This window comes from Magnolia sinica, chromosome 1, assembly GCF_029962835.1.
Source record: "Magnolia sinica isolate HGM2019 chromosome 1, MsV1, whole genome shotgun sequence".
NCBI lineage: Eukaryota > Viridiplantae > Streptophyta > Magnoliopsida > Magnoliales > Magnoliaceae > Magnolia > Magnolia sinica.
In genome coordinates this window covers 1,953,914-2,076,934 of record NC_080573.1, presented here as the reverse complement: position 1 = coordinate 2,076,934, position 123,021 = coordinate 1,953,914, and the positions used below count along the sequence as shown (strand labels likewise).

Below are 123,021 nucleotides of genomic sequence, written 5' to 3'. Positions count from 1 at the left end.
GTGTTTTTTTATCTTGGGCTCAGTCTCAGCCATTTTATTTCTAGGTTGGGTTATCTTTGAAGGTTCCTGATGGGGTGGCAATAGGTTGATCGACCTGTGCGTCAACTAGCCTGTCGACTAAGCTAAATGGGTAGTGGGTCCAGCTCGGGTTAGAAAATATGGCCCATTTTAGTTAATGGGGTGGACTTGGGTTGAGCCCTGTCCAAGCAAACCGGCTCATAGAAACCATCGATGGGTTGGGCTATAGAGCCTGATATGGGCTTGAAAACTTAGTATAGACTCAATACCCATGCTTTTCGGCTCAGCCCAAATCCAGGCTGCTGGAGGCCAGGACTATTTAAAATTTTGATTTTGGCTGGCCTATGCCTGGCCCATTGACAACCCTACTAAAGGGTTCTTTGGATGCTTGTAAGTTTTATAATTGAAAAGTGACTTACATGGAAATCACTACTTTTTTTTTTTTACACACGGGCACACACTACCACACACTCACGTTGTAGTGGGATTTCACCACCCATGGGTACTCGAACGCTCAACCAGGTGTTAAAACTCCTAAGAGTCTACCCCCTGAGTAAGAGCGAGGACCCCATGGAAGTCACCACTTGCAGGTGATGTTTAGGAGAGGAAATTCACTTGGAAGTCACAACCCATAAGTTTTGTAATTGAAAAGTGAGTTACATGAAAGTCACTTACAAGTGGTGTTTAGGAGAGGAAATTCATTTGGAAGTCACAAGCTATAAGTTTTGTAATTGAAAAGCAAGTTACATGAAAGTCGCTTACAGGTAATGTTTAAGAGATGAAATTTACTTGGAAGTCACAACTTGTAAGTTTTGTAATTGAAAAGTAAGTTACATGAAAGTCACTTACTACTTATGCTTAGGAGAGGAAATTGACTTAGAAGTCACAACCCGTAAGTTTTGTAATTGAAAAGTGAGTTACATGAAAGTCACTTACAGGTGCTGTTTAGTAGAGGAAATTCACTTGGAAGTCACAAGCTATATGTTTTGTAATTGAAAAGCAAGTTACATGAAAGTCGCTTACAGGTAATGTTTAAGAGATGAAATTTACTTGGAAGTCACAACTTGTAAGTTTTGTAATTGAAAAGTAAGTTACATGAAAGTCACTAGTAATGTTTAGGAGAGGAAATTCACTTGGAAGTCACAACCGGTAAGCTTTGTAATTGAAAAGTGAGTTGCATGAAAGTCACTTATAGGTGGTGTTTAGGAGAGAAAATTCACTTGGAAGCCATAACTTGTAAGTTTTGCAATTGAAAAGTGAATTACATGAAAGTCATTTACAAGTGGTGTTTCGGAGGGGAAATTCATTTGGAAGTCACAAGCTGTAAGTTTTGTAATTGAAAAGCGGGTTACATGAAAGTCAATTACAGGTAGTGTCCAGGAGAGGAAATTCACTTGAAAGTCACAACTTGTAAGTTTTGAAATTGAAAAGTAAGTTGCATGAAAGTCACTTACAAGTGGTGTTTAAGAGAGGAAATTCACTTGGAAGTCACAACTTGTAAATCATTTGCATATAGGGTTATCAAAGGGTCTGTCCAAGCCTGGCCTACAAAGTAGAAGATTGGTCCAAGCCTAACCTAGGCCAATACTAATTGGTGTGTATGATTAATGCTATTAAATTGCTACTAAATGAACATTACATTGCAATTTAAATGCATGGAAAATTGTTCGGTGAGCGCTTAGAATTAAGAGGGAAAGTCAGATGGTTAAAATTGCCCCATCAGTTAAAATTTCTAATTATGCTCAATCTGCAACTGGTCACCAATTTAGACAAGTAAGATTTCCATAGTGGCATGTGTATGTTTGAAGAGTGACCACCATTTTTTAAATGGTGAAAAACTATGTAGCTAGGTTTGTAAATAATGTCTCAAATGGGTGAAGATTTGGAGTCTTTTGGAAGCATGAATTTGGTGATAATAGGTTATAATAATAAAATGCTTGCATTTGACAAGGTTTATAAATTCCATTTACCGCTGATTCATTCATTTTGATATAATTGGGAGGAGGCACGATTTCAGCCCCAATTGCCATGGATCATGTGGTGGCATTAGGCATGAAAATCACATGAATTTGACTTTAAGAATGGTGGGCCCATGACGATGTTTAAGTGAAATCTACTTCAATTCCTAAGTGTGTCATCCCATTTTATATGTAGGACCCAAAAATTAACCCAATGTTTGATTAAGGTGAGCTATACGCAGGGAAACAATTAGTAGAGGGATGCCCAGCTTATTTTGTCAAGACCAAAAATCAAGCTCAACCGTGATTTAAGTAAGCCATACGAAGGAAAATAGTTTGGAGGATGAGCATCGCCTCATAAATAGATTCCAATCGTGTGGTCCACCTAAATCACTAACATGACTGATATTGTGCCCCATAGCTAAAATGGAGTGACACACCGAGACATTAAGGTGGATCTAACGTAAACATTGCAGACGGCCACATGTGAGAATTTGTAGAATACCTTTGATTAGGAGTATTGATGGTTTAGGTTAGAGCTAGTTGAGCTCTAACAGGCCCCCACTACCTTCACCACCAATGAATATAAATGAATATGCTTTTGTTAATGCTTTAAAATGGATGACATTAGGTGGTATGTTAAATTTTAACCACCGCTTTTATTAATGCTTTAAAATGGATGATATTATATAAAGAAAAGCCAATTCTAGATGCGGGATTAAGTAACATTGAATTATATTAGATGGAATTAACATCATTATTACACAATGATTATGCCCATAAATACTTGTGATATTTTGACTATCCACTCCCATACTTGAATCAAATTCTTCCTTCGATAAAAATACTACTTTACATGAAATCAATATTTGGTGGACTTTGAAATTCTAATCAATATTCAGTGGACAAGATTTCATAGACACCAGTCACCTATATTTACATGCAACTGAAGTGTCACATGTAGAGGGCTTATATGGATGAACAGAGTGGATGAAATACACGCATCAACGTGGCCCCAATAGATGTAGTGAATTTCTAAATTCACCATAAACACTATGGAATTCACCATAAATATTCCTCCTGTATCTTGGTTTGGGAGTGGAAGGTCAAATACTAAAATTAATCTAATCATTCTCATCAAATCAAACAAGGTATAAAGTTTATATTATACCAAATGTAATTTCACATTCTTAATCCCATGTTCCGAATAGGCGACAAATAAAGTAGATCCAAATCTCAGGTGGACTGCACCACAGGAAACAGTAGTAATTGAATGGCCACCTTAAAAACATCTTGGGTAGAGGTGTACACGAGTTGAGCCGAGCCGAGCCGAGCTTTGCCCAGCTCGTGCTCGACTCAGACAGCCCGAGTCTCAGCTCATGCTTGAGGCGACTTGACCTTTGAGTTTGGAACAGCGGTTCATGCTCGGCTCGGCAAGCAGCTCAATCCAGTTCGAGCTGAGTTTTCGCCGAGAAAAGTGAAGAGAGTAGAGGAGATGACTCACCCAAAGAGAGGAGATCATCCTGACAGAAGTTGGAAAAAGGGATTTGGCCGGGCGATGGAGAATGGACGGCTGATTTAGGTTAGGGTAGGGCGATTAGGGTGATTTGGACGAAGAAATAGGTTAGGGCTAGGTTGCTGCTTGCTGGGTAAGGTATGATGAAATGAGGGTTTTTTATTTAAAATCCTTATATATTCACTTAAACTCGATTCGATTCGAGTCGAGTCGAGCTCAATACCAAGTCGAGCTAGGTCCAGCTCGGACTCAACTCGAAGCTCCCAAAAAAGGGCTTGGCTCAGTTTGCACAGCATTTCAATCCGACCCGAGCCGAGCTTTTTCCAGCCGAGTCTAGTGAGTTACCGAGCGTAAGTCTGTTCATGTACAGCTCTAATCCTGCTGGCTACAAAAGTTTTGGATCAAGCGGATATTTGTGTTTTCCTTATGCTCAGGTACGTGACCTTGTTCCACAGGTTGGATGGCAAGTCAACATTACTGTCCGCAAGAAGTTTTTAATGGTGTGTTCAATCATCACTATTTCCTTGCGTGTGGACCATCTGAGACTTGGATCCACTTATTTTTTGGGATCAGGCCATAAAATGAGCTGGCGAAATGGATGGACCGAGTGGATTTAAAACAAATAAATCACGGTGGGCCCCACATTGAGCTCGGTAGTTGCACAAGTGGGTAGTACCATACAACCGGTTGTAGGAGTTCGGTATTCGGTTGCGGTTATGCTCCATCAACAATCGGGTCACTAAACAGACGGTCTGGATCTCTGTACAACCGTCGCAAATGTAAGGTGGATGATTCACTACCGTTTTCTACGTTATGGTTTATCAGACCAACGGTCTGGATCACGAACTCATGGGCCCCACTCGTACAAACTAAAACCCCAGTATACCATCCTCCGTCGACGATCGTATTATAATCTCTCCAAGTTGGAGCAAAGGGGGAAGAAATCAGGGTTTTTCTTATTCCCAACGAACGAAGGAGAAACCCTAGGAGTCCGAAAATACAGCCATGGCGAAGAATAGGAACAAGAAGGATAACAAAAAGGGCGCCGATTCGATGGAGATCTCCACACATACTACTGATGCAAATCCTCCTCAAGGTAACGACTCGTCCTTGACTCAGATCATTCAAGTTTACAACGACCAGAGTCCGTGTCGACTCGGCCGATTTTTTCTTTTACTGTATGAATTCTATTCTTCCGAGATTTCGAGTGGATTTGTGTCAACTCGGTGAATTAGATCTCTGTATGTATTCCTTCCAAGCCATATAATTGCAATTTGGAATCTGTGGACTGTTTGGTTGCCAATTAATTATTATTGTTGCTTATCAAGATTGTTTTAATCCTTACCGAAATAGAAATATGATCTCTAATGCGTAATTCGATTGACTAAAATGAGATTGAACTCGTTTTTAGTTGGGCAACCAAACAGGCCCTAACTGTTTGTTCGGATGCTTGTTTGAACTGGACTGAAATTCATTTAGTTCGTGATAGAGGAAATGACCGAAGTGGGGTGGAACCATTTTAATTCACAACCCTTGGTTTTAAGTAGTGGTTGCGGAGTGCGACTCTAATTGAATCCTAATCGTTCCTGGGATCTATAATCCGCCCGTAATCATTCCCAGGACCTGTAATCGGACCTTAATCGTTCCCGGGCCCTGTAATCGGGCTGTAGAAGTTCCCGGGACCTGTAATTGGGTTGTAATCGTTCCTGGGATCTGTAATCCCACTCTAGTCACTCCCGGGACCTATAATTACTCCCAAGACCTGTAATTGGACCGCAATCATTTCTGGGGCCTGTTTTGGACTGAAACTGAGATGATCCACATGATATTGAGTTGTGTTGGACGATTTTTCAAACCATGTTTGCAATGGCACCAAACCTCTAATTGCAGTTTTGTGCATTTCAAGTACCTTCTTTGGCATTCGCATTTACAGTCTTGGCTCCAAATTACAATCTACATTGTTTAGAAGTTGGAGATGAAAGAAAAGTAAATGCATTTGAAGGCTTTCTCCTTTCCGTAAATACGATACTAAGAAATACTATAAACTTTGCATAAATTTCACAATTCAAAGAGGTAGATTTTTTAGGGTTTTCTCACTCTACAAGGGCATATTTTATCCCAAACCTCACTTTTAAAAAAGTAAAATAAAATTCCAATCTCCACTCATCAACTCTATCCATACCTATGGTCTTAGGGGTCTTTACAAAGACCAAAGTCAAAAGATAAAGATTCAAAGAGATCTTACGGGAATGCACTTTACTAATTTTATATTTAGATCATGCCCTAAATCTCGACATGTAAATTTCAAATCCAAATAGGAAAATATCAACTACTGAAAGATTTAAAATTTAAAAGTTCTTCCCAACATATCCTGAATATGGTCTGTGTTACATCCAGTCTACAATGAAGGGGGTCCATTCTGGACACTTGCGTGATCCACCCGGGCCATCCGATTGGACTGGTAGACCACACAAACCAATTGGATCATTGACTCTTGCTCAACTATGTCATCCATTCTATGTTGAATTTGCAGATGTAGATCTGTACCTTTGAATTTCTATGGGATCTCATACAATATCCATTCCTGTTTAACTGTTTGGTATGCTGTTATAGACATTTTCCTAAGCTTTGACTGTATATGCAGCGATGGATACGTCAGAAGTAGCAGATTCAAACCCAGCTCTTGGAGTTATGAGCAGGTTGGCGCTTCTAATCCTGAGATTATTGTTTGTATTGTTTGGTGTTCTATAGATTGAACAAGAGTGTAAATTTGTAGCAAACCAAGTTTCTTTCACTATTTTTTTAATAAATTAATCAAAATATTTAGAAAACCGACCCGACTTAGTTGGGATAAGGGATGGCGATGAATCAAAATGTGGGGAAAAAAAAAACGCAAAGGAAAATGCCAACCATTTTCTAACATTTTTTTAAACCTGTCTTTTGAGAACTCCATGTCGTGTCTACATCATCTTTAATCCAATAGGGTATGTTTGGATCAGCTAGAGAATTGAATTGTAATAATTAGCTCAATGAAGTAGGGGCATCCTCAGCCCTAATTAAAGTATGTTAAATGGTTTGGCTGTTTCATGCATGGCAGACCAACTGGATTTGCTTGCCTTTGGGCCGTGCATGTAAATAGTTGTGGTTGGGGTCAATACTGGGTGGGACCATTTTGGCATATGAGTGGTTTTAGTGTGAACCTCTCGCATGGCCGGTCCCAGGAGCCTGGTTAAAAGAAGGTTGATGTATGTGGGTTAGCTGATTGTAAGTTTTTTGCCAATCTACCATTTAAAGCCAACTCCAAATTGCTCTGAGAAAGGCTATGATTTTGGTGATGGTGGTGAGTTCGGTGAAGTGGAAATGACCGAACTGTAGTGACCTCAGTATTTTTGCACTTAGAGAGTTGGGTCCAAGTTGTGCTATGTTACTTTCTAATTGAACTTGAAAGGGATTTTACTGCAATTTGGTGGCTAACTCCCCATTATGAATACTAGCAAAAGCCATTGATTAAACTGAATGGTCAGAATTCAATTTGGTGGTGCATCCAAACACAGCTTAAAACAAAGTTCAAAATCATTAACAATCAAGAAAGTGTTGTCGACTCCATTTTCGAGTTAATCTTACAATCCACCTACAAATGTTATCGATTGGATTCAAATCAAATCAAGAATCATTTTCCATGTGATTAAAATAGGAGGTTGGATTCAAACAGTAAATTGTAATATTCCAAAGAGGTTTGCTGGCCCCATGCGCACTGCAGCCACAGGTGCCATCTGAGGAGACATTTTAAACCGTGTATCGTTGTGGCCCCTACCATAAACGCAATCTGCCCTGAAATACTGGTCAACAATCCGGTAGGTCAGACATTGCGCTCTAAAGAAAAGCTTGCAAGTTTTTACTTCCACCATGTTTTCATACATGTGGCCTACCTCAACTTTGGCCTGAGATCTCTGGGCAGATCGTCTAAACAGTCAGCCCCACCTGATACATGAATCCGATGTCATCCCATTTGGTCCGAAAGCTTTTACCATTAAAAAAAAATTGTCCTACATCATTCAATGTTGCCATGTGGGACCACAAGCGAATGTGTATTTTGACATCCCAGACAATGATATGATGTTCTCTTTTTCTTTTTTCCTTTGATAGAAGACAATGATATAATGTGCATAGTATGAAACCCTGCACTTTTTTGATGTGTATTTCTCCTTTTACTGTACACTTTTGAAGCAGAAAGATGAAGAAGACAGCAGCACAGACAAGAAGATCGAAGAACATTAGGAAGCAGAAGGCCATCGAGAAAGCCATATCTAAAAGTGAAAAGTCAGAGGAGAAGATTTCAAAGGGCAAAAGCAAGGTGTCGAGAATCCAGTCCGCAAAGTCCTTGTATGACTAAGGAAAAATTATTATTCTCGGCTGCAGCAGCTTGTGAATGGAGAGAAAAGGTAGAGGCAGCACGCGGTTTGTAATTTCAGTGGCAGTTTTGTTCAGCTTGTTTGTTTGCATTTGCTGATTAGTTGCATTTAAAAATTTTAAATATCTGTCGGTGATTTGGTAATCTTTCATCGGCGCTGTTTACTCATGTGCTTGACTCTTCTACGTGGACGGATGCATCATGGCTTTCGCTGTCCTCCGAGGTATCCTGTTGGGTTGGACTTTGGCGAGCCACTGAAAGTTGGAACTTCATCTTTTGGGGGACAGTCATGTGGAATGGCCTCACATCTCTCGATTTGATTTGGGACGAATGCCCTGTATTCTGACCCGTCCATCAAGTGGACCCCATGAAGTGTCGGAAACGACTTTGAGCTCACGCCACCGATACAATCTTGACTGCGTGCTTCGGTGATCTGTATAGTGAATGTTAACTATCGCCCATACACGTTTGGAGGCTAGATTGAATGTTGACCGTTGATACATTTTTTTCATTTGTAGCTGGTTATTGGGTAGCCCAGTTTGCTGGGTCAGGCATATGGGAAATTTTAGGTGGGTGGGGCATTCATTAGTGTGGCTAACTGTAGAGAAAGGGATATATTAGCTTGAAAAACGAGGGTACTATTTATTTTCAGAAAGAGGAAATGCACAATGTAATTGGTTTTTCAGACTTTTAGTGTGGACCCCACCATTTTCTTTGATCCAAACCGTTTTTTGTTGGACCCCATTGTAATGTGGAAGATCTGAAGGGCTTGCTTACAACTCTTGAAAAAGGGTGTCGGTGCGTGGGCGAACTCATTGTGTCTGGGTTTGCCCCCATGTAGGCCATGGTTAGGCCTTGATTATTATGGATCTAGCTCGGGTCAAGGTCGTCGGTCATTTTGTCGTCGGGTCAGTTCAGTCTGGGACCCGACCATGGTAAACCCGAATGTTCTTTCGTATGTATATTGCATCCTACCGACATGGAGAAATTACACGAGAGGCTCCTTGGGCTTGATTCGACCCAAGATCCGAACGGGTCTTGGGTCTAGTATTACTAGGTCTAGGATGTCCTGAGCCTCAGCCATCATAAGCCCGGCCCATTTATCCATGTTTTTGTCTCTTGGGCACCTTTCTAGTTGAATCTAGGAAAAAAAAATCGAAATGCTGTCATATATATGTTGGGCCCACATTGAAATTAAGTGCTATTTGATTTTATTTGGAAATGTTGAGGAGGCAAGTGATGATACACAATCTTATCCTACACACCGAATTGTCATGTGGACTACAAACTGCGCTTATTATCTGATGCCTTCTTAATCTTGAAAAAAAAAGAGATTTTTTTTTTAAAAAAAATGTAGGGCCCACCTTGATGATTTGTAGTATATCCAAGCCGTCCATCTGTTTTTCCAGCCCATTTTAAGAACTTGGTCCCAAAAATTAAGCTAATCCAAATCTCAGGTGGAGCAGAATTCCTCACATGACAGTGGTGATTGAGTGCTCACTATTAAAAACTTCCTAGGGCCCAACATAATTCTTATTTGCCATCCAATACGTTCATAGATGGAGGGTAGATGCAAAGATTGGCTTGATCCAAAACTTTTGTGGCCTGCATGTGGATGTTGTATTCAGAACGGAATTTACTCATGGCTTCAAGGGGTTATCTCTTTGGAGGGCTTTTGCACTAGTATATTTGAAAGGGTGTTATGTTTGACGAGACTCACCACTAGCCAATTGATTAGACCTTATAGAAATGTTAGGAGAGAGGATCCAAAGATGCCGTACCCTACCATGACTATTTGATTTGTGTTAAGAGATTTAAGGTGAGGAACGCGATTACAAATAGGGAAGGTGTTAGGCACCCCACTTTACCCATACAAACGTATAGTCTTTACTTTGTAGGATTAAACTATCTTTGATGATTAGTTTTGATTCATATACTTTAATAATGCAATGGCATGTAGTGTATTGCTAAATGCAAATCAACACAAGTTTCTCATGGGCATAATCTGAATATATCGACAAGTTGCAGAGCATATGTTTATACTAATTGGATGCATGAATGTTTATATATATGATGCAATGTGTATGATATAATAACCATCTGATCAGGATTTTTGATGGGTAGGATTTGATTATATCGGCAAGCATCAGAGCATATGTTCGGATTGATTAGGTGTGGAATGCAATTTAATATAGAGTTGATGACTTTGTCAAGAAAGGGGTTGAGAATGGTGTAGATGTTGTATAATGCTAATGCATGGGGATTTGATGAAATTGCTTCGAATTTGGACAGTTGGATGAACGGTATTATCATAAGAATTACATCGAGTGTCTTGTATTGGAACTTGGCTGGCTTGATCAGTTAGGATTAGGGCCAGACTAAGGTTAGGCTCTCTTCCTCGCTATCACTCTTCTTGGTGGAGGGATGAGACAGCTAAGATAACTAAGGGAAGCTTAAGGGGTTTTTTGAAGGAAAAAATGTTTGAAATGAGAAGGGACCGTGGTTATTTATATCTCTAAGTCTAGTTTTCTAGAGATTTTAAACAAGTTTGGGGTTAAGAAGGGCTTGGATGGATGATATTCTAGATCACTATGTGGCATAATCTAGATGGCTAGATTGCTTGGCAAAAAAATAATTTTAAGTTCAAATGAGGGACAAAAAAGTAATTTTCCACCTTGACGCATTTATACAAGGTGTTTGCAAGGTATTTGCCATATGTTCTAGAACACCACGTGACATATAAGGGGAGGTCTGGCGCTCGTGGGGATCTCCCTGCCGAAGCAAGGTGTTTGCCATACGTCCTACCCAAGGCACAAGTTTCTCCTTGTCTTGGCGGGTGGTCTTACATATGGAGGGATCTCTGACTGCTTTGATGTTCACTTATCGTCTTAGCTGTGAATTTCTTTTGGGTTTATGAATTTGGACTTTTAAGCTTAGTCTTGAGCTTGTTTGAGGCTTTGGGTTGACTAAGTGAGTTGGCTGAATTCTAGGTCATCAAGTTAATTCAAAATAATTCAATGAGTTGACACTGTGACCTAACTTAATTGAACCTGGTTTCAAAAGTCACGATCTTTAGGCCAAGGTTTAGAGTTTGAATTAGGGTTTGAACTGAGGTTCGGATTTATCCATTCATCGGGACAGTAGAATTTTATCAGCTTTATCAGCCTGTCTACGCCACAAAAAGTTTTTAATGATCATACACCACCGTTTCCACTGGTGTGGCCCATCTGTGATCCACTTATGTATTGGGATCACGTCGTAAAATGAGGTAGAGAAACGGATGAACTCAAAAGACCCGAGCATACTGCAAGAATCGTATGCTTCCCAGGGAATGATATGATCCATGAGCGGTCAAAGTGCACCCAGCCTTGCAAGTGGGGCTATGTATCGGCGTTCCAGACCGTTGATCTGTTCCTTCCAATTGTGGATAGGGATTCTTCTGAAATACCCACGACGGAATCTAGTCCCTTCATTGGTGCTATGTGGACAATGGACATACGCTTTAAATAAAACACAATGGAAACGGATTGCATGTCAGCAGGGGCACATAGATATCTCTGTGCCCGGGGCTGTGTGGGATCCACAGAGATGTCGTTGTCAAATCCATTCGGTCCATCCGTTTTGAAAGTCCACAATAGGATATGATAATAAAAATCAGGCAGATCCGAAAACTCAGGTGGCCCACACCAACAAAACAATGGGAAAAGCAACGTCCACCGTTGAAACCTTCTTCGAGCTGACCATAATGTTTATATGCCATCCAAACCGTTTATAGAATTACTAACACTCAGATAAAATATAGGAGCAGATATCATCCTGAAACAAAGGCCCACATGAGTTTTGGATTTACCTGATTTTTATAATTCTGTCTTGTCGTGGCCTTTTAAAACCAGATGGACGGAGTGGATTTGCCATGGACATCTCTATGGGTTCCACACAGCTCTGGGCACAGAGATATCTGTGTGCCCGGGTCACAGGCAATCCACTCTCAAACACAATCATCCACGTTCAACAGGTTGGACGGATACGATCGTCTTCCATCAAATCAATGTCCTGAATCACCGAAGCATGGAACCAAAGCCGAGTGTGATATGCACTTGTCCTCGGGCGAAGGATCATGCGCAAAGAGAATACTCCGGCAGTGGGAAAGATGATACACGGGCGCCTACAAATTGCACCCTCGATATAAAAGCAATTCAAATTAAGGTGTCCAAACTATGGGTCCCAGCCTACATGTATCATCATACTCGAAATTAGCATATGCGATTATCCAAATAATAAATTGGTGGAAAAATATTGGACGGTTGAAAATGAAAGTTGTCCAACGGTCCTATTTCAACAAGCACTTGTCCACAAATCAGAAGTTAGGATTGTTCAATGAATCTGATTTCCGAACTTTGGCTTAGAAATAGACAGTTACACGATTTAGTTGGTTTAATTTTATCTTTTTTTTCTCCACGTGTACCATTTTTGAGTGCCTGCATATCAAACGTCATACACAGCCAGAGCATCGAATAACTCCCCACGCATAACAGCATAAGATAAGAGACATAAAGCCAGCGAATACAATGAAGGGCAAGGTGACGTTGGATTAATAATTATTTTCTGAAAAGAGGTTTGATCGATGTAAGACGTGGATTGTCTGCTACAGCCGAGCTCAGGAATTTCCTGCCGTTGAAGCTAAGTGGGGCCCACCGTGATGTTTTCGAGAAATCTACAACGTCTATCCGTTTTTTAAGATCATATTAGAACATGAGAGAAAAAATGAGACTAATGTAAAAGTCAAATGAGCTACATGACAGGAAACAGTGGGGAGGGAAATGCCTACCGTTGAAACTTTCTACGGGTCCACCTTGATGTTTATGTGCCATCCAAAGCGTTCATAAGATCTTTCCAACTGGGATGAACTAAAAACACAAAAAATTAGCATGACGTAAAACTTCTGTGGCCTCGGGAATGTTTCAACGGTGGGAATTCAATTTCCACTGTTTCCCTTTCGTGTGGTCCATTAGAGTTTTTAATCAACCTCATTTTTAATTCTGTACGTCAATATTATCTGGAAAAACGGATTGAACGGTTGGATTTCTCGTAAACATCACGATGGACCCTACCTAGCTTCTGACCGGGGGAACTTACCAGCTGTGGTCCGAATACATCCCGACGTATTATAGAAATAAACGTCTGGATTTTAGCCGTTGGATTTAGGCCTTTTGAATGATACAAAACGTTTATTTGATAGGGGAAAAAAATAATCTCAAGTGGAATATTGCAGGTCTTTGATTGAATGAAGGTTACAGTGGCTGTTCATGTTCAAAGTAAAAGGACCAACATATCAAATGGTTGAAATAATCATAGCGGGAACTTTTAATTGTTGTCTTTCCACCGTACAAAGTGAGAATTGTAATATCAACGGCTTGGATCATTGAAAGATGACCCGGATTGTTTTTTCTCCACCATACAAAGTCCTGACGTACCGTATGGGAATACGTTGGGATGTGTTCGGGGGAACTTCTAAGAAAGGGTACATGCACGATAGGACGAATGATTTGATACTCTGGCAGCTTATGGGGTTTGACACGGAGGACTCAGTAACATTAAGTTGCAGTCCCAAAATCAGATTGGTTGAGTAATCCTAACCATTCATTTATGGAGACTTATTTTGACTGAATATGTCCATTGGATATTCTTCATTTTGACCGTCCAATAAATGGTCCACCAATCTGATAGCTCCATAATCAAATAAGCATAATTTTTAGTTCATGATACATCCAAGCGGGGACCCACAACTTGGAAAATTTAATTGAATTAGTTGTATTAGACGTGTGCAATTTTTATGTACCTGCGTATCATCCATCACACTCTGCCAGAGCATCTGAGTTTTTCTTTGATCGAAGCTTTTATATATTGGACCCCACCGTAATCTAGAATATCTAAAGGGTCTACTCACAAATATAGAGAAAGGGTGTCTGTGGGCCCACCACACTCGGTCTTCATGTTTGGCCCACCATGGGCTAGGCTTGGGCCTAGATTCCTATGCTATTGTTTGACGCGTTTCGATGCACGAAATATTGTGAAATTTCACGATACTTGGTGCAATCAAACGCAGGCCCGAGTAGCAACCGTTCTATGCTCTGGTCAAGGTCATTTGTGCTTTGGTCGTTGGGTCAGGTCAAGCTCGGGACGGGGCTTGGGCCGTAGATGGGATTGAATTTCCTGGGAAGCGGATTGGCTGGTGTACCTCACACCAGCTGTATAGCTGCTGTAGGTACGTGTCGTGCAAAGACGAGCACGGACGCTCCTCCAGCTCCCAGTTGTACGAACGGTTCAAAGGAGATCAAAGTTGCACGGGCTCCACAGTGATGTATATATTATATCTACACCGTTCATCTATTTTTAGAGATCATTTTAGAAAACTATCCAAAAAACGATTAGTATCCAAAAATCAACTGGACCACACCACAAATAGCAGCGGAGATAATCATTTTCACTGTTAAAAATTCGTTAAAAATTAGTAGGGCCCACCAGAACGTTTATTTTCCATCCAATATGTTCATAAGGTCACAGAGACCTCAATGAAGAGGAAAGACAAATTTCATATTGATCAAAAACTTTTGTGACCCCAAAAAGGGTTTCAATGGTAGGCGTTCAATCCCCTACTGCTTTTTGTAGTGTGGTCCACTTGAAATTTATATCAGTCTTATCTTTACTCTTAAGACTTAAGACTAGCTAATCAAATAGATGGATAATTTGGATATAACACATATCTCATAATTAGGCCCACAAAACTTGTTGGCGTCAATACAGCAGCTATATAACTGATGTGAGGTACACCAGCCCATCAGCTTCTAATTTCCTATAACCCCAGTGGAGGCTCCGTGAGGCCCGCCTCGATGTCCATGTGATGTGCCATTATGAACTGTTTGGATAGAATGCAGACTCCATGGTGGTTCCATGGAGCTTCCATTAAAACATCATGGTTGGCCCTACCTATCCTCGCTATTTCGTGTAGTGGGGCCCATTTGGGAACGGATTGGCTACTCCCCCTGACACTGGTGGTCGGTGCTATGTGGCCCCACCATGATATATGTGGTTCATCCATGCCATCCATCTGTTTTTACATATCATTTTACGATTTCAGTCCAAAAATGAGTTATATCCAAATCTCAAGTGGACCACATTACAGGAAACAGAGTTGAATGAGGGTTGACGGTTAAAAACATTTTGGGGGCCATAAAAGTTTTGGATCAAGATGATATTTGTTTTTTCTTTTCATCTGAGCCTGTATGACCTAATTAACAGATTGGATGTCAAATAAACAGTATTGTGGGCCTTGGGAGGATTTTAATGGTTGATATCCAATCACTATTGTTTTCATGTGGTGTGGTCCACCTGAGATTTACATCCCTCTAGTTTTTGGGATCATGTAATAAAATAATATGTGAAAATGGATGAAACACATATATCATGGTGGGGCCACAGGGCGGAGTAGCCAATCCGTTTCCGGCCCATTTGGGTTTTGCATCTCCTTCATGTCAGATGGTGAGGACGCGGATTTACTGCGAAAGCCTTTATCAGGAAGTTCCTGCACAAGGATTCTGGGTGGGGCCCACTGAATTGCTTTTGAGAAATCAAACCTGTCTAGTGGTTTTTAGAGCTCATTTTAATATATGCTATCAAAAATGAGGGGATCCAAAACTCAAGTGGGCCTTGGGAGGTGAAACAGCGGGGAAAGGAATGCCCACCGTTGAAACTTTCCTAGGCTCCACCTTGATGTTTATAAGCCATCCAAACAGTTTATAAGATCATTTTCACTGAGATGAAGTGAAAACACTAAAAACTTAGACAGATACAAACTTCTGTGTCCATGTAAATTTTAAACGGTGGTCACTAAATTCCCATTTTTTCTTCTCATGTGACTCATTTGAATTGTGGATACTACTCATTTTTTGTATCACGTCTTAAAATGATCTTGAAAAACGGATGGACGGGTTGGATTTCTCAAAAACATCGCAGTAGGCCCCACCCAGAATCCTTGTGCAGTAACTTCATTCGAAAGCCTTCCCAGGAAATCCGCATCCAGCTGGTGATGGATGGGTGGATATCATATAGACATAATAGTGGCCCCCATAAGACTTCTGGAAACTGATGGACCGAGTGGATATCACAAAAACATCATGGTGGGCCCCACCGAGCTTCTACCTAAATGGCTCCTTGTGGGCCAGGTTACATTAAATCACGTCGGATGTGGTCGGGTATCGCCTGCTCTAGCCCGGCCCACCACATCTTTTGTTTTTTATTCTCTTGGTCCCACTTTTCAGTTGAATATGTAGCCGAAAAATTGAAAGGTTCCCCTCTAAATGTATTTGATGGTCCATTAGTATGGGTTCCAGCAACTAACAGTCTGGATCAACGGATCACTGGCCCACTTGTACAGAGCATGATCTTATAGATGAGACTTTCGGGTATGGTCTGTGCATGCATGTAGGCAGCCACAAAATAATGTAGATGACGGAACCAAGCCCCCCACTTGTAAGAACCGAAAGGACGTTGCGGCTTCGGTGGATCCCTGACTGTGGGGCCCACCATGATGTATGTTCCTTACCTTACGTGTGCGCCGAGTTCCTGCCAAAGCCTTTCGGATGGGAAAGAAAGTGAGACAGATCCAAAACTCAAGTGGGCCGAATCATTACGAAAAAGTGAGCAGAGAAATGTCTACCGTTGAAATCTTCCTGATGTCCGGGGTGAGTTTATATGACATCTATACCGTTAGTAAGGTCATTCTTATTAGGATGAACTGAAAAGGAAAAAATATTACCTGATCCAATGCTTTCGTGGCCCCAGGAATGTTTCAACGGTGGATGTTGAATCCTCACTGGTTCCATCGTGTGGTTCACTTGAGTTTTTGATCTGTCTCATTTTTTTTGTTTATGTCTTAACATGATCCGTAAAAATGGATGAACTAGATGGATTTCTCACAAACACCACGGTGGGCCCCACCTAGCTTCTGGTCACATGAAGTTCGTGGGAAAGGCTTTTGCAGGCCATCCGCGTACCGGGTACGAACCGAAAACCTCGGTCACCCGGCCTCGGGTCTCGACAATCACATGCTTCCGCGGAATCATATGATCCGCGCGTGGGAAGCGCACGTGTCCTTCAGCTTATGCAAGTGAGGCCTATTTATTAGCGATCCAGACCGTTGATCTGATCATTTTCATCGTGGATAGGGATTCCCCACGAATACCCGGATGGAAGAATCCAGACCCTATCTTTTAATGTAAAATACAAAAGCGTTCCCGTTCAACATGAAAAGCCCAGGGGTTGGATGGATAGGATTTTCGGGTCGGGTTCCATCAAATGGACACTCTGAATCACCCGAGACACGTACCCGAGTCGCTAATACTGAAACCCGAGTACACCATGTCCATGTTCATGTCCTCTGCTGAGATCATGCAGAAAGAGAAGATTTTTAATACTCTGGCAGCATGATAAATGATACTCAGGTACTTCGAAATGGCATGCTTCGAATGCAAGTAGTTCAAATTAACCACTTTAGCCGTTTCGTGAACCCAAAACTGGCTTATTTGATTATCCGACTTTGTATTGGTGGCAGTTATTGGACCGTTAGAAATGGAACTTATCCAATGGTCCTATTTCAACGAACAGGTGTCCATAACTTAGAGGTTGTTTGATAAATATGATCTTAGAACCTTGACTTATTAAAAGCAAGTTCCACAGTTTAAGCGGTCTAATTTGAGTTCATTTTGCCACGTGTACAATTTCTGAATGCCTGCGCATCAAGCGTCGTACACAGGCGGAGTATCAAATAACTTTCACGCAGAAGACAGAAACTTCGATACTCTTGACGGAGTGAGATGGATGACACGCACGCATTTGGAAATTACATACTTAGAATACAAGCAATTCAAATTAAACAGTCCATATCATGTGACCCAGTTTAGATGTATCATGGCTCAAAAATCACTATCTAACCATCGGATTGGTGGACAGTTATTAGACGGTTAAAAATGAAAAATATTTAAAGGTCATATTTCAACTAACAAGAATCAGAGTCTAGGATTGTCCAATAAATCTGATTTTGAGACTACCATTTATCCAGCGAATACAACCAAGAGGAAAATACGCGCATCTCCAATTCCTGAGTGGGTGTGTATCGAGCGTCATGCGCAGCCGGAGTATGAAATAACTACGCATGCAGAAAAAGGCTGACCAAAGCCAACGAATACAACAAGGAGAAAAATGCGCGCGTGCGCGTGTGAAACGCGGGGACGCGGGTTACGTGCCCGCATGACGTTGCCATTGCGGGCCATGCAGATTAGATGCCTGAAATCGAGAAAAACCGAAATTCATTCATTTCAGTCATTAATAGCCCACAACCGCGACGAGATAGAACGCGAGTTTCCTACAACCCGTGCAACTACAAGATCTGTGGAGCCCACCGTGACATATTTCTTATATCCACTCCATCCATCGGCTGCCGTAGATCATGTTAGGACATAATTAAATAAATTAGAAAGATTTAATAATTAAATAGATCACACCACAGGAGGCAGAGGGGATGGGGACGATAACCATTGAAACATTCTTCAGGCTCAGCAAAGCTTTTGGACGAGGTTGATGTTTGGATTTTCATTTCATCCCGGTGAAAATAATCTGAACGGGTTTGATGGAATATAAATATCATGGTGGGCCATATAAAGGTTTTGACTATGGTCCTATCATCTGAATTATTTCTTGTGGTGTGAATGAGTTGAGATATTTAGGTGCCTGAATTTTGGGATTACAAAATAAAATGTATTTTCTCAACCGATGGACGGAGTGGATTACATACAAACATCAAGCTGGCTACAAAAGCTTTTTTAAGCACCGCGGGTTCGATACAACAAACACTGCAAGAATATCGCGTCCGACGACATAAAGAACAAGTGATGAGTAAAAAACTGGTAATTTCCGGTTCTTCGCGATGAACTATCTTGCTTACGTCCGTGCGTACACCTACTCCCATGGGTGTATCTTGACTGTCCACTTAGTGGGACATACCACGGTATAAAGAACCATATTGTTTTTGCAATTTCGCCGTTCGATCTTTGGCGTTTGAGGTGAGTGCGAAAATACCATGCAAGGTTTTGATCGTAGGGCCAGGATCCTCCTTACCCGTATATTTTTTGTAATCTAGGCCATTGATAACTGGCCCAGCACATGGACAGTCTCGGATTAGTGATTTACTCAAGATGACGATAGCGTTCGTCTGCTGCCATGGGAACCGTCCAACCCTTAGGCGACCTACATGCACGTCTATATAGACCGTCCATATTACATGGCCCACTTCCGATGGAGCATATTCCACCGAATAAATGGATTAGATAATTCCAATTTCGCAATTGGTAGCAATCAGAAAAGACACCCAACTCCAAAATCGTCTCGGTGGACCGTACTCAACCATCAGGTCGCTCCTACGTTTCCCTTGGTTGGAAAATTACATCTAACCGTTGATCCCATCGAACTGTTTTTTATCCAACTTCATCACAACCGTCCATCCAAAGGCCACGGCCCACATCATAGCAACCATCCGTTCAACTTGAGTTTTAACCGCAAACCATCGTGTAAATTACTCACTATACAGACAGTCTGGATCAGGTCACTGCCATCCACGTTTCATTCACCAGGAAATGTATATCCCTCCCTCAATGGTTTGCTATTTCCACACGCGGGCTTACCTGTGCAAATATGGAACACGTGTATAAGATCTAGCCTTTCCATAAGTTGGAAATCGTTCTTAGATCTTTCGATGAATTTAAAATCAGGTGGGCCATAACCTACGAAGTTAATCAACGGTTAAAGCTTCTTTCTAGAAATTAACAATTTTTAATGTTCTGTGGCCCACCTGTGGTGTGAAATAGCCTGATTTTTACGCCAAAAGATCTAACAGCGTAATTCACCCAATGGAAAGTTCAGATCTCACACACGTGTCATAATATGACACATGCGCTCGCGTGTGGATATATGCGACTCGGGCCCGTGCGTAGAATTGGCAAACTTCCGTTCCGAACCCAGGGAGTGATACAGTAGATCCGGAAGAACCGGCTACGGTAGAGCCATCTCTCCCAAAGACACGTGGCAGGGTAATGCATAGATCGGGTCCACCCAAGTACTGAAATCAGGATATATAGGATAAGTCTTAAAATAAAATCGCATGAAATAATCTTATCCATTGCTTTTTTGCACTGTTTATCCCACTGCATATCTGACCGTTGATTGTTTTTGTTTTCCACGATCACTGTAACGGCCTTAGATCAATGGATAGGATTGTCCAATAGCTACACTTTTTCTAGAAATAAACCATAGAAGGGCTAGGGCCCCACATATGAGAGGACCTGATTTTCACGTCCACCATGCCACGTGTGCTGCAGAGACATGACTCTACCATATTCGTGTTCGTCCAGCCTTACGTATCTCCTGTCCCCAATACACCGCGCCAAACCAAGAAAACGAGTAACGTCTTCAGCAAACAACAGCACCGAAACCCAATCCAGCGCGACGAACGGGAAAACTCCGCTTCAGAACAAGCCCAGGAAGAGGAGAAAAGCTCTACTACGACGCTCGCGATACGGCAAAAACCACACCGTCGTGTCTTAAAAGCTCTCTCTCCTTTCTCTCATGATTAGAAATCACGGCATCTACTCCGTCTCTCCTCGTATTTCTCCTCTCTTCTTCTCTTCTTATTCCTCTCATCACCTCCTCTCGAGATCGTTTCTAGGGTTTTTCTCTCCTTCTCTTCTCTCCATGTGAAGGGGAAGATGTCTTCGTCGTCTTCTTCCTCCAAGATCTGCTTCAATCCCGACTGCAAAGAGGCGAAATCAGATCCTTCTAGAAAGGGATGGCGTCTCCGCGTTGGCGATTTCGCTGAGCTCTGTGATCGATGCGGGTAAGCTCTCTCTCCCTCTCTTTCTCGTGATTCTTTGATTTTTTGGAAGGGCGTTTTGGTCAGATGAGAGTATCCCGTGGCGTGTAGATCTGTTTTCTTGAAGTTTCGTTACGGTTTTCATGAAGTTCTGAGGTGTTGATTGCTGTTGATTTTAGATCTCTTTGCTACTTCGAGGTGGTGGATTTAATTTTATGGATTTTTCAGTTTAGTTAGTTCAGTCGCTGTAGTTGTAGAGGAAACGATTGCCGTTTGGAGTTTCTCAGTTCAGTTAGTAGAACTGCTGTAGTTATAAGGAGGGATTCGTTTTTGGTGATTTTCAGTTTAATTAGCATAGAAAGAGATTGAGTTATGTTGATTTTCAGCTTAGTTACTGTAATTGCTGTAGTTATTTAAATGAATGATTTTGTTTGATTCAAGGTTTAATTAGTATAGTCTCTGTAATTGCAAAGAAAATCATTGGTTTTTCTCGACTCTCTGTTTAGTTATCATATTTCATTTAATTGTTGAAAATTGCTGGGGTCTCTGATGCGAAGTGGGAAGAATGTATTTTTGTTGATATTTATGTTAATTAGTACAACTCTGTTAATTCTAGTTGTTGGAGGTTTGAGGGTTTAATTGCTGTTGACTTAGAGGCTTCTGCTGTGATTTTCAGCTTTGTTTTAGATGGTCAGGTTTTTTCTAAGGTGGAGTGTCTTTTCTTTGAATTGTTAGTTTAGTGAGCATTTGAAGGATTCGGCACTTTTTAAATTATTGCGCGGTTGAACCAGCACTTCAAATTGGAATTCAAAAAGTTGCCACCTGCGGCAGCATACTTTTATTTTTTTTTCACTTTGAAACAAAAGAAAACCCACTTTTCTGCCTCAAATCACAAGCAGCGGTGTTTGCGGGAGGGCTAGAAATGCTGCTGCTACTGATTTGAATGAGTATAGATCCTTAGCAAGTTTGCTCAATGGGCCTTTAGAGCATAGTTTCCTTACTTCTTAATATTTGTTGTTAATGGTTTTGTTATCGTGGATTTTGGATGCAGCTTTTGTAATTTATGGAATTTAGTTAGATTTTTGTGGCATTGTTTTCCAGTACTTGAACTGATTTTTTTATTTTTATTTTTTGTACCAAGTAAGAGGATTGTTTATATATATATATATGTGTGTGTGTGTGTGTGTGTGTGTGTGTATATAATATTCTGGGTGGGTTTTGAGGCTTCTTCAGAGTGTAAGGACAGATTTCTGAGGAATCAGTGTGCAAGAGTAAGTTTATTCCTTGTTAATTGGCGTGTATTAAGCTTGGTAATCGATTGATGCGGATTTTGGTCCTTCCAACCCAACTCTGTTTTCTTCATTGCAAGGGTTTTCAAGTAAAAAAGACCTGATGTGGTTATCTTGCTTGTTGGTTTAAGTTTGCTTTAGCTTTTTAGAGCTAGCGAGAGGAGGTTTTCAACATCTTTCCCCTCCTGATTTGTACCTTCCTTTTCTATTGAGGGAAGTTCCTCTTCAAATTTAAGAGTTTAGGACAGCAACGGGATGTTCATAGGAAGATCTGTTACATCATGACATTATGCGATGTGAGATAAGTCACTGCATCTTGATTTTGCATTTTAACATTAAACACAGGCTTTGTAGTTGATAATCACGTCCCTTGCATCTGTGATGCTGTGAATGATTTGGATTTTTATTTTGTTCTCTAATTCCTTTTCATATTACTTTTTGTATGACCCTAGTTCTGCATATGAGGAAGTGAGGTTCTGTGAAACTTTTCATTCGGATGCTGCTGGTTGGAGGAATTGTGAGTCATGTGGGAAGGTGAGATAACATCAGGATTGGTCTCCCACATGTTTTTTTTCCTTTTTCGGCCCTTACGCAAGTTACTTGTATCTTTGGATGCAGAAGGTTTCTGTAAAATAGAAGATATTGGATAATTACTTTGCATCTTCCAAATTGTAGCTTTAGATTACACAGTTATTTATGCTGTGGAATTCCTTTTACAGAAGGTGCACTGTGGATGTATTGCTTCCGTGCATGCATTCATACTTTTGGATGCTGGAGGAATTGAGTGCATGGCGTGTGCGAGGAAACCTTACATTGCGGTAAAGATTACAAATGCTATTTCTGATAATAAATTCTGATGTTTCAGACCTTCTCTGTTTCATTTTCACCTCTCAGAAGCAAGGCTATTGATTTATCATTTTAACGATCTTGTCAGGGAGAGGGGTTGTTTATGCCTTTGAACCCAATATATATGCATGAGAACATGTCACTCTAGTATGGTTAGCCATTACACTCGTTGAGGCATTGGCATGTGGTTATTTATAAGACCTCACAAACTTTATTTTTTCTTCCCAAAAGAACATTGTATTTGCCACCGAACCTGTTCATGCCAATCTCGTGTACAATTCTTGTTAGCAGTATAGTTGCTATGAAACACAAACTTTTCACATCTGGGCATCCCCAGTTCCAAAAACTGGAGTGCATCTTTGCTTACATCTGATAACTGCGGTGCCGCTCTGTGAACACTGAACTGACATTATTACGAAAACATGGGTGGTTAATTCTTGCACATTTGTGAAAATTGTAGAGAGATGTGATCTAGTAGTATAGCAAAATGAACTCTGTCTCTGCCACTCTTATAGCAGAGGGTGATTCCTAATGTTATATGCTCTGCTGGGTTGCTTGACAAATCTCCTTGAAAGTTTAGTGGATATATTGGAAAAAGGTTACATGACATTTGTGCTCTCCTAGAGGTCCATTTTCATAGGGAGGCAAATGATATCACCGAATCCATATCTCTCAAAAAATAAAAATAAATCATTGAGTCCCTTGACAATGAGGGAGTCTTGCGGCAATTGCTATTAGTAGTCTTCTCTTGCTCTCTTGCTAAATTTCCTATGTGTTCATTATGTATGCTATCAATTTCCTATTCATTCATTCATAAAGCTTTTCACTCATTGAAAATAGTACTATATCCAAAATAAGAAAGTTATGTCAGACAAAACAAGATGCTTGCCAACTCTTGTTTATTACGAGTGTCCTGAGTCTTCCGGTCGGTTCACGGATCTACTGTATGTGCATGCAGCACAAATAGATCGTTTGTGTTTCACTATTGCAATTTCCAGTTAAAAATATGAAGAACAATTGAAGTATGGGCAGATTACCCAGATCTCATTTGAACTGAATCTTCCTACTATCCATGGTACCATTCTCATTTTAATCTCAAATTGTGTTATCAATACCTTCGCGTTTGTTATAAAAAAACCAGTGGTCAATGAGAGCCATGTGTCTGGGCCCATGGTCCAGCGTATGGATGCTTTTGAGCATCCTCACGTGTACCTTTGAGTTTGTTATTGAAGAAAACTGGTGTTCAATGAAAGAGCCATGTGTCTAGGCCTATGGTCCAGTGTGTATGTGCTTCCGAGCATCCTTATGTGTACCTAAAATGCTTTCAAAGAGCAATGCTCAACCAAAGCCACCTTAAGTGCTATATTACCTGAGTATGGGAATGGGTATTGCGTATGAACGGGTATTGATCCAATTGCTTAGGATACAAGTGCTGAAAGGATTAGTCATTGTTCACAAGTATATAATTATGTTAAAATACTTGCTTGGAAATAAACAGGTTGATTTTTTTTTTTGAAAGATGAAATTTATTGGGCAAGTGCCAAAAAGCAGAAACAAACAACAGGACAGCAGAGAAACAAAAAACAGAAAAACCCAAAGCCTAAGGAAACTGACTACAACAAAAACTAGAGAAAACCTAAAGAAACTAACACAACCATCCTACTAACAACACAACAACAATTCAGCCCCTTGGTTGAGGGCCCAAGAAGAACAAAATTACGGCACCCTATACCGGAAGAGCTGAGCGACATTACTAAGAACTCTCGCCATCATAAAAGTATAGAACTCGAATTCTTGAAACATCGATCGTTCCTTTGTCACCAGAGGGACCACAACGAAGCTAGCAAGGCAAGTCTCCATTTCTTTCTCCCGGGAGAGCCTCCATCAGATGCATGCCAAACCTTGAAAAAATCTTCAATAGACTGAGGCATAATCCAGTAGACCGATGCCATACTCAGAATCCCCGCCCAAACTTCCGAGGAGAAAGAACAATGCAAAAACATGTGATCTACTGACTCCGCTTGATTATAACAGGAAGGCAGATGTTGGGCAGAACTAATCCTCTTTTGCAGAGATTATCTAAGGTCAACACTCTATTCCTGCCCACTAGCCACCTTAAAGTCGCCACTTTTGGAGGAGCTACATAATATCAGATTTCTCCGGTGGGGCTATTAGAAGGCCGACTATCTGAGGATGCAAACTCCTTGTAGAAAAAATGCACCGACAAGGATCTTGACGTTGGTAGGTTCCAAGAAATAGAGTCTTGATGAGAAGGAGAGGGGACTTGGCCCCACAAACGAGACAATCATGCTGATAAGGATTCAATTTCACCATCGCGAAGGTTTCTTCTAAAGGAGGGAATCCAGACAGTATCATCTCCAGATTGGGAGAAACAAGAGGCCACACAAACCTCAGGGTCAATACTTAAGGAAGCCAGCTCCAGAAAAGAACCCCGCAAACTTGACAGTAATGCTGATAAGGATTCAATTTCACTATCGCGAAGGTTTCTTCTAAAGGGGGGAATCTAGACAGTATCATCGCCAGATTGGGAGAAACAGGAGGCCATGCACACCTCAGGGTCAATACTTAAGGAAGCCAGCTCCAGAAAAGAATTGATTAAGGGCTGATCCCCAATCCAATGATCAAGCCAAAATCTAGTTCTCTCTCCTTGGCCCACCTTAAATCATAGTTGATAACTATGTAGTTCAAAATCCCAATAAATCTGAATTTCAAGAGCTGGGAAATGGGAATTCCTTACCTTACCCATAGTTGAGGATCTTAGTATGCTACTTGGGTACAGTTTTTGCAAGGATCTGGGTATTGTAGATAAATTTACCCGATTTCTACAAGGTTGTTTGCTTTAGGAGGTTTATAAAGTATTTTCACCTTGCCACAACAAAGATCTGGTAAGTGCTGCAAAAACATATCCAAGCCATGACTGAGCTAGAACTATATTTGTAAAAAGGAGAAGGTATTGAACTCACCGTTGCAAGATATGTTGGGGATATTACCAAGTTGGATCTGAATGGTTGTCCTTGTCATGTAGTGCACTGGTAATTTGAAGGACCATCCTTTTCTTATGTGATTAGATCATCCATCATAAAACAATCATCTTTAATTGAAATAATTGATGCTTAATAGTGGTTTACAATGGACAATTGGAGGTCTAAGCCAAGATTTTAAATATCTGTATTGGGAGGTGAATTGGCTGGGCCCAAAAAGGATATGATCTGTGGCGTATCGGATGTTATTGCTAGATAGATAATGGCTCGTATTATCCGAATTTCTTTCGCCCAAAAAAAAGAAAGAAAAATTATCAGGAAAATAGGGAAGAAGGCAAACAGCAGAATCTGTCTTTTGTGTGTGTGTTAATTACATTGAAATATAGCAAATAGAACATGAAAAGATGGAACAAAGTAATAGTTTACCCCTTAAATTTTCCCTAAATGGTCCATTCCACTTTGATTTGTCAAATCCCGCTCGTTTTGATCCCTAAAGCATGCCTAGATCTAAGCAAAATGAGTTTCTAATCTTCCTCGATGGTCGAAATGAATTAAGAAGTAGAAAAAATGAGAGAAAATTGGAAAGGGGCCTTTATGACTGTATTGGCATGTAACCCTTTCTTTGTAACTGGACAGTTCACCTTTGTATCACAAAAAGATAGGGTTATGATATGGACACATAGTAACTGATATTCAAAACCATGGTTTAAATTGATGTGCTTAAACTGTGTGGCTGCCATTCTTGGAATTAACAGCTAAAATGTCAGTTCTTAGAATCTTATTAAAATTCAGGAGTCTATACCGTTCAAAAAAGAAAATGCTTATTTCAGAGGAGGAAGCAACTTGGATGGTTGGGGAAGAAGAGATCAAGAAAACAGTTTCAGAACTAGCTAGACACAGAGCTCTTAGGTTGGATGTATTCCCAGAAACTTTATTCTGGGAGTGAGTGAGAGAAAACCTCCTATGCTTTGTCTTGCAATTTATGAGTGAGGGAGGCTTTCTAAAGATTAGGGTGCCTCTTTCATTGCATTGACTCCTAAGAAGGAAAGATCTGGAAGGCTTAACGACTTGAGACCAATGAGTCTCATCTGGGACCCTTACAAAATATTGGGAAGTTCCAAGTGTCAAGGCTAAGAAGTGTTATGTGCATGGTAATATCTAAATCTCATGGAGCATATGCGTTTGACAGACAAATTCTGGATGGGGCTTTGATAACACGCAAATGTATTGATTCCAGATATGGAGTAGGCAAGTCATGTGTGATTTGTGGGTTGGAGGTGGAAATTGCATACGCTCATGCGGTAGGGCATTCTTGAATTTACATGCTGAGAAGACTAGTGTTCCGAATCAGATGGATGATGTGGATGTAAGCATGTGTGGGATCAGCTCATTTTTTTGTCTTAATCAACGCTTCTTCCAAGGGCTTCTTTGGGGAATCCACAGGTTTGCAGCAGGGGGAGCTGTTGTCCCTTCCCCTTTTGATTTAAGCACGCATAGCGGGGCATACCTTTGTTACAGGTGGGACACATGCTAAATGTGATGCCTATTGTGCAATGTGTGTGACTTGGCAATGACAAGTGGCTAGAAAATTGAAGATGTTGAGGGTCAAGTTGTTCCTCAAGTGGAGAATTGTTGATAATAAATGTCGTGGCATTTTCTAGGCATGCATGGGAAAGGATAATTGGTAGTGGTAACTTGGGAAGGATTGGAAGCTCGGGGATTTTAATGATGTGTTATAAGGAAGGGGTGATTGCTTAGGAACTCTGTTAGTGGGCGTTTCTTTAAAAAAAAGTTGTTAGCCTTTTGAATAGATAGGGTTGCATGTGTTTGTGTGGTTATGATGTAATTTCACGTGATCCCAAGGTAGCTATTGGTAGGCATGCATTCTTGGAAAATTATGCGATGAGGCTTCATGAGCAGTCTAGATAATGCTCAAAGGGGAAAACAAATTGGGGTGTCCAATACTCATTTAGTATTTTTCATTCTATTTTATTTTATTATTTTATTTTTTTCTAGAGCATATTTTATTTTTTTGTAGAGCATTGATCTCTTGTAATAAGGTCTTTGTAATGGGTGCTTATCTAAAGTGAAACTGCTTTCTACCTTTTGAGCTTTGCTAATTGCACATGCATGTGAAATAATGCTCATGTACACGTGACACATGTGCCAGCATGGTACATAGGTGCAAGATCCAATCCATCCATTAGGTTGGCATGAGCTTCTACATGTTTTCCCAGAAATTAATCTGCTGCACTCAGCATGTGGGCCCCAATATTGAAAACATAATGGTGGAATAGAAAAGTTCAGACAAGTTTTTCAGAGCCATGCATTTGTTTTGCAAATTGTGTGCCACTTGACCAGTGGATCAACCTGATTCTTGGGCCAAGGCATCAATATAGATCTTGGACCCACCATGCCATGCTTATACATGTGTCTCATTTGCATGAGCTTTATTGCACACGCTTGTGGGCTCAACAAAGCTCCTTCCCTAATGGTTCCTGTAGATTTTCTCCTCTTTTGGATTTCTTTATGTATGGTGGTCAGGCTTTTTTCTTAATGCCTCCTAATGGACTACTCTATGATGCCTTCACAACTATAAAGAAAAGGGGGCTGTTCACCTTTGGAATCTGTTGTTTGCTAGCTTACAAATTTAGGGCCTGTTGGATTCATGGAAAGGAAAGGAAACATTGTTTCCCATGATACTAAATTTCCGTTATTTGGCAAGCCATTTTTTGCGGAATTTGTGGGAAACATCTTTTCCCATATCTTTGTTGGAAAATAAACAAATTTTTTCCCAACTCCACCCCTCAAGAATGGCATTTTCCCACGATGGAAGGAAAGGGGTTTCTCAACTTTTTAAACCAAAATATGCCACCATCCATCTTCAATTTGCTTCACATGTGCCAAATGAGCCATTGTCCATCTTTCGTTATGCCCCACACGTGCCACTACGCCACATGTTCCACCATCCATCTCTTGCACCACACATCTACCCCCATTTATCTTCTTTAGTGCCACACATGTGCAAAGCATCACCAATGTGCCAAAAATGCCATCATCCATCTCCAGGTTTGCCACATGTGCCAATGTTTCCGATGTGCACAAGTTCTGTCGTCTAGCTTCAAGTGCCCATACGTGTCAAATATGTCAATGCGTCTTGTGCCACATATGTCACTGTACAACTTCAAGCACCTATGTCATGTATACCACAATTTAGCGTCAAGCATCCACATATACCTTGTATGGCGCATATTCATTGCCCATCTTCAAGCATACCACATGTGCCACATATGTCTTTGGCGCACTAGTAACTACTTAGAAAAATTTCCCAAGTTTTTGTTTTTGTTTTGCCAAACAACAAATTTGAAAATAGATCCTAAAATTGTAGGAAATCTTGAAAAACAAACAAGGAAAACAATATTTCCTTGCCCACAATTTCCTGTAAGGTTTCTTAAGAAACATTATTTCCTTTCCTGTCCTTTCCATGAATCCAAACAGGTCCTAAGAGTATTTTTCCTCCTCCCTCGTTCTAATCACAACCGTGAAAACCTAGTAGCAATCTTCTTGCTAGCCCTAGCCTGACATGCATTTTTTGAGTGTTGTGGCAGGGTGATAGGTGTGCCACAGTCTCACATTCGAGTAATTTCCTTTCTTCACTATGTAAATTAGGGGCGCACACAAAACCGGTAAACCGGACTGGAACCGACCAGACCACACGGTTTGGCCTGGTTTTGAAGTGCACCGATTCCGCTTTCGGTTCCGAAAATCAAAGAACCGGTTAGTTCGGTTTGGTTCTTGGTTTGGGGTTCTGTAGAACCGAACTGGACCGTAGAACCGAACCTGGAACTGGACCCCTTGGTCAATAAATTTTTAAATTTTATTTTTTTGAAACATAAAAATCTAGACCATTCATCAAACTGGATCACAACATGAATAGACTTTTGGAAGCAAAATCATTTTGAGAACGCCAAAGGTTCATAAAAAAAACCATGACAAGATTACTCTCTGTGAAAATTTTCAGTAGAGGAGCTTGGGCTGAATTATAAAAAAAACCATACAATTGGGCTGGGTTATAAAAACAAACCACGCAATTGGGCTGGATTATAAAAAGCCCGAAACCATAGAACAGAACCGGAACCGAACTGGTTTTTTACGGTCCGGTTCCAATTCGGTTCTAGGGTGCAAATGGTCTGGTTCCGGTTCTAGTTTTATTGGAACCTTTGGGAATAGTTCTGTTCCGGTTTCACGCAAGAACTGGACCGAATTGTACCGTGTGCACGCCTAATGTAAATAGATGGCCGGAATCACACTTGTTCTCTTGGGATCTTTTCCCTGAGAAATCCAAGGCAAGAATTGAAGAAAAGGATGATGAAAATCGACGGTTTCTCCGGTTCCTTATGTCAAATGAAACAAGGTTCAATTGACTAGGAACCATTTGCTGGGATGGATAGAGAGACAAACGTCTCAGACACTTTACCATTTTAGTTAAATACATGACACATCTGGGGGGTGGTTTGCATAATAAGAAATGTTCTCTTAAGGTGATAGTTGGGAACCTCGGGGTTGGAGATTAAGATTTTTGGAGTGTAAGTGGTGCGATGACATTGCTTCTTGTTGCTCCTTTCCTATGTTTTTTTCGAGTTGCTTGAGAGAAGGAAACAATGGTTGCACATTTATGCTAGGATGTGTGATAAGATAGTGTGGTCACCAATAATCTTGGTGATGAAGAAAGTGTTTAATGCTTAAGTATGACGTAGAACTTGAACAGGTGTGCACCGAGGTTGGGGAAAATGGACGGGGATGGTGGTGGACTGGTGAAAAGAGTGGGTTTTTTGTTGTAAAAATCATTCTGCTCTATGTTATCAGGGGATTCTCATAGGGAAGGAAATGTAACAACGGAGTTTGTGTGGCAATATCCGGGCCTCCTAGGATTATTGCTTTTAGCTGGTTTGTTGGCAAGGAGGGTTGTCACCATAGATCATTTGAGGGAGAGAAACATAGTTATACCCATGTTTGTGTTCTGTGACCAAAAGGAGGACAGAGGACTGCTTATTCTTGCATTGTGAGTTTGCTGGAGCAATTTGGTGCAAGTTTCTGGGCTTCTTTAGGGACTAGGGTGGAATTGGTGGTGCCTAGGTGAATTCTTCCCAACATGGAATGATATTCGATTGGGGAGATGGGAAATATTTGGATTTGTAATTTTTGTGGTTCTATGGTCATTTTGGAAGAACTTTCACGAACAAACGGAGCAGATGGAGGTTGTATTCAGAAGGGCAAGGGGAAAGACTATGAGCTGGACATCTGAGATTACTTGATTCCATAAATGTCACAGGGAGCATATAGAAGAAGCATGTGGTTTGGATTCTTTGCAAAATCTGAGATGATCCCTCAATCATCCTCACAGAGGAGGACAAAGGATGATTGAGGGATCATTTCAGATTTGTGCACGTGTGGGCGCAGGCAGGTGGGCAGGTGTGTGTGTGGGTGTGCAGGGGGCGGTGTGTGTGGGTATGGGTGTGTGCATCGGTGTGTCGTGGGTGTGCGCGCGAGTGCGTGCCTGCATGTGTGTGGATTGGTCTGTATGTGGTCATCCAATCCATATAATATGTAGAAAGTATGCGTGCCTACTTGTGTTCACATATATATGTGGGTCATTAGGCTGTTTAACCATCAAGCGGGCTATGCATGTGAAAACAGTACACACGTGCTGGGTGGCTGTGGCTGTGTGTTGAGGGGCTCATGCGGGGCACACAAATCTCTGAATGATGATGCCTTTATTGTTTTATTGGTTTCACCCTTTTGTTCAACAATGTTGTCATGCATGTTTAATTTTTGCACCTTAGAAACTCACCTGCTAACGTCATGTTTGAGAATAGAAATGTAGGACATCTCCTTCAAAGCCTTTTATCTTGATCATTCTTCTAGATGTTTTTTTTTTTTGAAAGGTGAAATTTTATTAAGCAAAAGGAGAACAAGGAAAAACAGACCAAAAAAAAAAAAAACAAAAACAAAACGGAAAGAAAAACTTAGAAAAAAACAGAACGAAACCTAGAAAAAGCTAGAGAAAACCTAAGAACTAAAGATACAACAACAGCCAGCTCCAAAGCTGGGAAAACCCTCAGAAGAACATTACGGGGCCCAGTCCCGCATAAATTGAAGAACCCTCAAGAACCCTGCCTCCACTCTTAAGCCCTCAGTAACTTGGAATGGGACATCAAGTTGGACCATTTCCCACCGTCCATTCGCGATGAAAATTCGCATAATCGCCAGGATCATCTGACTATGAGTTTGTACAAGTTTTGGGACCTGATCGCAATTTATGCTCGTATTCGAAAGATAGCTTATTTTGATTGGAATTTCATTCTTCTAGATTTTGTATAAATTCTCTCCTAAATCCGAGGGGATTTGTTCTCTACGTACATTAAATCATGGTCATTGTATTTTATTTCTACATTCTAAGGTTTTGGGTTTCGAGCTAGCATCCCTATTTCCAATATTTACTTGTGTTCTCCATTCCTCATGTTGCATGAATGCTTTAAAATTTTCTGAGTTCACTGCATGTTGGTTTTCAGGCATCAAACCAAATATGGCCCCCTTCTTTGTTTCCTCCTCCACCTCTGCCTGACAGGCTGAAAGATCTCTCTGTTAAAAGCAGGAATCAGATGACTGGACCCAGTTCAGTTCCTGGACAGTGGTGGCAAGCGACGAATTTATGGAATACTGCTCATAGTCAGTCTGAATTGCGCCCACGGATGCCATGTGATGTCGACAGACCAAATAATGTTGACAAACTGATTTCCAGCGAGCGCCCTTCTCCCTCTGCCCAGGAGAAGAAAGTCAAAGATTCATATGAAAGGATACCATCCACTGGCCTAAAGCTTGCTGCACTTGACAGCCTTCTTAATGGGAATGTCAGTGCTGATGCATTGACTGCATTTAGTACATTCCGCAAAGAAGAAAGGAAAGTAGATGGCTTGCCAGATGACATCCACATCACAGTTGATGATCCTGCAGATACAAAAAAAAGAGTGATTGCTGCTGAACCTGGCTTGACCAGTTCCGTTGCTGGAATGAACTTTGAGACACATTCAAGTTCATGTGTAAACATTTCACTGTCTTCGTCTAAACTGAAGGATGAGCCATCAACTCCCCTTTTTGGTTTGGGTGTATCTTTGTCGTCACCAAATGAGACAAATGACCCAGCTAAGGTTTCTGGAACTCTTTCACAGCGACAAACACCTCCACCTCCACCGGCAAAGCAATTCTTTGCTAACTCTCAGAATGGAGGAGACTCTTCTGGGGAATTACAAACTCATATACGCAATGGAAGGCCTCGAGGGGAGGGTCAGAGAAGAACTCACTTACTTCCACGATACTGGCCGAGGATCACTGATCAAGAGCTACAACAAATTTCTGGAGAGTATCCCATATATTTTATTGTTCTTTGATTCAACGGAATTTAAAGCCAAATGATTTGTTATTCATTATCAAATAAATGGGATCACTATGAGCTACTTGGCTTTATTCACTGTTGAGTTCTTTTTCTTTCTTTACTCTTTTATAAGCAAGCTCATAGCTACACTAGTTTCCTATTTGAAGCAAGCTAGTGGTCATACTTAAAAATTCAAAATGATATAAAGCCTTGACTATATCTAAGCTCAAATTCTGTTATCACTCCTTTGTTTGAGAAGATGTTGAGTGCTAGTGATGCAGGTCGGATAGGCCGCTTGGTACTGCCCAAAAAGTGTGCAGAGGTGAGCTCACTCTTTTCATGATTTAAACTTCCAATACATTAGGTGTTTTGTTTTATTACTGTTCATTCCACTGGAAGGTCTGTAAGTGATGAATTGTCATTGTAGGTGTTACTTTAAAAACGGTGTGGATTATGTTAAGATTAGTTTTGTGGATATGTCGAGGTGTAGCGCAGTAAAGAAATTGTTAGGCATATCGGAGTATTAAAGTGGGCATTTTAAAACCCAAGGGATTTTGATTTTATTTTGACAATGTGTTTTCTATGTTTATATTTCTTCATGTTTTAATGGTGCCTTGTGCGTCTTCAATAATGTATCTATTGGTCAAGCTGTCAGTTTGAGTGACTTGATTTTTATTTAATCATTTAATTTTTTGTGAGAAAGCAACAAATGAATCTCACTGAGCACAAAACACTAAACAAGGGGTAACAAATTCCCCTCTGAACATTCTTTTTTTTTTTTTTTTTTTTGAAAGGCCACTGAATATCTTAAATCCTAATACGTATTCACCTCTGACTCTGTCGTTTTATTTTAACATTATGAAATAGTTTTCTTTTAATGGTCTTAATATCTGGACTCCTAATATGTCTTCTGCTCCTTTCCTTTTTGTAGCTTTTTTTCCCCTTTAAGATGAACTATCTTATCGATTCAAAAAAAACAGATGAACTATCATGTGCATCAAAATTTCAGTGGACATGCTAAAGACCCTAATTAATTGTTGTAAGGTCTAACTGAAGGTATGGCCCTAACTGAAGGTTGATCTGTGGTCTAAGTGAAGGCATGGCCCTTGATAGAGTGGAATGATGGAACAAGATTCATTTAGCTGGCCCTAATTAATTCAGATAAGGCTTAGATGAGGACGACGACATGCCACATTAGACATTTTGAGCAGTGGCTTTTGTTTCAAGTCAATGTGCGGATTTTGCATGCACATTCTTTTGATGCTTTTCCAACAAAATTTGATTTGTATTTTATTTATTACTCTAACAGGTGTTTAGGGAATTATTTTTAATGTACCACATTGATCATGCAATCATTTTATGCCTCTCTGCTTTTCTTTCTTTCTTTCTTTTTTCTTTTTCTTCTTCTTTCTTTATTCTTCTTCTTCTTCTTCTTCTTCTTCTTCTTTTTTTTTTTTTTTTTTTTGCCTTTTGTTTTTCCAGAAAGGTGGGAGCACACCACTTTGAACTTTGTTGATCTGAAAATTTTCTGTGCATACATTCGGGTGGGCACCACAAAAAAGAAATGGGCCTCACCTATCATGTACTACACATATACAGCATGAAGCAAAAATATATGCAAAAAAAGGGGCCACAGACGGTACATTGGGCAATCATTCTAAAGAAACTGGTGGTTCTGCTATAAGCTGTGAGACTATAGTTGTTAGCAGAACCTACCCCAGATATATACAAGCCGAAAAAAGGCAGGCCCACAGTAACTCTGCAGGTGCCAGACTGGCAAAACAGCCCCCCAACCACGATCAAAAGAGAGGCATGCAGGGACTGAGAAGAAGCTCCCACCAGTCCCGAGGATGGCCACCAAAGATGCCTCTGCTTTTCTTAAATTGCCAATGGCATGAAACCATGATCAATGTTTGGTTAACAGTATGATTTAATTAATACTTATTTGTTCATACAGGAACAACCCGACAGAAGACTAGGCTCAGTTGAAGAGCTTCTGAAATTGATATGGCCTATATCTTGAGTGTCTTGAATACTAACCCCTAAACTTAAGTTCCTCAATATAGATAAGGAGCTAGGATTACATAAGAGTCTATGATGTTAGGGGCATTTAGCCAAATTTTGTGGTAGTTGGTAGGCTTGTTGGTTCGAGAGAGTTTCATGCTTGATCTCTTGAGAGAGTTCAATCCAGCCTTCTTTTTTTCTATTTAAAAATAAAATAAAAAAACTATATGTGCTAGAAAGGCATACTTGTCCACTGGCATGAAGGGCTGGAAATTTGAATGCCAACTGTCATTTCAGAAGACAGGTGGAATATTTATGTTATTAATGTGCATGCTTATCATGAACAGGCATACTTTCCTACAATTTCTCAGCCTGAAGGACTGCCTCTAAAAGTTCAGGATGCAAGAGGCAAAGATTGGGTATTTCAATTCCGTTTTTGGCCTAATAATAACAGCAGGATGTATGTACTGGAGGGGGTTACCCCTTGCATTCAGTCGATGCAATTGCAAGCAGGTGACACAGGTAACATACTGACTTTGACAAAAAAAAGAAGTATTGTTTGGGAAGTTCTTGAGATATTCCGAGTTTTTTGTTGATGAGCTTAGTACCAACTTGACATGTTATAGCTTCTTTCTGATTGGCCTTCTATGATATTGAGTTTTTATTGACGAGCTTAGTTCCAACTTGGCATGTGCATAGCTTCTTTCTGATTGGCCCTCCATCCAGAGTCATTTTGTAGACATGATCAGATGTTCTTAGTGTTTCTTTCATTCAACCCTTTAACTCCTTGAGCATATACTTGCAAAAACTTTATTGTAAATACCGATGATATAAAATGGGATTTCAATTTGTATTGGATTAGCCAAATATTTAGCACATAACTGGAAAGATTGCTATTTCATTTCTTTACCTTTCATATGTTTTCTTTTCTTACCATTTTTATCATGTGCTTGCTGCTTACAAATACTTTATGGCCTCTGTTTAAGTAGGTCTGACAGTCCATTTTGTTTCTTCAGTAACCTTCAGTCGGATAGATCCAGAGGGAAAGTTAGTCATGGGATTCAGAAAGGCTTCAAATGTTCCTTCCGAACAGGTTCGGTATAATTTACAAAGTTCCCTGATTGATTTTATTAAAAAATATGCAGCAATGAAATTTATGCATGAAGATAACTGCTGTCAACTTTAGTCATGTCTACAGAGAGTGCAATGACATTTGATATGGGATTGTTGCTCATCATTCTTTTCTTGTATTGCTTGTTCATGTTGCTTCATGCAGTACACTGCATTTTAAATCATGTTATATTGACACTTGAGAGCCTGTGAATCTTCAAAATTATGATGGATTCTTGAAAATCTATTTGTTGAACACTTTGAATTTGAAGCATGAGTGCATATGTTTTGATGCTGAGCAGATGTAATATTGAAAGGAGATTATCCAGAATATTTTGCTGCCCATTAATCTGTATTTATAGTTTGCAGAAAACATGGTTTTTCCCCTTTGTCTTTTGTAGAGTCAAGTTCAATGACTTGCAGTGTCATGTATGGCTTTAAAGTATTTATTCTGGCCTTTCTGGCCCCTTTCTGCATGATTGCATACTGCAGTTGAGGTTTAATTCTTTGAATGTCATATTTCTCATGTTTTTGCATTGTTCAAAATGACTATTGAGTTATGGGGGAATCATTTCCAGCATGGAACATAATTTTATCATAAACCTTCAATATTTGTTGTCTAAATTTCTCATTCTTCACTGACAGGACATTCAGGCACTCAAAACTGGGAATGGTTTCTCAACAAGTGGAGAAAATAACAAAAATGCCAAACCGAGTGAAGCTGGTTCAGCTTTTCCTCTTCGTCCGTATAAAGGTGGTGCAGATTCAGCTATCCATTCATCAATTAACCAGATTAATCTGACAGATCCAGCATATCCCTGGTCTAAATTTGATAAAACTGGATACATACAAAAAGAAGGCACAGGGGCTAAGTCATCTCTGCTCCCAAGTAAAAGGAAAAGCAGCACGCTTGGTTCAAAGAGTAAACGCCTACGGATTAATAATGAGGACTCCATGGAGCTCAAGATGACATGGGAACAAACGCAAGAACTGCTCCGTCCTCCTCCAAATTATGTTCCTACTATTGTGGTGATTGAAGGCCATGAATTTGAGGAATATGAGGTATGCAAGTCTTAATGGTGTTCTAGCTTTGTGATAGAAACATAATCATAGAAAGGAGAAATTTCTCAGCTCTAGAGTTGTTTCATGACGTCTCTTCCTTTCTCTTTCTGTTGTCTTCATGGAGAAGTATGGCAGTGCTTCGTAAGTGTGGCTTTTGCAACCAAAGGAAAATGGAAGTTTCAATATAGTTTATCCTTTCAAACATCAAACATTTTACCTTTTCCAAGATCCAATAGAAGTCCTTCTAAAATATCAGCACAAAGTTTAGCTTTTCATCTGGCGAATTTCTGTTTGATATGGATTATTGATGCAATTAAAAGATCAAGTAGGTTTGAAACAATATATGAATTGTTGGTTTGCCTTGCTTATGACTGCTGCTCTGTTATTGCTGCGTCCTCTGGGAATTGTTACATACTGAGGATGGGTCATCAAATCTTGCAACAATAACCTGGAAATGGGCTTGAGATGCTACCTTATTTATTATTATTATTATTTTTTCATTCTGTACCAGTTATCATACAGTCATCTTGGTTTTGGAGTTTTTTTATTTATTTAATTATTATTATTATTTTTTATTTTTATGTCATGATGAGGATGATCTATAATCATAGAGAAGATCCTTGGGGTGCTGATGCTCATTTCAAGATGGTTTCCCTAATGTCACTCTTTTCTACTGTAGAATTGCATTTATCGGCCCCGTAAAGAAATAATGGATTCTAACATTAACAACTTGTTGCTTAAACTTATCCTGGTTTCACCTATAATCCTCTGCAGGGTTTCATGCACAAATCATTTTCTTATTTGATTTTTGGTAGGTTGTCAATATTGATGTGCTTTGTCAATGTATGCTTTGTCAATGTAGAGAATCATTATTCCTTCACCTACATGGACAAGGACGCAGATTGCCTGTAACCAAGCTTATAGGAATCCCCTGTAACCCTTGACATGGCCCAATGATAACTCATTGCGTGCGCTTGTCGGATGTGGCTCCCGCAGTCAAAAAGCAAATTTTCTCTGCGTGAAATGACAGTTTTGCTCGTTTCACTATGGCTCCTCCATTTGACAGGTGCATGCAATGCTTTTTCAATGGTGCATGGCAGAGGCCAATCTACGTCCCACGGGTAGTACTTTGTTGCCAATATGAATGGCCATCTTGTGTATGACTGATATAACTATCTTTTACAGGAGGCACCGGTATTGGGAAAACCTACCATTTTCACAACCAATCCTGCAGGGTAATCTCTTACCTACTTCTCAGCTTGTTGGTGAAAATTTCTTGGTTCTCTCTAGTTCTATGTTGATATACAAATTCATAAATCCAAGCTGAGTGTTGTACAAGTGCATACTTATTATTAGAGCCGGGCAGAATCGGGACCGATCTGACCCGATCCGACGGATCCGAACTAAAGGCCAGGATCGGGCCGGATCGAGTTGGCCCAATAAGATCCGTCCGTTCATTGGATTGAGTTTGGATCAATGTCAATCTGGACCGATCTGATCCGGATGGGGTCTATTAATAAGTATATATGCCTCATTTTTGGTTTAATACCATAAAATGATCTAAAAAAATAGATGGATGACATAGATGAAATAAATACATCATGGTGGGGTCCATAGAACACCGACTACGAGCCATTGGCTGGTGGTAGGGGAGTAGCCAACCCGTCCTCTCAGCACATGGCTCTAGGTGCGCATCGAGCACCGAGCTCTGACCGTCTGACGTAAGGAGAAGCGGACTGGGTAGTGAGTAACTCACTATGGTTACCGTATTAGGTAAACTCTGTGAGGCCCACCATGATATATTTATTTTATCTGCTCCGTCAATCCATTTTAATAGATAAATTTAGGTGTTGATCTCAAAAATGAGGAATATCCAATGTTCAAATGGACCACACTACAGGAAACAGTTGAATTAAACGTCTACTGTTGAAAAATTCTTAGGGGCCACAGAAGTTTTGGATCAAGCTTATTATTATTATTATTTTTCCCTTCATCCATGTATGTATGATCTAATGAACAGTTTAGATGACAAATAAACATCACTGTGGGGCCTATCAAGGTTTCAACGGTGGAAATCATTATCCTCGCTGTTTCCTGTGGTATGATCCACTTGATCTTTGTATATGCTTCAAGTTTGGGCTTAACCCCTTAAATTAGATGGAAAAAAGAATGGACGGAGTGGATAGACTACATACATTCAAGGTGGTCCCAACTGAGTTTACTCAGTATGACAAGAGCGTATTGCAGCAATCCGATTTCTTGACCTAGATGATAAAGAGGCGGATTGGCAGGTGTACCACGCACCAGGTTTTGATGTATTAACATCAGCAAGTTTTGTGGGTCCCATCATGAGGTATGTGTTATATCCAAACCGTCCATCCATTTGGCTGGCTTGTCTCAAGGCTTGAGCCGAAAAATAAGACAGATATAAAGATCAAGTGGATGCAATGGGGGTTGAACGTCTACCATTGAAACTCTTTTTGGGGTCACAGAAGTTTCGGATCAATATGAAATTTGTCTTTCCTCTTCATCCATGTAGTTGTGACCTTATTAGCAGATTGGATGGAAAATAAATGTTACGGTGGACCCTACGAATTTTTTAATGGTAAAAATCATATTTTTTATTTTTTATTTTTTAAATTTTCAGAAGATCGATCTGAACTATACACAACCCGATCCGAATCGTTTTTTCTGACCGAGACGGACTTGGTTCGGGTCAAGCCAGCAGTGCAATGGATCGGATTGAATCAGAGGACCCGGACTCGATCCTGGATCGAATTGAGTTCGGTTCGTGCATTGAAAATTTCGGATCGAATCGAGTTGGACCCAATCTGGTCTGACTCAACTTGATGCCCACCTCTGCTTATTATCAAGGATTTTTCTATGCTCGTTGCAGTTCAAAATGCTTTATAGATTTCTTATTTCAGGAAGCAAACTGTTTGCAACTCCAATATTTCACATGATATTTTAGCAAAAAATTTATGAATAACTTCGGAGGAAGTGATTTGAAAAAAAAAGAAGAGTTTATAATTTTATTAAAAGGGGCTCAACTAGCCAAAAGATTTACAACAAAGCGCACAAAATACAAGAGATATCACAATTGCCAAGAGTGATTGAAATTGAAGCCCATACCATTATATTCGCCTTAGCCCGATAAAAGACATTCAAAGCATCCCCGAAGCGGATTGCATCTTGCCCTCGCCGAGACAATAATCCGTCCAGCTCTATGGGGCCCACCGTGATGTATGGGTTTTATCTACACCGTCTATCCATTTTCCATAACATTTTAGGATACAAACCCCAAAATGAGGTAGATCCAAGGCTCAAGTGGACTAAATAGTGGGGATTCAACTCCCACCATTAAAAACTTCTTGTGAGCGGTGTAAGTTTTGGATCAATATGATATTTGTGTTTTCCTTTCATCCTGGTCTATGACCTTTATGAACAGGTTGGATGGCAAATAAACATCATGGTGGCCCCTAGGAAGGTTTCAATGACAAGTTACATCATCATCGCCGCTTCCTATGGTGCGGTCCACTTGAGCATTGAACCTGCCTAATTTTTATACTCATAACCTAGGATGGATCATGGTGGGTCCCACGGAGGCCCTGCCTAGACACATTAAGCATTTAATGCGTCCAGGCAGGGTAGAACGTAATCCCCCCCACCCCACCCCCCCTCCAATCCACAATTGACTCTTGGCATCCATCCATGTTATCTCAAAGATACCTAGGAATCTTTCCCACACCTCCCTCGTGAAGGTGCAATTGATAAATAGGTGGTCAAATTTTTTTTTTTTATATTATTATTATTATTATTATTTTTTTGTATATTATTATTATTATTATTTTTTTTTTTTTGTAAAAAAATGGTCCTATAAAGGATCGTTATGGGTCTTTTTATTTATTTATTTATTTATTTATTTATTTTTTAAATTTTTTTTTACTATAATGGCTGTTATTACTCCATAATGTGTAATAATTACTACCGTTATCATTACATAACAGCCGTTATGTTACCATTTTGGAATGCCTTGGTAATTGCCATTCTCCTCTTATGAAGGTTGTCAATCTTGAGGACTTTGTTCAACCCCACCAACTAGGCCAACACCGAGAATTTGGGAGGGGCTCCATATGACCAAAGGAAGGATGTGTGCGCTGGAGAATAGAATTACATAGGAAAAATTTGCATTTGATTCTATTAACAAAAGAAAAATATATTTTGATTTCTTGGTTTTGGGTTTTTGAATATCAAAATCCCCACATGTCATCTCTCTTATAAAGAATGAAATAAAATGATTGACCCTTTTTTGAAAGGATTTTGAAGTCCCCACCAATTAAAAAACATAAAATGAAATCCGAGTTACGTTTAGAAGAGAAGGGAATCAGAGGCATTTTAACACTGGGCTCGAGTGGGGTGGCTTGTGGGATGCAGGGGCACACTCAGGGTGGGCGGCCTGTGTGAGGCGGGTGGCTCGTGTGAAGCGGAACCCATGTGAAGTGGGGCCCACGAGGGGGGTTCAGGCGAGGTCCTAACCCATGGGATGTGGGGCCTAGGCTATGAGATAAAGGGATTGATTCACCATGCTCTATCAGTTCGAGCTTTTAAAGCAAGTGATTAATTGCCCTACATCATGAATATTATAATTTGAATGGTAAATTGGGATTTGAATCATAAATTGTAGGACTCTAGTCGTAGAATCTTAGGATTCATTTAAAAAGGTATTCAAGGTGGGATTCAAACTGTTGTCTAAAGATTTGACTCAAATCATAAATCAAAATCACAAATCGTAGGATTTCGACGACCATGCAGATGGCTCGCCAAGTCCGAACTCTAGAGTTGAGTCCTAGTTTGAAAACTATTGTGCAACCCGCTTTTATCTCTCTAACTTACCTCGATTGGAATCAACAACTCTTGAAGGGGTCAAGAAAGCATGCTTGATTCCCAACGAACTATTGTCAGCATTTAGCTTTCACCATCCTGTTGGAAGTGGATCCAACTATTAATCATTTTAAGCTGTCTCCTATAATCGTTCAACACTTCTCTCCAGCTTCTGTCCAACTTGATATCAGAAACACCCTTAAGATACTTTCATCACGTAGGCCCAATCTATGAGGATAAATTTACATTCTCCTTGAGGCTATTAAGGCTATTGATTTACGAAAGTGTTTCTTAGAGATTCTTTGTGACGTGCTTTCCAAATGCTCCAGAGAATGACATGGTGATCTCTTTCTTTGAGATTCTTTTGTCATGTTCTTTACAAATGCTCCGGAGAATGACATGGTGATGTATACTCCACATAATATTTCCTTTGGTTTTAAAAGTGCCAGGTCCTCACCCCAATATGAACTCGATATCAGAGAATCTCCCCTTGAAAACATTGTCTACCGACCTTGATTGACTCACAAACCTCAAAGAGGGTGTAAAAGAAGTACATGATATCAGTGCCGTCTAATAATGCAGAAAAAGATAGTAAACTCTCTCTTCATTTTGACAGCTAGTAGACATCCATAAAGGATGGATTCCCTTTTTGAGGTCCTGGAACTTGAGGATTTTTTATTTTTCATTTTGGTAGTGGATGTCCAACAGCAAGCTTTTGCTCTAGGGATGTGTGTTACTTCTAAAATCTAGTGTGACTAGGACTAGAAGGATGTCTAGGGCAAACAACCTTAAAGAGGTACTTAAATCTTAGAGAGAAAATCCCTTTTGATGAATGGGCCCAATCTGAAATACAAATATCCTGAGCTTAAGGATTTCATTTGTTGTAGACATCCAAGTCCAACAGAAGCTTTGACCTTGGGGGTGTGGCGACTCCTAAACTCTAGTGCAACTAGGGCGAGAAGGATGTCTAGCACAAATTGCTTTAAAGAGGCAGTTAGAGTAGAAGTAGATTGAAGGAGAAATCTGTAGAAAAGGTAGAAGAGAAAGGGTAGAGTGGAGAGAGAAAAGAGGTTTGGGTTTTTGTGTATTCTATCTTATGCGACACCCCTCTTAACTTAAATATATATAAAAGATATGGTACACCAGCAGAGTATACAAAATATACACACAAAAAAGGAGAAAGGGTGGTATACAAATACTATGTCTATACTCCGCCTCAAGTTGGAGCATAGATGTCAATCACGCTCAACTTGTCTATAAGATGACGTAAGATATCCCGACCAAGTGATTTAGTAAACATATCAGCTAGTTGCTCGCCCGAATGAATAAATGATGTGAAAATTTCCTTAGCGGCTACCTTTTCATGAATGAAGTGACAAATCTCAATAAGTTTTGTGCGCTCATGAAACACAGGATTGCTAGCTATATAAATAACGACTTGATTGTCACAGTGTAGAGGAATACAATTGGGAGACGAGTAGCCAAGCTCACGTAACAACGTCTGGAGCCACATAAGTTCACACGTTGCTTGCATCATTGCTCTATGTTTAGCATCTGCAATGGACCGCGTAGCTATTGACTGCTTTTACTCTTCCAGTTGACTAGATTGCAACCAACAAATGTACAATAGCTAGATGTAGACCCCCGATCATGAAGGCTACTCGCATAATCAACGTTAGAGTAACCAGAGATGTGAAGATCATCATGTTGCTGAAATCATAAGCCTTTACCAGGAGCCATTTTGATGTAACGAAGGATCTGATATATGATAGTGAAATGTGCCGTACGAGGAGTTTGCATAAATTGGCTTACTAATCTTACATGCCTGAATTTGATAAGGGGTCACCATTATCAATACCAAATTTCTGAGCAACATCCATAGGAGTGCCAACTGGACGACATCCAAGCATTTTAGTTTCAAACAAGAGGTGGAGAGCATATTTCCATTGCGATAGAACAATGTTAGACTTGGATCTAGCCACCTCATTGTGAAGAAAATAACGAAGTGATGCAGGACAATTAACCACTTGCTCTAATAGCTTGAATTGATAGAGCACGACGAATTAATCCCTTTATCTCATAGCGCAGGCCCCACATCCCATGGGTTAGGACCTCGGCCGAACCTTTCTCGTGGGCCCCACTTCACATGGGTACCGCCTCACATGAGCCACCCACCTCACACAAGCCACAAGGGAACTTTCCATGTTTCAGTAATCCAGATAATTGATCTTATGGGCCCCAACAGGGATGGATCTTTGGTACAACTTGCTGGAACAATCTACCTTTTTAATTTTTTGTGGGTAAATAGGTGGTAAGAAAAAAAAAAAAGGTGGTAAGAAAAAGACCGACCTTCTCCTTTCCATATTTGTCACGATAACATCCTCACCAAACTCCCTTGCTCGATACCGAAAAGCCACCATGACTTGGTAGAAGAGCCCAATTCTTCCCTTTGATTCTTTCAATGCTGATTTGACCTTCCTCTTTAGCTTTTTGTATCTTGTCCCACCTCATGAGTTGAAATTTAAAACTTCTTCCTCTTCCTTCAAGCGGAACAATCATTGGATCTTTTCAAGCCTCTGTACAACCAAAGATGGAATTCTAAAGAAACAAATAGTGAGTTGGCAGAATAATAAGTGCTGGTTTAACAAGACGGTTTGTCCACCCAAGTACAAATAAGATCTTTCCTAGCTAATCTTTTCTTGACCCATTTAATCGTTGGATCTTAAGTAGACACCGTCCTTGGGCTTGCACCAAGTGGCAGCCCAAGGTAACATATAGGGAGGATCTCCGCCTTCCAAACTAGTTTAATGTGCACCAATATTTTTAGGGATTTGGAAGTTTTTAGCTTGGGTGCAAGATAGTTTGATCCGATCATTGTTGTTTTTTTTTTTTTAAAAAAAATTATTTTTTTAATGTTCCATGTGCCAGTAAGGTATTTTCTTATTATTTGGCAATTTTGGAACTTATTTCTCATCAGACCTTCTTGCCTTTTGTATCTTTCTCTTTTCTTCTCTCTTTAATATATTTATTGTTTCCATTCAAAACAAGGGGGGGAAATGAAAAAAATTCCTTGTAGCACTCACACTGGCTATTGCACTTTTTTGAAATTGACATGGAGATTGAAAATAGCTTCTAAACATTGCAAAATTTACATGGTAACCAATGTACCTTTGTATTTATACACTGCAGTCTTCAAGGTACAATACTTATAGTAATAATTTTGGTAATGTACCATGTTGAGAGGATTATATGATCCCACAAGCTTATTCTTGAATCCACGAGATAAAAGGGAAATTTGAAATTTTATTAATCAATAATTTCTAATTGTGTATGATTTCTCAATTACACTAGCAATGAAGGAAAAAAAAAACACTAATTCGTAAATACCAAATATAGTAAAATTCTAACCTTAATAGAAGTCCTAATTGAACTAGAATAAAACTTACCCAAAATAGTAAGTTTTTCCAAAAATAAAAAGTCCTAAATTAATCTTACTAGAGGATTCCCTGTATGGTTACAATTAATCTCTAAAAAGACAAAATTCTAAAACTGTAGAAAAATAAGAAAATACGAGAAAAATCAGAATGACTAAAAATAGTAAAATTTTCCTAAAATTCTGATTTTGAATAGGAACCGTGCGTTTTATCGCGAAATGGACAGACACAACCCACTCGGTGGGTTGGTTGATCCCAGATGGCCCATTACAGTAAAGATTGATAGGTCGTGCATCCCGTAACGATACCTGGATATCGATCAAAAGTTATGGTCGATTTACGGTTCACACTTCCAATGGCAATTTCTGCCTCTCTGGATTGAATTTCTTCGAACTGGATGCACCTGACACCCAATTACGTCATGCCCTACATAGGACCGGGCCTAGATCTAATGGACTATTTGTTTTTGTTCGGGCTTCTTTCGGTCCAGCTGTGCCAAGAATATTTCTATAGCCCACTCTACATCAGATTTGCCCGCGTTTTGGTAATCTAATCCATTGATCTTATGGGCCCCATCAGGGATTGATCATACTCTATGGTTCAGTAATCCAGTTCATTGGTTTGATGGACCCACTGGTGATGGACAGTGCTCCAAAACTCGCTCTGCTGGGATAGTCTATCCTTTCAATATGCAGTTTGCAAGCAGATCATTGTCCACCGGTGATGGACAATGCTCTAGAATTCTCCCTATTGGGATAATCCATCCTTCCAATGGGTTGTTTGGAAACAAATGGTAGGAAAAAAAAATGCACCAATGGTCCACATTCAACTAAAAAGAGGTCAATTCTTGCCGCATTTACTAGCAATAACATCTCACAAAAGCCCCTTGGTCAATACTGAAAAGCCATTTCCACTTGCCAAGAAGAGACCGATTCTTCTCTCTTATTCTTTTGATATTGATTCGATCTTCTTGTTTGGCTTTTTGTATATTGCCCAAGGTGTTCCGTAATAGTAACAGAGGCCGTAACTGCCACCACTATTACCTTTACGATACAGGGCATAACGGCTGTTACGGCCCCGTAACGGCCATTGCGGTTTCTCTTATTTATTTATTGAAAACCCCTCCAAAAAACTTGTATATGCCCATAACGTTGATTAAAAAGTATAAAAAACTTGTATCTGTCCCGTAATAGACCATTTTGGGGCTACCCAACGAGGTTTGGGCATATGGTCTTCACCATAGGTTTGCTCCCTATAGGTGAGGGTTTTATTCCCCTCCTTGGCTTTACCCGATACACGTGGTTGTAGGTGATTGTGTGTATCCGCAGGGATTAGTCTCACTTCAAAAAGAGGTGGGGATACCCTGTGTCTTCAAAAAAAAATAAAAAAATAAAAAAATAGACCATTATGGGGCTATTATGACCTTTATAGGGGAACGTAACGTGCCGTTAACGGCAATTACGGGTCATTTTTTCCATTACGGTTGTTACGGCCGTTACGACCCCGTAACGTATAACGGTTGCCACTGTTACTTTTACGTAACGGCTGCCACTGTTACCTTTACGTAACGGCTGCCACTGTTACCTTTACGTAACGGCCTTTACGACACACCATGATATTGCCCCCTCATGAGATGAAAGTTGAAACTACTGTCTTCCTTCCCACAGAAAACTTGTGCTCGATCTTTTCAAGCTCCTCTACAACCAAAAGTGGAATTCTAAACAGAGGGAGCGCCGGAGGGAGGAGGGTCTGTTTAATGCGAGTAATTCCAAGCTACTGATCTTTTCTTGTACCTTTCTATCACTAGGGCCCAAGTAGGCCTTTCTATCATTGGGTCCCAAGTGTTGGGTTTGCACCAAGTGGCAACCCATGTAATGTAGAGTGATATTGGCCTTCCACTCCAATGTGCTGTGAGCCAATAAACAAGATCCCTTGGGGCGCCCACAACAACCATCACACCTTTCTCAAATTGATATGGAAACCAGAAATAGTTTTGAAACAGTGTAAGATCTGCATTTAACCATCATGCCCTTGTATTTACTAAATGCCGTCTTTCAGTTTCAATACTCCTGCTATTTATTGTAGATACATTACATACCATATTGAGGGGAATTTTATGATTCTCAGCCCAAGGTTATATACATCGTGTCATTGGTCCTCACGAGTGGTCTCGCATTTGATCTGATGGGGCCCAGCAGGGATGGACCATGCTTCAAACCTCTCCCTTTGAGGATGATTTATTCTTCATTTGGTTGTTTGCAAACAGATGGTTAAAGAAAAAAACACTAATGATCCACATTCAATGAAAAACAGGCCAATTGGATGGTCAGGATCTTCCTATCTTGGAGGTTTTTCTTCACATGGTTCATCCATGGTTGGAACTATCAGATCGAGCCCACTTGGAGCCCAGAACTATGCATGTCCTTAAGTTGAGGGTTGGATAATTCCTCTCATGTTTCATTTGCACGATAGTTCATGTGAAGTGAATGCTGATGTTGTGTTTTATCTTTACCAGTGAAACTAATCAATGGGCTCAGTGTGAGGATTGTTCAAAATGGCGCAAACTGCCGTTGGATGCACTTCTGCCTGCAAGATGGACATGTTCTGGTAACTTAATGGATCCTAAAAGGTAAAATGTTATCCCATCTATGGTATCAGTGCCATTAGTCAGAGATGATAGAACCATGAGAAACAATGTTCCTCTTTTCTTAGTCTCCTTTCCTGTCTTTGTATGTACATAACAATGGAAGTCAAATTTTTTTTTCCCCTTTCCAAAAGAAAAAAAAATGTGGCCTTCGAACGTGGTGGACACTTCACGCTGGTTGAGAAAAAAATGTTATTTATCATTTTCTTGATTGTATGATCCTTTTCTTTTCCTTTTCTCTTTGATGTTTCTTTTTCTTAATTTCTCTAAAAAGCCGCTATTTCACTTATTCTGACTGCTAAATACAACCATCCTTTCTCCTTTTGGACATCCTAAAGTAGAATTTTCATACTATTCACATCTAAATGTAAAATGGGTGTAATTAACAGGAGGAGTTTGTTCAAATGCATTTCCATCATATAATTAGTATTTAGTGATGGAACTAGGATGCCAACAATGTGTTAGACATGGACATGGGATGTCAGAATGGTAGCTTTTAAAAGTTATTAAAAGACACCGTCATTTTTCTTCAACAACTAATTGAGGTTGACTACACGAATCTTGTTCCGCCATTCCACTCTATCAAGGACCACATCCTCGGTTAAAAATACAGGTTATCAAATCTTTTCTCACTAACCAGTCCTTTTGGCCCTTCAACTTGAACCAACTGAATCCTTGTACGGGTGCCGTTCGTGTTCTCCATTGCACTTGGACAATCCATCTAAATCTACTTTCCCTCATCACATTTCCCTTGAATGTGTTTATTTCTACATTTGTCCTTCCTTGTCTTGCCACTCGTCTCTCTCAACATCCTCGTTTCAGCTACACATCCGAGGAACACGTTGTTCCTTGATTGCCCAACATCCTTTCCCACAAAGCATGGGTGGTTTTATAGCTAATCTATAAAATATTCCCTTCAATTTGATTGGTATGTGGTGATCACATAAAACTCTAGAGCCTCATCTCCACTTCATCCACCCAACTTTGATTCTACGAGCACTGAGCAACACCTTCTCAATCTCTTTGCTCTTCTGAACTATTTATCCATGACATCGAAAATGGTTAGTGTAAATATTTTAAAATACAAATAGTATATATTAATTGTTTGATGCAGGACATGGAAATTAAATATGACATGTGAGATTCCAGGCTTTAGATCACACTAGTTTGGAAACAATTACACAAAATTCCACATCTCACACAAAAGTTCAAACACTCAATCATATGCGGGTCCAGGCCTACACATGCTAGGGCTGGATCAATCAAAATTATATACCAAATAAGAATCAAAGAAAGGTAAATTCATCCACACATGCACAGAAATAATTCCTCCAATCCAAGGGATTCATAAATTTCAATTTGGAGAACCCTAAGGTTGAAGAAAGGGCATAAAATTGGGGATTTGAGTAATTTAGGGTTGGGTTTAGGGATTTTGGGTGAAAGAGGAGTGAAAGAGGAGAGAAACGAACCAGAGAAGTACCGCACGTGTGGACAACAGCAATGGCCTAAACGCACGTGCGTATGATCGCGGCCGCATGTGTGTGGGGCCCACTATACTGAAAAAGGCCACCTTGGCCCTAGTCGGACAGGGATGGACTCCAAAATCCCCAAATCTCAGCTCAATCTGATGCACGGTTTGTGTGTGGTGCTTCGCCGAAGTTTCAGCCTTCCTACAGGGCTAGATTCTGGAAATCTGCTGTAGAGAGAAAAACGGCTGCAACTATTGATGGATTTGCAGATGGAATGCTTGTATGAGAAGAGAAATATGGATGGAAGAAGGTGGGGGCGAATCGGGATAGGCGTGGCTTCGCACCACGGTAGTCAGCCCTTCGAGGAAGGGAGGGTTTCGTACCCAATTGAATCTCCACAACTCAGAAATTTAGAGGAGCAGAAAAACGCAACAATTTTATTAATCTTCCTTCCATTCAAAAGATTACAAGGGGTGCCTATTTATAATAAAATCTTATACCCCAAAACTCGTGCCATGTGCGCAACCTATTATTTGGAGATGAAGTAATAAAAAATAACAACTAATCAAAGTAATCTAAACCATCCATGACACTCTTAATAACAATAATAAGCAAAACCTAAAATACGAGATTAATTAGACTAGTGGGTCACGATCATGAGAACCCATGATGGGCTTTACATGACTATCGGGTCCACTTCAATGAACTAAAACACAATCTTCTAATTAAGAGGCCCTCCTTGGACGTCGTCATTAATCTAGATCGACGGTGGGTCCCTCTTTGCGTACGTGCGTAAGAGGGGTGTGCGTGTGCGCATGATGTCCCCATCAACTCTCATGGGTTGCGAAGATTTCGCCACTGGCGAAACAAAACTCTTGAAACGCTCCAAGATGTTAGGATTAAGTCTCTGAAGCTCCTCCTCAGTGAGCCACGTACTGTCTGAAGCTGGGCATGGCTTCCATTTAACCAAGTACTTCTGAAAGCCGCCGTTCGACGTTGATACTATCTGATGGTACAGAATATCCTCTATTTCCTCTCTGGGTGTGGGGAGGTTAGGTATGGGAGGTAGAGGCTGTGAAGAGGCCATGGATCAAGGGACAGATTCGGAAAATCAGGATGGGTGAGCAAAGGGTCGGATAAAGTATCGGTGGTCTCCTGAAAAGCAACTAGATCCTCCACATTGAATGTGGAACTAATTCCCATGGAAAGTGGAAGATCTACCACATAGGCATTGGGACCGTTTCGTTTTATAATTTTGAAGGGTCCAGCGCTACGCATGTGTAATTTACGAACGACCCCCTGAGGATACCATTCGAGCCTAATACGGACCATCACAGAGTCCCCTACATTGAATTCTTTGAAATGTTTATGTTGGTTTGCAGAAAATTTGTAATGTTCATTACTAGTAGTGATATTTCGCCTGATTTCTTGATGTAATGAATGAATGTGATGCGCAAAGGACTGCAGACTCTGATGGCCTATGGGATAGTGATATAGGGACAAGATCAATACGTTTCCTAGGCTTATAACCAGTAACGACTTCAAAAGGACTTAAACCTGTGGACCTATTGACAGAACTATTGAACGCAAACTCGGCTATAGGTAGTATGGTGTCCCATGTCCTGATGTGCTCCTCCACTAAACATCTGAGCAAACTCCCTAGGCTCCTATTAACCAACTCAGTCTGACCATCGGTTCGAGGGTGGTAGGCATAAGAAAATTGGAGCCTAGTATTCATCATGTGCCATAGTGTCTTCCAAAAGTAACTCATGAATCGCACGTCACGGTCAGACACTATGGTTTTTAGTAACCCATGCAGTTTAACGACCTCACTAAAGAATAGCTTGGCAACATGAGATGCGTCTGAGGTCTTAAAACAAGGAATGAAGTGGGCCATTTTAGAAAAACAGTCCACGACAACAAATATGGAATCGTGTTTCCGAATATTCTTGGGGAGTCCAAGCACGAAATCCATACTGATGTCCTGCCAAGGGATGAATGGAATTGGCAAATGTGTGTATAATCCAGTATTGTGTTTATTTTGCTTTGCCAGTTGATAAGTACGACACTGCCTTATAATTCTGGCCACATCTCGCTTGAGGCTTGGCCAATGAAACCTATCCTCCACTAGGGCAATGGTCTTGTCTTGACCGAAATGACCTGCGACCCCTCCTGAATATAACTCCTAGACAAGAAATCGCGGAGGGAGGTGCGTGGTATGCACAAGCGGTTACTCCTAAACAAATACCCGTCTAAAATCAAGTACTCACCGCTAGAGGTGTACACGAGTCGAGCCGAGCCGGGCTTTGCCCAGTTCCCAGTTCGTGTTCGACTCAGATTGTTTGAGTCTCGGCTTATGCTCGGCTCGGCTCGGCCTTCGAGCTCGGAACAGCAGCTCGTGCTCGGCTCGGCCGAGTTCGAGCAGAGTTCGAGCCGAGTTTTCGAGTCGGTGCGGCCGTGCAAGGTGCTGCGGGTCGAGCGTATTTTGGGGTTCCAAATCACACGATTTTAACAACATTGCCCTAGACATATATTGGGGTTGCAGATTAGGTAATTTGTCCCCAAAACATTTTATAATCACTTTGAGGAATCTAAATGAAAGGAAGATGAAAGAGTATTGGATAGAGAGAGAGACCTCGGTTTGTGAATGGACATGGGATTTATGAGTGCCATTGAGTAGCTTCATCTCAGTCGTAAGAATTTGCAAGAATAGAAAGTCCCATGCATAAGATTTTTCCGGACTAGAAAAATTGTTGAAACACCCTAGATGTTGAAATACTCAACTATTTCTTCGTGATACTTTACGACACCCTGCACTGACCATGTAAAGACAAAATCCTGACTCTTTCCCATAGAGGTATTTTTCTTTCCCATAGAGCAGGGAGATTGGACGGCCATGCGTCGGTGTGGCCGTGCGGGTAAGGGAGGATGATGGAGAGAGTAGAGAGAGAGGGAGGAAGGTCAGCTTCGCTGGACTAAGAGAGGGAGGAAGAGAGGGTTAGGGTCTAGGGTTCGTGTGGGCGCCAGGCGGGATGTTTTTTGAAAACGGGTAGGGTAAGGTTTTTTTTTTTTTGAAGGGTGTCTATACCCTATACCGAGTCGAGCCGAGTTCAAGTAGTATTCGAGTCGAGTCAAGCTGGGGCAAGATCGAACTCGGCTTGAACTTGTTTCGAGCTCCAAAAATCAACTCGACTCGGTTCGAACTCAGCTTCGATCTGAGTCGAGCGAGCTACCAAGCTAACTCTTCTCATGTACACTTTACTCATTGCTAGCTCCTGACGAACTCTCTAACAACGACGCGTACACAATTCCAAAATCTGGACACTCAGAATAATCTTCTTTGATGCGCTTGAGGTCCGTGACTTGGACACTCATGAAATTGAGTAACGCGACTTGACGACTCAACGCGTCGGTAGGCTTATTCTCTACACCGGCCTTGTGCTTAAGCACAAAAGTATACTCTTGAAGGAATTGAACCCACTTGGAGTGCCTAGGGTTTAATTTCTTCTGAGAGCTCAGATATCTCAAGGCCTCGTGATCTGAGAATAAGACGAATTCTTGCGGCAATAGGTAATGATGCCAATGGCGCAATGATTACACTACCACATAGAACTCTTTGTTATAGGTGGAATATTTTTGCTTCGCTTCATTCAGTTTCTCACTAAAAAAGGCGACTGGGTGCCCTTCTTGACTAAGTACTCCTCCTATGTCGACTCCTGACGCGTCACATGCGACTTCAAAAGCTTTTGAAAAATTTGAAAGTTGCGTGACTGGAGCTTCGGTCATCTTAACCTTCATCTCCTTGAAGGCCTTCGAGGCTGCCTTTGTCCATTGAAAGTTTCCTTTTTATTTTATTTTATTTTTATGCAATCCGTGATGGAAGCCATAATGGAACTGAAACCTCGAATGAACCGCCTATAGAAGGTGGCTAGGCCGTGAAAGTTGCGCACCTCATAAATATTACGGGCTTCAGGCCAATTGATGATGGCCTTGACCTTCTCGGGATCCATCGATACGCTCTCAGTTAACACAATAAAACCTAAGAAGATAACACTACTAGACAAGAATGCACACTTCTTTAGGTTGGCGTACAATTTCTCGGCTCTAAGGATCCTACAAACTTGCCTCAAATGGTTGAGGTGTTGTTCCTTAGTCATGCTATAAATCAAGATATCATCGACGTATACGATCAGGAATTTCCGCATGAAGGGCCTCAACACTTGAGTCATCACACACATGAAGGTGCTTGGGGCGTTCGTTAACCCAAAAGGCATAACTAACCACTCGTATAGCCCATCCTTCATCTTGAAGGCCGTCTTCCATTCATCACTAAGGCGTACATGGATGTGGTGATAACCACTTTTGAGGTCAATTTTTGAGAAGATAGTAGCATTGACCATCATATCCAACATGTCATCAAGACGCGGTATGAGAAATCGATACTTGACTGTGATTTTGTTGATGGCCCTACTATCAACACATCCTCCATGTGTCATCGTTCTTAGGTGTAAGAAGGGCGGGCACAACACACGGGCTCATGCTTTCTCGAATGAAACCCTTCTCTAGGAGTTCGTCAATCTATCTCTTCAACTCAGCGTGCTCCTTTGGGTTCATTCTATGATGTGCGAGGTTTGGTAAAGTCGCCACAAGGATTAAATCAATGGCATGATGTATATCCCTCATAGGGGGAAGCTCATCCGGTAGATCATCAGGAAAGACATCACGAAACTCATACACTACCTAAATGGCCTCAGTCGGTAACATTACACTAGCCTTTGGTACACTCTCCCTAGCCACAAGAGCGTATACGATCGAGTCCGCCTCCGTTTCTTGCTTAAAGTCCTTGGCATTTAGAATATGGAGTGGTTTGGACTTAAGACTTCGACTTCTTCAATTATTTCGAGCAGCTCGTACTACTCTGTGTGGTGGATTCCTTTCCAGTCGCGTTCTTGGGTGGCAGTGGATTTAGCTTGACCTTTTTGCCCTCGAACCAGAATGTACACACATTCGAACGACCAAATATGGTAACATCCCTGTCATAGAGCCACGGTCTACCCAGAATGATATGGCCAACATCCATGGGAACAACATCACACCAAAGTGTGTCTTTATATGATCCAAATTGAATAGGAACATGACGATGGTGTGAGACTGGAATGGACGTTTCATCTACCCAGGAGATTCTATAGGGTTGAGGATGGGCTTCCAGCTTTAGGCCTTAACGGCTCACAGTGTTAGTCGATATCGCGTTGGCACAACTACCACTATCCATAATCATTTTACAGCTCTTTTCCTTACACTTTGCATAAGTATAGAAGATCTTGTTGCGGCGCCAATCATCAGTATTCTTGGCTTGAGCAAAGGCGCAACGCATAACTGCGAGGGTCGCAGACTTTTGCGCTCCCTGGTCCTCATCACTAGGGGTTTCTACTGACTCATATTCTTCTTCCTCACTGTCACTCTCTAGGGGCACTAATTCTACTTGCCCATCATTAAGGAATACCTTAGTGCCCTCTCTCATGCCGCACTGTGGGCAAAGTGACCAAACCTCTGACACTTAAAACACCTAGTTGCCCCACTCTCACGCGAGCTAGACCCAGCAATTTCTTTACCCTTATCATCCTTGGGCCTGGGCTGAAAACTTTTGGAAGGTTTGTTTTGGTACCCAGTGTTAGGTTTAGCCTCAAAGGGGTTGGTCTTAGCACTGGAATTTCGAAAGTCAAACCGCCTTCCTACAGATGCTTTGAGGTATTGCTCAACGTCTAATGCTACTTGATACAACTATTCAATAGTGTCTATGTCTTTGGCGAACAATTCTCTCCTAATGTCAGGACGGAGGCCCGTTTTAAAACGAGCAAGGGTGAGTACGGGGTCCTCATCAACCTCGCAACGGGTCAAGTACTCTTCGAACTTCTCAATATATTCAACAACACTCATGAAACCCTGTCGAAGAGACTGCCATTCCTCAATCAGCCGTAAGTGATAAGAGAAAGGGTGGTACTTTTCCTTTAGTGTTTCTTTCATTCTTCCCCAATGGACTATTGGGAGTTCTCTCGCTCTTTCTTTCTTTCTTTCACTCTACTGTTGTTCAAAACCTCTTTGCTTAGCCCACAAGCTTCATCTTGGCGAATCGAACTCGACGAGCATCCGACTTGTCATACCACTTAAAATAGTGGTTCATATCTGCCAGCCTATCTAAAAAGGCTTTAGGGTCCAAGTGGCCATCAAACGTAAGGGCGTCTACTCTAACTCTCTTGAGGAGTTGCGTATCTGGTTCATATTGGTCATGATTCCCTCGCGGTGTGGGTGCATAGGTGCGCGCCCATGACCAATTCCTTGGCCACCTTCATTCCTTGGTCTAACTTCTTGACCACCTACCTGAGATTGGACATCCTCCCCAATGGTGGGGTTTGCTCCGAGGGAGGTCTCTAGTTGGGTAACGTGTTCATTAAATTGGTCAAGGAGTTGGTCCATACGTTGTTCCAAGCGCTTATTCAAAGACTCAACCTGTTGGGCCAATTTGTTCATTGATTCTTGTAGTTGCTCCATGTTTAGTGTAGGGTGCAAACCAAAACCACAACCCGTACGTGTGGGCATACAACTACTACTTAACCTAAGGAACTTCTACTACGACTATATGCGTTTAAATGAGACTAAATGATCGTATGAGACTTTATATGGGGAAAACCACACAACGTCACTACAACTCAGTAATATAGCTATTAAAATAAAGGGATAACAGAAAATTCCAGCAATGTGAGTTGCTAACTTTCTGTTAACAGAAATTTCAGCAACTTATATCAGGATTTATGGATCTTTAAATAGCTATATGTGATGAGACTTGATGTATGATGGACATAAACAAACTAAACCCTAAGCATGTGATGTATTCCCCTATAAGAACCCTAAGCTCTGATACCAAATTTGATGCAAGACATGGAAATTAAATATGACATGCGAGCTTCCAGGCTTTAGATCACACTAGTTCAGAAACAATTACACAAAATTCCACATCCCACACAAAAGTTCAAACACTCAATCAAGGGGAGGTTTATGCGGGTCCAGGCCTACACATGCTAGGGTCGGACGAATCAAAATTATAGACCAAACAAGAATCAAAGGAGGGTAAATTCATCCACATATGCACAAAAATAATTCCCCCTAATCCAAGGGATTCAGAAATTTCAATTCGGGGAACCCTAAGGTTGAAGAAAGGGCTAGATTCTGGAAATCTGCTGTAGAGAGAAAAACGGCTACAACTATTGATGGATTTGCAGATGGAATGCTTGTAGGAGAAGTGAAATATGGATGGAAGAAGGTGGGGGCGAATCGGGATAGGTGTGGCTTCGCACCACGGTAGTCAGCCCTTCGAGGAAGGGAGGGTTTCGTACCCAATTGAATATCCACAACTCAGAAATTTAGAGGAGCAGAAAAACGCAGCAATTTTATTAATCTTCATTCTATTCAAAAGATTACAAGGGGTGCCTATTTATAATAAAACCATATACCCCAAAACTCTGCACAACCTATTACTTGGTGATGAAGTAATAAAAAATAACAAAAAGCAATCTAAACCGTCGATGACACTCTTAATAACAATAATAAACAAAACATAAAATACGAGATTAATTAGACTAGTGGGTCACGATTATGAGAACCTATGGTGGGCCTTACATGGCTATCGGGTCCACTCTAACGAACGAAAACGCAGTCCTCTAACTAGGAGGCCCTCCTTGGACATCGTCATCGATCCAGATCGATGGTGGGGCCCTCCTTCTTGCGTACGTGCATAAGGGTGTGTGATGTCCCCATCATTGTTAGTATAGATGTATGTTAGAAATCTAGAAAATAAACAATAAGCATGAAAATCAATTATTTGTCTAAGTATCCAAAATTAAAGATTATAAAGTAAAACATAACAAGTTTTTCCTGAGTCATTTCTAGGAATGTTAGAACATACAAACACATAAACATGTTGAAACAGGACAATTTCAAATCATAGTTCTAAATCTCGGTAACTTGACTTGAAAATTGACCAAGTCGACTTAACTCGATAGGGTTTCAAGCCGAGTCGCTAATTTGAAACTCGGTTGTAAGCTCGACTCCACTTCGACTTGGTGTGACTCATTAGGTTAACTTGTTGATTCGGTCAGCTGGCCTAACTCAATATGACTCAAAGAAAGTCACTCGCTTGAGGGATTTATTTATTTATTTATTTATTATTATTATTTTTGTGTTTTGAAAAGGTAAGGAGGTTCCAAACCCAATACCTGTTGTAGATGAAGCAATGTCTCTAATCAAGAAGCCAAGCACCTTGGGTTTTCATCTCCTTCCATTATTTTTGTATTTTTCATACCTATTTAAAATATTAATTTAATTATTAAATATCGAGTCAAGTAAAGACTAGTCCAATTCTTCAAGTCAACCTCCCCCGGGTGGACAAGTTGAGCTTTTGAGTTTTTAAACTATGCTTCATACCTATTTAAAATATTAATTTAATTATTAAATATCGAGTCAAGTAAAGACAAGTCCAATTCTTCAAGTCAACCTCCCCCAGCTAGACAAGTTGAGCTTTTGAGTTTTAAACTATGCTTCAAAGTGTTGTGTTCTTGTTAGATAGCCTAGAGTAGGGTCGAAAGTCAGGCGGGTTGGGTCGGGTTGGTGCTCAACCCTAGCCCAACCCAAGGTTCTTGTACCTCGACCCTAACTTAACCCAACCCAACCTCGGGCTTGGAATTCTCAACCCAAGCCCAACCCAAGCGGGCTCAGTGGGGTTGGTCGAGTTGATCGGGTGGATACATGATAACATTTTCATTATTACATGAGTCTATTGTATTTCAATACACGTCTTATTTCTTGTATCTATAGTTTTATTAATTTTATAAGTAGTTATTTATAGTACAAGACTTTATTTTTTTCTAAACAAACAAGCTAAAATATAAGACAACTATTTCCTTAAAAGTTATGCTGTGTAGCATGCAATCTATTTGGGAGAGAAAAATCTGGCATATCTTATTAGCTTAAGTTATCGGAAATGATGTGGACCAATGAGACCCAACGACACTGGAATTTGCTATGCCTTCTTCAACACAAACGATCCACACTCAATTATAATTTATTAGTAATTTATATATTGATCGGGTTTGGGTTGGGTCGGGCAACCCAAGACCTCAACCCGAGCCCGACCCAAGTTTTATCGGGTTGGTGTTTGTATAGCCCAAGCGTGAGATCGAACTCGATACATCCTGCCCGAGCCCAACCCAATGTCAGGTTGGTCATGGGTCAGTTGGGTTGAACCGCCCAACTTTCAGCCCTAGCTTAGAGTTGTGCCTAGATATGCCTCCACAAGTTTACATAAGGGCTTGATTGGGTGACACCCAAAAATCATTTTAATGAATCTTTGGCAGGTAGGTGATTGGTGGTGTCAGTATTGGTCACGATTTCTACCAATGGTTTAGGTTGCTTCCACGACTGTGGCCACTTGTTTATCTGACGGGGCTGATTTGTGAGATATGGTCCTTTCAAGTGATGGTGCTTCATGTGGACGGTTTGGATTCCACACACATGTGACCAAGGTGTCCCGTATCCGTTACGATATAGTCGTATGGGCCGATACGTAACGGTAACGGCTGACACCGTTACACGATACGAGGTCGAAACGGATACCCCCCCGATTTTGTGACCGTAACGGCCGTTACAGGCCATAACGGCCATTACGTCCTCCTAACGACTGTTACGGGCTAAAGAAAATAAGGTAAAAAAAATAGGGAAAAAAAATCATACCTTTTTTTTTTCTTCTTCTTCTTCTTCTTCTCGGCCTGCGGCTGCGGCTGCGGGCCTCCTCCTCCTCCTCCTCCTCCTCTCTCTCTCTTTTCGGTTTCCCTATCTCTCCCTTCTTTTTCATTTCGCATCGGAAAAAGAAAATCGGAAGGGGATTTGGCTGGTGTACCACACACCAGCTATATAGCTGCTGTAGATACGTGTCATGCTAAGACGAACGCTGACACTCCTCGAGCTCCGAGTTGTACGAACGGCTCAAAGGAGATCAAAGTTACATGGGCTCCACAGTGATGTATTTATTATATCTACACCGTTAATCTATTTCTAGATATCATTTTAGAGCATTATCCAAAAAATGAATCATATCCTAAGATCGTCTAGACCACAACAAAAATAGCAGCAGAGATAGTAATTTTCACCGTTAAACAATTCGTAGCCCCACCATAACGTTTATTTTCCATCCAATTTGTTAATAAGGTCAAAAAGACTTGAATGAAGAGGAAAAATAAATTTCATGTTGATCCAAAACTTCTATGATCCCAAAAAAGGTTTCAATGGTAGACGTTCAATCCCCCACTACTTTTTGCAGTGTGGTCCACTTGATAATTAAATCTGTATTATTTTTCATGTCAAGCCTTAAGACGAGCTCGTCAAATGAATGAACGGTTTAGATATAACACATACCTCATGATCAGACCCACAGGACTTGCTGACGTCAAATAAATGGACTGCGTACGAGTTACGCAGCACGTCCCAAAAGTTAATAAAATGTACACGTGCCACGTGGGCCCCACCATGATGTATGTATTTTATCCATGCCGTCCATCCATTTTGCCACATCATTTTAGGTTATGATTCAAAAAATTAGTAAGATCCAAATCTCAGGTGGACCACAGCATAGGAAACAGTGGTTATGGAATGCTCACCATTAAAAATTTCTTAGCGTCCACGTAAATGTTTATTTTCCATCTAACCTATTAATAGGGTCACACTGACGTGGATGAAGGGAAAACACACATGTCAGCTTGATCTAAAACTTTTGTAGCCCCGATAAATTTTTAATGGTGGTCGTTTAATTATTGTTGTTTCTTATTGTGCGGTCCACTTGAGCTTTGGATTTGCCTCATTTTTGGGCTCATGCCCTAAATTATTTGGCAAAATGGATGGATGGTGTGGATATAACACATTCATCACGAGTGGGGTCCCAAAAACTTTGACACTCGTGTGCTACACTTCACAATCCGAGTCTACCTAATTCGGACCCTTAAAAAATTGTACATGAGACATGTATTAACTTAAAATTTACAATTAAATTATGGACTGTAATTGCTAACTCAAAATGCCAAAATCAAATTGTTTGAATAGTTTTAACTGTTAATTTGTGGATGCTTATTTTTTAAAATAGGGCCTTTTGATTGTATTTTTTTTTATGATTCACTATCCAATAAATGTCCACCAATTCACAAGTGGGATAATGCAAATAAATTACATGAATTTGAGGCTGATTTGGGGCATGGATTGGTCCTCCAAGTCAGCCCCAAATTGGCAACGCGATCTACGTGAATTTAATTTCATTTTTTAAAAGAACTATTGAGAGAAATGATATCAAATTGTTAAGTATATAAATTAGATATTTAGAAAATTAAATATATGTTTTGTAGTCAAATTCAGGTTATCTGATTCATAAATTCATCAGACAGTCCGATACAACTTCTCACTAAAGAGTGGACTGTTACACCACCATAAACATGTTTCAATTTATAAATGAATGCATATTTGGAATGCTTAGAATATTTCAGATTTAATCCATATTTTTTCATATTTTTTTGGCCAAAAAAAAAATTTTGCGCCATTACGGGCCGTTACGCCCCCGTATCCGTATCAGTTTGGGAAGTCACCGTTACGCCAACCGATACCGATACGGGACACCTTGCATGTGACACATTCGCACATGTGAGGGAGGTGGTAGTCACCACTGCCCACAAATGTTTTTTTTTTTTTTTTGCCCAAAGCATGTCAGCAATGCTGGTGCAAATGAAACCAGTTCATTTTCAAGGGTCACCAAATCATGCCCTAAGGGCCTTTTTGATTTTCCAAATCCTATGTAAATGCCCTGTGAATAAGTAATTATTACTTTTCCACCCTGTTTGAAAATGCTTGTATTTTTGTTTCAAAAACTGGTCCAAAAGGACTGGTTTAAATTTGTGGGCCCCACCGCAATATATATGATGTATCTGTGCCATCCATCCATTTTAGCGTAACATTTTGAGGCTTGGGCCAAAAAATGAGGCAGATCCAACACTCAAGTAGCCCACACCAAAGGAAACAGTGGCCCCAAGAAGTTTTTAAAGGTAGGTGTTCGATTCCCTAAATCCTGTGGTGTGGTCCACTTGAGCTTTGGATCTGCCTCATCTTTTGGGTCATGCCCTAAATTCAGCTGGGATAATGGATGGACGGTGTGGATAAGCCACATATATCACAGTGGGGCCCGCATATATTTGACAGTGTCCTCAGTTTTAGCGCTAAAAAAGTAAGCATCAAATCAAGCATTGGTAACAATGCCGTAATTACTGAAGGAAATAATTATTATGCATTTGCAATGTATTTACTGAGGGTTTGGAAAATCAAACACACAGTAAGCGTTTCTTGTTATGCATGCTGTCTGTCCCAGGTACAGTTTGTAGTATCAGTTGTTGACATTTGTTTAGGTTGGAGCATTGTTTGTTATCCTAATTGTAATGGCCTTGACTGAAGTTCATCAAATTCTGCACAGTCCATTTAACTCTGGTAGCAGTTGGATTTTGAATTTTGATTAATGTATTCACATTGGTTTCATGTTGCAGGTCTTCATGTTCAGCAGCACAGGAGATAACCACAGAACAGCTTGAGGATCTGCTCCCTCCTACTGGTATGGTTGGCTTCAGTGGACCTTGTCTTTTGTTTATGCCATTGAGCAACCTGTGTGAATGCGCACGCGCAGGCGTGTGTGATACTCAGGGAAGTCAAGGGCTTGCTCTTGAGCTTGATCATGTGTTTGTTTCATGGACCAGTCTCCAAGAATTTTTGGTGGCAGTTGGCTAGGCAAGGGGACGAAGAGGAGGTTTTCTGGTTTTAGAAATGAAAAAAAAAAAACACCCATAATATCCATTGAGACTCAATGTGTGACTGAAAAGGAAATTCATGGCACACTGGACAACATATCACACCATGAGATCCTGGCCAGTCATTAGGAATGGACCATGTGTGAACTTGCCCTTGCCCAAAAATCAAAGAGTCCACTCATCAGGTGACGTATGTGAGAAAAAAATGGACTGTTAGAAAGAAGAGAATTATATTCAAGAACATGCATGTGTGGCCCACCTTTTTAGTGACCTGGATCCTGCTCATGTATGCCACATTGGCACATGCTGTGAATCACCTTTTCAATCTCTCCTTGTGCAAAATTGCCTCAGCTTATCTTACATCTAAAACAGGGGAAATAGGCCCTTGAAAGGATGAGGACTATAAGAGTGGAGGCATAAATGGGCTGGCTGCTCTGGGCTTGGGCCGATTCTTGTGTAAAGGGCTAACCTGAATTCCAGGCCCAACTAATACATTTGATACTGTTGGGAATGGGGTATGTGAGTCATGAAATCATTTAGAGGGCTGCTGTTTGGCGTACTTTTGTCTTGTTTTTAGGGGAGCAAACTCCTTCGTTGATGTTCTTGCAAAAGTATTTTAGCCAGGTCTTGTAATTGGAGACAGTTATCTTAATGGGTATCTGACTTTCTTTATTCCCTTCTCTCTGAATTAAAACTCTTTTGTTGCAGATAGAAAAAGGAGTATATGAGTAGTTTCCTTGACTCTGGAACACCTGGGCTTGGCCTTGCTAGTTGATCGGGCTTGGTTCAGGTCCTTTCTCGTGGGATGGTCCTAGACAAGCCCTAGCTCAGTCTGTCCTGATTCAGTTGAACTCATATGTGAGAGTGTATCACAAATGATATATTCAGTGCATTTAAAATGGTATCTCAGTCATATAGGGTAATGCGGTCACATTTTCATCAACATTCAACACATTTTCCTTCGTTTCTGATAATTTACGGAATTCTTAATTAAAAAGAAAAAAAAAGAAAAAAAAAAAAAGGAACATCTGAAGGATTCTAGGAATGTTCCGCAATACATAGAAGCCCATTTTCCCACACCTTTTACTAAATTGCCGGGTGTCTCATTTGCTCCTTGACCATTCAGAGTGGTTTGCCAGTCACGATCTCCAAGCATATATGTTGTGGTGCATGTCACAATACATAGAGCCTATTTTCCCACACCTGTTTCAAAAACCGCCTGGTACCCATTTCAATCTTGGTTTCCCACATCTGTTTCCTGTGTATTTGCTGAACAGGAACAGTCCCGCTGTGGTCCTCTTCCTCCACCATGGTCTATTTCTGATTATGCTAGCCTCTTATGCACGTTATGGAGAGGGGTTCCAGTTCTGATATATACCTGAAAATATATCATTTCAATAGAATAACAATCCCAAAACTAACGAGTATAATATTCTTAGGTTTTATTAACTGTGAATTTTCTTTTGTTTGAATGCTCCCACAATGCATGACAGAGTTATGCCTGTCATAATTCCATCATCACAAATGTTCTTTTGGTTGATGACACATCATCCTGTCAGAAGCTGTTATAGGGACTTTCGTATTAGATTCAATCTTGTCATTACCGAGCTATGTTGGGACCATAATTCTAAAGTGCAATGTGAAATATAAACAATGTTTGTTAATAATAAAACAAACACAGCACCACAGAATTCAAAATGCTTGAAATTTCTTGAATTTAGAACATTTCCTTGGTCTGCATTACCTTTGGGGTGTGCTTGGATGCAGCGTTGAATTGAAGTGCAATTATGATCCCAATAAAGTGGAAATAACTAAATTGTAGTTCCATAGCAATCTACATATTGGTTTAGACTCCAAATTGGAAGATGTTATTTTCAAGTTGGAACTTTGAAGGAATGTAATCGCATTTTGAGGGGCACCTCGTCCTTACAAATGCATAGATCAGTGTTCACAAATCAATTCAATTGTGCATCCAAATGCAGCCTTAGTGTAGTAGAGAGAATTTGGTTTTAAAAATTGTATTCTTCACAATGCTTAAACTTTGCATTTGTTTTCCTTGTGCACGTGCATGTGACAGGTCGTTCGAAGAGAAGCAAGACCAAGGAGGAAACTGATGCCGTTGAAGCAGCAGAGGGCCTTGACACGCTTGCCAACCTTGCTATTCTTGGTGAGGGTGAGGCTCTCCCTCCTTCAGCCCAACCCACCACAAAGCACCCTCGCCATCGTCCTGGTTGTACATGCATTGTCTGCATCCAGCCCCCAAGCGGCAAGGGCCCCAAGCACAAGCAAACATGCACTTGCAACGTCTGCCTGACAGTCAAGCGTCGCTTCCGCACTCTCATGCTGCGGCGCGAGAAACGCCAGTCGGAAAAGGAAGCTGAGAGGAAGAAGCAGCAGTTTCAGTCAACTGAAAAACCAGAGCAAGAGGATGAGCTGGCAGGAAACAAAAGCAATGGCAGTCCAAGCCAGAAAACTGCTGCAAATGGAGACGACGAGGATCCCAATAGATGGAAGTCATCTTGTTCTCCTTTCAAAGGACGGATCGATCTGAACATCCAGCCTGAGCGTGAGGAAGAGCCATCACCAGTGTCAGATTCCGGAGGCATGATGCAGTTGCTCCGAGATGCCACCGAGCAGTGTCTCAAGCAGCAGAGGTTGGGGACTCCTGTTGGGAATGGGGAGCCAGTCATCAATCAGGTAGAGCCAAGCAGTGGCACTGGAGGAGAAAGGCCCAGCGTTGGGCCCCACAACAGTGGCCATCCTGATGCTGACAAGGACCGTCCAGTCTCTATATCAATGACTGTGTCAGCCTCAACGTCAGCAACAGGCTAGAGGAACTCCAATGTACATGCCATGTCAGCTCGTCGGCCAAGCAAGGACGGGCCTCTTGTGTACAGCTCACATCAGCAGCATCCATTCAGCTTCATCTGCCAGCACGGCAAGCGGCCTTCCCTTGTTTATGTACATCAAAGAGGCATGACTGGATTAGGGTCGGAGACTGGGGGAATGACACTAAATAGCTGGTGGAACTGGAATATGGTGGAGCCCTCTCTCCACAGTGCATGTTGCAGGCTGAAAAATCAATGGGGGGTGCCATTTAGTTGCCTGTAGTATGACAGACGGTTCAGAAGGCAGATCAATCAGATGAGCATGGCCATTGAATCAGCAGGGCCTTCAAAGCAACAGTGGAATACAAATGGCCACCTTCTAGATTCACAGTGGAAAGTTGCGTGATCATCCAGTAAGCTTGGATTTTGAATTCTCAGACAGCCATGGTAACAGTCCCCCAGATGGATGGTCCTGATTGATACATTCCTCTGCCATGTTTACGGTGTGCAGAGGGCTGTGCTATACATCTCTTATATTCCTGTTCCACCACCTCTGCCTCATCCATCTCCCAGCGGTCAAGCCCTCAACCTGATTTTCTTTCTCAGCCAGGGTCTCACTGTAGGATAGAAGGCAGGGATTGAAGCTATAATTTTTGGATGCTGATCTTGCTGCCTTACTAGTTCTTGAAGCAGCTGAGGATGTATTATTTTACTTGCATTGTTTTCATCAGTAAAAGAAGTTGAAAGATGTTCCATTCGTGTGCATCCACATTGGTATATGCAGATTATGGTTCTGATGGCTCGAAAAAGAAGAAATGCAAGAGTGGCAGTGGAAATTGAATTGAAATCGGGCGGGAAGACAAGGGCATGAGCATGGCGTCCGCTATGATTTGGTGGTTTGTGGGGCCCATTTCCTACTTGAGGTGGGGCATGTTTTGGCTGGTGACCCTAACACTAGCCGGTGTCAAAGCTTTGTAGGCCCTACCATGATGTATGTGTTTTATCCACACCATCCATCCATTTTTTCAGCTCATTTTAGGGCCACACCACAGAAAACAGTGTGGATAATGACATCCACCGTTGAAACATTCCTAGGGCCCACACTATGTTCATTTGTCATCCAACCTTTTCACAAGGTCACACCAATCTGGATGAAAGGGAAAACACAAATATCAGCTTGATCCAAACCTTCCATGACCCCCAAGAAGTTTTCATTGGTAAGTGTTCAGTCCCACTGTTTCATGTGGTGTGATCCACTTGAGCTTTGGATTAGCCTCATTTTTTTATATTTTTTTTTTGGGCTCATGCCCTAAAATGAGATGGCAAATTGGATGGTCCGCTTGAATAAAACGCATACATCATGGTGGGGCCCGTAGAGCTATGACACCAGCTAGCTGGCTAGTGTTTCGGGTCAGCAGCCAGCCAAACCGCGCCCCTTGCTGAGGTGTGGGCATATTTTGTGGGTCCCATGCCTTGGCAACAGGAGATGTTCCTGCCAATCATATCCGTGACACTGATACCATGTAATGTGAGTCTTAGAAATGTTTGTGTTGGGATTAGTGTTTCGTAATGCTGGGGAGATGATGCAGTGTAGCTGGAAGAAACGGATTATGGTAGGGCCATTCTTCTCCGTACACGTGGAAGGGTGATGTCCAAATTCGACCGTCTATAACAGGGCCCTAACGGTTTATATTTCAAAAGTCAAACCGATGCATCTCATCTGTGGCCATTAAAGTGATAGTGTAAAACAAATACAGTGAATGGTCAAATATGCAGTGGGATGAATAGTATCGAAAGTAACGGATACGATCGTCTCTTGGGTTTTATTCTTACATTGAAAGCCATACATCTTGGTGCCAGTATATAGGCGGACCGGATCCATGCTTCACTCTCTCACGTGTACCGTGGAACCCAGTCCCGTATCATCTCCCGTTTCTGAAGCAGCTGAACAGAGAAACTCGTAAATCTGAACAGTCCGCTCTTAACGGTGAGTCCACCTTCCCTAACGATTTATGGACCCCATTGACCCCTGCATCAGATCGTGGTTACGCTGATAATCAATTGGTTTTGATAGGATGGGCCCTGTCCCATGAGGAGCCTGCTTCAAATGTTATGGCACGTGTTAGAGATCCAGACCATCGATTAGGCAGTGTGGCCCTGGAACATCCTATGTGCCAAAAATCAGTGTGTTTTTACTCATCTAGAGATCCAGACCATCAATTAGGCGTCGTGGCCCTGGAACCCCTACCTGATGAATGATGAATGGTCCAGATCTGTGACACGTGTGCTGTGCAACGGTTAATTGTCTGTGTTTTCTCTGACCATCCATCTTCGTACTCAAATCTATTTGTTAGGCTTGTCCAAACCATTCTGTTTCTGTATGTATTCACATCCATCATGTGGCCTACCTGATGATCCGCTCCGTTCTCGCACGTGCAAGAGTATAGATGGGAGCTTGCGAGTCACGTGTGCTAGGAAAATGAACATGAGAAGAACTTTGATACTCGGGCAGACGGATGATACACGGGCACTCAGAAATTGTACACGTGGCATATGTTTAACTCAAAAGTAAACGTTCCAAATATTTGGCACACATTCGATGTTGTTCGAAAACAATAAATTGTACTGAAATGATGCCTTAAGTGGTCGGATTAGGTGATATGTAATGGACGGTCAGCACAAAATAAATAATCCACATTTCAATTCAAGAAACAGTTTCATAATTCCGAAATTAAAATTATTCAGAGGCCGGTTCCACGCTTGTAGTATAGCTGATTCTACGATATTATGTGTGGGGCCCACAGTGATGTGTGTATAACATCCACTCCGTCCATCAGTTGCACCCTTTCAAGTTCATCCAGGGCCTTAAAATAAGGCCGAACCAGAACTCATCTGGCCCACCATGTGAAATCATGCGTAAAACCTTTAAATTCACGTGGACGTGTCGACCAGTGTTATGGAATGGCCATATTTTTTGGTCGTCCAAGTCATTCTGGTGGGATACATCTGATGATGAATGGATTGGATGACATATGCAAAATAAGGTGGGCCCACACACGATCTGGAAATTTTTAATTGCAGACCTCCCCATCATAACCGTTCCCTGTGTTGTAATCTACCGTCTTTTGGATTGACCTGACTTTCGGGATACGGGGTGAGCTTCAAAATGGCCGGACTAGATATGGGCCATACCTCACAGTGGGCCCTACACAGTGCTAGTAGAATAAGCTACTCTACAAGCACGTGTAGAGGAACCGGCCTCATCTACTCTTGGATATTTCAATTTGAGTCATGCGCATACACGTGCACAAGTAGAAGAGCCTGCGTATGATCCGTCGCCTGAGTATCAAACCCTCCTTGTTTCTGTGTAGTGCCACGTAGCTAGTCTTCCTTGCTACCACGTAGCCAGTTTCTGTGCAGTCCGTCGCCGGCGAAAGTGCGGAGATCCTCTCAGCTGACTTTTACGGAGTTGTCTCTTACTATAGCTTCCATCCAATCGTCCAACTAACATCCCTTTCCCATGTCCATTTCCGATATCACCCCAATGTATGAAGTGAAATGACTAAAATGCCACGGATTCCGTGGATTAAGTAGCACGGTACACCTGGTACACAGATCAAAGGAGGAATGATAACAAACGTTTGATTTGTGTTGTGCCCACCGTGATGTATGAGTGGAATCCAAACCGTCTATTGGGATGCGTTAAGCATAGATCCAACAATCCATTTGGGGAATGGAAGATCCACCATAGAGACCTCGAGATGTAGTGCGGGTCCACCTGTTGGGTATATGCCATCAACCCAGTCACCAGGTATGTCCCACCTGAGTTTTGGATCTAGTGTACGGCGTGGATTATACATACACATCGTGGGTGGGCCCCACATGGATCGAATGTATGGGATCATTCAAGATCATAGACCGTTCACCAGGTGGCTCTAGAATGGACGGTCCACAGATGAAAACTCACGCCGATCCTGAGCTTTGAATCAGCAAGGTACAAATGACAACTAAAAGACGAAATAGTAAAAATTAAACGGTCATTTTCAACCGTCGGAGGAGCATTGGTGATCCAATGTGGGACCCACCCCAATGACGGTCCAGATGTCGCATCGTAGAGAACTACACTGGACAAGACAAACCAACGTAGGCAATGGCCTTTTCGTAATTCCGCTCACCCCTCCCAGCCCTTGCGCCGGCGAACAAACGGTTCTATTTTGCCGCCGAGTTTCTGCGTCAACGCTCCCATGTTAATAGAGAATGATTGACAAAATGGTGGTGACTCTTCAACCGTGGACAAGGTATAGTTTTTTAGCAATCTAGACCGTCCACACCAATGTATCATCTGTGGATGAAGCATAAACCATAAAATTTACTGATAAAATAATAATCATCTGATTTTTTCATTCAAATTTGGACCGCTTATTATTTTATAACCATCCATTTGATAGATATCAATTGAATGGTTAGAATTAGTTGATCAGTGTAAATTTAGATATATCAAATATTCGACCTTCAATTTAGATGGTCATGATTTCTGAAAATGAGTGCCAAATGTTAGGAGGATGAGTCACCACCATTTAAAATATCTTAGTGGTGCATCCATCTGTTGCTAATGATTCATCTCAACCCCCACGCACTTTCAAAACCTCTCCCAGTATCTCTCCATCTCCATTTGAACTCTCTCTCTCTCTCTCTCTCTCTCTCTCTCTCTCTATCTAATCCCAACCTCTGTTTTTATCTTTCTGAAAGCTCTCCATTTGGACTCTCTCTTTCTCTCTCTCTCATTCAAATCCCATCCTCTGTTTTCCTTTCTTCTCTCAAGAAACAATGAAAAATGAAGCTCAAGATCCACCGTTCAAACCTCTCCGATCGAAATCACGCGACGTCAGCTCCCGATTCCTCTCCCCAACTTCCCCATCGTCCACCGAGAGCGGAATCTCTTCTCCGATCCATGCCCTCTCTCCGATCCGCCGGAAAGCCAGTGGGATCCCCTCTGATTCCCGTCGTCATCGCAGCGTCGAAGAGGCAGGCCTAGTCAGAGGCCTATGGCCATCCTCGACTTCATCTAAGAAATCGAACACTCTCGCCGATCATCTCGGAAATGATAGATTGATTGATTTCATCGAACGGAAGAATGGCGACCGATCCTCATCGAAGACACTTCAGTTCTTTGGCAGGCAAAAGAGCTGCTCTGAATTCAACCGGTTCGAGAATGAAAAGGAGGGATCGAAGGAGAACCGCCCGGCCGGCGGGTCGATGAGATACACCGGAAAATTCAAATTCCCGGGAAAGAAATCCACTTCTTCCGCCTCTTTCACTCCCGGGAGGATCTCCGTCGTTGAGAATGCCCTTGAACGCCGCAGGAAATCCGACTCGTTTGCTGATTTCCCAAGCTCAGAATCTGATATCTCTGCAACAACAGACATCAGCTCTGCGTCGATGGGAAGAACACGAAAAGCGGGCATTGAAGTCCCGTCGAGATTCTTGCAAGATCCATCTATAACTCGGACGCCGCGCAGGGGACCTGATTCGAGCAATCCAACGGTGGAGAATTCACCGAATCTGAGCTACTGGATGTCGAAGAATGCCATAAAAAGGTCGAATTCTCTTACAGCGTATTCGTCTGCAACCACGCAGTGGGCCCTGTCTCCGGGCCGGACAGCATCACCACCAATGTCGGCGGAGATGGGAAAGCCAACGCCGTCGTTTTCGAGCCTCCGTCCGCCGACCTCGCCTTCAAAATCGAAGGGCGTGGGGAATTTGATTAGTCTGGGATTGGAGTTGTTCAAGGGAAAGAAATCTTCTTCTTCTTCTTCTTCTTCTTCTCCATCGTCGTTGTCGTCAGCTGTGGCGGGTTTCGAGGCCGTTGAGAGCGTTCATCAGCTGCGGATGCTTCATAATCGACTGCTTCAATGGAAGTTTGCGAATGCAAGAGCTGATGCTGTGAATCAGAGCAGGGCAGCCCAATCAGAGGTAATATAGATGATGATCAAAGCCGTCCATATTGTGGGCCCCACCATTATCATCCACTGAACATGTATTAACAATCTGGGGAGGATTTGTATGGTCCTGATGCATCTGTCTGTACAAATGGGACTCATGGTTCCGCGATCCATTGAAGGATTGTACATCACCAATAGTTCAGGCGAGGAGAAGAATACAGGAATGATCTACCTCAAAAGACCTGAGATTGGATGACGAGGATCTTCGGATCGGGAAGAGTTTTAGATACTATAAGATCACTGGTCTGGATCAACAAACCATGACCCACTTGCACGGGATAGTTTTATTAAGAAAGTGTTCACATCCTATACATTTGGAACCTACAATCCCTCTGAATCAGATGGTTTAACCATGCGGTCAATGAAGCTTGAGCAATTACCATTTTTAGGGACCATGTAATCGTTTATGATTTGGACGGTCTGGTCGGTGTGATTTTTAGTCCATGGCCCACCTAAGGTTTGGTCCATTTAACGTGTGGATCTAATCCATTTTTGCCATGTCTGTAGTTTTCCAAGGGGAGAATGGTAACTAGGCATGGTAATGGGTTTTAACTAATTCATTGCAATTAAATGGGCTGGGTCAGTTGGGCCTGGGCTCAAAGAACTTATGGGGGTTCGGGTCAGGCAATAGGGTAATGGGTGATGGGTTGGGTTTGGGCCAGGCCAGAGTTCTTAGCCTGTTTTATAAGTACGGAATTCAATGCATACCGTTGCAAATGTCTCAGGGGTCACAAAATTTTTGGATCAAGCTAATATTTATGTTTTCCCTTCATTCAGGTCCGTTTGATCTTATGAATAGGTTGGATGGTAAATAAACATCACGGTGTGCCCTAAGAAGGTTTCAACAGTGGGTGTCATTGTCACCACGGCTTCCTGTGGTGTGGTCCACTTGAGCCTTAGATCTACCTCCATTTTCGGCTCAAGCCTTAAAATGACCTGTTATAATGGATGGACAGTGCGGATAAAACACATACATCATGGTGGGCACCACAGAGCCCCTGACAGGACCGTCCATCTCTAGCTAGGTCCTGGTGGGTGTAGGGCCATGCCCAAAAATCAAAGAGAGTAGTAGACCGTTGTAGCCATCTCATAAGTGATCTGCAAAAGGAACGGTTAAAGCATTGGTCCGCACCAAGCCACTAAAATTTTCCAGAACCGGATGGTCAGAGTCATCCGATCACTGCGATTTTTGGTCCATAGCTCCTCCACACTGTACCCCACCAGATCAACAGTCCCGATCACCACATGCTTCACACGTGTGGCACAGAAAACATTTTAATCTTGCTCCTCCAAACAAATGAAAACATATGGTTTGTTGATTTTGCAGAGTAGCTTGGTGAATGCATGGAGCACTCTTTCTCAACTGCAGTCTTCTGTGGTGCAAAAGCGCATACAACTTGAGAAAGAGAAGCTAGAGCTGAAGCTGAACAGAGTACTCAAGTCACAGGTCAGCATCTGGGACATCAAAACCATAGCGTAAAGGGTTTAATTACATTAATTAGCTGCTCATCCATGTACTAGTGATTAGTACAAACCATAGTTCAAAAACCCGAATTCAACTTGACTCGACATCTAATGATTGCAAATTGTAAATATTGTGACTTGGGTTTTTTTTTTTTGGGTGCAGATTAAGTCATTGGAAGCTTGGGCAGATATGGAAAGGCAGCATATCTCAGCAGTTTCAACTACTAAGGATTGCATACATTCAGTTGTCTGCAGAGTCCCTCTAATTGAGGGTGCGAAGGTATGGCAGGAATGCTTCAAATGAAAATTGAGAAAAGCTATGGTGATTTGAGATGGGAGATTTTTAAGAGGTGGTGAAGTGGGTCATTGGAGCTCATCAAATCTAGACCGTAAGTCACGGTTTTTGAATCATCATGTAGACGTGTGGTTCGCCTGATGAGTGTTACTGGGCTGATTTTTTTGGCCCAAGTCATGTCCATTGCAGTCTTGCATATGTATGCCATGTTCAAATGTTGACCACAGATCTCCTCTTCACCCTCTCCTCATTCAAATCACGCATAGCACTTCTCAAGCAACAAAGAAAATAAAAATGAAAATCAGTATTACGCCATGCATTAGTTGACATCAAAGAGCTTGCAGGCCGATTCTCAGCCAACTTCCATGGAACTTCGCCATGCAGCAGATCTCACAGCATCCATCAATACAATGATCAGTGATTTCACTCCCATGGTAGGCTTTCTAGATCTCTTTTCGCTTCATGGGGTGTCATGCTCATGTTTACTTCAGTTTTTTCGACAGAAGTTGAAAAACGGTACTATAGTTAGAAGTACTAGAATGAATTCCAAGCAGATCTGGACTTGTGTCCTTGTTCTGACTTCATTTCGAGGTTTTAAACCTTGGTTTTGCCTGGTTCTTTCATCTTTGACGGCACATATGAACCACTTTGTCATAACCACAAGTGAGAAAAGAAAGGGAAACCCACATATTGTGGGTTTTGTATGTTCGTTGCGACAAACATGAAGGGTGTTGTTTCTGCCTGAAATACAAAACTGCTTGCGAAATATGGTATATCCAAGTGGACAGCTAAAAATGACACTTAGGCATGATTTTTTGGGTATATTTTCAGTCTAATATATGTAGTTTTTGTAGATTTTAATCCATGAAATGAAATGTTTAACAGGCTACAAGGACAGTTCCATTACTTTCTGAGCTAGCAGAGGTAGTGACAAGAGAGAGGGCTTTATTGGAGGAATGCTTTGAATTGCTAGGTGTAGTTGCCAATCTAGAGGTATGAATAGACACCCCTTCTACTATTTCCAACTTTATAAGAATAGAAATGCATCAGCAAATTTAGATACTAAGGGTTCATAGCTCAATTGAGCATCACATCTTTAATATCATCGCTCTTCTTTTTGGGAGATTACTGGGTGCTTGTGCATCATGGCAGGAATGTTCTAATGCAACCACTCCATACAAGTGGGGCCTGTCGTTTTGGTGATGCTAACTGTTAATTCGATGGACCCGCTAACCGTCATAGATAAGAAATAGTTCAACTTTGGCCTTTTTTCTAGACTGTTGGTTGCATTTAGTGATAAACCTTCTGTTAGTAGGCCACTAATGGATGGGTGATAATCTTTTAATTTTAGAGATTCCAGCAATCCCCCTTGACTGTAGGGAGCATTAGATAAAAGGTTTGGACTTCAGATAAATGAACTATGAGCCCATCTCTATGTTCCAGTTGCATCAGAACAATGTCTATGTGTGGTAAAACAGCAGAATTTTCATACATTATCTCCTCCGTTGAAAATGATTGGAAGGAATCTAGCAATAATTTTTAAATACAAACTTCCAATTCTCATTTTGAAACACATGTTAAGATTCCCGCCCTCTGCTATTGGATGGCGAGAGATATGAGCACAGACTCTTGGTGTAGACTGTGCTTTCACAATCTTTTCCCTTATAACATGTATTTGAAAGTAACTCAATGAATATAGATATGATCTTAATTTTCTCTATTGGTTTCGCTTGGGCAGCTAAAAGAGAGGAGCTTAAAGTGCCATATCATTCAGTTGAAAACACATCAGCCACAGCAACAGCAACAAGCACAACTACAGAGCACGGTTTAATTGAAAAGAAATACCTCTTGCAAAGAGAGCTCATTTAGGTAAAAGATAGAAGCAGGGATTGTTGAAGAGCTTCTTTTCCTTGTGGTTAATAAAGTATGTGCAGCTCAGATAGTGTAAATAAAAGTTGTAGAAGTGTAAAAAAAACAAGCGTTTGTTATAGAAATGTCCTTACAATCAAAATGAGGCTCGGCTTGAATTGAATCTCAAATAGCAAAATCTTGAAAATAAAAATGGTTACTTGAAATTTTAAGACGGCGGGATCAAATCACAAATAGTTTGATCTAAGGTCTATAATTAGAAAATATATCAACATTCAAGACCCAAAAATTTGGAAAGCATCCTTGGGTTTTTCAGTTTGTAAAAGTGGGGCCAGTGTTTCAGTAAGATGCATGCTGTTTGATTGGACTCCTCTGAACTGAACCATTCCCAAAATTTTTCCAGACTGAAAGATCTGGCTGTCCAATCGGTTGAATATGGACTTCTATTCATTTATTTTCTTAATTAAGTCAAATTATCAGGGTTGTCTCATTGGGGAGATTGTTTGGACATGGTTCATCCATGGTGGCTGTAGATTGCACTAAATCAACAATCTGGATCACCAAATCATGAGCCCCACTGGCTCACAGACTCGATGAGGATGCCCTCTAAGTATGCCTCATGCTGTCAGAAACTTTCCAAACAGCATAAGATGTGTGATAAAGAGATCTAGGTTCAGGTAGGAAATTCTACAATAATAGCAATAGAATTACAAATACAAACTTTCCAAAAAGCAAAAGATGTTTGATAAAGAGATCTGGATCCAGGTAAGAAATTCTACAATAATAGCAATAGAATTACAAATACAACAATGCTATCCATCATTTTATCCTTCGTACGCATCTTTGAAAAAGAGTTGGAGTTGGGTCTTGGCATTGTGATTGTCCCACTCCAACTCATTCCACCACTTCCGGCTTCCACGAATCTCTTTGAGAGGGAGCGTTAGGCTGCTAAGTGAGATGGGAAGCTGATGCGGGACAATTAATCACTTGCTCTAAAAGCTCGAACTGATAGAGAGAGTGTTAGGCTGCTAAGTGAGATGGGAAGCTGATGCGGGACAATTAACCACTTGCTCTAAAAGCTCAAACTGATAGAGCATGACGAATTAATCCCTTTATCTCATAGCTAAGCCCCAAATCTATGGGTTAGGTCCTCAACCGAACCATCTTTATGGGCCCCAAATTCATAGGTTCTACCCTCTCGTAGGCCCCAAATTCATAGGTTCCGCTTCATACGAGCCACTTGCCTCACATGGCCCCCAAATCCATGGTTTTGTGGGCTGCCCACCCGATTGTGCCCTTGCATCCCGCAGGCTACTCTACTTGAGCCCGGTGTAAAAATGCCCCCACATTAGAAGCTTCTTCAGCTTTGAACAATTCCATATCTTGATAGTGCGTAGGAAATTGCAAATCAAGATGCTCCAACAACTGCTCTTCAACTTTGGTAGTTGATAGAATTCCAACCTCTTTAACCTTGGGAGCATGATGGAACTATTACTAGTTTCACCCTTCTCCCCCCCTCCCAATGCTATCTCCTCCATCACCTTGCATCCTTCAACTAGAAGTTCTTCAAGCTTCTGTAGTTGATGCAACAGCAAAAGGGAGAATAGATCCTTCAAATTAATACATGCTTCGACATGCAATACCTTTAGATTTACAAGTGTCATGAAGCATGAATCCATTGCATAGATCCCTCAAATTGGGAAGTTCGGATAGGACCAATTTCTCTACAGAGGGTAAAGAGTTCTCTTTTGCCATTATCATGCATTCCATCCCATTGCATACAGCCCTCAAATTAGGATACTTCAAATACATTAATCTAGACCGTTCATTAAGCCCAGCTAAAATGTCATGGGCCAGCATACAAACATAACACCCATCTAACCCACAAGCACTATTTAATCAATGGCCTTTCATATGGACGGTCAAGATCATTTACAAGAAAAAAGCTTCAATCATATGGGCCATGATTGATTGCTTATGATTCCAAGGAATCACTTTTGTTAGACAATCGTAAGCATCCATCCTTGGATTGGAAAAAGGTAAGGGTATAGGAAAAAATCCAAATCAAGGATGGATTGGATCATCCAATCAGTGAGTTTTGATAACACATGAATTGTGTTTTAGAGTTACTGGACGGTTCAGATCAATCGATTGGACTGTCCAAATAAACGGATGACAAATATTATTCTGAAAATGGATGGGTGCTCCGTGATACATGTGGCAAGTGCCTACGTGATGTACGTGTGAAAGATCTGGTCCATCATCAGATAGGTAACACGTGTTGTAAGTGGGCCAAACCTGTTGGATTGTATCCATATTCAACTAACATGTGTGGCCTACCATGTAAGTGGACTTATCTGATTTTTCTGTAAGCCTATGATCACATTGTTTCCTACCTGATTGACGGTCCAGATCTATATGCTTGTGCCATTTCAGCGCGCTTGGTGTGTTTGACACGAATCGCAACTGGCATCCGTGCGAAACCGCGCGTTCATCTTCAAGCGAGTGCGTCTCCTTGTCTAACGAAACCGGACGTGGATTGCCTGTGACCCCGCACTGTAAGTTAGTGTCGTCGTAAGCTGTGTGGGCCCCACAGAGATGACTGTGATAAATCCACTCCGTCCATCAGTTTTTCAATACAACAATAGGACACGAATAATAAAAAATAGGCATATCCAAAACTCATGTGGGCTACACCACACGAAACAGCGATTGAACCCCACCATGGAAACTTTGTGGGGGCCACATAAGTTTCGTATCAAGATAATATTTGTGCCTACACTTTATCTCAGTGGTAATAACTCTATGAACAGTTAGGATAACATATAAACGTCATGCTGGGCTCCAGGAAGGTTTCAGCGGTGGAATTTTCTGTTCCTACTTTTCGTGTGGTGTGGCCCACTTGAGTTTTTGATATGCCTGATTTTTATAGTTCTGTCCTATTATTGTCTTGAAAAACTTATGGACGGAGTGGATTTGTGAACGGAATCTCTTTGGTTGCAGCTTCAGTGGATCCCCCGATAAAATAGGTGGGCGAATCCTTGATTTTGGGGCTCAACATGATATATGTTCATTACATCCACGCTATCCATCCGTTTTTATAGCTCATTTTAGGGGATAAACCAAAAAACGAAGCAGATCCAAACTTTCAGGTGGACCATACCACAGGAAGCAGTGGTACTTGCTACAAAAATTTTGGATCGTGGTCTCTTTATCCAGGTCTTTGTTTCCTTATCAAAAGGTTCGATGACAAATAGCCCCGGGAAGTTTTTAATGGTGGGTATTCAATCACTATTGTTTCTTGTAGTGTGGTCCACCTAAGATTTGGATCTGCTTCAAATTTTTTTTATGACGCCCTAAAATAAAATGAACTCAAAAAATGGATGGACGGAGAGGATTTCGTACAAACATCGCAGTGGGTCCCACATGGGTTCCGAGCGCAGGAACTTCCTGCGAGAGGCTTTCGCAGGAAATCCGCGTCCGCTGACTAGAGGAATTTGGGCAACCCGCGTCCAATGAAAAAGCTTGCTGACTCGAGTCGTCACAGACCGGTTTGACTTGAGACCTCAATAAATAAATCATTCCAAATTCAATTTCTCTCTGCAAAATTATTATTATTATTATTTTTTATTTTTTGGGCTGCAATTGTTTCAAATTCCATTCTGTAACCATAGATCAAGGTCAGTTTCTCACTTTGAAATTTTGGGTGCGTTTGGCAACACTTCCAGAAGCCATTTCTGACAGCTTATCTTCCAAAAGAGAAGCTATTCTAAAGTGAGTATGGCTTTTATTTTGAAAGAAAAGCTCCTACCAAACGCACCCAAATATTTTTCCGAAGTTGTTTTGATATCTGCAGCCATGGACTTACACTGAAAGCCTTCCCAATTCTATTTCTGCCACATCTTGCTTTGCTTTTTCACAACCATTTAATAATTAGACACCCAAGGATATGAATAGTGTTCTTGGCTTTTTTGTTTGAACAAGTGGGCCACATTGTTCAGTGATCAGACCGCTCTACTATCTTGGGTGGCCTCTTCCCTTTAAACAAAATTCCTTGATAAGGCTATTTTTAGCTTTAAGGGTCGTTTGGATGCCTATAAATAAGGCAAGTTGTTAACAATTTACGAAAAATCATTTACAATCTGCTTTTGAATGTCCTTTTTTTTTTTTTGCCTGAAAGTCATTTATAGGCTATAAATTATTTACTGCATTTACCCCAATCTCATTTATAGGTGGCTCTTCATTTATAGCCTAATGATTATATTTTCAAAGATTGGCTCTCCATTTATAGGATTGAAATAATTTATAAGCTATCCAAACACAATCATTTACAGCTTACAGCCAAATAGAACAGGCTGTAAATAGTTTACACCTGTTAATCATTTACCGCTTAAACCATTTAAATGCATCCAAATGACCCCTTAGTTTATTGTGGCATTTTAATGATTAAAGAATTTATTTAAGGGGTTGTTAGGATGTATGTAAGTTTTTAAGTTGTGACTTAAGACTATAAGTCACTTAAAAGGGGAGTGACTTCCCACCCCTAGCCCAATGAAGTTTCAGGTACGGTTCCGACCCATGGCTCGGTGGTAGATAGAGTGCATTTCAACACTTTGGTCATGGTTTCGGTTGCCTACGTGGGGTGTGTATGTGAAAAAAAAGAAAAAGACATTTAGGTGAATTTCCTCCCCCAAACAATACTTGTAAGTGATTTATAGTTAAATCACTTTTAGATCGCCCTGACTTTTGGTTTGCCTGATCATAATGATGGGGTGCACCTGTTGGACGGGTTAAATATCATACACACACCATGTGGGGCCCCACAATGCTTGACTCAGCCACTTCTGAAAGAAATAGGCGGGGGCATTTCAGTCAGTTCGCCTCCCGAAACAGCACATCTTAGGAGTTTCAATTAGTCAAGTAATTGTTTGGTAAATTTAGGATTCTTGAGGAATTTAGCGGTGAAACTCGCCAACTTGTTTCTAGTTGAATTTTTCAGTTCAAATTTCCTTTTGCTTTGTAAGTTCTTTCTTTTTCATAGACAATTACATTTAGAGACTAGTGTTTTAAACAGTGAATAGCATGTAGCTAACAGCCCTTTGAAGCCCGAGGTATAAGCTATGTAGCGTGTAATGTAAGCCACACTACTCCTAACTTTAAATTAAAATAATGTGAAAATTAGGGAAAAGAGTGTATATATATATATATATATATATAAATCCAGAAACAAAGCTGCTTTAATACTGTTGCTCATGTTATTTTAATAAAATCATTGAAAATGTTTTCCAATTACAATAATAAATGGTTGTAAATGGGTAATGGTTATATTTGTCTACAATTTATTTTACCTCCTTTGTTAAACCCAAAAATCACTGTGAAAATGATAGTTTTATAATGTGAAAATGTAATGATTACAATTTACTTTACCTCATTCCTTTACAAGTGCATTTGACTCTTGATTTACATGCCATGATTCGTGTTTAAATGAACACCTAAAAATGATAATGATAGCCATTTACTCTGCATCTCTTAGGAAATTGGAAAACCAAATAGGCCCTAATAACTATTTTTTAGTGAAATTGCAAAAATGTAAAAATAATGGAAAATATAATTAATTTTACTGTTGTAGTGTTACTTATGCTATGTAGAATGTAGTATATGCCACATAGCATGTACCGTATGCTACATGTGACATATGCTATTTTTAGATGCTATGTAGCATGAAGGATATGCCACACTATGTAGAGTAACCTATTTAAAACACCAGCATAGACACAATAGAGTAAAAAATCTACTCCAGTTCTACTAATTGAATTCATATAAGGGGGCGAATGCGGGCAAACAAATGGATAACATTTGAGTTTGAACCTAACATACAAATCTAGGAGGACCTGTGTGGTAAACCCTAAGATTGAATTCATCTTATTTTAGTTAATTGCAATTATGTATTATGGATCGTATTTTTATTTTTATTTTTTGAAAGTTTGAAAGTAATCTTGGTAACCAACAATCATGATCCTAATACATAATTATGATCAAGTAAAATGAGATAAATTCATTTTTGGGTGTCTAAAAAATTGGCCCTAATGCGATTCATGCCACACATGCCAGTGTGGGTTATGTGCAAGATATAGGCCACTCACAGGGTGGGTCCTACAGTGAACAAGTCGTGGACAATGATCCTCCATTTTTTCTGATGTGTGACTAATGTAGGGGCATTTTCATATTGGGCTTGAGTGGGATGGCCTTTGGGATGCAAGGTCACACTCAAGGTGGGCGACCCACGGAACCCATATAATTTGGAGCCCGTGTGAGGCGGGTGGCTTGTGTAAGGCGGAACCCATGGATTTAGGGCCCACGAGGTGGCGAAACCTATGTATTTGGGGCTCACAAGGAGGGTTCGGCCCAGGACCAAACTTATGGATTTTAGGCCTGTACTATGAAATAAAGAGATTAATTCACCATGCTCTATTAGTTCGAGCTTTTAGAGCAAGTGGTTAATTGTCCGGCATCAGTAACCCAACTCCTGACTGGACCAACCTAATATTTTTGATTAGGCAGTGAGCCCCTCCTGATGAATGGTTGGGATCTTGCATACGCATGCACATTGGCGCTTGTGCCCTGAATCTCTTCTCCAATCTGTCTAGTCTTCCTATAAATCATGTTAGCATTCTCTGGGTCCAATCAAGGAGTTCTGCTTGTTTCATTCATATACTAGTTTTTGAGTTGGGTTTATTGTTTTGTTTACTGCTTGTTTCATGTTTCTACAGTGGCTATGGAATTTATTGGGATGCTCTTTGAGGTTGTGAAGAATGTCTGGGAACCCTTTGCGGAGCAGTTGAAGTATCTCAAAAACCTCCCAGAAAACATGGAGATTTTGAGAAGCAAAACAGAAGAACTAAGCAGCCAACAGAATGATGTAAAGATGGAACTAGATAGAGCTGAGGTAAGACAGGGGAAGAAGCGAAAGCGGGATGTAGAAGTATGGCTGAAAAATGTGGAAACAATCACAAAAGACGTAAGAAATATTGAAGATAAACTTGGAGAAGAAGAGAGATACTTACCACGTTTAAGATTGGGAAAGCTTGTTGTGAAGAAGATCGAAGAGGTGACCAAGCTGCAGGAGAAGGGTCGATTTTCAGATGGGTTGCTAATGGATGCAATGCCAGAGAACGGAATTACCCTGCCCACAACAAGGCTAGTGGGTAAAACAACAACTGAAAGAACTTTGGAACTGGTTTGGGATTGCTTGATGGATGCGAGTCTTGGAAAGATTGGAGTGCATGGAATGGGTGGAGTAGGGAAGACAACCATAATGAAACACATCAACAATCGTCTCAGAGAAACTCGTTTTTTCGACAATATTATTTGGGTGACGGTGTCAAAAGCCCGTAGCTTGGTGCGGCTACAGAGCGATATTGCAAAAGCAATTGAGTTAGACTTGCCTGAAGACGACTATGAAGACAACAGATCAGCGAAACTGTTTGCTGCTTTGATGCGAAGGAAGAAGTTTGTTCTCATCTTAGATGACATGTGGGAAGCATTTCCATTGGAAAAGGTTGGAATTCCAGCACCTGATGAAGATAATGGCTGCAAGTTAGTACTGACCACTCGTGACCTGGGAGTGTGTCGCGGGATGGAGACAGAGAAGGAAATCAAGGTAGAGGTTCTTTTGGAGGAGGAAGCATGGGAGCTGTTCAAGGATAAAGTCGGTGGTGAAGAGGTGCTCTCCTCAAAAGTACGCAACGTGGCAATGCTCGTAGCTAAAGAATGTGGCCGGTTACCACTCGCCATCATCACGGTCGGACGAGCTTTGAGGCAAGTGGATGATGTTAGGGTGTGGAGGAACGCATTGAATGAATTGAAAGGATCTACATGTGAGATCAAGGGCATGGAAGATGTTGTCTTTGCGCGCCTACAGTTCAGTTACCATCGCTTAAGAAATGACAAGATCCGAGCTTGTTTCTTATATTGCGCATTATATCCTGAGGATTACGAGATACCCACCAGGGAATTGAAAAATTATTGGATTTGGGAGGGATTAATTGCTGAAGTTGCGAACAGAGAAGCTGAACTTGACAAGGGGCAAGCTATACTGAAAGAACTCCAATATGCATGTATGTTAGAAAGTGTTATTGATAAGGATAATGTCGAATGTGTTAAGATCCATGACTTGATCAGAGACATGGCCATCAATATCGCAAGAGCGGCACCTCGGTTCATGGTCAAAGCAGGCGTTGGATTGAAGGAACTACCTAGAGATGAAGAATGGGATGGAGATTTAGAGAGAGTTTCGCTGATGAGGAATGATGTAGAAGGCATGACAGGTCAGCCCAAGTGTCCTAAACTCTGCACCTTACTGCTACAATTAAATCCTCTATCAGAAAACCCCTCACATTCGTTTTTTAAGCATATGCATAACCTTAAAGTCCTCGACCTATCTCGTTCTAAGGTGAAGTTTCTACCAGAGTCACTTTCCGAACTGGAAAACCTTCGTGCACTTCTATTATGTCATTGTCCGGTATCGAAGGTACCTTCAGTAGCAAAGATGAAGGAACTAAGGGTGTTGAACCTCTACTACACTCGCATTGAAGAATTGCCCAAAGGGGTGGAGAGTTTGACTACCTTGAGACAACTAGATCTCTCCTACACGCGGAATTTTAAAATATTTCCAGCTGAGGTAATACCCAAGCTTGCACATCTTGAAGATCTGTTGATGTACCGAAGCAGCTGCAGGTGGTCCTCATGCTCGTCATTGGTGGGGGAAGGAGCTGGCATAGAGGAGATCATGAGATCGCCGCAAATTACAACTCTCTACATTCATTTTGTGGATTTGCCCGCCTTTGTTAGTTATATGAGATCCATGCAGTGGCGGATGTTGAAGGGCTTTCGTTTCACTATAGGCCTTGTAACAAGCCGTTTACCCTCTGCTGCTTTCGAGTGGCATTCTTTTTCTGTAGAAATTGTGGGTTGTAATCTTGTTAGCAGTGAGAACTCCCTTCTGCTCCCAGACAATACTCTCAACTTGGACATCGACGACTGCAATGATATCTCTAGGTTATCAGAACTGCCGTGCTTAGCTAACTTAACACAGCTGCGAGAATGTTATCTTGGCCAATGCAAAGGGATGGAATGCGTGATAATGGCAGAAGAGAACTCTTTATTGACTCTAGAGAAATTGCTCTTATCTGAATTGCCAAATTTAAGGACTCTATGCAATGGATTTGTGCTACATGACACGCTTGCAAACCTAAAGGTATTGCATGTTGAAGCATGTATTAATTTGAAGAATCTATTCTCCCTTTTTCTGTTGCATCAACTACAGAACCTGGAAGAAATTGTAGTTGAAGGATGTAAGGTGATGGAGGAGATAGCGTCCGGAGGAGGAGAGGTGGGTGAAACTATTAATAATACCATCGCTCTCCCAAGGTTGAAGAGATTGGAATTCTATCAACTACCAGAATTGAAGAGCATTTGTGGGAGAATCTTGATTTGCAATTCTCTATGCATTATCAAGGTTTGGAATTGTCCAAAGCTGAAGAAGCTTCCTATCTCACTTAGCAGCCTAACACACTCCCTTGAAGAGATCCGTGGAAGCCGAAAGTGGTGGAATGAGTTGGAGTGGGACAATCACAATGCCAAGACTCACCTCCAACTCTTTTTCAAAGATATGTAAGAAGGAGAAGATGATGTATACCATTGTTGTATTTGTAATTCTATTGCTATGATTGTAGAATTTCCTACCTGAATCCAGATCTCTTTATCACACATCCTTTGCTTTTTGGAAACTATGTACTTGTAATTCTATTGCTATTATTGTAGAATTTCCTACTGGAATCCAGTCTCTTAATCACACATGTTTTGCTTTTCGGAAAGTATCTGCACTGGAGCTTTGGGTCCACCTCATGTTTGGGCTCACTATCAGAGATGGAGCCCACTCAAGTAGGTACTCCTAACAACTTTTAAACATGCTTTACATAGCTTATCTCTCACAGTGACCAGCCATCCAATCAAATCCCACCCTATGCCGAAATTGGTACACGCAAGGCCAGTACTCAATCCTAGTCCAATAGCCATACAGTGTGTGATAATTCACTGACATGGGTGGACGATTTCATGTTTATGAGATGCACCGTCAGGTGCGCCACTATGTCTTGTGTTTTTTAGACTGAAGCCCAAGAACGGACGTGGATTGCCCGTAGCCCCAAGCTGTGGCCCCGTGATGTGTGTGTTATATCCACTCCATTCATCTATTTTCCAAGCTCATTTTTAGGGCATGAGCCCAAACATGAGTTGGATCCAAAGCTCCAGTGGACCACACCACAGGAAGCAGTAGGGATTGAATGCCTACATTAAAAACTTCTTGGGGGACCACAATAGTTTTGGATCAAGCTGATATTTGCATTTTTCCTCTATCCAATGATCAGCGTGGGAATTGCCATGGTGGGCCCTAGGCAGTGTCAACGGTAGGCATATTTATCCCACTGTTACCTGTGGCAGGCCCACTTGAGCTTTAGATCTGCTTCATGCTGGGGCTCATGTCCAAAAATGAGCTGGTGAAATGGATGGATAGAGTGGATGTAACACTTAAATTATAGTGGCCCCAAAGAGCTTAGGGCTGCAGGGCTACCTACCATCCACGCCCACCAAAAGATCAGGCCGATTTACACGCACTGTTAAAACCGTCCAAATTAAGTATGGGTCCATCCGGGTGCATATAATCCATCAAATCAAGAATATCCTCTGGGCCAAATCAAATGAATTTAGAGGGATTAGACATGACTTTACACCGTTCCTTATGGCATGTCCCACCTAAATCCTGGGTTGGACTAATTTTCAAGATGCATGGTGAAAATGTGGCTGGGCACCTGATGGATGGGTTGGATCTGATGTATCCGATTTCTTGTTGGAAATCTTTCAATTCCGGATGATTTCTTCACAGTCAAGAGTCCTCTTTTTATCTTAGAAACAAAGTTCAAAGCAATCTACTTCAGATGAGAGAAAAAGCTGGCTAGGAGAAAAGAATGGTTCTCACTGGCAGCAGCAGGTAGTAAAGAGTAACGAAAGATACTCTGGCAGAGTGACGGATGATACCCAGGCACTTTGAAATTGCATACATGCATACAAGTAATTCAAGCAAACTGTCCAGAAAAAAAAAATAAAATGTTATTTGATTATCCGACCATCAGATTGGTGGACAGTTTTTGGATGGCTAATAATGGAAAAAATCCAATAGTCCCATTTCAACAAGCGTCAACTTATTTAAGTTAATGAACGCCATGTGGGCATGATACTCTGCCAGAGTATTGAAAAACACCCAGTAGGAGCAAATCCGAATAGCTTGGGAATTTCCAGATTAAGATGCATGAGGCATGCCTAAAGTAGAAGATTCATTCTACTACAGCTTGGATAGAAAATAACCAAACGCAAAAGAGAATGCAAATTTTTAATATATATTTTTTTGAAAAATATTAAAATAACTGAAGTTCTATTAAGGCTGCATTTGCTCTTTTGACAAAGTAACACATCCATATAACGATGCTTAGATAGTTCTCAGACCCTGTTGCAGAAATGTTTATTTTTTTAGCTAAAACCTCTCTCCATAGGCTACGTGAATAGCTAGTGGTGTAACATTGAAGCCATTTATGCCTAAGAAGGCCTTGAAGGCTCTGCACATTTGAAAGCCAGTGTCATAAAGAAACCAATGAATGAGTCTCTTTTCAGTATCATTGAACCTATATAAAGAGGAAGGCACAGACATGTTTGTTGAATGCATACAAAAGGTGTCTAATAGCAGAGGATTTTAAAACCAGTTTCATCAACACATCCATGAATTATTATTGAAGTGAAGGTAATAATAATGTGACAATACACCTAAACTTTTAAATGTCAAAAAACATGTAAAAATAAATAAATAAATAAAAATAGCATGTAAGACAATGATGGAAAAACAAAAAGTTCTTCATGAGGCACGTTCCTTGAGTCAACATGGCACAGTTTCAAAAAATAAAGAAGAAAAAAGCAATGATTCTGTTGCCTAGCCATGAGATAATTCTAAGCCATCACATTCAACTATAATGAAGTGGTGTCTAGGACCTTACACTATTGACTGCTAAAATCACTGGTTGAATCCCCCTTTAACATCAAGGGCAATGCTAAATAGCTTACCTTTTTTTCCATTTCATGAGGCATTTATACACATTCTATTTCGAAAAAATCTTGAGAACTGCTGCTTTTTGGAAGCATAAATTACAATAAGAATCCTGTCATATGGTTTTTTTTTTTTTTTTTTTTGCCCTTTTTGAAGATTGATAATATTATTCCTAAAAAAGCCGATGCCGAAACTTTACAAATATACAAAACAAAAAAGAATTATGACTCCCACCAACTATCCGGAAATCGAGTAAACTTTGATGCTGACGCCCATTACATTACAAGAGATTTAGCTCTTCTAAACACCTCCAAGACCTGCCCATTACGATTTCTGAAACATTGGTCATTCCTTTCTAACCATAGAATCCATATGCCTGCTAACAAACTTACTCGCTAAACTTTTCTCCCAATTTTATGCCACAACCCTTTTGCAAAGGAGCAATGTATGAAGAGATGATCCACCGCTAATTTCATCGGACATCTGGAACAATTTGCATTGGTAGATGGGGCCTTGAATTCTTCCCTGTGAACTGCAGCTTTTATGGATGGTAACTGGACCCCTTGTTAAGAAGGTCCTTGTGTTTGACCACGTCTCACAAGTCTCCTATTGATCCACAAGCCATCTTGAATTTCCTAAGATCACGGAGTACTTACTGAAAGGCAGAGGCTGGTGCTTTGGAAGGGCTTGAGCATCTTTTTGGCTTCTTTCTTAGGCCACATAAGGTGACTTAGCAATGCCATTGAATAGGCTTCTTCAGCGTCCCTGAGTACTTGGAAACGGATTCTCTTATGTGGTAAGAGCCTTGTCTATTTCATCGTTAACGCTAGACGATGATCTCCCTATTAGTAGGAAAAAATGAGATGCGTCGCTCAATTAAACTTCGAGGACAAAAAGAGGATGGAAGCTGTCAATCATGGAGGTCCATCATCGAAAATTCCAAGTAGGTGACAGAGAAATGCACTTGAACTATCGCATTCTTGTGAGAAACTACAGCCAATCGAAAGTATATTCTAGAAAATTTTTAACTAGATGACCATGGATGGTGGCGGTGAGCCTCTCTCATGGTCAGTTCTAAAGCCTGGATACAAAAAGGGTATTGTCTGGTGGACAGCCAATTGCAATTTTTTGCCAATCTAACATTTCAAAGCTGACCCCAAATTGTTGGGAGAAAGGCTAAGATGATATTGACTGATTACTCATTGAAAAATAGCATTCATTGGTGTTGGGATTTGTTACTCTATTCATATACAGGCACTGAAGATAGGGGGAGTGATTTCCATTACATTGGCCACTCACCTCCAGCATTTGCAGAGCTAGATCTCTCAAATGTGGAACTCTTGAATTTTACGTTCATTTGCAAGTTTGTCCATACTTCAGTGGCAGCAGCTATGCCACCCAAATACAGGTTTCAGTATCAAGTACACCAAGGTCCTTGGGTATGGCTGACCAGCAAAATCCAAACCATCAGGATACAGGTAAGACAATGATAGATCAATATTGCAGATAAGCATAACCAATCAATGACTGATTACTCATTGAAAAATAGCAGTCATTGGTGTTGGGATTTGTTACACTATTCATCTACAGCACTGAAGATAGGGGGTGTGATTCCCATTACATTGGCCACTCACCTCCAGCATTTGCAGAGACATATCTCTCAAATGTAGAACTCTTGAATTTTACGTTCATTTGCAAGTTTATCCATACTTCGGAGGCAGCAGTTATGCCACCCAAATACAGGTTTCAGTATCAAGCACACCAAGGTCCCGGGGTTTGGCGGACCCACAAAATCCAAACTATCAGGATACAGGTAAGACAATGATTGGTTAATATTGCAGATGAGCATAACCATGTCAAAATAATGATATCTCAAGTTGAATTTGTTGCCCAATTGTTATAATTTACTATAAATTCCGAACAGGTAACAACTACAGTTTGAATCTTGGTGGATCTGGATTTCAAGTCTCAGGGAAGGAGGATCTCATATCCTTACCCTTATTTGGTTATCTGGCTTGGGTAGCCCAGCTTCCTAGAAGGATCAAGAGTATCAGAGGGAAATGGAGATTTTTTTTTGGAAAATTTCTTGCAAAAATATTTGGTCTCTCTAATCTCCTTGACTTAGTACCGACCATGTCCTTCAAAAGCTAACTCAGAGAAGTTTAGATGCCAAAATCTATTTAGGGATGTTTAACCACAAAACCTATGAAGAAATTCTCCATTCGTTGGTACCCATTCCTTACCTACAAGCCATAGCGGAATATGCCTCGTAACTCATTCTCCTTGGGTATCTTTTACTGAAAATCTACTTACGAACCTTGTCATTTCACATAGAGGCAAACTAACGCCTCCCTACTCAGAAACTGCATTCAAGGGTTCTGTACCCTCGAACTTACTTCGTAGACTGCATAATGATCATGCTGACACGAAGTCTCAAAAGGTTTTGGATTGCAGGAGTTGGTATGCCAATGTTAGCAAGGAAAGAAGAGGCCTAAAATGAGCACATTGGAAAGTTAAAGCTATTGGCTAATTGTCAAACATCAAAAAAGAACATAAGGTTTTTAACTGGTTTAGATTTTAACCAAAAAGGGTTCTTTGTTGGAACTTATTCTCACCTTTGCCTTGGAACCATTTCTCCAATAGCTTCTCTTGAAGTCATTGGCATAAGAATTTAGTGGCTATAGCCTATAGTTTTGGTTGGATTCGATTTGTGAGAGCATGCACCACCTTGATAAGATGGCCCTTGCCCCTCTTTATATCTTAGGGTAAGAGGTTCCCCAGAATAAGTAATTTCAAATATTTGTACCATTGTGCTCGCTTAGGATGCTCTATGGTGGTCAGTTCCGCAAAGGTTCATGATGTTTGAAAGGCCATCTAGCTAGACCCATCAAAAAACATGAGAACAGAGCCAATGAAAGAGGCCTTCTTTAGGATGACATTTAATAACGCTTGAGGTCAGATCAACCAGTGGTTTGATCCGAGTTCAATTCAAGCTGGGTTCGATCCGAGTCGAGTCGAGCTAGGGCCAGCTCGAACTCATTTTCAAACTAAAAAAATCAGCTCGACTCGGCTCGAACTCATTTTCGAGCTCAAAAAATCAGCTTGACTCAGCTTGAACTCAGCTTCGAACCGAGTCGAATCAAGCTTTTCCGAGTCGAGTAGAGCGAGCTATCTGAGCTAGCTCGGTTCGTGTACACCTCTACCCACATAACTTGATGACGTTACTTCAGTAGCTAGTCTCGCTATTTGGAAGGACGCGGATAAGCTACTGACAGGTTGAGTAGCGAGACTAGCTACTGAGCGACGTTAGTAAGTTCTGTGGGCCCCATAATGATGTATGTTTTGTATCCACGCCGTCCATCCATTTGGAGAGATCATTTTAGTGAAATAGCTAAAGAATGAGTCTAATACAAATCTCCAGTGCACCACACCACATAAAAAAGTGGGGGGAGTGACGCCCACCGTTAAAAACTTCTAAGGCCCATAAAAGTTTTCGACCAAGCTGATACTTGTGTTTTCCCTTCCTTCATGTATGTGTTAACTTGTGAACAGTTTGTATTTCAAATAAACATCATGGTGGGCCTTAGGAAGGTTTCAGCAGTGGGAATCACTCTCCCCACTGTTTCCTGTGGTGAGGTCTACTAAAGCTTTGGATCTACCTTGTTCTTTGGATCATGTACTAAAATGATATCTTCAAATGGATGGACGGTGTGGATACAACACAAACATCATAGTGGGGCCCACAAAATCACTTCCATGGCAAGTCTTGCTACTCAACCTCTCTGTAGCTAATCCGCATCCGAAAGCAGGGGAGGATTGAACGTCTACCACTGCCCTTTTAGGGTCAGAGAAGTTTTGGATCAACATGAAATTCGTTTTTCCACTTCATGCAGGTATTTTTGACCCAATGAATAGATTGGATGGAAAATAAAGGTTATGGTGGGTCCCACGATCCCCACTTCTATTTTTGGTGTGGTTCATATGAGCTTTTGATAGGATTCATTTTTTTGTTAATGCTCTAAAATGATCTTGAAAAATTGACCAACGGTGCGGATATAATAAATACATCATTGTGGGGCTCATGCAACTTTGATCTCGAGTGAACAGTTCAAAGGAGATCAAAGTTACATGGCCCAATAGTGATGTATTTATTATATCTACACCATACATCTATTTTTAGAGATCATTTTAGAGCATTATCCAAAATTGAATCATATCCAAAGATCATTTGGACCACACCATAAATAGCAGTGAAACAATGATTTTCACCGTTAAACAATTTGTAAGGCCCATTATAATGTTTATTTTTCATCCAATCTGTTCATAAGGTCACGAAGACATGAATGAAGAGGAAAAACAAATTTCATATTGATCCAAAACTTCTGTAACCCCAAAAAAGGTTTCAATAGTAGACGTTCAATCCCTAACTATATTTTGCAATGTGGTCCACTTGATAGTTAAATTTTTATTTTTTATTTTTATCTCAAGCCTTAAGATGAGCTTGTCAAATGGAAGGAGAGTTTGGATATAACACATACCTTGTGATCAGACCCACAAAACTTGCTAGGCCAATTAAGCAACTATATAGTTGGTGTGAGGTACACGAGCCGAATGAAGTAGATCGGCTGGTGTACCTCACACCGGCTATATAGCTGCTGTAGGTTCATGCCGTGCGAAGATGAGCACTGATGCTCCTCGAGTTCCAAGTTGCACAAATGGTTCAAAGGAGATCAAAGTTACATGGGCTCTACATTGATGTACTTATTATTTCTACACCGTTCATCTATATTTAGAGTTCATTTTGGAGCATTATCCAAAAAAATGAATCATATCCAAAGATCATCCGGACCACACCATAAATAGCAGCGGAGATCATGACTTTCACTGTTAAACAATTTATAGGGGCCACCATAGCGTTTATTTTAATCCAACCTGTTCATAAGGTTACAAATACCTTAATGAAGAGGAAAAACAAATTTCATATTGATCCAAAACTTCCATGACCCCAAAAAGGATTTCAATGGTAGACATCGAATCCCCCACTGGTTTTTGCAGTGTGGTCCACCATTAAAAACTTCCTGGGGTCACAAAAATTTTGAATCAAGGTGATATTTGGATCAGCCATATTTTTTGGCGGGCATCCAATCATCCATATTTCCCAATGGGGTGGTCCACCTGAAATTTAGTTCTGACTCATTTTTGGGCTGAATGGATGACATAAATAAAAGAACATACATCATGTCGGGCCCACGCACCGACCACTACCCAGACCTCAGTACTGAAGGGGTCACCACCGAATCCTGAGTCCCTGATGAATAGAGATGAAGTCAGACTCACAAAAAGGTGGACCCAACTGAGCTTAGGTACTGTAATCGCTGTCACTAAAAAATCAGGAGAAAATGACCACTGTAGACAAAACCTTTTACCCAGCGGTTTTTATGAAGGAATACAAACTTAAGTGACCAAGTTAGACTAGCACGTGCGGACAGCGACTTTGAAGACGAAACTACCCCTCCTTTTCACTGCGAAGACGAGCGCTGACGCTCCTCCAACTGAGAGTTCTACGAACGGCTTAAAATAGATCAAAGTTACATGGCCCACAGCTATGTATTTATTATATCCACAACGTTCATCCATATTTCGAGATCATTTCGGAGCATTATCAACAAAAATAAAATCATATCCAAAGATCAACTGGGCACACCACACAGAGCAGCGGAAAATTGATTTTCATCGTTGAAACTTTTGTAGGGCCCACCATAACATTTATTTTCCATCCAATCTATTCATAAGGTCACAAAGACCTGGATGAAGAGGAAAAACAAATTTCATAATGATCCAAAACTTGTGTGGCCCCTAAAAGGGTTTCAACGGTAGACGTTCAAGTAGAATGGTAATGGTGTATGGACGGGGATACGGATATAGCTACGGTTATAATCCGTAGCCATAACAGTAGCTCGGCGATCAATCATAAATCCCGTGATTCCAACGCAAGTCGCTGTCCCTGTCGGCGATTAATCCCAGAATCCGCGATTCCACCCCCCGATCTATGGCTACGGATTATAACCGTAGCTATAACCGTAACCCTGTGCACTTTCTTTTTTCTTTTCTTTTCTTTTCTTTTCTTTTTTTCTTTTTTTTTTTTTTACATGGAAAATTTTATTCTACCTACATTTTTTTTCTAACACATATTTATATAAATATGTAAATATAAGCATATAAAAAAAAATTCTCTTTTTTTTTTTTCATTTCTTTCTTTATTCATATAAAAAAATATTTTCTAAACTAAATTTAGTTACTTGACGTACCATATATAATTTTAGGGTTGAAAGTTGGGCGGGCTCAACCCGACCAACCTGTGACCGACCCGACATTGGGTTGGGCTTGGTTAGGATGTATCGGGTTTGGTCTTGGGGTTGGGCCATACAAACAACAACTCGATAAAAGTTGAGTTGGGCTTGGGTTGAGGCCTCGGGAATTGTCAGGAAATGCATGGAAATGACTGTGAAATGAAGAAAAATGATCGTGAAATGCATGGAAATGACCATGAAATGTATGAAAATGACCATGAAATGACCGTAAAATGCATGGAAATGATCGTGAAATGAAATGGAATCGCCGGGATTGACCGTGAAATGCATGGAAATGACCGTGAAGTGAAAGGAAATGACCGTGAAATGAAACGGAATCGCCAGGATTGACCGTGAAATGCATGGAAATGACCGTGAAATGAAACGGAATCGTCAGGAATTGCCCGTGAAATGCATGGAAATGACCGTGAAGTGAAGCGAATTGACCGTGAAATACATGGAGATGACCATGAAATGAAATGGAATCACTGGGATTGACCGTGAAATGCATGGAAATGACCGTGAAGTGAAAGGAAATGACCGTGAAATGCATGGAAATGACCGTGAAATGAAACGGAATCGCCGGGATTGACCGTGAAATGCATGGAAATGACCGTGAAGTGAAGCGAATTGATCGTGAGCGAGGGAAGCTAGAAATTGAGCGAGGCAACGTACAAATTAAACGAGACAACCTAGGAAATGAGCGAGGAAACCCGGTCGACCCCGCAAATGGTATTCACACCCCAAACATTTAAGATCATTTTTTGTTTCTCTAATAATTGAAACAAGGAGAAACAAGTTTTTAAAATAAAGGCAAAAGCCAACTTTGGTGTATGTGAAATCTTTTCGTATTTCAATTTTTGACTCAAGGTTAAGGGCTATTGATAAACATAAACTAGAAATTGAGCGGGCCAAACCGGAAAATGAGCGAGACAAACTAGAATTTGAGCGGGCCAAATTGGAAATTGAGTGAGCTAAACTGGAAATTGAGTGGGCCAAACTCAAAATTGAGCGAGCCAAACTAGAAATTGAGCGAGCCAAACTGGAAATTGAGAGGGCCAAACTGGAAATTGAGCGGGACAAACTAAAAATTGAGCAGGCCAAACAGGAAATTGAGCGGGTCAAACTGGAAATTGAGCGGGCGAACATGGAAATGAGTGGGAGAAACTAGAATTTTAACGGGCCAAATTGGAAATTGAGCGGAACAAACTAGAAATTGGAGAGGGTCAAACTGAAAATTGAGCGGGCAAATATGGAAATGAGCGGGACAAACTGAAAATTAAGCGGGCCAAACTGGAAATTGAGCGGGCAAACATGGAAATGAGCAGGACAAACTAGAATTTCAGCGGGCTAAACTGGAAATTGAGTCGGCAAAAATGGAAATGAGTAGGACAAACTAAAAATTGAGCTAGACAAATTAGAAATTAAGCGGGCCAAACTGAAAATTGAGCGGGACAAACTGGAAAATGAGCGGGCCATCCACCTCTAGAGCCATGAACAGACTTGAACAATGAGAGAAGGGCTAGCTTTACCAACTTCAACTACTCTTGGGTGTAGTTAATAAACTCTAAAAGATTGAAAATCCATTGTCCTTACACAAATGTGCAAGTCTGAAACATGGCAAATATCAGACTGGTCATAGCATTTTTTAAGGTACGTTAGAATTGTGCTTTGACATAATGAATACCCTGGGAAATAAGCCACTTTCAAAATACCCGCCATTTTAGCTTCTCCAATACCCGCCATTATAGCTTCTCCAATTTTACCCGCCATTATAGCTTCTCCAGTTTGTCCCGCTCAATTTCCAGTTTAGCCCGCTCAATTTCTACTTTCCGAAATTGCTCCATGCTACAAGTTCTCCAGATGCAAATAACTGAAAAATCATGAAAACATGTCCCTCATAATATTGTTCTGTTTTCTCTACCACCCCACCGAATCCATTTTCCATGCAACCCGAGACCTCAACCCGAGCCCAACCCAAGTTTTATCGGGTTGGTGTTTGTATGGCCTAACCGCAAGACCAACTCCCATAACATCCTGTCCAAGCCCAACCTAATGTCAGGTCGATCACATTTTGGTCAGGTTGAACCCGCCCAACCTTCAACCATAAAATCATATATGATATGTCAAGTAACTAATTTGGGTTTGAGAAATTTAGGACTGTGGACCCCACCTTTTATCCAGCTGTGTTTTATGAAAGAAGACAAACTTTGTTTTGCAACTTAGACCTCCACGTGCGGATTACGAATTTCAGGATGAAAATACCCCTTCTTTCATGGAAACGGATTGGGTACTCCCCCTGCCACCAGCTAATGGTGGATGGTTGGTGGTCTGTGGGCCCCACCATGATGTATTCTTTTCATCCATGCCGTCCATATATTTTTCCACATCAGACCAAAAATAAGGTAAATCCAAATCTCAAGTGTACCACATTACAGGAAAAAGTGTTGAATGAGTGTCGAGCATTAAAAACTTTTTGGGGGCCCACTATGATGTCTGTGAGAAATCCTCCCCATCTAAGTTCATTCATAGGGTCACAAAAACCTGGGTGAAGAAGAAAAACAAATTTCATAATGATCCAAAACTTCGATAACCCCTAAAAGGGTTTCAATGGTAGACGTTCAATTCCCCAATGCCTTTTACAGTGTGGTCTACTTGATAGTTAGATCTATCTTATTTTTTGTCCCAAGCCTTAATATGAGGTTGCCAAATATATGGACGGTTTGGATATAACACAGACCTCATGATGGGACCCACAAAAGGCGGTGGGGATTACAATAGCAAAAAAAAAAAAAAAAACTGGGAACTGTAGCTAGGGTTTTCTATAGCTACGGATTACAACTGTAGCTATAGACGTAGCTCCGCGATCAATCGCAGGTCCTGCGATTCCTCCGCAAGTCGCTGTCCCAATCGGCAATCAATCGTGGATCCCGCGATTCCACCCCCGATCTATGGCTACAGATTATAATCGTAGCTATAACCATATCCGTATCCTTTATTTCGTTCTTTTTTTTTTTTTTTTTACATGGAGAATTTTATTCTACCTACATTTTTCTCTAATGCATATTTATATAAATATGTATATATAAGCATATAAATTTTTTTTTTATCTCTTTTTTTCATTTCTTTCTTTATTCATATAACAAGAATATCTTCTAAACCAAAATTAGTTACTTGACGTACCATATATGATTTTAGGGCTAGAAGTTGGGCGGGCTCAACCCGACCAACCTGTGGCCGACCCAACATTGGGTTGGGCTTGGGCAGGATGTATCGAGTTTGGTCTTGGGGTTGGGCCATACAAACACCAACCTGATAAAACTTGGGTTGAGCTCGGATTGAGGTCTTAGGTTGCCTGACCCAACACGAACCCGATTAATATATAAGTTTCTTATAAATTAATTATAATTGAGTGCAGATCATCTGTGTTGAAGGCAAAGGAAATTCCAATGCCTCCCCTCAAGCTAACAATATATGCTGGATTTTCCTCTCCCAAATAAATTACTTGATACAAAATACAACTTGTGATGGAGTAGTCCTATACTTTAGTTTGTTTGTTTAGAAAAAAATGCATGGAAATGATGGTGAAGTGAAGGGAATTGACCGTGAAATGAAACGGAATCACTGGAATTGACCGTGAAATGCATGGAAATGACCGTGAAGTGAAGGGAAATGACCGTGAAGTGCATGGAAATGATCGTGAATCAACACAGAATTGCCAGGATTGACCGTGAAATGCATGAAAATGACCGTGAATCAACGCAGAATCGCCGGGATTGACCGTGAAATGCATGGAAATGACTGTGAAGTGGAGCGAATTGACCGTGAAATGCATGGAAATGACTGTGAAGTGGAGCGAATTGAACGTGAAATGCGTGGAAATGACCATGAAGTGAAGGGAATTCACCATGAAATGCATGGAAATGATCGTGAATCAACACGGTTGGAAATGACCGTGAAATGCATGGAAATGACCGTGAAGTGAAGCGACCGATCAAAATCGAGCGGGCCAAACCGAAATTAAGCGACAAATCAAAAATGAGCGGCCAAACCGAAAATCGAGTGGGACAAATCGAAAATTGAGTAGGCCAAACAGAAAAATGAGCGGGCCAAATGGAAATTGAGTGAGACAAACCGAAATTGAGTGGGCCAAACTAGGAAATGAGCAAAGCAAATCGAAAATCGAGCGCCAAACTAGAAATTAAGCGCCAAACCGAAATTAAGCGCCAAATCGCCTAATCAAAATTGAGCGACAAATCGAAAATGAGCGGACAAACCGCAAAATGAGCCGATAAACCGAAATTGAGCAGGGAAACATGAAATCACAGGCAAACTAGAAAATCATTATGCCCATCCGATTCCTATGGTATGATCCACTGATATTTTGATATGCTTCAATTTAGGGCTCAACCCCTTAATTAGATAGAAAAACAGATCGACGGTGTTGTATACTACATGAAACGGATTGACTACTCCCCCTGCCACCAGCTAATGGCTGGTGCTCGGTGCTCTGTGGGCCCTATCATGATGTATGTGTTTCAACCATACTGTCCGTCTTTTTTTATATATCGTTTTATGATATTATACAAAAAAATGAGGTATATCCTTATCTCAATTGGACCACATTATAGGAAACAATGTTTAATGAACATCGACCATTAAAAACCTTTTGGTGGCCATAAACGTATTGGATCAAGCTGATCTTTGTTTTTAGCCTTCATCTGGGTCTTTATGACGTAATAAACAGATTGGATTTCATATAAGCAGTACAGTCGGCCTCAGGAGGATTTAAATGATGGATATCTAATCACTATTGTTTTCCTGTATTGTGGTACATCTAAGATTTATATCCCTCTTATTTTTAGGATGAAGCCCTGAAATGACAATAGGGAAGGATGAAGATTTCCTATTAGGCAGTTTCAGCAACATAGCCATTGGAATGTTGTCTATCTAATGAAGGACTTGGTCCCATGGCTGGCTAGTGGTAGACTCAGGACATGATTTAAGGTCCAATTTGAGGCCCACATATCCAATCAAATTCCATTGATTGGACTTGGTACCACATATGCAGAACTGGTAGCCTTATTGTTGGGTTTATGCAAAAAACCATAGAGTATGGGAGGGTTTCATACAGCCGTACACATATCCAAGCCCATGCGGTTGTCCTTACTTCACGGTCATTACCATGCATTTCACGGTTAATTCTGGCGATTTCGTTTCATTTCACGGTAATTTCTATGCATTGTTCAGGTCTGTTCATGGCTCTGGAGGTGGATAGCCCGCTTATTTTCCAGTTTGTCCTGCTCAATTTCCTGTTTGGCCCACTCAATTTTCAGTTTGTCCCGCTCATTTCCATGTTTGCCCGCTCAATTTCCAGTTTGTCTCGCTCAATTTTCAGTTTATCCCGCTCAATTTCCAGTTTGTCCCGCTCATTTTCCAGTTTGTCCCACTCATTTTCCAGTTAGGCCAGTTTGACCTGCTCAATTTCCAGTTTGGCCCGCTCATTTTTCAATTTGGCCTGCTCAATTCCAATTTGTCCCGCTCAATTCCCAGTTTGGCCCGCTCAATTTTCAGCTTATCCCGCTCGATTTCCAGTTTGTCCCGCTCAATTTCCAGTTTATCCCGCTCAATTTCCAGTTTGGCCCGCTCAATTTCCTGTTTGGCCCGCTCATTTTCCAGTTTGTCCCGCTCATTTCCATGTTTGCCCGCTCAATTTCCAGTTTGTCTCGCTCAATTTCCAGTTTATCTCGCTCAATTTCCAGTTTGGCCCGCTCAATTTACAGTTTGTCCCGCTCAATTTTCAGTTTGTCCCGCTCAATTTCTAGTTTGTGCCACCCAACTTTCGGCCATAAAATCCTATATGATACGTCAAGTAACTAATTTTGGTTTAGAAGATATTCTTGTTATACGGTTAAAGAAAGAAATGGAGAAAAAAGAGATAAAATTTTGTTTATATGCTTATATATACATATTGATTATAACTATGTGTAGGTGGAATAAAATGAAAAAGGATAAAAACTAAATGCAAGGAAAACATTAAATTCCTCTTATGTAAACTGAATTAATGCTCCAAACAGTGTTCCCACAAACAAATTTTCCGAAAGGACATTCATCCAAATATGCTATGAAATAAATTTTCAGACTAAAAATTTGTTTTCGCTTGGCCTGGGCCTGGCTCATTGACAGTCCTACATGTGACCAGCAGGCAACAAATGAATGTGCGTATTTGAATGCAAAGACCTTTTGGTAATGAATTTGTCTTTTAAAAAAAATATTCAATTTGTCTGGAGGCTGAATTACTCTCATTAAACCAATGTTTTCTAATTCATGTTTACTTAATGTCATTATTACATTGTAGGGTGCCATGAAGAGACAGGAAGCCTCCAAAGATATTTTCAGGCCACAACAGCAAAAAAAGGCTAGGATCTTCTAGAGTATGAGATTTCAGCAAAGATGATATGACTTCAGCAAGCAAGAAATATGCCACTTGTGTAAAGAAATAGAATAATCATTCAATCACCTATATCTTGTTTGTGGAATGCCTAGGGATATGGAACTTCTTCAAACGCTTTTTAATTTGTTGGGTTCTCCAAAAAAGTGGCCTTGGTCGTAGGTGGGAGGATGAAATTGTTGTTTAATCAAGTAGGGAGAATTTTGAGGATGCTTTCATTTGACATAATCTGGTAGATCTGGAAGGAAAGGAATAAGAAATTCTTTGAAAACAGAGTATCATTAGAAGTGAGTGAGAGACATGATCAAGAATTTTTTATCAGTTGGTTGAATTTAGTGAAAATGGGTTTTGTGTCACTTTGGCATCTGTATGGAAAGAGCTTGAACAGCGACAACATGGACAAAAGAATTTAGTTGATGTTATGAGAAGTGACTAGGGAGAAATAATATGGTGTTTCAGACCGGTGAGACTCCAACAAGGCAGGTGAGTCTCATTTATATATAAACACTTCAATAAAAGTGGAACTCATTGTTACAATACTTAAAACATACAAGATTCAGTTTATTTAACTTTCTGTAATCCAGTCAGATTGAACGGGATCCCACAACATTAATAAAGATGATTTCAGAGCCCAAATGAGAGTGAAATGGTAAATTAGTCATTGTAGAGAGAGATTTATGATCAGTCATTTCTGAAAGTTTGCATTTTAAAATTGCTTGCTAGTTCTACCAGGAGATAGATACATGTACATCCAACTCTCAGATTGCCCGCTGATTTGCATGACCATTCCTTCAAAACTAAGAACTGCCTTTGAAACTACCAAACCTCACCAAGATTATATGACCACGATGCAACCAGTAGTTTAGATAAACCAGATGCAACTGATAACTATTATAGTTTCATTCCTACAACCTACATCACACAATGTTCCTCATATCGAAGCTCCATTCCAAATAAAATCTTTGAAACAATCAGTGTAATGATAAAAAGAATAAACAAAATTTATAATAGAAGCAAAGGAAATAAGCACTACCAAATGATAAAGCAAAGGTTAGTGCATTATCAAACTGATTCAGTTTATGAGATTCTTCTCCTCCTCATATATACTAGCCTGAACAAAGAAAACAAGCCCACAAACATGCATGAATTTGTCTCATGACTTGAACTCATTTAACCTAGAGAGCATTCAAGAACCAAGGCCCAGAAGTACATATCAAGTTCAATATTGTGCTAAAAGTGAAATCGATCAATTTCTGGACAAAACTAATAGGAACAAAAAAAAAAATGGGAGATTTAATATTGTTGCTGTATTTTCTTAATGATCTATATGCAGCTAGCACATCCGTAGCTGGCTCAGATCAATAGCCTAGCTCACCAAACCATGGACTGCTTTTGCATCTTTTTACTGACCAAGTATTTTCTTAACTGATGGTTTGCAAACAGACGATTAAGAAAAAGCTGAAACAAAAATCAAAATTTGATAGAAAAAAGATAAAAATTGGACCTATTTACAATAGTCACTTGCCCATTAGTTGGGTCAGCTTAGCATCAAATTCCTTCTTCAGTTCCACCTCTTCTTCCAAATACCTCCACTTCAGCTCAGTCTTCTCATCTTCATGCAATCGTATCAGCTTCTCTCTCTCTCTCTCTCTCTCTCTCTCTCTCTCTCTCTCTCTGCTTCAAACTCTTTTATCTGATTTGACTAGCTATCAATGAATTGAGCAATCTCCTCAAGCCTACTTTAAGGACTGTTTGGATTTGTGGATTTTTTATTTTTTATTTTTGAAGAAAATGGAGTTTTTTGGGAAACTCCATATCTTGAAAACAATAAGAAATGAAAAATTGTTTCCCATGATTGTCTTTCAGCAAGATTTTCTTGAAAAAATTTCATCATTTACAAATCTATATTCATGGAAAATTTGTTGTCAGTCTAGGTAAGGAAACTTAAAGGGGGCATTTTTCAGGAAAGAAGCTGATACGAATGGATTGGCATGTTTCATCGGTTACAAATCTATATTCATGGAAAATTTCATCGTTTACAAATCTATGACAATAGTTTTGCAATTTCAAATACCAGCTTCTAGATTGAGCAACTTGGATTGCATAAATGATTGAGTGAACACATAGCATGTAAAATAGGAACTATAGGCATTAGTGAGCAGAAATGAGCAAGAATGAATCAGGCATTTCATCGAACACATGGACTACAATGCATTTCATAAAACATATCATTTGAAAATCATTTCAAATAAACAGCACAACAAGTTCTTAAGCATAGATCGCAACCCGTGATCATTATCTGGGCCCTTAGGGAAAATTAAACGTAACATAGGGTTCAAACTTGTCGGCGGTTTCGAAGTAGGAGTTCGACGTAGGGCTTAAGGATCTCTACAATAGACGTATTCTATTAGCAATTGTGAAAAAAGGGTTTCAATAGTCTAGGTTTTTGGGTCGAGGGTTGGATCTCACCTGTTTGTGGTCCCGCTCGTGGCACGAAGTCTTCTCTCATTGTTCAGGTCTGTTCATGGCTCTGGAGGTGGATGGCCCACTCATTTTCCAGTTTGTCTCGTTCAATTTCCAGTTTGGCCCGCTCAATTTCCAGTTTGTCCCGCTCAATTTTTAGTTTGTCCCGCTCATTTCCATGTTTCCCGCTATTTTCAGCTTGTCTCGCTCAATTTTCGGTTTGTCCCATCAATTTCTAGTTGGGCCCGCTCATTTTCCAGCTTTGTCCCGCTCAATTTTCAATTTGGCCCGCTCAATTTTCCGCTTTGTCCTCGCTCAATTTTCGCTTGTCCCGCTCAAATTTCTGGCCCGCTCAAATTTCATTTGTCCCGCTCAATTTTCATGTTCGCTCTGTTTGTCCCGCCCAATTTCCAGTTTGGCCCGCTGAAATTCTAGTTTGTCCCGCTCATTTCCATGTTTGCCCGCTCAATTTTCAGTTTGTCCCGCTCATTTTCCAGTTTGGCCCCCTCATTTTCCAGTTTGTCCCGCTCAATTTTCAGTTTGGCCTGCTCAATTTCTAGTTTGTCCCGCTTAATTTCCAGTTTGGCCCACTCAATTTCTAGTTTGGCCCGCTCAATTTCCAGTTTGGCCCGCTCAATTTCTAGTTTGTCCCGCTCAATTTTCAGTTTATCCTGCTTATTTCCATGTTTGCCCGCTCAATTTCCAGTTTGGCCCGCTCAATTTCCAGTTTGTTACTTCATGGTCATTTTCATGCATTTCACGGGCAATCCCGGCGATTCCGTTTCATTTTATGGTCATTTCCATGCATTTCATGGTCAATCCCGGCGATTCCGTTTCATTTCACGGTTATTTCCATACATTTCCTGGTCAATCCCGGTGATTCCATTTCATTTCACGGTCATTTCCATGCATTTCATGGTCATTTCCCTTCACTTCACGATCATTTCCATGCATTTCACGATCAATCCCGACGATTCCATTTCATTTCACAGTCAATCCTGGCGATTCCGTTTTGATTCACGGTCATTTCCATGCATTTCACGGTCAATTTCCTTCACTTCACGGTCATTTCCATGCATTTCACGGCCAATTCCCTTCACGGTCATTTCCATGCATGGTCATTTCCATGCATTTCACGGTCAATTTCCTTCACTTCACGGTCATTTCCATGCATTTCACGGGCAATCCCGGCGATTCCGTTTCATTTCACGGTCATTTCCATGCATTTCACGGTCAATCCCACGATTTCGTTTCATTTCACAGTCATTTCCATGCATTTCACGATCAATCCCGACGATTCCGTTTCATTTTACGGTCATTTTCATGCTTCATGGTCATTTCCATGCATTTCACGGTCAATCCTAGCGATTCCATTTCATTTCACGGTCATTTCCATACATTTCATAGTCATTTACATGCATTTCATGGTCATTTTCCTTCATTTCACGGCCATTTTCATGCATTTCCTGGCATTTCCCAAGACTTCAATCCAAGCCCAACCCAAGTTTTATTGAGTTGCTGTTTGTATGGCCCAACCCCAAGACCAAACTCGATACATCTTGACCAAGCCCAACCCAATGTCGGGTCGGTCACAGGTTGGTAGGGTTGAGCCCGCCCAACTTTCAGCCCTAAAATTATATATGGTACGTCAGTAACTAATTTTGGTTTAGAAAATATTCTTATTATATGAATAAAGAAAGAAATGAAAAAAAAAAGAGATTTTTTTTATATGCTTATATTTATATATTTATATAAATATGTGTTAGAAAAAAAATGTAGGTAGAATAAAATTCTCCATGTAAAAAAAAAAAAAGAAAAAAAAAAAAGAAAGAAAGAAAGTGTGTTGGGATATGGCTATAGCTACGGTTATAATCCGTAGCCATAGATCGGGGGTGGAATCGCAAGGTTCACGATTAATCGCCGTGTTGGGATACGGCTATAGCTACGGTAATAGCTACGGTTATAATCCGTAGCTATAGATTGGGGGTGGAATCGCGAGGTTCACGATTAATCGCCGATAGGGACAGCAACTTGCGGTGGAATCATGGAATCCATGATTGATCGCCGACTTACTGGTATATCTACGGATTATAACCGTAGCTATATCCGTATCCCTGTCCACACACCATTACCATTCTACTTGAACGTCTACCGTTGAAACCCTTTTAGGGGCCCCACAAGTTTTGGATCATTACGAAAATCGTTTTTCCTCTTCATCCAGGTCTTTGTGGCCTTATGAATAGATTGGATGGAAAATAAATGTTATGGTGGGCCCTACAAAAGTTTTAACGAGAAAATCAATTTTCCGCTGCTCTGTGTGGTGTGGCCCAGTTGATCATTGGATATGATTTTCTTTTTTTTGGATAATGCTCCGAAATGATCTCGAAATATGGATGAACGTTGTGGATATAATAAATACATAGCTGTGGGGCCATGTAACTTTGATCTCTTTTAAGCCGTTCGTACAACTGTCAGTTGGAGGAGCGTCAGCGCTCGTCTTCGCAGTGAAAAGGAGGGGTAGTTTCGTCCTCAAAGTCGCTGTCCGCACGTGCTAGTCTAAGTTGGTCACTTAAGTTTGTATTCTTTCATAAAAACCGCTGGGTAAAAGGTTTTGTCAACAGTGGTCATTTTCTCAAAAATCAGGCTTACTGGGAAACGGATTGGCTACTCCCCCTGACACCAGCCCCTGGCTGATGGTCGGTGCACTGTGGGCCCCACCATGATGTATGTATTTCATCCATTACGTTCATCCATTTTTAAAGATCATTTTAAGAATTTATTTAAAAAATGAGAGGTATATAAATCTCAGGTCGACCACACCACATGAGAATAATAGTGATTGGATATCCATCATTAAAATCCTCCTAAGGCCCAATGTACTGTTTATTTGACATCCAATCTGTTTATTAGGTCATACAGGCCCAGATGAAGGGGAAAAACAAAAATCATCTCAATCCAAAACTTTTATGACCCCCAAAATGTTTTTAATGGTTGACGCTCATTCAACACTGTTTCCTGTAATGTGGTTCATTTGAGATTGGGATATATCTCCTTTTTCGTCTCATACCTTAAAATGATCTTTAAAAATATATGGACGGAATGGATGAAACAAATACATCATGGTGGGGCCCACGGAGCACCGACCACCAGCCATTGGCTGATGTCAGGGGGAGTAGCCAATCCGTTCCCGGCTTACTGGGCCAAACGATGCAACCCCGACAGACGTCTACAAACACTAGTAGGTGTTTGGTTCATGGGCATCTAGTAGTGGGACCAAAGACAGCATGCAACGGTTGATACGAGGCCACGACAGCTTGACAATGAAAGATGTAGTTGACATGAAATCATAGAAGATACTGTCTCTGTTGCAAGGCATGAGACAAGATATGAAAAGGAGAGCATGTCAGGCAGCCTAAGTGAATGTAGGCTGTTGATCTAGTCCACCCAGTCCATGCAGGTGGGCCATGATCTATCCATCCAAACCCCAAGTCAAAAAACCATGCTATGATTGTGGGTCATCAACCCCCACTTTAGGTTAATCTATTTTTGACCGATCCGAACCATAGGAAGACTAAGACCGAACGGTCCAGATTCTTTCTACCACTTCTGAGAAATTGATCCAAGAAATTTCCAAGAACAAGATTCGTAATTTGTCACCATGATCAACACGTGGGTGGCTCACACACGCATCGTACAAGCAGATGACACATGTCGTCTCTGGAACACTGCAACGTGGCATGCAACTCTTGAAAATGTAAATGAATTGAGAATGACAGCTTCAAAGAGAAGAATAGACTCATTTGAGATTTATATCCCATGAAACAATTAATAAAGATTCCATGCGGCTGTGAGAGTGGAAAGAAATTCCAATGCATGGTTTTCTCTCGTTTGTTACACTCAAACATCACAGCTGTTGAACGAGCCAGGGTTCTTTGTATCGAATAGGGAAGGTTCTGCTGCTAACCGAGTTTATACACGTGAATCCCATTGTTGGATTATCCAAGCCGTTGAATCTCATGGATGGACCACAACCCCACAACCCCAAAATATCCGAAATCGAAAGATACCTCAGTTGAATTTGGGTTGTTGGTGCATTTGCTTTCCGACAATGGAAAGGCTAAAGTTTACTAACTGAGGAGATTTTTTAGTCATGGTCCATTAATGACGTGGGCCATCAGATCAATGGTTTGGATAAACCATCTACGATTAAGAAGGTATAATAAAATGAGCTGCGAGTAAACTGACTCTGGTGCATCGCATGTTGAAGCAGTCATGGTTCATCGCCACTCCACCGTACCCATAGTTGTTCAGTTTGTCGTTCTGAACCGTCCATCTCGTAGGGCCTACCTTTATGATCTGTAATACAAAAACTGTACTGGAAAACATTCCTGGAGTTTGATTAATATAGTCTTCAAATGGATGGTGACTGACATGTGTACATTTAATGAACCAGGCATCTATGCTAACCTGGGCTATAAGACATTTTAGTAGACATGTATGGCATCCAATCGATCCAAGATGATCAACTCACCGTGAAAATCCGAAGCCATAGAAATCTAGCCGATCCTACCATCAGATGTGCCTTGCCTACGGACTTTATGGAGGGTTTTGGGTCCATATAGACTTTAGTCAATGACTCCAAAATTTTCGTTTCTAGAAACTTCGAAAGTTCAAGATTGATTGGACAATTTAAATACGAATATATTAAATTAAAGGGCGATAATAGGACAGGAGAACTGGAATATGTAGAGCTGGCTCTCCATAATATAGAGGCAGAGTGGTGGACCTATCGAAACCACCTCATATGCTTGCACGAGATAAAAACTTATATTTCAAACAATAAAATCACGTGACAATCATGTCCATTATTTTTTCTAGAAGGTTAGCCCCACTGCTGATTTGATAGTTGTTACTGTCAAAATCTAGACTACCCTCCCCTTGGAGCTCCAAACTCTTACCGAGCCCTAGGCCTGCACAGAAACAGTGAGCAAAGGAGACCCTGGCTTAAATAAGGGACCCTCCGATATCTAAGTCAGGTCAAGAGAATCTGGATCTAAGTTGAGTTGTAGAGGGAGAGTGCGAGATATTGCGTACTTGTTTCCTCCTTCAAAGATGTTACTTATACCCATTAGCTTAGGATGGGCTGTCCACATAAGTCAACGCATCTTAGGGGCATTTGCTACATCCCGCGGGTGATTCGGCAACCCAATCGTTCAGTGGTTGTGTGGAAGTGGACGGTTGAATAACCATCGCTAATCGTGTGGTAGTGGGACACCTCATGGTCCCCTCATTAATGGATTCTGATCTGAATCCCGAACGGACTGCCTCGACCTCGGATCACTCCGAGTCGACCACCTTGGCCTCGGATCAACCCAAAGTTTGGGGTTAGCCGTCCAGGCTTAGGAGGTCTCTTGGCTTTGAGCTGACCGCATCGGCCCCGGATCACTCCAAGCTCCGAGTTGGCTTCCCAGGCATTGGCCTCATATCGAAGACGTAAAGAATGTCGAGTTGGAAGTCATGCCTCTACTTATTCATATAGTTCTAAGTTTAGTCTTGCGCTTCGAATCGGCTCTAATAACCTCGGGCCTCGGAGTTCAGGTGTCTCTAATCTTCCCATAACAATAGTTAATTATTTTTTCTTTCTACTGTGGCTAGCTTTCATACATGGACAAGATTGCCTAATACTTGTTTATTTTGAAGTATAGATTACTAATTTAGGGCTATATATACGAGTAGACCTAATTTACATATCACTTTACCACATATCTCATATATCAGATGTAAATTGCATATTGATCATGTCATCATATACCTCCATTGATACCTGACATAATAGGTTTTGATTAGGCCACATGCCGTTGTTAGAGATAAGGCCTGGTTAAGGATTTACTTGACTTAACAACTTTCAAATATATTGGGACATGTTTGAAAGTTATTACGTCAAATAAGTTTCTAAGAGTTGCATGTAGCCCAATCAATTTCCACAATAGAGATTTGTGGTGGTAGAGTCACCATACAATTTGCCTATCGAGAGATATAACTCTACTATGTCATGGTTCTTTCATTTCCACCATACCATCTCCTTTAAAATGTGAGAGGGAGTAGACATGGTTGTTAATGGGCCGTCTTAGCTTGGAATTTCGGCTGTTCAGGTGAGGCCAATTCAAAATTTTGATTTTGCCCAGTTTGAGGTGGGCTGATTGATAGTTATAGGAGTATATAGAGCTGGGCATTTTTTATCCGATCTGTCGGATCCGCACCGAACCGAAGGCCTGGATTGGTGCGGTTTGAGTTGGATTAGTCAGATCCGATCGTCCATCGAATCGAGTTTGGATCACATTTACTCCGGACCGATCCGAACCGGAATCTGAACCGAATGGATCCAATCCGGACCGATCTAATCCGATCCAGGGTGATTCAATGGTGGAAATCAATACTTCTACTTTTTTCTATGGTATGGCCCACTTGAGCTTTGAATATGCATCGATTTTGGGTTCACCTACTAAAATGATTTGGAAAAACGAATGGATGGCGTGGATAATCCATATGCATTCATGGTGGGCCCCAACAGAGTTTACGTGGTACAATCTGAGCCCGCAGTGCAATTCAATCGTGGGAAGCGGATTGGGTACTGAATAACTCACTACGCTAAGCATACTAAGTAAACTTTGTGGGGTCCACCGTGATTTATATATTTTATCCACTCCTTCCATCCATTTTATAAGATAATTTTAGGGCTTAAGTCCAAAAATGAAGCATATCCAAATCTCAAATGAACCACACCGTGGGAAACAGTGTGAATTGAAAGTCTACCGTTGAAAAATTCTTGGAGCCACAGAAGTTTTGGATCAAGCTTATATTTTTATTTTCCCTTCATCCATGTTGGTATGATCTTATGAACAGGTTAGATCACAAATAAACATCACTGTGGGGCCTAGCAGGGTTTCAACGGTGGAAATCATTATTCCGACTGTTTCTTGTGGTATGATACACTGGAGCCTTTTATATGCTTCGATTTTGGGCCTAACCCCTTAAATGAGGTGTAAACACGGAAGGACAGCATGGATAGACCACATACATTCATGGTGGGCTCAACTGAGTTTAGTCAATATGATAAGAGCATACTAAGTACTGACTAACTCATTTGTAATCTGAATTCAAATTTCGTGCCGTGCAAGGCACATTAACACAACAACTTATAGGCTGGACGCGGATTTCGAAGTTCTTGCGCAAGGATGCTGGGTGGGGCCCACTACAATGTACATTATAAATCCATTCCGTCCATCCATTTTTAGAGCTCGTTTTAATACATTCTACCAAAAATGAGGTGGATACAACTCTCAGGTCGGTCACACGAGAGGGAAAACTGGGGAAAGAAATTTCTACCGTTGAAACCGTACTGGGCTCCACCTTGATGTTTATATGATATCCAAACCTTTTACAAGGTTATTCCCAATGGGATGAAGTGAAAACACCAAAATTATAGCCTGATACAAAACTTTCACGGCAATAAAAATGCTTTAACGGTGCTCACTGAATGCCCACTTTTTCCTCTTGTATGGCCCACGTGAGTGTTGGATATACCTCATTTTTGGTCGACATCCTAAATTGATCTTATAAAACGGATGGACGGGATGGATTTCTCAAAAACATTTGCGCAAGAACAAATCCGGGTCATTACAGGCTATAGCTACGTGTTGATATATGTCGTGCAAAGATGAGCGGAGACTTGCCTCGAGCTCCGAGTTGTACGAACGACCTAAATGAGATCAAAATTACATGGCCCATCCAATGTATCTATCATATCTATACCGTTTATCCATTTTTCATGATCATTTTAGAGCATTTGAAAAAAAAATGACCCACAGACCCAATCGATCCGAACCATATCCAACCCGATCCGACTCGGTTTTCTTGACCAAGTCGAACTCAGTTCGAGTCAGGCCAACCGTACATCGGATCAGGTCGGGTCAGATGTCCCAGACTCGGTCCCGGATCGGATCAAGTTCGGGTCAGTCCATGTAAAGTTCGGACCGATTTGAATTGGACCCAATTCGATCCGACTCGGTCCAATGCCCGGCTCTATGAGTATATATACATGAAGGAAAAATAAAAAACAAAAGGGCTTTTACTTTATAAAGAGGTTAGCCTAATCAAAATAGCCCTTTTGTTCATCTAAAATTCACTTGTTATCTGCATTTTCTTGTATTATATTACAATTTCAGTCTATTAATATTCACTACGAAGGAGGATTCTAAAGTATAACTATGGGTCTTTGAAACTCTCTTTTTCACAAAAGAGAGATTGGACACATGGAATGAAAGTGTGATGGTTTCCTTTGTTTTGTGCAGACTGATATTTTTATTTTGTTAAATTTCCACAGCCTGCCTTCTCATGACATCTTCCCACGAGAGGATCTTCTACAATTAATTGATGTTATAGCTAGTAGTTACGGCACCTGATCTCTGATGGGTCTATCACCATGTGTGTGTGTTTGTGTACAACATTTGCCCTGTTCATTGAATGGGCGTCGAGATATCTACCTAAGGTGGCCCACACAACATAGAAAACTTGGGAAGCATCCATATACTACCATGGAAAACAAAGGGGGCTCCAAAATTCAGTATGACCCAAAATTCAGGTGAGTCATGCTGGATTAATAAGAGTTTTAAGGCATTACAATGTTACCTATCTTGTGGCCTACGGCGTGCACCTGATGGATTGACTCTGTTTAGGTAGTGACCCCTGTAGTATGCAGCTCGGTGCTGGCTGATGCTGTGGGCCCCACGATGACGTGGTATTTTATCCATGCTATTCATCCATTTTGCCATCTCATTTTAGGTAGTATTTGAAAAAAAAAAAAGAAAAAAGAGACAGATCCAAATCTCAAGTGGACCACAATATAGGAAAGAGTGGTGATTGGACGCAGACCATTAAAAACCTTTTTTGGACCACGAAAGTTTTGAATCAAGCTGATATTTGTGTTTTCTAGGTGTATCCCTGTCCTCCTTTGAGACGTGCGGATGTGCTTACTTTGCTTCCCACCTTAATGTATGTATTATCCATGTTATTTTAAGGCACGAGCTCAAAAAGGAAGCAAATCTAACTTCCAGGTGGACCATACCATAGAAAATAACAGCAATTGACCTATGAGCAGTGTAAGTTTTGGCTAATGTTTGCTTGTTTATATTCACGCAGGTTTATGTGACCTCATCAACAAGTTAGAGGGTAGATAAACATTATGTAAATGTTAGGGTGGGCCCTTTTTAATAGTAGGGCATTCAATTACTGTTGTTTCTTATGATATGGTTTTCTGGATTTGGACCTCCTTCAATTTAGGGCCCGTGCTTTTAAAATAATCTAGCAAAATATATGGACAGCGTGGATATAAGTTACATGCATTAAGGTGGGTCCCATCATAAGGCCTGTGCCTAATCCGCTCCTCCTTCATCCAGGCCATGTGACATAATTGATAGGTTAGATTGCAGATAAACATTGGTGGGCTGTAGGATGTTTTTTTCTATGGTGGGCATTTAATCACCTATGTTTCTTTGGTGTGGTCCACCTGAGTTTTGGACATGCCTTATTTTTGGACTCACGCATTAAAATGAGCTGAAAAAAAATAAATGAATGCCATGGTTAACCATATGCATCATGGTAGGTAGGGCCCGCAAGACAGACCAGTACTCAGACCTCAGTACCGGAGGGGTCACCACCAAATCCGAGTCGGTGATGGATCGAGAAGAAGTCTGACACGGAGGCGGTGCGAAGACGAAGACTGACGCTCCTCGAGGTCCGAGCTGTGCGAACGGTTCAAAGGAGATCAAAGTTACAGAAGCCCCACAGTGATGTATTTATTATATCTACACCGTTAATCTATTTTTAGAGATCATTTTAGAGTATTATCCAAAAAATGAATCATATCCAAAAATCATATGGACCACACCACAAATAGTAGGGGAGATAATGGTTTTCACCGTAAAAAAATTTGTAGGGCCCGCCATAACGTTTGTTTTTGATCCAATCTATTCATAAGATCACAAAGACCTGAATTAGGAGGAAAAACAAATTTCATATTGATCCAAAACTTCTGTGACACCAAAAAGGTTTTCAATGGTAGACGTTCAATCCCCCACTGATTTTTTCAGTGTGGTCCACTTCATAGTTAGATCTGTCTTATTTTTCGTCCCATGCCTTAGGAAGAGCTCGCCAAATGGATGGACGGTTTGGATATAACACATACCTCATGATTAGACCCACAGAACTTGCTGACGTCAAGACTTGAGACCTCAGTAAATAAATGATTCCAAATTCAATATCTCTCTGCAAATTTATTATTGTTTGTTCTTTGTTGGGCTCCGAATCCGATTGTTACAAATTCCAGTCTATACCCATAAATCAAGGTCAGTTTCTCACTGTGAAATTTTGGGTGCGTTTGGCAACACTGCCAGAAGCCATTTCTGACAGCTTATCTCACAAATTTCCATTCTGTATCCGTAAATCATGGTCAGTTTCTCACTGTGATATTTTGGGTGCGTTTGGCAACACTGCCAGAAGCCATTTCTGACAGCTTATCTTCCAAAAAGAGAAGCTATTCTAAAGTGAGTATGGCGTTTATTTTGAAAGAAAAGCTGCTACCAAACGCACCCAAATATTTTTCCGAAGTTGTTTTGATATCTGCAGCCATGGATTTACACTGAAAGGAAATGGATTGGCTACTCCCCCTGCCACCAGCCCGGTGGCTGGTGGTCGGTGCTCTGTGGGCCCCTCCATGATGTATGTGTTTCATCCATTCCGTTCATCCATTTTTACAGATCATTTTAGTGCTTCATCCGAAGAATTAGAGGGATATAAATCTCAGGTGGACCACGCCATAGGAAAACAATAATGATTGGATATCTACCATTCAAATCCTCCTAAGGCCCACTGTACTGTTTATTTGACATCCAATCTGTTGATTAGGTCATACAGGCCCAGATGAAGGGAAAAAACAAAGATCAGCTTGATCCAAAACTTTTATGGCCCCCAAAAGGTTTTTAATGGTCGATGCTCATTCAACACTGTTTCCTGTAATGTGGTCCACTTGAGATTTTAATATACCTAGTTTTTTGTCCCATACTATAAAATGATCCGAAAAAAAATAGATAGACGGCATGGATGAAACACATACATCATGGTAGGGCCCACAGAGCACCGACCACCAGCCATTGGCTGGTGGCAGGGGAGTAGCCTTCCCAATTCTATTTCTGCCACATCTTGCTTTGCTTTTTCACAACTATTTAATAATTAGACACCCAAGGATATGAATAGTGTACTTGGCTTTTTTGTTTGAACAAGTGGGCCACATTGTTCAGTGATCAGACCGCTCTCCTATCTTGGGTGGCCCATTCCCTGAAAAAAAAGTAATAATAATAAAAATTCCTTGAGAAGGCTATTTTTAGCTTTAAGGGTCGTTTGGATGCCTATAAATAAGGCAAGTTGTTAACAATTTACGAAAAATCATTTACAATCTGCTTTTCAATGTCCTTTTTTTTTTTGCCTGAAAGTCATTTATAGGCTATAAATTATTTACTGCATTTACCCCAATTTCATTTATAGCTGGCTCTTCATTTATAGCCTAATGATTATATTTTCAAAGATTGGCTCTCCATTTATAGGATTGAAATAATTTATAAGCTATCCAAACACAATCATTTACCTGTAAATCATTTACAGCTTACAGCCAAACAGAACAGGCTGTAAATAGTTTACACCTATTAATCATTTACCACTTAAACCATTTAAGTGCATCCAAATGACCCCTTAGTTTATTGTGGCATTTTAATGATTAAAGAATTTATTTAAGGGGTTGTTAGGATGTATGTAAGTTTTTAAGCCGTGACTTTAAGCTATAAGTCACTTAGAAGGGGAGTGACTTCCACCCATAGCCCAATGAAGTTTCAGGTTCGGTTCCAACCCATGGCTCGGTGGTAGATATAGTGCATTTCAACACTTTGGTCATGGTTCGGTTGCCTACGTGGTGTGCATGTGTAAAAAAATAATAAAGAAAAAAAAAAGAAAAAAGACATTTAGGTGAATTTCCTCCCCCAAACAATACTTGTAAGTGATTTATAGTTAAATCACTTCTCACTTACAGAACCTACAGGTGCATCCAAACGGCCCCTAAAGCTTTGTTTGAATGCAAAAAATCAATTCAACAAGGATTAAAATAAAGTCGCGATGTTGCCTTGTACAACTTGGATCAAATAGGAAGCTTTTTAAGAGTAAAATATGTGTCTAAGTGCATCAAAGCATGTTTATGTGTGTCTAAGTGCATCTAAGTATATTACACTTGGATGAACTTAAAGACACTTACAAACTGCATTTATATGCACTAAGAGACACTTAAACACACTTAACTGTGCTTGATCCACTATTGTATAGTTGTACTAGTGTTTTAAATAGCGGTAGCGTGTTGCGTAGCATTCAACCCTCCGTAGCGTGTAGCAAAATATCGTAGCGTGTAGCGTAAGCTACACAATACTTCTATTTTTTAATTTTAATATATATATATATATATATATACACACGGAAACGCTCACCTACGAACCAGTTCGTACGTACTACGTACGAACTTTTTTGAGAACCCATCATACGTGATGTGGATCCAAAATCTGAACCGTTCATGTGAAGCAGCACCTCCTGAAATCCCCCGGGCCCAAGTTTTACTTTGATCTAAAACTTTGATGGGCCATGAAAAATGAAAATAGTTTCCTCCCTTGATTTGCATTTCTCTTTGCTATGGCCCACCAGAATATTAGATCGGGGTGAAAATTTGTCACATGGGGTTTTATGGGATTCCGCATCACATGGAATGTTCAGATTAGACACCCATGGCACGTGTGCAAAGGTGCGCATGTGCGCAGGGGAGCATGACTCTCTCTCTCTCTATATATATATAGGGAAAAGGTACTATGCGCTCGACCTCACGAGTCTGTCCCAATATATATATATATATATATATATATATATATATATATAGGGAAAAGGTACTATGCGCTCAACCTCACAAGTCCGTCCCATGAGCTCGAGCTGTGTGGGCCCCACCGTGATGCGTTTCGAACATCTACCCCATCAGTCAGATGCACCATTCCATCCTGGGCCTAGGTCTCAAAAATCAAGTCAATCCGTGACTTGTGTGGGCCGCACCACATACAAAAGTGGGGAGGGGCCGTGCACCATTAAAACATTTATAATGAGTTTTTTGGGCCCACCGAGATGTGTTTTGCAAATCCAGCCCATCCATTATGTGTGTCGCACTTGCATGAGGGTTTAGACCAAGTTTCAGCATCATTCAAAACTCAGGTGGGCCCCACCAAGTGCTTTTATATGTTTTAACGGTGTTTCACATGATTTTAGATGGTATGGCCCACCTGAGTTCTGTATACGGCTGATTTTTGGGATATCCCATAATTTAGAGGGTACCCATCAAATGCACGGTGTTGATGTCGACACGCATCACGGTGGGGCCCACACAGCTCGACCTCACGGGAGCTAATCGTGAGGTCGAGCCCATAGTACCTTTTCCCATATATATATATATATATATATATATATATATATATATATATGATAAATATTAAAGCCTTTCTACACTCCTCGGCTTCTTCCGTTACTTTTGGGCACAGCTTTATCCCATTGTGGGTTCTGGCCAAATGATGCTTTAGGTGAGTCACGCGTCCCGTACATCTTTGACCACAAAAATTGCATAGCACATAATTTCTATGAGATTGTCCAAGTGGATTATCAGCCACATATTTCCATGCAAAATCTTTCTCTCTTTTTCTTCAAACATTCTTCTCTCTTTAGTTCACCACTTGACCAAAAAAAAAAAAAAACACGTCACAAATAAATCACTGAATCACAAAAATAAACATACGCATACTATTTACACTCATACGCACACCACAGTGGGCCCACCATAGAAAATAATGCAAATTCACCCCTTCATGCACCTCAGTGGGCCCCACGTGGGCCACACCATAGAAAATAATGCACATCTCACCCTTTCACGCACCTCAGTAGGGCCCACGTGAGCCACACCATAGAAAATAATGCACATCCCACCCCTTCACGCACCTCAGTGGGGCCCACGTGGGCCATATCACAGAAAAAAACGTATAAAGAACAAAAAACCGACAGTAACTAGTATTTTAAAAGGGAAAAAATGAGGAAAAAACTGAAAATATCAAGTTATTTTCATTGTACATCGAAAAAATTAAAAAAAAAAAAAGGAGCATACCTATTTTTGTCCCAAGATGAGATTGAATCAGTGAAAACTGCAAATGTTGAAGCTCCACAGCGATCGGTTTGCGTCTAGAAGCAGTTTTTCCAACTCAAGATTGAAAAGTGGGGAGAGGAGCAATGTCAGTAGCGTCGGTTTTGCGCCTGGCAGCAAATTTTCGACCTCAACATTGAAGGGTGGGGAGAGGAGCAGCGTCGGATTGGGCCTGTGAGAGGATTTTTGGTCTCCAAATCGAAGGGTGGGGAAAGCAACTGCGTCGGTTGCTTCGGTTTGGGAGTAGAAGCCCTTTCGAATTAGGTTTTTTCTTTTTTAACTTAAGTTTAGCTTGTGGTGTGAGTTCACCACTGTTTCCTGCACTGAAAGAACAAAATAAATAAATAAATAAATAAATTACCAAACAGGTAGCGCACGCTACCTATCCGTAGCGATTTGCTACGCTACGCTACGTAGTGTACGCTACCGCTACGCTATGGGTGCTGCTGAAAACACTAAGTTGTACTATACAATGCTTTGTATTCAATCTAGCCTCTTTCTTGTTTTCATATGTTTGACCTTCAAATTGTTTTACCTTTTTTAAGTCCATCTTTAAAGTAACTTGACATCAATTGGAGTACAAAGCCCTTAACATAAATGATAAGGGAATTAGAAATTACATTTTGTTTTCATGTTATTAGTGTAATGACTGTGATTTAATTCAATAGGGGATCTGATAAACCTAAACAATGTATATTCTGTTCTTTTTAATGGTTGAGATTTTTACTGTAAAATGCGGCTTAAGAATTCTAATTTTACCAAACAATGCCATGAATAATTGAAACACCCAAAAGTGCATTTCAGGCAGTGAAATGGCAAAAAAAAAAATTGTGAAGGCAAACATTGTTGGGCCCACTTGGCATGTGTATGACATACAATCCTTTCAATGGGCACACCTCACTATGATGATTAGACGAACCAAAATCAGGCCGGCAAAAAAAAAAAAACACCCAAAAATCACCTAATTCAGGTGGCCCACCGGGATTTTAGATCGCCCTAACTTTTGGTTTGCCCGATCATAATGATGGTGATGGGGAAATTATGTGCACACGCGCACGCACACCACCACCCCTACGCACGTACGTATGCAGAAGAATGACTCCACCATCGATCTGACTCGATGACGACGTCCAGGGAGGGCTTCCTAGCTAGAAGACACTGATAGTTAAGAAAAGTCCATCATGGGATCTCATGATCGTGGCCTACTCGTCGGATTGATTTCGTATTTTAGGTTTTGCTTATTGTTATTATTTAGAACATCGTGAACGCTTTAGATTTCTCCGTTTGGTTTTTATTTTAGTTTACTTCATCACCAAATAATAGGTTGCACACATGGTGCGAGTTTTTGAGATATAGGGTTTTCCCTATAAATAGGCACCCCTTGTAGTTCTTTTGATTGATTCAAGTTTAATAAAAATTTCTGCTTTATTTTTTTCTACTCTCTTCATGAGTTGTGGAAGAATTCAAAAGTGGGTGCGAAACCCTCCCTTTTCGAAGGGCTAACTACCGTGGCGCGAAGCCACATCGATCCCGATTCACCCCATCTTCCATCATCTTTTTTTTTCTCATCTTATACCACCATCCGTGCTTCGAATTCGTCCTTTGTTGCATCAGTTTCTTCATTACAGCAGATTTCGGCTCTGCAGGAGGTCAGAAACTTCGACAGAGTACTACGCACAAGCCACCGCTTGGATCAACCCGAAACTTTGGGGTTTTGGAGCCTACCCCTAGCCGACCAGGGCCAAGGGGGGCTTTCTCGAAACCGACGCCTCCTCGGCACTTGCGCACGTGCGAGTGCCCCAGGCCCGCTGTCCAGACGGGGGAATCGTCTTTGGTTCAGGTTTTATCCATCTTTGCCTCCTCATGCATGTTTTCTTCATAAACCCTAAACCTAGATTGCATTTTCCCTAAATTGTTTGCCGTTTTCATCACCCTAGGGTTCCTTGAATTGAAATTAGGGAATCCCTTGGATTAGGGACTGATTTTTATGCATGTGTGGTTGATTTTTATTTCCCTTTGACATCGTTTGGTTTATAATTTTTATTGGTCCAATCCTAGCCTGTGTCAGCCTGGACCCGCATAGATTCCCCTTTTAATTGAATGATTTAGACTGTCATGCGGGATGTGGAATTTGTGTAACTGTTTCTGAATTGGTGTGATTTAAGCCTGAATTCTTGCATCTCATACTTAAATTTCATGTCCTGCATCAGATGGGGTGCACCTGTTGGACGGGTTAAATATCATACACACACCATGTGGGGCCCCACAATGCTTGACTCAGCCACTTCTGAAAGAAATAGGCAGGGGCATTTCAGTCAGTTCACCTCCCGAAACAGCACATCTTAGGAGTTTCAATTAGTCAAGTAATTGTTTTGTAAAATTAGGATTCTTGAGGAATTTAGCGGTAAAACTCGCTAACTTGTTTCTAGTTGAATTTTTCAGTTCAAATTTCCTTTCGCTTTGTAAGTTCTTTCTTTTTCATAGACAATTACATTTAGAGACTAGTGTTTTAAATAGTGAATAGCATGTAGCTAACAGCCCTTTGAAGCATGAGGTATAAGCTACGTAGCATGTAACGTAAGCCACTCTACTCCTAACTTTAAATTAAAATAATGTGAAAATTAGGGAAAAGAGTAAATATAATTAAAAAAAAAAAAAAACCAGAAACAAAGCTGCTTTAATACTGTTGCTCATGTTATTTTAATAAAATCATTGAAAACGTTTTCCAATTACAATAATAAATGGTTGTAAATGGGTAATGGTTATATTTGACTACACTTTACTTTACCTCCTTCCTTTACCTCCTTCCTTTGTTAAACCCAAAAATCACTATGAAAATGATAGTTTTATAATGTGAAATTGTAATGATTACAATTTACTTTACCTCATTCCTTTACAAGTGCATTTGACTCTTGATTTACATGCCATGATTCGTGCTTAAACAAACACCTGAAAATGATAATGATAGCCATTTACTCTGCATCTCATAGGAAATTGGAAAACCAAATAGGCCCTAATAACTATTTTTTAGTGAAATTGCAAAAATGTAAAAATAGTGGAAAATATAATTAATTTTACTGTTGTAGTATAACTTATGCTATGTAGAATGTAGTATATGCCACATAGCATGTACCATATGCAACATGCGACATATGCTATTTTTAATGCTATTTTTAGATGCTATGTAGCATGAAGGGTACGCCACACTATGTAGAGTAAGCTATTTAAAACACCAGCATAGACACAATAGAGTAAAAAATCTACTCTAGTTCTACTAATTGAATCCATATAAGGGGGCGAATACAAGCAAACAAATGGATAACATTTGAGTTTGAACCTAACATACAAATCTAGGATCTAGGAGGACCTGTGTGGTAAACCCTAAGATTGAATTCATCTTATTTTAGTTAATTGCAATTATGTATTATGGATTGTATTTCTTTCTTTTTTTAAGTTTGAAAGTAATCTTGGTAACCAACAATCATGATCCTAATACATAATTATGATCAAGTAAAATGAGATAAATTCATTTTTGGGTGTCTAACAAACTAACCCTAATGCGATTCATGCCACACATGCCAGTGTGGGTTATGTGCAAGATATAGGCCACTCACTGGGTGAGTCCTACAGTGAACAAGTCCTGGACAATGATCCTCCATTTTTTCTGATGTGTGACTAATGCGGAGGCATTTTCATATTGGGCTTGAGTGGGATGGCTTGTGGGATGCAAGGTCACACTTAGGGTGGGCGACCCACGGAACCCATGTAATTTGGAGCCCGTGTGAGGCGGGTGGCTTGTGTGAGGTGGAACCCATGGATTTGGGGCCCACGAGGAGGGTTCGGCCGAGGACCTAACTTATGGATTTTGGGCCTGTGCTATGAAATAAAGAGATTACTTCGCCATGCTCTATTAGTTCGAGCTTTTAGAGCAAGTGGTAAATTGTCTGGCATCATTGACCCAATTCCTGACTGGACCAACCTGATATTTTGATCAGGCACTGTGAGCCCCTCCTGATGAATGGTTGGGATCTTGCACATGCATGCACATTGGCGCTTGTGCTCTGAATCTGTTCTCCAATCTGTCTAGTCTTCCTATAAATCATGTTAGCATTCTCTGGGTCCAATCAAGGAGTGCTGCTTGTTTCATTCATATACTAGCTTTTGAGTTGGGTTTATTGTTTTGTTTACTGTTTGTTTCATGTTTCTACAGTGGCTATGGAATTTATTGGGATGCTCTTTGAAGTTGTGAAGAATGTCTGGGAACCCTTTGCGGAGCAGTTAAAGTATCTCAAAAGCCTCCCAGAAAACATGGAGATTTTGAGAAGCAAAACAGAAGAACTAAGCAGCCAACAGAATGATGTAAAGATGGAACTAGATAGAGCTGAGGTAAGACAGGGGAAGAAGCGAAAGCGGGATGTAGAAGTATGGCTGAAAAATGTGGAAACAATCACAAAAGACGTAAGAAATATTGAAGATAAACTTGGAGAAGAAGAGAGATACTTGCCACGGTTAAGATTGGGAAAGCTTGTTGTGAAGAAGATTGAAGAGGTGACTGAGCTGCAGCAGAAGGGTCGATTTTCAGATGGGTTGCTAATGGATGCAATGCCAGAGAATGGAATTACCCTGCCCACAACAAGGCTAGTGGGTAAAACAACAACTGAAAGAACTTTGGAAATGGTTTGGGATTGCTTGATGGATGTGAGTCTTGGAAAGATTGGAGTGCATGGAATGGGTGGAGTAGGGAAGACAACCATAATGAAACACATCAACAATCGTCTCAGAGAAACTCATTTTTTCGACGATATTATTTGGGTGACGGTGTCAAAAGCCCGTAGCTTGGTGCGGCTACAGAGCGATATTGCAAAAGCAATTGAGTTAGACTTGCCTGAAGATGATTATGAAGACAACAGATCAGCGAAACTGTTTGCTGCTTTAATGCGAAGGAAGAAGTTTGTTCTCATCTTAGATGACATGTGGGAAGCATTTCCTTTGGAAAAGGTTGGAATTCCAGCACCTGATGAAGATAATGGCTGCAAGTTAGTACTGACCACCCGTGACCTGGGAGTGTGTCGCGGGATGGAGACAGAGAAGGAAATCAAGGTAGAGGTTCTTTTGGAGGAGGAAGCATGGGAGCTGTTCAAGGATAAAGTTGGTGGTGAGGAGGTGCTCTCCACAAATATAAGCAACGTGGCAATGCTCGTCGCTAAAGAATGTGGCCGGTTACCACTCGCCATCGTCACGGTCGGACGAGCTTTGAGGCAAGTGGATGATGTTAGGGTGTGGAGGAACGCATTGAATGAATTGAAAGGATCTACATGTGAGATCAAGGGCATGGAAGATGTTGTCTTTGCACGCCTACGGTTCAGTTACCATCGCTTAAGAAATGACCAGATCCGAGCTTGTTTCTTATTTTGCGCATTATATCCTGAGGATTACGAGATACCCACCTGGGAATTGAAAGATTATTGGATTTGGGAGGGATTAATTGCTGAAGTTGGGAACAGAGAAGCTGAACTTGACAAGGGGCAAGCTATACTGAAAGAACTCCAATATGCATGTATGTTAGAAAGTGTTATTGATAAGGATAACGTCGAATGTGTTAAGATGCATGACTTGATCAGAGACATGGCCATCAATATCGCAAGAGTGGCATCTCAGTTCATGGTCAAAGCAGGCGTTGGATTGAAGGAACTACCTAGAGATGAAGAATGGGATGGAGATTTAGAGAGAGTTTCGCTGATGAGGAATGACATAGAAGGCATGACAGGTCGGCCCAAGTGTCCTAAACTCTGCACCTTACTGCTACAATTAAATCCTCTATCAGAAAACCCCACACATTCATTTTTTGAGCATATGCACAGCCTTAAAGTCCTCGACCTATCTCTTTCCAATTTGAAGTTTCTACCAGAGTCACTTTCCGAACTGGAAAACCTTCATGCACTTCTACTACGTCGT

At 40.8% G+C, this 123,021-nt stretch overlaps 6 protein-coding genes and 1 non-coding gene across 11 annotated transcripts in view; 6 read left to right on the top strand and 1 right to left on the bottom strand.

The window, feature by feature from the left end:
- The first annotated feature begins 4,251 nt into the window (after positions 1-4,251).
- LOC131236405 (uncharacterized) lies at positions 4,252-8,071 on the top strand. Of its 2 annotated transcripts, none has more exons than XM_058233531.1 (3): positions 4,252-4,588; positions 6,137-6,191; positions 7,720-8,071. In XM_058233531.1, the coding sequence occupies exons 1-3, from the start codon at positions 4,498-4,500 to the stop codon at positions 7,883-7,885; spliced, it is 312 nt and encodes a 103-aa protein (XP_058089514.1). In that variant the 5' UTR covers positions 4,252-4,497; the 3' UTR covers positions 7,886-8,071. The 2 variants fall into 2 exon arrangements, with proteins under 2 accessions (XP_058089514.1, XP_058089518.1); XM_058233535.1 differs by having other exon boundaries at positions 4,379-4,588; positions 7,723-8,071.
- Positions 8,072-9,131: 1,060 nt separating this feature from the next.
- Positions 9,132-9,215, top strand: LOC131223541 (small nucleolar RNA R16). The gene has a single exon (XR_009160524.1). It is a non-coding gene; the product is annotated as a small nucleolar RNA R16 (small nucleolar RNA).
- Positions 9,216-20,401: 11,186 nt separating this feature from the next.
- LOC131236254 (B3 domain-containing protein Os07g0563300-like) lies at positions 20,402-66,469 on the top strand. Of its 3 annotated transcripts, none has more exons than XM_058233461.1 (12): positions 20,402-20,846; positions 22,564-22,645; positions 22,831-22,929; positions 32,532-33,379; positions 33,617-33,713; positions 35,743-35,917; positions 36,412-36,488; positions 37,160-37,567; positions 38,753-38,802; positions 48,398-48,511; positions 62,619-62,683; positions 64,954-66,469. In XM_058233461.1, exons 1-12 carry the CDS (start codon positions 20,719-20,721, stop codon positions 65,706-65,708), a joined length of 2,898 nt encoding a protein of 965 aa, XP_058089444.1. In that variant the 5' UTR covers positions 20,402-20,718; the 3' UTR covers positions 65,709-66,469. The 3 variants fall into 3 exon arrangements, with proteins under 3 accessions (XP_058089444.1, XP_058089390.1, XP_058089503.1); XM_058233407.1 differs by having other exon boundaries at positions 37,151-37,567; XM_058233520.1 differs by lacking the exon at positions 48,398-48,511 and having other exon boundaries at positions 37,151-37,567.
- Positions 66,470-70,281: 3,812 nt separating this feature from the next.
- Positions 70,282-75,443, top strand: LOC131236108 (QWRF motif-containing protein 3). Of its 2 annotated transcripts, XM_058233275.1 has the most exons (6): positions 70,283-71,677; positions 73,034-73,153; positions 73,334-73,450; positions 73,810-73,899; positions 74,351-74,458; positions 75,204-75,443. In XM_058233275.1, the coding sequence occupies exons 1-6, from the start codon at positions 70,532-70,534 to the stop codon at positions 75,294-75,296; spliced, it is 1,674 nt and encodes a 557-aa protein (XP_058089258.1). In that variant the 5' UTR covers positions 70,283-70,531; the 3' UTR covers positions 75,297-75,443. The 2 variants fall into 2 exon arrangements, with proteins under 2 accessions (XP_058089305.1, XP_058089258.1); XM_058233322.1 differs by lacking the exon at positions 73,810-73,899 and having other exon boundaries at positions 70,282-71,677.
- A 3,533-nt stretch (positions 75,444-78,976) lies between these two features.
- Positions 78,977-85,187, top strand: LOC131235532 (disease resistance protein At4g27190-like). Its single transcript, XM_058232757.1, has 2 exons — positions 78,977-79,108; positions 82,105-85,187. Coding segments are annotated over exons 1-2 (2,907 nt in total). The 5' UTR covers positions 78,977-79,107; the 3' UTR covers positions 85,011-85,187.
- Positions 85,188-113,082: 27,895 nt separating this feature from the next.
- Positions 113,083-123,021, top strand: part of LOC131235601 (disease resistance protein RFL1-like) — an 11,253-nt gene continuing 1,314 nt past the window's right edge. The window contains exons 1-2 of the mRNA XM_058232881.1: positions 113,083-113,152; positions 121,277-123,021. The exon at positions 121,277-123,021 is cut by the window's right edge and continues 1,314 nt beyond it. Coding sequence (XP_058088864.1) covers positions 121,282-123,021 — 1,740 coding nt within the window. The 5' untranslated portion in view covers positions 113,083-113,152; positions 121,277-121,281. The remainder of the gene's footprint in view (positions 113,153-121,276) is intronic.
- Positions 119,719-123,021, bottom strand: part of LOC131235668 (vacuolar protein sorting-associated protein 28 homolog 2-like) — a 14,730-nt gene continuing 11,427 nt past the window's right edge. Inside the window, exon 2 of the mRNA XM_058233167.1 lies at positions 119,719-120,015. The gene's annotated coding sequence lies outside the window, so the exon portion shown is untranslated. The remainder of the gene's footprint in view (positions 120,016-123,021) is intronic.

Excerpts from the sequence above, each read along its gene's own strand:
- LOC131236254 (XM_058233407.1), top strand. The coding sequence starts at position 20,719 with ATGTCTTCGTCGTCTTCTTCCTCCAAGATCTGCTTCAATCCCGACTGC. Across the intron at positions 20,847-22,563 it reads GAGCTCTGTGATCGATGCGG|TTCTGCATATGAGGAAGTGA; the intron begins GTAAGCTCTCTC and ends GTATGACCCTAG. Across the intron at positions 36,489-37,150 it reads CAAATGTTCCTTCCGAACAG|GACATTCAGGCACTCAAAAC; the intron begins GTTCGGTATAAT and ends CTTCACTGACAG.
- LOC131236108 (XM_058233275.1), top strand. The coding sequence starts at position 70,532 with ATGAAAAATGAAGCTCAAGATCCACCGTTCAAACCTCTCCGATCGAAA. Across the intron at positions 73,154-73,333 it reads ACAGAGTACTCAAGTCACAG|ATTAAGTCATTGGAAGCTTG; the intron begins GTCAGCATCTGG and ends TTTTGGGTGCAG. Across the intron at positions 73,900-74,350 it reads TCAGTGATTTCACTCCCATG|GCTACAAGGACAGTTCCATT; the intron begins GTAGGCTTTCTA and ends AATGTTTAACAG.
- LOC131236405 (XM_058233531.1), top strand. The coding sequence starts at position 4,498 with ATGGCGAAGAATAGGAACAAGAAGGATAACAAAAAGGGCGCCGATTCG. Across the intron at positions 4,589-6,136 it reads TGATGCAAATCCTCCTCAAG|CGATGGATACGTCAGAAGTA; the intron begins GTAACGACTCGT and ends CTGTATATGCAG. Across the intron at positions 6,192-7,719 it reads GCTCTTGGAGTTATGAGCAG|CAGAAAGATGAAGAAGACAG; the intron begins GTTGGCGCTTCT and ends ACACTTTTGAAG.